The sequence below is a fragment of the Drosophila kikkawai genome, chromosome 3L (genome assembly GCF_030179895.1).
Source record: "Drosophila kikkawai strain 14028-0561.14 chromosome 3L, DkikHiC1v2, whole genome shotgun sequence".
NCBI classification, from domain to species: domain Eukaryota; kingdom Metazoa; phylum Arthropoda; class Insecta; order Diptera; family Drosophilidae; genus Drosophila; species Drosophila kikkawai.
In genome coordinates, this window is record NC_091730.1 from 19,052,957 (window position 1) to 19,186,719 (window position 133,763).

The 133,763-nt window shown below is 41.5% G+C and overlaps 11 protein-coding genes across 18 annotated transcripts; 6 read left to right on the top strand and 5 right to left on the bottom strand.

The window, feature by feature from the left end:
* Positions 1-583: 583 nt before the first annotated feature.
* On the top strand, positions 584-3,267 carry ArfGAP1 (ADP-ribosylation factor GTPase-activating protein 1). The gene is made up of 5 exons (XM_017160980.2): positions 584-757; positions 835-1,403; positions 1,465-1,669; positions 2,301-2,360; positions 2,429-3,267. Exons 1-5 carry the CDS (start codon positions 698-700, stop codon positions 2,948-2,950), a joined length of 1,416 nt encoding a protein of 471 aa, XP_017016469.1. The 5' UTR covers positions 584-697; the 3' UTR covers positions 2,951-3,267.
* An 11,151-nt stretch (positions 3,268-14,418) lies between these two features.
* On the bottom strand, positions 14,419-18,519 carry Bre1 (E3 ubiquitin-protein ligase Bre1). Its single transcript, XM_017180631.2, has 4 exons — positions 18,378-18,519; positions 16,991-18,167; positions 15,967-16,889; positions 14,419-15,911 (listed from the first exon to the last, which is right to left on the bottom strand). The coding sequence occupies exons 2-4, from the start codon at positions 18,158-18,160 to the stop codon at positions 14,813-14,815; spliced, it is 3,192 nt and encodes a 1,063-aa protein (XP_017036120.1). The 5' UTR covers positions 18,161-18,167; positions 18,378-18,519; the 3' UTR covers positions 14,419-14,812.
* Positions 18,520-18,786: 267 nt separating this feature from the next.
* On the bottom strand, positions 18,787-20,943 carry Tektin-C (Tektin C). The gene is made up of 3 exons (XM_017180590.3): positions 20,627-20,943; positions 20,043-20,555; positions 18,787-19,576 (listed from the first exon to the last, which is right to left on the bottom strand). The coding sequence occupies exons 1-3, from the start codon at positions 20,797-20,799 to the stop codon at positions 18,997-18,999; spliced, it is 1,266 nt and encodes a 421-aa protein (XP_017036079.1). The 5' UTR covers positions 20,800-20,943; the 3' UTR covers positions 18,787-18,996.
* Positions 20,944-24,848: 3,905 nt separating this feature from the next.
* S6k (Ribosomal protein S6 kinase) lies at positions 24,849-36,709 on the bottom strand. Its single transcript, XM_017180605.3, has 10 exons — positions 36,145-36,709; positions 33,507-33,547; positions 32,683-32,809; positions 32,487-32,618; positions 32,287-32,420; positions 32,031-32,222; positions 31,856-31,946; positions 31,552-31,800; positions 31,377-31,484; positions 24,849-25,372 (listed from the first exon to the last, which is right to left on the bottom strand). The coding sequence occupies exons 1-10, from the start codon at positions 36,241-36,243 to the stop codon at positions 25,082-25,084; spliced, it is 1,464 nt and encodes a 487-aa protein (XP_017036094.1). The 5' UTR covers positions 36,244-36,709; the 3' UTR covers positions 24,849-25,081.
* LOC108084406 (uncharacterized) lies at positions 26,809-30,501 on the top strand. Of its 2 annotated transcripts, XM_070285389.1 has the most exons (4): positions 26,809-27,566; positions 27,627-27,914; positions 28,981-30,183; positions 30,252-30,501. In XM_070285389.1, the coding sequence occupies exons 2-4, from the start codon at positions 27,746-27,748 to the stop codon at positions 30,419-30,421; spliced, it is 1,542 nt and encodes a 513-aa protein (XP_070141490.1). In that variant the 5' UTR covers positions 26,809-27,566; positions 27,627-27,745; the 3' UTR covers positions 30,422-30,501. The 2 variants fall into 2 exon arrangements, with proteins under 2 accessions (XP_070141490.1, XP_017036093.1); XM_017180604.3 differs by having other exon boundaries at positions 26,809-27,914.
* Positions 36,710-36,853: 144 nt separating the features above from the next.
* Positions 36,854-38,221, top strand: kri (uracil phosphoribosyltransferase krishah). Of its 5 annotated transcripts, none has more exons than XM_017180606.3 (3): positions 36,854-37,258; positions 37,315-37,847; positions 38,026-38,221. In XM_017180606.3, the coding sequence occupies exons 1-3, from the start codon at positions 37,011-37,013 to the stop codon at positions 38,034-38,036; spliced, it is 792 nt and encodes a 263-aa protein (XP_017036095.1). In that variant the 5' UTR covers positions 36,854-37,010; the 3' UTR covers positions 38,037-38,221. The 5 variants fall into 5 exon arrangements, 1 of the variants encoding a protein (XP_017036095.1); XR_001771058.3 differs by having other exon boundaries at positions 36,884-37,258; positions 37,315-37,923; positions 37,999-38,221; XR_011444770.1 differs by having other exon boundaries at positions 36,884-37,258; positions 37,315-37,918; positions 37,999-38,221.
* mad2 (mitotic arrest deficient 2) lies at positions 38,108-39,093 on the bottom strand. The gene is made up of 3 exons (XM_017180608.3): positions 38,912-39,093; positions 38,697-38,843; positions 38,108-38,631 (listed from the first exon to the last, which is right to left on the bottom strand). The coding sequence occupies exons 1-3, from the start codon at positions 38,982-38,984 to the stop codon at positions 38,228-38,230; spliced, it is 624 nt and encodes a 207-aa protein (XP_017036097.1). The 5' UTR covers positions 38,985-39,093; the 3' UTR covers positions 38,108-38,227.
* Positions 39,094-39,309: 216 nt separating this feature from the next.
* vn (membrane-bound neuregulin protein vein) lies at positions 39,310-77,603 on the bottom strand. 3 transcript variants are annotated; one of them, XM_041775230.2, is made up of 7 exons: positions 77,334-77,603; positions 73,231-74,744; positions 44,237-44,414; positions 44,038-44,165; positions 43,708-43,816; positions 42,792-42,841; positions 39,310-39,443 (listed from the first exon to the last, which is right to left on the bottom strand). In XM_041775230.2, the coding sequence occupies exons 1-7, from the start codon at positions 77,489-77,491 to the stop codon at positions 39,421-39,423; spliced, it is 2,160 nt and encodes a 719-aa protein (XP_041631164.2). In that variant the 5' UTR covers positions 77,492-77,603; the 3' UTR covers positions 39,310-39,420. The 3 variants fall into 3 exon arrangements, with proteins under 3 accessions (XP_041631164.2, XP_017036111.2, XP_017036110.2); XM_017180622.3 differs by lacking the exon at positions 39,310-39,443 and adding an exon at positions 39,733-40,913; XM_017180621.3 differs by lacking the exon at positions 39,310-39,443 and having other exon boundaries at positions 40,936-42,841; positions 73,231-74,735.
* A 32,434-nt stretch (positions 77,604-110,037) lies between these two features.
* On the top strand, positions 110,038-111,256 carry LOC108084392 (uncharacterized). The gene is made up of 4 exons (XM_070285440.1): positions 110,038-110,049; positions 110,653-110,808; positions 110,877-111,038; positions 111,101-111,256. The coding sequence occupies exons 1-4, from the start codon at positions 110,038-110,040 to the stop codon at positions 111,254-111,256; spliced, it is 486 nt and encodes a 161-aa protein (XP_070141541.1).
* Positions 111,257-113,016: 1,760 nt separating this feature from the next.
* LOC108084391 (uncharacterized) lies at positions 113,017-113,734 on the top strand. Its single transcript, XM_017180584.1, has 4 exons — positions 113,017-113,082; positions 113,136-113,291; positions 113,353-113,520; positions 113,579-113,734. The coding sequence occupies exons 1-4, from the start codon at positions 113,017-113,019 to the stop codon at positions 113,732-113,734; spliced, it is 546 nt and encodes a 181-aa protein (XP_017036073.1).
* An 11,742-nt stretch (positions 113,735-125,476) lies between these two features.
* Positions 125,477-127,314, top strand: LOC108084396 (actin-binding protein WASF2). Its single transcript, XM_017180591.3, has one exon. It carries the CDS (start codon positions 125,564-125,566, stop codon positions 127,022-127,024), a length of 1,461 nt encoding a protein of 486 aa, XP_017036080.1. The 5' UTR covers positions 125,477-125,563; the 3' UTR covers positions 127,025-127,314.
* The last annotated feature ends 6,449 nt before the right edge of the window (positions 127,315-133,763 follow it).

The window sequence follows — 133,763 nt, forward strand, 5'->3', positions numbered from 1 at the left end:
CGAAGATAGCTGTCATTCTTGTTATAATGTAATTTATAATTTATAACCGTTACACAATTTTTAAAAATTGAGAAATTATTTACAGCCACACTAGTTTTTCGATAATTTAATCGATATTTTCGCGTTTTAGTGTGCCCAGATGCCGCGAATGCGAACATTTATGTGTTTTTTTGGGGGATTTTCGTATTATTAATAGTGATGCTTCGAGACCTAACGCATAGACGGGGATATCAATTATAAAGTATTTAATTGAAATAAATAAATGTTTAAAAATGCGAAGTTTAACACAAATAATTGTGTTTATTTAAAAATTAACTGAACAAGTAGCAATTTCTTATATTATTATTATTATTAATAATTTTTGAGCCATACAAATTTAAGAATAAATGATAAATTATTATTATAAAAATATTGGGTACATTTTTAATAAGTGAATTTAATTTAATTAATTAAGTTTGTTATTACGTTTTTTAAAAAGTTAAAATTACGCCAATATTGCTTGAAAATAGCTATAATTCCCGCTAGCCGCTATGTGCTTTTAACACCTCGCAGAACTAGCCGGGAAATAGCTAAATTGGCAACGCTGTTGGAAATCAAGATATCACGGAAAATCAACGCGTCAGCAAAGTTTCTCAATTCTCTTTTGTAGCAGCTGCGGGAACTGAAATCGAGAGTTGGATTGCCCAATCCACTGAACATGGCGAGTCCCAGGACGCGAAGAGTGCTGCAGGAGCTAAAGCCGCAGGACGAGAATTCGGTAGGTGTTGGCTTGTCCCCTCCGCCTATGTGGGCCAATTGTCAAAAGTTTCCATGTTTTCTGAACTCGCCCAACAGAAATGCTTCGAGTGCGGTACCCACAATCCGCAGTGGGTGTCCGTGACGTACGGCATCTGGATCTGCCTGGAGTGTTCCGGCAAGCACCGCAGCCTGGGCGTCCACCTATCCTTTGTGCGCTCGGTGACCATGGACAAGTGGAAGGACATCGAGTTGGAGAAGATGAAGGCGGGCGGCAATCGCAATGCCAGGGAGTTCTTTGAGGATCAGGCGGACTGGAACGAACGGGCGCCGATCACCCAGCGCTACAACTCCAAGGCGGCGGCCCTGTATCGCGACAAGATTTCCACGCTGGCCCAGGGCAAGAGCTGGGATCAGAAGGAGGCGGAAACGCGAGTGGGCAACACCAATAGCTTCAGCAGTGGTGGAGGAGGAGGCGGCGGCGGGGGTTCCAATAGCTCGCAGTCGCGTAATAGCTCAACAGGTTATGGTGGAGGCGGTGGAGGCTATCAGAACGGCGGTGGCGCTGGGGAAATCGGAGGCTATCAGCAGTACCAAACCCAAGAGTTCAAGGACCAGAAGGAGGAGTTCTTTAGTCGACGCCAGGCGGATAATGCCTCCCGGCCAGAGTAAGAGCAGCGGGTGGTTCTTTCTAAGAAAGATTGTTTTAATATAAATTGTTTTTTTCAGTCACTTGCCACCGAGTCAGGGCGGAAAGTATGCAGGTTTCGGATTCACGCGCGAACCGCCACCGAAAACGCAATCTCAGGAGCTCTTCGACACGACTCTGTCCACTCTGGCCTCCGGCTGGAGTTTGTTTTCCACAAACGCCTCCAAGTTAGCCAACACGGCCAAGGAGAAGGCCGTTACCACAGTCAATTTGGCCTCAACGAAGGTGAGTCTTGGAGTTACCACTAAGACTGTGTATTTTAGGTTGATTTCTTTATTTGCCCAAGATGTTTGTATGTTTTGCGCTAGCTTACGTTCTTTATTCCCCAGTATTTTCTTCGATTTTTAATGGTTTTATTTGAGCTGAGATCGCTACTTCTTAAATTTGTTTTGTTTTTAATAAGTGGTAACTTATAGCTTTTGCCGAGAACCGTACTTTACATGTTTTTAACTGATGAAGTAAACTTGAAGATCATATTTGCGCTTTCTATCGACTCTTTGCATTTTCCGTGTGATGTTAAAAACAAAAGTCAATACACAATGCCTCTTTAGAAGAAGAAAACATGTACATTTTTATGATGTTCATCCAGATAATGAATTTGCATTAGAATATTTCAAATACTGTCTTAGAATAAGATATGTTCCTTAAAATTGTTCACTATTTAAGATAAATTTTAATATTTGATCATATGTTATTGTTAATAGTTATTGTAGCTAAATCTTTATTTATCTATACTTAGTCATGTTTATAAACCCAAGTTTTGAAGTGTAGCCTTTATATTATGTATTTATTAGTTTTGTATTCTTAGTTATATGATTTATTTGTGTTTCTGTTTTCTTATTTGCTTTGTTTGTAGATTAAAGACGGAACCTTGCTAGACTCGGTTCAAAGCGGTGTCACTGATGTGGCCTCCAAGGTCTGTAGTATTTTGTAGATCTCTCTCTTGCTTTTATAGCCACAACTAAATACTATCCCTTTTATTAGGTCACCGATATGGGCAAGCGAGGCTGGAACAACTTGGCGGGCAGTAACATCTCCTCCCCGCAGGGCGGCTACAACGATCCCAACTTCGAGGACAATGCCGCTTACCAGCAGCGCTCCAACTCGGTGGGCGCTTTAGGCCAGCAGAGCGGCGTGAGCGACAGCGACTGGGGCGGCTGGCAGGAGAATGCCAACAACAAAACGCACCTGACCAGCTCCAGTTCGTACCACAACCAGTTGAGCGGCAACAGCATGGGCGGCACAGCCACCGCTGGCCTCACCCACGACGCCGACTGGTCGGGATTTGAGTCGTCGTCCAATTACCAGAGTGCGGAGGCCTCCTATCAGAACGCACCATCGGGCGGATCGACAGCCCGGCGCAACATGAAGCTGCAGGACACGTCGCAGAAGCTAAGCGAGGGTTTCGACAATCTGGACGTGAAGAATGTAAAGGCCAAGCCAGTGGCAGCGGGCGGAAACAAGGCCACGGCCGAGGACGATGCCTGGGACCTGTTGATGAATTAAGAAGCGATTGTATTTTTTTTTATTCCACATTCAGTTCGTTATGTGTTTCCTTCTGTTATGTGTCTTGATGTGAGGAGGCTGCTGAGCGCGCATTTAATGTAAAGTAAACTGAATTTGTTGTATTCCCCAAACACTACCAGCAAGGCTCCAGATTCAGCAACAGAATTTGCAACTCTATTTCCATTTATTTCAGCATTTTAGACCAATTTTGTATAGATCTATCTACCTAACGAATTACTTAGCATAAAAGATATATATACCGGCACTCTGAAGTATGGAGAGATGAGAAGAAATACAGATTATGTTAACAAGTGTAATATGGATCGTAATACTTCTTTTTTGGTGGTTTTGAAATTTGGCACAAACTTCTTTTTTTATACCCTTGCAGGGTATTATAATTTCAGTCAGAAGTTTGCAACGCAGTGAAGGAGACGTTTCCGACCCTATAAAGTATACATATATATTCTTGATCAGCATCAACAGCGAGTCCCATTCAAATTTTCAACAATTTCTATGCAACTTGGCCGTTTCTCAAATTGGGGTACCAGGCGAACAGAAACCAGCAGCAAGCAACTGAAAACTGTTATAAAAAGTCCAAGTTTCGAACCATTTAGGAGCAAGCGAAAGTAACGGCTGTTTTCCCAAAATGCAACTCTGGGCAGGCAGCTCAGAGAGGGATAGCAAGTGTCCAGAAAAGAAGAGAGCAGACAACACAGAGTTGTATTTTGGGAAAGAAGCCAGGTTTGAGTCTCCGCTGACTTTCGCTTGCTCCCATAAGGTTCGAAACTTGGACTTTTTATAACAGTTTATACCAGTTTTCAGTTGCTTGCTGCTGGTTTCTGTTTGCCTGTTACCCCAATTTGAGAAGCTGGCAAATTGCATGGAAATTTTCGAAAATTTGGATGGCTGCTGTAGGGAGGTTGTTGTAATGGGGTTTGTTGTTGCAATCAAATGGCTGTGCGGCGGTAAAAGGGTATAAGTGCATAAAATAAAATATAAATGTTTATACCAGTTATATAGTTTATACCAATTATAAATTAAATAAATAAATATTTAAATTAAATATTTTTTATTTTCTTAAATATTATAATTTTCAATGAACGGGGGAAATAAATAATAATTTAAGTCGCAACTGAAGCTAGAGAAATTAAAAATAATTACAGCAGCCCATTCAAAATTTCAACAATTTCTATGCAATTTGGCCGTTTTCCAAATTGGGGTACCAGGCGAACAGAAACCGGCAGCAAGCAACTGAAAACTGTTATAAAAAGTCCAAGTTTCGAACCATTTAGGAGCAAGCGAAAGTAACGGCTGTTTTCCCAAAATGCAACTCTGGGCAGGCAGCTCAGAGAGGGATAGCAAGTGTCCAGAAAAGAAGAGAGCAGACAACACAGAGTTGTATTTTGGGAAAGAATCCAGGTTTGAGTCTCCGCTGACTTTCGCTTGCTCCCATAAGGTTCGAAACTTGGACTTTTTATAACAGTTTATACCAGTTTTCAGTTGCTTGCTGCTGGTTTCTGTTTGCCTGTTACCCCAATTTGAGAAGCTGGCAAATTGCATGGAAATTTTCGAAAATTTGGATGGCTGCTGTAGGGAGGTTGTTGTAATGGGGTTGTTGTTGCAATCAAATGGCTGTGCGGCGGTAAAAGGGTATAAGTGCATAAAATAAAATATAAATGTTTATACCAGTTATATAGTTTATACCAATTATAAATTAAATAAATAAATATTTAAATTAAATATTTTTTATTTTCTTAAATATTATAATTTTCAATGAACGGGGGAAATAAATAATAATTTAAGTCGCAACTGAAGCTAGAGAAATTAAAAATAATTACAGCAGCCCATTCAAAATTTCAACAATTTCTATGCAATTTGGCCGTTTTCCAAATTGGGGTACCAGGCGAACAGAAACCGGCAGCAAGCAACTGAAAACTGTTATAAAAAGTCCAAGTTTCGAACCATTTAAGAGCAAGCGAAAGTAACGGCTGTTTTCCCAAAATGCAACTCTGGGCAGGCAGCTCAGAGAGGGATAGCAAGTGTCCAGAAAAGAAGAGAGCAGACAACACAGAGTTGTATTTTGGGAAAGAAGCCAGGTTTGAGTCTCCGCTGACTTTCGCTTGCTCCCATAAGGTTCGAAACTTGGACTTTTTATAACAGTTTATACCAGTTTTCAGTTGCTTGCTGCTGGTTTCTGTTTGCCTGTTACCCCAATTTGAGAAGCTGGCAAATTGCATGGAAATTTTCGAAAATTTGGATGGCTGCTGTAGGGAGGTTGTTGTAATGGGGTTGATGTTGCAATCAAATGGCTGTGCGGCGGTAAAAGGGTATAAGTGCATAAAATAAAATATAAATGTTTATACCAGTTATATAGTTTATACCAATTATAAATTAAATAAATAAATATTTAAATTAAATATTTTTTATTTTCTTAAATATTATAATTTTCAATGAACGGGGGAAATAAATAATAATTTAAGTCGCAACTGAAGCTAGAGAAATTAAAAATAATTACAGCAGCCCATTCAAAATTTCAACAATTTCTATGCAATTTGGCCGTTTTCCAAATTGGGGTACCAGGCGAACAGAAACCGGCAGCAAGCAACTGAAAACTGTTATAAAAAGTCCAAGTTTCGAACCATTTAGGAGCAAGCGAAAGTAACGGCTGTTTTCCCAAAATGCAACTCTGGGCAGGCAGCTCAGAGAGGGATAGCAAGTGTCCAGAAAAGAAGAGAGCAGACAACACAGAGTTGTATTTTGGGAAAGAATCCAGGTTTGAGTCTCCGCTGACTTTCGCTTGCTCCCATAAGGTTCGAAACTTGGACTTTTTATAACAGTTTATACCAGTTTTCAGTTGCTTGCTGCTGGTTTCTGTTTGCCTGTTACCCCAATTTGAGAAGCTGGCAAATTGCATGGAAATTTTCGAAAATTTGGATGGCTGCTGTAGGGAGGTTGTTGTAATGGGGTTGTTGTTGCAATCAAATGGCTGTGCGGCGGTAAAAGGGTATAAGTGCATAAAATAAAATATAAATGTTTATACCAGTTATATAGTTTATACCAATTATAAATTAAATAAATAAATATTTAAATTAAATATTTTTTATTTTCTTAAATATTATAATTTTCAATGAACGGGGGAAATAAATAATAATTTAAGTCGCAACTGAAGCTAGAGAAATTAAAAATAATTACAGCAGCCCATTCAAAATTTCAACAATTTCTATGCAATTTGGCCGTTTTCCAAATTGGGGTACCAGGCGAACAGAAACCGGCAGCAAGCAACTGAAAACTGTTATAAAAAGTCCAAGTTTCGAACCATTTAGGAGCAAGCGAAAGTAACGGCTGTTTTCCCAAAATGCAACTCTGGGCAGGCAGCTCAGAGAGGGATAGCAAGTGTCCAGAAAAGAAGAGAGCAGACAACACAGAGTTGTATTTTGGGAAAGAATCCAGGTTTGAGTCTCCGCTGACTTTCGCTTGCTCCCATAAGGTTCGAAACTTGGACTTTTTATAACAGTTTATACCAGTTTTCAGTTGCTTGCTGCTGGTTTCTGTTTGCCTGTTACCCCAATTTGAGAAGCTGGCAAATTGCATGGAAATTTTCGAAAATTTGGATGGCTGCTGTAGGGAGGTTGTTGTAATGGGGTTGTTGTTGCAATCAAATGGCTGTGCGGCGGTAAAAGGGTATAAGTGCATAAAATAAAATATAAATGTTTATACCAGTTATATAGTTTATACCAATTATAAATTAAATAAATAAATATTTAAATTAAATATTTTTTATTTTCTTAAATATTATAATTTTCAATGAACGGGGGAAATAAATAATAATTTAAGTCGCAACTGAAGCTAGAGAAATTAAAAATAATTACAGCAGCCCATTCAAAATTTCAACAATTTCTATGCAATTTGGCCGTTTTCCAAATTGGGGTACCAGGCGAACAGAAACCGGCAGCAAGCAACTGAAAACTGTTATAAAAAGTCCAAGTTTCGAACCATTTAGGAGCAAGCGAAAGTAACGGCTGTTTTCCCAAAATGCAACTCTGGGCAGGCAGCTCAGAGAGGGATAGCAAGTGTCCAGAAAAGAAGAGAGCAGACAACACAGAGTTGTATTTTGGGAAAGAAGCCAGGTTTGAGTCTCCGCTGACTTTCGCTTGCTCCCATAAGGTTCGAAACTTGGACTTTTTATAACAGTTTATACCAGTTTTCAGTTGCTTGCTGCTGGTTTCTGTTTGCCTGTTACCCCAATTTGAGAAGCTGGCAAATTGCATGGAAATTTTCGAAAATTTGGATGGCTGCTGTAGGGAGGTTGTTGTAATGGGGTTGTTGTTGCAATCAAATGGCTGTGCGGCGGTAAAAGGGTATAAGTGCATAAAATAAAATATAAATGTTTATACCAGTTATATAGTTTATACCAATTATAAATTAAATAAATAAATATTTAAATTAAATATTTTTTATTTTCTTAAATATTATAATTTTCAATGAACGGGGGAAATAAATAATAATTTAAGTCGCAACTGAAGCTAGAGAAATTAAAAATAATTACAGCAGCCCATTCAAAATTTCAACAATTTCTATGCAATTTGGCCGTTTTCCAAATTGGGGTACCAGGCGAACAGAAACCGGCAGCAAGCAACTGAAAACTGTTATAAAAAGTCCAAGTTTCGAACCATTTAAGAGCAAGCGAAAGTAACGGCTGTTTTCCCAAAATGCAACTCTGGGCAGGCAGCTCAGAGAGGGATAGCAAGTGTCCAGAAAAGAAGAGAGCAGACAACACAGAGTTGTATTTTGGGAAAGAAGCCAGGTTTGAGTCTCCGCTGACTTTCGCTTGCTCCCATAAGGTTCGAAACTTGGACTTTTTATAACAGTTTATACCAGTTTTCAGTTGCTTGCTGCTGGTTTCTGTTTGCCTGTTACCCCAATTTGAGAAGCTGGCAAATTGCATGGAAATTTTCGAAAATTTGGATGGCTGCTGTAGGGAGGTTGTTGTAATGGGGTTGATGTTGCAATCAAATGGCTGTGCGGCGGTAAAAGGGTATAAGTGCATAAAATAAAATATAAATGTTTATACCAGTTATATAGTTTATACCAATTATAAATTAAATAAATAAATATTTAAATTAAATATTTTTTATTTTCTTAAATATTATAATTTTCAATGAACGGGGGAAATAAATAATAATTTAAGTCGCAACTGAAGCTAGAGAAATTAAAAATAATTACAGCAGCCCATTCAAAATTTCAACAATTTCTATGCAATTTGGCCGTTTTCCAAATTGGGGTACCAGGCGAACAGAAACCGGCAGCAAGCAACTGAAAACTGTTATAAAAAGTCCAAGTTTCGAACCATTTAGGAGCAAGCGAAAGTAACGGCTGTTTTCCCAAAATGCAACTCTGGGCAGGCAGCTCAGAGAGGGATAGCAAGTGTCCAGAAAAGAAGAGAGCAGACAACACAGAGTTGTATTTTGGGAAAGAATCCAGGTTTGAGTCTCCGCTGACTTTCGCTTGCTCCCATAAGGTTCGAAACTTGGACTTTTTATAACAGTTTATACCAGTTTTCAGTTGCTTGCTGCTGGTTTCTGTTTGCCTGTTACCCCAATTTGAGAAGCTGGCAAATTGCATGGAAATTTTCGAAAATTTGGATGGCTGCTGTAGGGAGGTTGTTGTAATGGGGTTGTTGTTGCAATCAAATGGCTGTGCGGCGGTAAAAGGGTATAAGTGCATAAAATAAAATATAAATGTTTATACCAGTTATATAGTTTATACCAATTATAAATTAAATAAATAAATATTTAAATTAAATATTTTTTATTTTCTTAAATATTATAATTTTCAATGAACGGGGGAAATAAATAATAATTTAAGTCGCAACTGAAGCTAGAGAAATTAAAAATAATTACAGCAGCCCATTCAAAATTTCAACAATTTCTATGCAATTTGGCCGTTTTCCAAATTGGGGTACCAGGCGAACATAAACCGGCAGCAAGCAACTGAAAACTGTTATAAAAAGTCCAAGTTTCGAACCATTTAGGAGCAAGCGAAAGTAACGGCTGTTTTCCCAAAATGCAACTCTGGGCAGGCAGCTTAGAGAGGGATAGCAAGTGTCCAGAAAAGAAGAGAGCAGACAACACAGAGTTGTATTTTGGGAAAGAAGCCAGGTTTGAGTCTCCGCTGACTTTCGCTTGCTCCCATAAGGTTCGAAACTTGGACTTTTTATAACAGTTTATACCAGTTTTCAGTTGCTTGCTGCTGGTTTCTGTTTGCCTGTTACCCCAATTTGAGAAGCTGGCAAATTGCATGGAAATTTTCGAAAATTTGGATGGCTGCTGTAGGGAGGTTGTTGTAATGGGGTTGTTGTTGCAATCAAATGGCTGTGCGGCGGTAAAAGGGTATAAGTGCATAAAATAAAATATAAATGTTTATACCAGTTATATAGTTTATACCAATTATAAATTAAATAAATAAATATTTAAATTAAATATTTTTTATTTTCTTAAATATTATAATTTTCAATGAACGGGGGAAATAAATAATAATTTAAGTCGCAACTGAAGCTAGAGAAATTAAAAATAATTACAGCAGCCCATTCAAAATTTCAACAATTTCTATGCAATTTGGCCGTTTTCCAAATTGGGGTACCAGGCGAACAGAAACCGGCAGCAAGCAACTGAAAACTGTTATAAAAAGTCCAAGTTTCGAACCATTTAGGAGCAAGCGAAAGTAACGGCTGTTTTCCCAAAATGCAACTCTGGGCAGGCAGCTCAGAGAGGGATAGCAAGTGTCCAGAAAAGAAGAGAGCAGACAACACAGAGTTGTATTTTGGGAAAGAATCCAGGTTTGAGTCTCCGCTGACTTTCGCTTGCTCCCATAAGGTTCGAAACTTGGACTTTTTATAACAGTTTATACCAGTTTTCAGTTGCTTGCTGCTGGTTTCTGTTTGCCTGTTACCCCAATTTGAGAAGCTGGCAAATTGCATGGAAATTTTCGAAAATTTGGATGGCTGCTGTAGGGAGGTTGTTGTAATGGGGTTGTTGTTGCAATCAAATGGCTGTGCGGCGGTAAAAGGGTATAAGTGCATAAAATAAAATATAAATGTTTATACCAGTTATATAGTTTATACCAATTATAAATTAAATAAATAAATATTTAAATTAAATATTTTTTATTTTCTTAAATATTATAATTTTCAATGAACGGGGGAAATAAATAATAATTTAAGTCGCAACTGAAGCTAGAGAAATTAAAAATAATTACAGCAGCCCATTCAAAATTTCAACAATTTCTATGCAATTTGGCCGTTTTCCAAATTGGGGTACCAGGCGAACAGAAACCGGCAGCAAGCAACTGAAAACTGTTATAAAAAGTCCAAGTTTCGAACCATTTAGGAGCAAGCGAAAGTAACGGCTGTTTTCCCAAAATGCAACTCTGGGCAGGCAGCTCAGAGAGGGATAGCAAGTGTCCAGAAAAGAAGAGAGCAGACAACACAGAGTTGTATTTTGGGAAAGAATCCAGGTTTGAGTCTCCGCTGACTTTCGCTTGCTCCCATAAGGTTCGAAACTTGGACTTTTTATAACAGTTTATACCAGTTTTCAGTTGCTTGCTGCTGGTTTCTGTTTGCCTGTTACCCCAATTTGAGAAGCTGGCAAATTGCATGGAAATTTTCGAAAATTTGGATGGCTGCTGTAGGGAGGTTGTTGTAATGGGGTTGTTGTTGCAATCAAATGGCTGTGCGGCGGTAAAAGGGTATAAGTGCATAAAATAAAATATAAATGTTTATACCAGTTATATTGTTTATACCAATTATAAATTAAATAAATAAATATTTAAATTAAATATTTTTTATTTTCTTAAATATTATAATTTTCAATGAACGGGGGAAATAAATAATAATTTAAGTCGCAACTGAAGCTAGAGAAATTAAAAATAATTACAGCAGCCCATTCAAAATTTCAACAATTTCTATGCAATTTGGCCGTTTTCCAAATTGGGGTACCAGGCGAACATAAACCGGCAGCAAGCAACTGAAAACTGTTATAAAAAGTCCAAGTTTCGAACCATTTAGGAGCAAGCGAAAGTAACGGCTGTTTTCCCAAAATGCAACTCTGGGCAGGCAGCTTAGAGAGGGATAGCAAGTGTCCAGAAAAGAAGAGAGCAGACAACACAGAGTTGTATTTTGGGAAAGAAGCCAGGTTTGAGTCTCCGCTGACTTTAGCTTGCTCCCATAAGGTTCGAAACTTGGACTTTTTATAACAGTTTATACCAGTTTTCAGTTGCTTGCTGCTGGTTTCTGTTTGCCTGTTACCCCAATTTGAGAAGCTGGCAAATTGCATGGAAATTTTCGAAAATTTGGATGGCTGCTGTAGGGAGGTTGTTGTAATGGGGTTGTTGTTGCAATCAAATGGCTGTGCGGCGGTAAAAGGGTATAAGTGCATAAAATAAAATATAAATGTTTATACCAGTTATATAGTTTATACCAATTATAAATTAAATAAATAAATAAATATTTAAATTAAATATTTTTTATTTTCTTAAATATTATAATTTTCAATGAACGGGGGAAATAAATAATAATTTAAGTCGCAACTGAAGCTAGAGAAATTAAAAATAATTACAGCAGCCCATTCAAAATTTCAACAATTTCTATGCAATTTGGCCGTTTTCCAAATTGGGGTACCAGGCGAACAGAAACCGGCAGCAAGCAACTGAAAACTGTTATAAAAAGTCCAAGTTTCGAACCATTTAGGAGCAAGCGAAAGTAACGGCTGTTTTCCCAAAATGCAACTCTGGGCAGGCAGCTCAGAGAGGGATAGCAAGTGTCCAGAAAAGAAGAGAGCAGACAACACAGAGTTGTATTTTGGGAAAGAAGCCAGGTTTGAGTCTCCGCTGACTTTCGCTTGCTCCCATAAGGTTCGAAACTTGGACTTTTTATAACAGTTTATACCAGTTTTCAGTTGCTTGCTGCTGGTTTCTGTTTGCCTGTTACCCCAATTTGAGAAGCTGGCAAATTGCATGGAAATTTTCGAAAATTTGGATGGCTGCTGTAGGGAGGTTGTTGTAATGGGGTTGTTGTTGCAATCAAATGGCTGTGCGGCGGTAAAAGGGTATAAGTGCATAAAATAAAATATAAATGTTTATACCAGTTATATAGTTTATACCAATTATAAATTAAATAAATAAATATTTAAATTAAATATTTTTTATTTTCTTAAATATTATAATTTTCAATGAACGGGAGAAATAAATAATAATTTAAGTCGCAACTGAAGCTAGAAAAATTAAAAATAATTACAGCAGCCCATTCAAAATTTCAACAATTTCTATGCAACTTGGCCGTTTCTCAAATTGGGGTACCAGGCGAACAGAAACCAGCAGCAAGCAACTGAAAACTGTTATAAAAAGTCCAAGTTTCGAACCATTTAGGAGCAAGCGAAAGTAACGGCTGTTTTCCCAAAATGCAACTCTGGGCAGGCAGCTCAGAGAGGGATAGCAAGTGTCCAGAAAAGAAGAGAGCAGACAACACAGAGTTGTATTTTGGGAAAGAAGCCAGGTTTGAGTCTCCGCTGACTTTCGCTTGCTCCCATAAGGTTCGAAACTTGGACTTTTTATAACAGTTTATACCAGTTTTCAGTTGCTTGCTGCTGGTTTCTGTTTGCCTGTTACCCCAATTTGAGAAGCTGGCAAATTGCATGGAAATTTTCGAAAATTTGGATGGCTGCTGTAGGGAGGTTGTTGTAATGGGGTTGTTGTTGCAATCAAATGGCTGTGCGGCGGTAAAAGGGTATAAGTGCATAAAATAAAATATAAATGTTTATACCAGTTATATAGTTTATACCAATTATAAATTAAATAAATAAATAAATATTTAAATTAAATATTTTTTATTTTCTTAAATATTATAATTTTCAATGAACGGGGGAAATAAATAATAATTTAAGTCGCAACTGAAGCTAGAGAAATTAAAAATAATTACAGCAGCCCATTCAAAATTTCAACAATTTCTATGCAATTTGGCCGTTTTCCAAATTGGGGTACCAGGCGAACAGAAACCGGCAGCAAGCAACTGAAAACTGTTATAAAAAGTCCAAGTTTCGAACCATTTAGGAGCAAGCGAAAGTAACGGCTGTTTTCCCAAAATGCAACTCTGGGCAGGCAGCTCAGAGAGGGATAGCAAGTGTCCAGAAAAGAAGAGAGCAGACAACACAGAGTTGTATTTTGGGAAAGAAGCCAGGTTTGAGTCTCCGCTGACTTTCGCTTGCTCCCATAAGGTTCGAAACTTGGACTTTTTATAACAGTTTATACCAGTTTTCAGTTGCTTGCTGCTGGTTTCTGTTTGCCTGTTACCCCAATTTGAGAAGCTGGCAAATTGCATGGAAATTTTCGAAAATTTGGATGGCTGCTGTAGGGAGGTTGTTGTAATGGGGTTGTTGTTGCAATCAAATGGCTGTGCGGCGGTAAAAGGGTATAAGTGCATAAAATAAAATATAAATGTTTATACCAGTTATATAGTTTATACCAATTATAAATTAAATAAATAAATATTTAAATTAAATATTTTTTATTTTCTTAAATATTATAATTTTCAATGAACGGGAGAAATAAATAATAATTTAAGTCGCAACTGAAGCTAGAGAAATTAAAAATAATTACAGCAGCCCATTCAAAATTTCAACAATTTCTATGCAACTTGGCCGTTTCTCAAATTGGGGTACCAGGCGAACAGAAACCAGCAGCAAGCAACTGAAAACTGTTATAAAAAGTCCAAGTTTCGAACCATTTAGGAGCAAGCGAAAGTAACGGCTGTTTTCCCAAAATGCAACTCTGGGCAGGCAGCTAAGAGAGGGATAGCAAGTGTCCAGAAAAGAAGAGAGCAGACAACACAGAGTTGTATTTTGGGAAAGAAGCCAGGTTTAAGTCTCCGCTGACTTTCGCTTGCTCCCATAAGGTTCGAAACTTGGACTTTTTATAACACTTTATACCAGTTTTCAGTTGCTTGCTGCTGGTTTCTGTTCGCCTGTTACCCCAATTTGAGAATCAGGCAAATTGCATGGGAAGGCCATTAACCAGAATGGCCTTACAATCTGCAAAGGTATACAAACTTCGGCGTGTCGATGTTAGCTTCCTTTCTTGTTTCATTTTACTATATTTTTTATTTAACAAATTTACTCTGGGTTTTGACTTTAAATTTTGATAAAATATCGGGATGTAAAAATAAAAACTCCAGGTGAGTATATATATTATATATAATTTGTTATATACCTTGCTTTTGTCAACGCTATAGAAATTAGCCTAGATATCAACCTTATATTTGTCCAATTCTATATAATCGATGTATCGAATAAAACTCTTGATGAAACAGAAATCGAACTTGTAAAAGCGCCAAATTTAAATAAAACAAATAATCGAAGGACAGAGGAATCTCTCCCGATTCAGTTGAAAAACCCAGTTAAATTGTAGATACGCTCTAAACATAAAGTTTTTAGCCATTTATTAGTGTTCGTACATTTAGTTTTCAAATGAAATCAATTAAAAATAGAGTTCGATTTACAAAAACTAGAAGCTACATAAAAAAAGCCGCGCATGGTCGCTCGCGGCACTCATGAGATGCGTTTTGCTTGGCGCCGATAATGGATGAACGAATTCAGATAACTGCCACGGGGGATTGGGATTGGGACTTCTGAGGGTGTTATTCGGAGACTACTTAACCAAGTATTAGTATGTACGGTAATATTATGCGTAATGAATGTTCCGGCATGAGTGAGAGGGGCTCGGGGATAGATGGGTGGGGGTGTGAGGAGTGTGTGAATTGGGGACATGGACCGGAACGGGTCTAAAATTATCGTTACGGGTGGTACTATCGCTTATCTACTGCAGATATAGCCTATGATAATCGTTGGCGCCGAAGGCGCAGTTGCATTTGGGACACTTCCGTTGCCGCGTCTCGTAGCGCGTGCGCAGGCAGTCGTAGCAGAAGACGTGGAAGCACTTGGACAGCACCGCGTCCTTTCGCTTCACCTTGCACGAGGGACACGTGAGCGTCTCCTTGTACTCACGTATCTCCTCGATCATCACCTCGTCAATGGTCGTGCCCGACATCTCCATCTTCTTCATGCGCTCCGCCTTGCGCTTGAACTGCGCCAGCTCCTCCTGCAGCCGCTTCGTCTTGTAGGCCTCCGCTTCCAGCGAGCTGGTCTTCTCGGCCACCACCTGCTGCGCCTCCTTCATTTGCGCATGGTACTTCTCCAAATGGAGCTTCAGGTCGGCCGCCGACTGGGCCGATTCGATCGCCTTCCGCTTGTGCATCTCCATGGCCTGCTGGCGCAGCATCAGCTCCTTCTCGATGGAGGCCACGGTGGCCTGCAGACTGCGCTCCTTCTCCTCCAGCTTACGCAGAACAATGTGCATGGCCTCGATCTGCGTGGTGGCCGTGGCCATCTGATCCTCCAGCACCGTCTTCTCCTCGCGCAGCAGCTTGTGCAGCTGGTTGGCCTTGATGCGCTCCGACATTAGTTTGAAGTTGGCGTCGTCCTTCTCGCGCAGCTGTTGTATGAGCCGCGAGTTCTGCTCCTGCATGTCCTCGAAGGCCTGACCCGTCACCTCCATCTCGTTGAGCAGCGCCTCCTCCTCGTGGGAGCCGACGAAGGGCCGTGTGTAGTTCGCAGTGCCGGGTGCTCCACTGCCCCACGCATTCTCCGAGGGCTTGTGGTTGGCCATCTGCTTCTGCAGCTCGTACTTCTGCTCCTCCAGCTGCTTGATCTTGCGCAGTGCCTCCTCGTCGGCCAGCTTCTTGCGCTCCTCGCGCTTGCTTTCCTGCAGCTTTTTAAGCTGCTGGCGTAGCTCCTCGATCTCGGAGCGCAGCTTCTTCTCGGTGGCCATTAGCTGCACCTTGTCGCGTTGATCCTTCGAGACGCCTTTGTACATGTCCAGCAGGAGTTTCATTTCCTTTTGGTCGTTCAGCGCTTTTCTGTGGGAAAAAAGGTAAATCAGGAACCGAAAAGGAGTGCAGGATGATGACTTACTTTAGTTGTGCCCGCAGATCACGCATGGCTTCGCTTTCCACGGCCTTGACATCCTTCCCCTTGACGCCGTCCTTGGAATCCTTTTCGTTCTTGACCGTCCCACCAGCGGAACTGGAATTTGTCGACGACGCATTCGTGGAATTTCCCGGACCAGGGGAGTCTTTTTTCTCAGCTGCTGCCGACGCCGCCGCTGCTTCTCCAGCGCTGAGCTTCTCCTGCTTGATACTGCCGTCCTTGACATCCTTAACATCGTCATCAGCCTCGTCTTCGGCCGAAACGGAGTTCTCCTCCTTGATGTGGGCGATGTTGGGGTCGCTGCCCGAGGAATTATTTTGATTCGACTGGCCGCAGGCGGAGGCATTGTTCGCGTTCTCCTCCTTCACACTCGTGGCGTTCTCCTGCTTGACCTCTTCGCCGGCGGCAGCACCTGACTCCGACTTGAGCTTGTTGCCCTCCAGCGTCGCGAGAGCCTCGTCCAACTCCTTGCGCAGCTTAACGTTATCCGTGGATGTGTCCTTGTATTTGCGTTTGTACCGCTGCACCTCGCCCTTCAGCTGCCCGTTGTGGTTCTGCAGTGAGGTGATCAGGTGGCGCATCTCGCGGTTAATGGGCGCCGTCTGTTCATTGGCGGCCATGTTCTGCTCGAACTCGATGCGCAGCGCCTCGTACTCCTTGCGAATGAGGGCCAGCACGTCCTCCATTTGGATCATCTCGCTGCGTACCTTCTTCTGGGCAATCAGCTCCTCGCTCTCCATCACTTCGATCTGCCGCAGATGCTGGTTCTTGCTCGTCTGCAGTTGATTTCGAGTTTCGTCCAGCATGGTCTTGATCTGCATGGACTCGTTGTAGAGCACGGAGAACTGGCTCTGTAAGCACTTGTATTCCGTGGTCTCCACAATCACCGATTCGGGCAGTTGGCGTATCTGAAATCGGGCGAGATTCGCAATGAAACAATGTTAAAATTTGTGGAATGCAAAACGTAATGAGTTCGCTCTCGTCAAGACCCTTCTGATCCCATACTTACATCCATTTTCAGCTTTTCCACCTCCTTGAGGGTCTCGCGATGCGTGGCGTGCAGCTTGTCCAGCTCCTGCAAGCGGTTATTGGCCAGCTCACGATACTCCTCCAGCTCCTTTTGCAGCTCCTCCAAGTGCTGGCTATTCACATTGGTTGTGGTGGTGCCCATGGCCGTCGAGGCGGGCGTCTTGGCACTGTTGCTGCTCTTATTGGGATCCCCGTAGATCTGGTGGTAGGCCTTCAGCTTCTCAATGGCCTCGGCCAGGTGGTTCTCCAGCTTATCGTTCCGGTAGTGAATCTTCTCCAGGTCGTACTGCAGCTCGTCGATCTGGTTCTTCAGCTCGGCGTTCTCCGTCTCCTTGGCGGTGTGCGCGTCCTGGTACTCCTTCATCTTCAGCGACATGGTGTGGAACTTCTCGTGCAGCGAGGTATTCAGATTCTGCAGCTTGTGGTTCTCGCTCATGATCTCGATGTGAGTCTGCTTGAGCGTCTCCTCCAGCGCATGGACGCCAGCGGCGGCGCCTGTCGCCGACTCCGCATCGCCACTGGACTGCTGCTGCTGCTCATCGTCGCCGGCCGCCCCAGACCCGGATCCAGCTGCTGCGCCGGCCAGGCTATCACCTTTCAATACATGAGTTATCTTCTCGTTGCGTTGCATTAACCTATCAATAACCTGCACGATCTTGGCCACCGCCCGCTTTGACACCTGGACGCGGTTGGCCAGCTTCTCGTCCAGCTCCTCCTTGTCCCAGGTGGACAGTTGCGCGAGAAAAGAGGTGGTCACCTCGTTCTCGTTGCGGTTCTCCAGCTCGTCTGCCGTTTCGGCATCGAAGCGCTGCAACAGGACGCGAATGTCCTCGTTCAGCTGGTTCCAATACCGATTGACCACGTTCAGCACGGCGTCGTCCTGCGTCTGCCGCTTCTCCAGCTGCTCGATGCGGTGCCGAAGCTCCGCCTCCGTGCGCATCCGCTGCTCAATGCGCTGCGCGAGCTTCTTGTTCTGAAACTCCAGCACCTTGATGTCCATCTCCTCCAGCGTGGACACCGGCCCAATCAGGTGCGGCTCGAAGTGCACCTTCTTGATAGGCGGCTGGCCGGCGGCGGCGGCCGCCACTAGGCCGCTGCTGGCGCCACTGCCGCTGCCGCCGCTGGCGTCGTCGGCGCTGCGTTTCGACATCCTTGCACTGCAAGTGGACAGACAAAAGGGGAACCCTGGCGAATTTTAGTGGCGAAAAACATCAATCTTCCGCATTATTGATTTGCCATTCGTGGCTGTACTCCATTTTTTTATCGTGTGCGGCGGCGGCGGCGGCAGAGGCGTGAAAAGTACCCGGCCCTGCCGACGCCAGCACACCGTTCGCGGCGGAGAAAGTGGAGCGGGGTCTGGGACTTACCTTAATCTCAGGTTTGTACACTTTTAGCTCAACATTAATTAAGGTTTCCTCTGGCTTTTCTACGTTTTGTAAATCCTCATCAATATCATTTCGCTGTGGGGGCTAGCATTCGGTCACACTTAATATTTTCACACCGGTACGGTAACACTTTTCGCTACTCCCTCGCATTTTCGATCACACTATCGATAACGCGTGCAAAACTATCGAGTGACAGTATAAAATACCAGAATATACTAGATTTGGAAAGGGAAATTTAAATTTTTGAATTATTGCTGTTATTTTTAATACTGGCTAAATTAATTTAAATTTGGCTTGCAATTTCCAAAAATAGATCCTTTTAACAACTTAGAAACCTTTCCCAAAGCACTATAACCATCCAAAAGCTCTATTTTAATATACACTCTTGATGTAACTGGAAAATCGAAAGTGAATTTCAATTTATTAAGTAATTTGGGATCGAACACGAAATGCACATGCATGATGCATCTAATTTGATTAATGGTGGTGGCTGGGCTGCGTGCGGGACGCTGGCTGCGACTACTGGACTGGTGCGGTACAGGGACTTGGTACTGGAACTGGTACTGGTACGGGTACTCGTGGTGCTGTTGCCTGGCCAGGATTAGAAAGTCTGGTACTTGAGGGCCTGGCGCAGAGTCATGCAATCGACCTCGTCAATCTTGCAGGTATTCGCCTTGATGTTGATCTCCTCCTCCTGCATCACCTGGACGTGCATCAGGTAGCGCATGGAGGCCTTGTTCTCGTTCAGCTTCTGGTTGAGCTTGCAGACGGAAGCCTTCAGCGCCTGCAGCTCATTGTAGAGTGCGTCCTGGACCATGTCGCAGGTCAGCTCCAATCCGGGCCGATGGGCGCGATTGCTGAGTCGTGTCTGGCACAAAGTGATGGCCCGCTGCTTGTCCATCATCTCCTTCTCCAGCTCGGTCATGTTGCGCTGCACCTGGTGGATGTGGTCCATTGTGTCCTTGTGCTTGTTCTCCAAGCACTGCTTCACGTGCTTCGTCTCTGAAATCCGGCGCTCGAAAGCCTCGTTGGTGCGGTCCGTCTGGTTCTGCATGTCCTCGCACACCTGCTTCAGCAGCAGATCGATGTAGGCGCGCAGCTGTCCGGCGGACACCAAGGCCTTGGCGTTGGCCTCTAGATTCTCGTACGTCTGCGCCTGCCACTCGGTCAGAGAGAATTGGCTGGAAGGAGGAGAAAGGATGTGGATAGATAGAGAAAGTCAGGGGAGTCATGGCAACCATCGGATTGATTTATAAAGAAGTGTTTTCTATTATTCTAACCGATATTGTCTGGGAAACTATGGATTTGTTACAAGAATTGACCTTTCTCAATCAAAATAATAAAAAAACAATCTTAAATCGGACCAGAAACTTGCTAATTAAAGGTTTATTTAAAATAATAATTGATATTTTTTGATCTCTTCTAAGCATAAGAACGAAGCTTAGCAATTAAGATAAGATTAGATTGTTGGTAAAACGTGTATTAAAAAGAAAGAAAGAATTTTAGAAAACTATTTTCTAGTTCCCCAAGACCCAATATATATCTTTACAATTCCTCAAATGCTATGGATTTGGGTCAACCCTTCAAACCCTACCCTTTAGGGCAATATAATTTACATTCCTCCAACGATTAGAAACAGAAACCTACCAGTGCTGCTTAGACAAATCCTGACCCTTGCCCAGATCATGCTGGAAGTCCTTAAGCTTCAAGTTCTTCTCGTCAATGGCCAGGGACTTGTCCTTGGCGGCCAGGTCCTGGTCGAGCAGATAGATGGCGGCGCGCAGCTTGCGGATCTGCTCCTCGGCCTCCTTGAGGGCCGCATCGGCCAATCCCTGACAGCCCTTAATCACCTTGAGCTCGCGGCGCAGGGAGCGGTCCACTTCGTCATCGCAGAGATCCACCCCGATACGGCCTTCTCGCAGGATCAGGCACTGCTTGCAGATGGCCAGTGACTTGTCCTTGAGGAACTCGATGCAGTTAAGCACGCGGTTGCGATAGGTGTTCAGCGCCTCATCCTCCAGAGTGGCGGTCTTCTTCTGCCGATTCAGCTCGTCCACGAGAAAGCGAATCTCGCTGGTGCGCTCGCGCATGTGGTGCTCCACCTCACGCTGCCAGCTCTTGGTCGTGTCCTTCGTCTCATCCACCACGCGACGCGATTCCCTGGATGATGAGAGGGTCATCAACTGGAATCCGTTCACCCAAAACTCTCTCCCTTCCCCCGATATACTCACTCCACGATCCGCTCGGCCAGTTTCTCCTGGTCGCAGGTGATCCTAAACTTTATCTTGTTGTTGTAGTCCCAATCCTCCTCGGAATAGCGAGGCGGGCACTTGGCCACCGGGCCCAGATGCTTCCCGGCCAGCTGGAGGCCCGTGATGCGGCGCGACTTCAGATTGGGCAACATCTTTCTGGGATTGCGATTGAAATCGGAATGGGGATTAAGGTTGCGTAAGAAACCAAAGAATATACACAGGGATGAGGGCTCCGTGTAAAGTGTAACTGTCGCTGCAAAATCTCTACACTCGATTGCCCCCACCTGGCACACTTCTCGAGCTGGGAATAATTCGAGTATGTACCTGGCTGGATGGCTGCCTGTCGCTGAATCTCAGCCGGAGTCGGAGGAGAGTCGCTGGCGACCTGGGACCTGGGACGACCTCAGTGGCCTACCCTCCGCTCCCACGGGCTTCGTTAAATCGATTCATGCTAGGGAATTTACGGTTGCCTAGCGGTATTTATTGTTATGTTGCTTAACCCCCGATTTCCTCCCGCGGAATGAATACTGTTAACCTAACACGGAGAAAAAAAGTGTAAATCTATAATAAATAATAATAACTAATTATGGCAAATCCAAAATACCCTTTAAGAGGACTGGAAATATTTGATTTCATTAAATTGATATTTATTCATTATTTGTTATGATCATTTTAAAGAAAATTCAAGCTTTAAAATCTAAACCAAAGCCAAAATGAAATTAAAATTAAAATTTAATACGTTTTTGAGTTAATTTTTATAAGGTTAACAAATCTGCACACTAAATTCAACACATAAAATAGTTGTTTCGGTGTATCGTCTCCATCCGTCGGCATGCATGTGCTCCTTCAATGCGCTTGTGCCGTGTGTCACCTGGCAGTCAGTCCAATTGGGCACACGGAGCTCAACTCTGGCAAAGGAGCTCCGCCGGTGGCTCCACACAGCTGCGCCTGCACCTTGCGGTCCCGTCTTACGGCATGTTTATAAATAGTTTTATGCCGGAGACATTTTGGGTCGGGGGAACTGAACCAGTAGCAGCTCCTCCTTGATCGATTTATGCTAACATACTTTCGCTTTTGCGCCTTCCTTTTCACATTCGACGTTGGGCGCTCTGAGCTTCTCCTTGATACTTTTTACTTTATTGCAAAGTTTTTGGCATTAATTATGCTAATCAATGGCATTTGCGTGTCTAAGTGGGAGGGACTAAAAATAGAGAACCACCTATGATTGGCTTTGGCATTTGAGCTAAGAGTTTGAGATGATTTGCGAGGTTTTAGGGACACTTGGAAAACAGGAGCGGTCAAAAGTTGGAGGATGTCCACGTACATTAGTTACTTATACTTCAATAATGAAGCAAATTAAAATGCATTATTCTGTAAATAATAATCAAATTTAAAATAATTTTTATCCATAAGAAGGAGGAGGTCCCTTAAGTTACTCCTGTCAACATTTGTAATTTAAATAGTTTTTGATTTTAGAATCATTTAAAATAGAATGCTCAAATACTTGTAAAACAGTTAAACAAATTATAGTATAATTTCAGAATAATAAATAATCAAATAATGCTTTTAAATAATTAAAAGCATCACAAGTTTAAAATATATTCCGATTTTTCCTACAATGGTACCTCATAGCTGTGGCTCTAAAACCTGTCACAGTTTTAGCTGCTTTTGTGGCGAGCCCAGTCTGAGAGCCGCTGCCAAGCCCCCCCAAGTTCAGCAGCTTGAAAGCTCTCGCCGGCAAAGCTTCCAAGGGAATCCCACAGAGTCAGACGTTTATATTAGGCTTGTTTTTTTTTTGTAAAATTAAGTTTTTAATATATTACGATACACATTTTTGCCATATACATCTTTTATATCCACATAGTCGTATATACGCACTGCGCTTACAGCTAACTGATAAAAATGTACAATTTAATTAACTAGGATCTCTGGATGTTGTCGCGTCGGTCGGCGACGTTATGCTAAATGGTTCGCTCTTTGTTTTCATTTTATTATTTTGGATTCTTCCGTGTTTCGGTTTCGGTTTCGGCTTTTCGTTTGGCTTCAACGATCTTATGGCTTATGGCAGCTCGTCCAGAACTCTCCTCCACCTCCTCCTCCTCCGCTTCGATTTGGTTATTTTGGTAACATATTTTCGGTCTAACGAAAGACTGTTCTTCCTACAAAATAACTATAATTAGGCCTCGCTGTCTGCGTGTGTGTTTTTATGGTTTATTAACAGTGAACTTTGAAATTCTATTCCTCCGCTGCCCTCGGGGATAAGTACAATTACTCTCGGTTGGTAATTAATATTATAGTTAGCTGGACTGTACAGTTTCTGATTTGGATCTGGGCTTCAATTGGTTAACTTGGCTATCTAAGAACGAGGGTGGAAAAGCAGTGTTCCTGCTGCCTCTGGTTTCTGGCATCGCCCTTGGTCTTGGGTCTGCTTTAAATTCATTACTTGCGATTTGTTTTTTGTTTATTGTAGTTGGTAATTTGTTGCTAGTTTCTTTTTCTTTGTTTTGTTTCCTCTCTCGTGTAGGCAGTGTTTCATCTTTCTGGGTTGATTTTGTTTTTTTTTTTTTGTTTTGTTCGATAGTTAGTTTCTCCCCATTTTCTGTTAGTTTAAGATATTCTCTTGATTTTATACATTTCTTGGCTTTAGCACATTTGCTCAACAATGAAAATAAGTCAATCGTTTCCATCCACAAATTGAAAACAGTTTCATTTTTCGGTTTTGTGTGGGCATTTTTTTTCTTTCTTATTTTTCTTACATTTAAAAATAATGGATTCGTTTAATAAAAAATACAAAATACATTTAGCAGTAAAACAAGAACCAAAAACACAGAAAGAAAAGTAAGTGTACAATGAATAAAATATATATATTTGTTTTTTAATATATACTCTTTTGTTGTTGTTTCCTAATTTCTCGATTTTTATTTTGTAGTAATAGTTCTGTTTCGTTTCTGTACTTTAGTTGGTAGAGTTAATCCTTTGTTAAGTTCTTTTATTTGCATCGCACAGTTTTTAGCTGTTTGTGTAACAAAAATAATTGCTTTTGAGGTATTTATTCTTTTGTTTATATAAATATTCTTTATACACATCATAACCGTTATAAGTATTTAGGTTCTTAGTCGCTTTCATTTTCCATAGTGGGTTTTCCTCTTCACTCTTCCGCTTTTCTTTATATTTTCGTTTCTTTTTTGTTTCTGTTTTAGATTTTATTTGTTTAGTTGTCTTGTCTTTTTTAAACAATTCAAAGCACCTTTTGATTATATATATTTGAAATTGTAATTTCTTCCTATTTTTCTCTTTACAAAAAAATATATGCGGAAACTGAAACGGAATATAATCAAAGTACATAAGATCTGCCCCCTTTGGGGCTTATCGTTGTGGCAGCGCTTAGCTTCTCAGTACGCGGTATTATTTTTGTTTCTCTCTTTAGTTAAAAAAAATTGACAAAAAAGCATCCAAAGCTTGAATGGAACCAATATTAAAGTAGGGACAAGTCCCTCATGCGAGCAAGTTAATTGTTTTCTTTTATAATCGTGCTGAGGGGGAAACCTGTTACTCTTTATATAGTTTATATCTTTAGTTTATTTCGTTAACGTTCTAGTTTAGTTTATAATTTACATTTCATTTAAGTTTGTGTCTGCTGCTGCTGCTGTCCCTAAGACCTAAAGTCTCTACATTTTATGCCTACCAAAGAAGGTGATCGAAATATGCAAAAAAAAAAAAAAAAATGTAAAAAACAATTGGAAAACCGCGCTATACACTTAAAATAAGCTTCTCGAAGAGCAATTCCTAGCCATGCTTATGGTTGAGCCACTCACTCACACATATTCCATCTATCCCTCGAAGAAGAACCCTCCTTTCATTCAATTACAGGGATTAAACAAGAGTTAAAACAAAATTAAAGTGTGTTGCGTGTGTGTGTGTGTGTGCACATTTGAACTAAATTGTGTAAACCTTTTCGCCTATATAAAACATAAGTGTAAGTATAATATTTATACATAAACACGGATAAGTTGGGGCTGGGTTCGGCTGCGATCTCTTGCCTGCCATCTCTCTAGGTCGTATATATATAGTATAGCTATAGCATATGTTTATGTGGATGTCTCTCTCTAACTGTAGTATCTCTAGGTGTATCGCTCTTCGCCCGATCCTTCTAATAATTGTTATCATCATTATCATAATCCGATCCGAGCACGCTCTCTTTAACAAAACAACAATTCCTGCTCCTGCTCTTGCTCCAGCTGATCCTCCTCCTGCTCCTGTTCATTCCGAATCCTTGGCCAAGTCCTCCACACTCCACACACATCATATACGTCATAATAGTAACTGTCAATTTCTCTGTCGGGGAACGGGGGCGGTGTTGGTGGGATGCGTTGGATGGGTTGGATGGATGGATGCTTGGATGGGAAGCGACCGCACCAGCGCCAGCCGCCCTTCTTAGACCATCGGCAGTCCCTGCTGGACATCCATCATCTCGTCCTGCGCCGGCGATGGTCGCGGCGCAAACGTTTGCATGTGGTGCGGTGGCGTGGCCCTGGCGAACATTCCGGAGCGCTGCGGATGGCCATGCATGGCCATTGAGGCATTGGGGCCCGCATTGGCGGATGGGAACTGTAGCCGGAAGCTGCTGTCCGGCAGCTGGCGTGGTGTGCGTCGGGGGGAGCGCGCGGGCATCCGATTGGCCCGGTGCATGTCCTCCAGTATCGAGGGCGCAACGTAGGTGAAACCCTGCAAAAATAAGACAAAGAAGGAAATGAGAAAACCTTGAGCCAGCTTGCCATCTAGAGTGTGACTCTCCCCCCAATCCCTGACCCACTTGCCCGGTCGTGTGCGCAATTGGAATCGGATCGGGGCAACTACACACTCGCTTAGTCAGAGTCCAGTCCAGTGTTGGTGTCGATCCGATTCCCGTCTTGCATACTAATACTGCCCCCCCGCAGTAGTTGGCGGAGCAGGGATTATGCAAGCCCCGGGCACTGGCTCTGGCTGCTCCATGTAACACATTTTACATAATTTCCCAGCGCCGGCGTGGAGAGACATTAATTAAATATATTTGTCTTGACGAAATCCACCGGCAAATGCAATAAAATAATTAAAAGCAAAGCAAAATTAAGCAGCCGCCGGCGGCTGCCGTGTGTAAATTCCCCCGGCACGGAGGCTGGACAGAAATGCGTGACGCCATCAGGAGGGGAGGCACTATTCCCCCCCACCTGTCGCTGCCAGGTGAAATGTACGTGAGAGCACCGCGTTCGCTAATTGGAACTGCGATCGAGCGCTGACCCACTAAAGCAAGCGGCATCATCATCATAATTCGAGGGGCGCCAAGCGAGCGAAGCGCTCTGAGAAAGTGTGCAATTATCCGTTAATAAAGTTCTAATTGAATCCCAGTTTGGACCTGAATCAGGTGCAAATTGAATCCGTTTCTTGCAGTGCTTTCTCAGTCTGATCTCTGGCTTCGAGCTTAGGCAATTAGCAGAACTTCAAGCGATGAGATAACCGCACAGTTTGGCTCAAAACTGTTTGGTAAGAAAGTTTGGTAACAAAATAGCTTTGCCTCTGGCTCGACAAAGTGAAATCGTTGTTAAGAACTACATTTTTTAAGCCACTGAAGAGTTTGGATTAGAGTTTAATTAATTATGAAATAAACAGCTTTATTTATGTGCTGTAATATCTTTTAATTTTAGCTTTTCCTTAAGTTTTTAAGGCTTGAGAATTATTAAAATTAATAGTTGATGTAACGAAGTTATAATAAAAATTTGTCTTACTTTCCAGTTAGATTTCTATACAGGTTCTAGTTTTAGTAAAAAACTTTTAAAACCTATTCACACCTTCAATCGCAAAAGGTAAATGTACCCGCACACATTTCCGGCGCTTCAGCTACTCCACTGCAACCTTAATTAGGCAATATTTAACAAGACATTTAGCCTACTAATCCCATAAACCCATAACCAAAACAAACTTTACACAGCTTACCACCAAAACAGCTCAAGGGTCGTTCGACTCAGCCTGGTCACAGCACTGGTACTCGCACTCGCACTGGCACTCCGCATGTTTGTAAACAAATAAAACAAAAAGCAGGAGGGAGCCAAAAGCGATCGAGCCAAATCCAGCCACTTGGCCACTTGGCTCCTCCACTCATTGCCAGTCTCGCAGAAGCGCTCAAAGCGTTCGGACACCAGTCAGCACAGCGGAGCAGCGGAATAAGAAAGAAACTGAACGTGAACTGGGAGTGACTTTCGTGTGCCAGAGCTGGAGAAAGGCCTGTGTCTGGTGGTGGTGGAGAGCCCGGATCAGCAAGCATTTTTGCAGGTCGTAAAAAACAGGCGGGGCAATTTTCACCGATGACATTGATTCTGGGCCAATGTGCAGCGTCATTGGTGGGTTCAGGGCTATCGGGGATTACAGCTAGAGCTGGTAGCTGTGTTGGTAGCTTGCTATCAGGCAGCTTGTAAACCCAAAAAACCAGTTGAAGGGCAACGAGACCAGCTGCAGAGCGAGAGAAACTCGGCGCGCAGGCGTGCACGTGCACAAGACTCACTCGGAGAGCGGGTTTCAACCGAAAGTGGGACAAGACCAGAACCAACACCGCCAGCTGAGTGCCACCAGTGCTCGCCAAACTGTGCGCGGAAGTGTTAAATTCACTTAAACGAGATTGCATAAGCACCCAAGAAACCAGCCAATAAAAGAAATAAAACCATAATAAATGTACGTAAAAAAAAGTGTAAAAATGTGTGAAAATAATAATAGCAGCCGATAACACAAAAGACACGCTTTGTTCGTCGTCGACGTCGTGACTCTGGCGGGCGAAAACCCAAACTTGCACTGGGCAAAGACACCAAACAGCACAGAGCACACTCTACAAAAAAAACCATAAAGGCCAGCTGGATGCAAAGGAAAATCATTGCAGGCCAAAATTAAGCACGTAAAATAATGTCCAAGCAGTGGAAAATAAATTCACTTTCGTTGCTGCATTGCCTGGCAGCGTGGCTAACTGTGGCGACGGCATTGCAACAACCTCCGCAGCAACTACTGCAGCAACCAGGAGATACTGCAGCAACATTAGACAGCACAAGACTCTTGAATGCAACTTTGGATGGTGGCATGGCTGCCACTTTCATCGACAACACCAGCAGCAATATCAACAGCAATCACATCAACAGCCATGAAGCCCCCTCTTTCGAGCCACAACAGCAGCAACAGCAACAGCAGCAGCAGCAACAACAACCAACAATGCAATTTGCACATATAACGCCATTAGATAAAGAAGTAGGTATGCATCAACAAAAACAACAATCAGCAAGTGCAGCAGCAGCTGCAATGGATATTGCTTATACCGATACCCTTTTTTGAGTTAGGGTGCCAGCGAAATTTCTTCCATTTTAAATTATTATTATTATTAAAATATTGGTTTTAAAATGGTTTATAGGGTCGGAACTGACTCCTTAACTCATTTGCAAGCTTCTAATATTTAAATTTTTAAGCTTTATAAATTATATAAACTAATGGATAAATATTTAAATTTAAATAACCCTTTTGAGGGTATTATAATTTTAGTCAAAAGCTCAGTTAACTCAGTTATTATATTTTTTATACCCCTCTTCATAAATCAATTGGGAACTGTAAGGGTATACAAACTTCGGAGTGCCAAAGTTAGTTTCTTTTCTTGTAAATAAAATCTATATCTTTTCTTAGATACTTAATCTAAGCATACATTTTGAACTATTAAAGCTTCGATTTAGGCTTTAATTAAAATGTAAATTTATTTTGAAAAAGCTTGAAAATAGTTTAGAACAATTTATGACAACCCATTTAGGGCCGTGTAATGTCGCTTTCCTTCCCCCTTTTTACGCTTCTCCCTAATTGCGCCTAAACTCACATGACCAAGAGAAATTTCCGTCACGTTTTAGCTGAACGACCTGATCGTTTGGCACTCGCTTATGGTCGGGGAGCCGCCTCATCATCAGACCACCAAGCAAAGTGCGTTTTTATATGGAACACCGGTAGTTGGAGCCCACCAACTCAGGGTGGCATTACAGTTTGCGAATTAGCCACAACACAAAGACAAGGGCATAGGCAGAGGCATAGCCAGAGGCGGGGGAGGGGGAAGAGAAGATGGCCAGCACCTAGCCAAGTCCGCGCTTCAATCGTGAAAGTGAAATTTATTACACTTGAATTTGAAAACGAAAATCAGAGCGCCAGTCCCAAAGAGCCAGGGTGGCGGCGGCCAATGGCCGAGCGTAATTTCACGGGGACGGGCACTGGAAATGGGGCTAATTAAAAACCCGGCAAAGCCATGCTAACCGTGCCTATCTGGGCCTTTCCATCTCTAATTGCAGTCGATCGGCTGATTAAGCAGTGGGCACCCATCGTCTGGCTGGCGCCCGAAGAGAAATTCATGCCACTGGGCGTGGAGGAGTTCCTGCAGTACGTTCATCCCATGGACAAGGACAGCAGCTTCCGACCGGGAGTGCCCTTTAGCGAATACTCAACCAGGTCCCATTTGGTCACAAACGGCGAGATACAGGATTTGTTGGAGAACAAAAACTCGTTTCTGTACGGGCGGAATCCCAATGAAAAACCGGTGCCCATCTATGGTGTGGTCACCATGTGTCCAACGAGAAGGGAGCAACCTGTGCCGCCTCCGCCGCCGCAGCACTCTGCTCCGCCAGTCAGCACGCGGGGTCCCTACATTCCTGTCTCCATTGATCCCCTTGAGGAACGCAATGACACCGTTCGGAGATCCTCAAGACTTTTCCCGCTCTTCCAACGGGTAAAACGAGAAGTTCCAGTGAATCCCAAGTACAATCCCCTCAACGAGTACGAGGAGCTGGTAATGGAGCCCACCCAGAAGCCCCAAACAGAGCAGGAGCAGCAGTCAGAGCCAGAGACTGCTGTGCCGGTGAACAACTTCATAGCCAATCTGGCGGACAATGTCAAGTTCAGCGGCGGTACAGATCCCGATGACAATCTGGAGGACAACAGCATTGGCAAGGCCCCCGAACAGGAGGCGAATACGGGAAAAGGCAAGCTGCCAAGCTTCCATGTCACCTACTGGATGTTCTATCCCTACAGCCAGGGCAAGACCATGTGCACCGTGAGTCTGGGTCCCCTCGGAAGGATTCCGTTCCCCGCCGTCTATGGCTATTGCTTGGGCAATCGCAAGGATATTGGCAGTCATGTGGGAGATTGGGAGCACATGAGCCTGTACTTTAATGGGGATGCAGAGCCGCAGGCCATGTATGTGTCGGCCCACGATGCGGGAGCCTATTATAGCTACAATCGACTGACGGGCTCCTTTGAGTTCCGCCGCCAGGAGACACGCAAGGGAATCCTGCAGCGTCCAAACTTTCCCAAAACTGTGACGACATTCAAGAACCATCCGGTTCTGTTTGCTGCCAAGGGCTCTCATGGTCTGTGGACGGCGCCTGGGAAGCATAGATTTGTTAAGGTGGCCCGTCTGTACGATATCAACGGATTTGGAACGCCTTGGAACACTTGGAAGTCCGTGGACATAAGCTATGAGAATGTGAGATCCTATGGTAGGTGATTTCACTTTATATTCTTTCAAATGTCAACTCTAATCTGTTTCTTTTTGAATCTTAAACAGGCCGCTCATTGGTGCCCGATTGGCTTACATATCGAGGCAAGTGGGGCAATCCGAAGAGCAAGTGTCATCCCTTCCGGCGTATAGGCCTGAATTTCTGCGAGTTCACGGACGGACCCACTGGTATACCGCTCAAGGAGCCCCACTTTCAATGCGGTGCTGACTATCGCTGAGGACAAAGGAACCCCTTGCCTAGGCTTAGTCTAATGTTTAGTAAAGTATTTATTGTGAAACCAAAACCCAAAAAGAGATCCCATTAATGACTAAAAATGCAAAAGTAAAGGAAAAGTGCGATTTTCTTTGTTATTTGGTGTCATAAAATCAAGGATTGAATATTGAAAAAAAAGTATTGAAGCTTCCAAGGATAAGGCTTAAAATGACAAGCTCGGATTCTCAGTCTTGGGCCAGGCAGTTGAGTTTTGAATAGGGATATATCGATACTGCACGATTGATATGTGTGTGATCGATAATCTGTTTTATATAACAAAAATATTAACAAATAAACAACCTTGCGGATATAAAATTGCCAATAAAATACCCGGAAAACAAAGATCATGAGCAGCATCGACAGAGCTTAAAGATCGGCGTGTTCGGATGATCAGCGACATGCCGGCCACCCTGAGATCGCCCTACGACTCTGCGTCTTGTTTTCTTTATTTATTTTTCTCTTTTTTATCACTTTGAGCAATGTAAAATGTGTATGAGCCTTCTTCAAGTCAATTACCACTGCCCTTACTCATTGAAAACAAAAAACCGTATACGAAAACCTCACCTAAGGTCACTTATAATTTCTAATTTTGATGAGAACTCTACACACTTTCGCCAGAGCTGAATAAGGGAATATTGCGGCTTGATCTCCATTCGGAGGACTTCCCGTCGTGCTGCGTGCCCAGTTCGATAACACGCGATAGCAAAGCGGACGCCCAACAATCGGATGTATCAGTGAATGTCCTATTTAGGAATTATAACTACTCCTCATCACATTGTCCACACTAATCGAGCCATTATAATCGGATAAAGATAAAAATTAATAAATGATATCTGACGATATTTTCGATTTTTGAGGATATAACAAATCTAACTTTTCCTTCCGATACACATCCCCACCCCAAAATATTCTCAACTTACTTGGAAAATTAAATTGGCACTTTCGCTCAGCGTTGTATCATCCGGTGAATCCACTGGTATTTGTCTTGTAAATCTCGTATCGAATTGTGAGACATCGTCCTCGCTCCGCTGTTTGATTAAAAAACAATTTCAAATTAGCAAAAAGTAAAAAAATAATTAAAGGGAGGCAACTTACCAAAAGCGGTTTAATTGGAGGCTCGAGGCGTCTAGCCAGGACATCGTCCCAGTTGACGTGCTTGAAGAATGGATGTATTTGAACAGCCGCCGCATCCTCGGGACCGCTGCCCAGGCGCTGGGGTTCCTGGCGCTTCATCAGGCGACGCACCAGATCCCTGGCTTCGGGTGTGAGGTAGGCTGGCAAATTGAGCTTGGCTTTCAGAATGGTCTCGATGGTCTTCTTTCGATTCTCGGCGGTGAAGGGTGGCTATGGGAACCAGGATTTAATTAAGGGACTTCAAGAATACAAGTTGATAGCTTACCACTCCCGTAAGCATGTCGAACATGAGAGCGCCCAGTGACCACCAATCCACTGCTTTGCCATGGCCACTTCTGGTCAGGATCTCAGGTGCCCTGCAAGCAAAGAAAGCATATGTCAGCTAAGGATTCTCTAGACCTCGCTCGCGATAAGGATAAAAGGCCGAAGGGCGCACGCACATGTACTCAATTGTGCCGCAGAAGGTGTGGGTGACAATACCCTCTTGTATGTGCTCCTTGCACAGACCAAAGTCGGTGAGCTTCACGTGTCCCTGGGCGTCCAGAAGAATGTTCTCGGGCTTCAAGTCGCGATAGATGATGCCCAGTTTGTGTAGATGGCCCAGGGCCAAAATGATTTCGCTCAAATAGAAGCTGTGAGTAAAATGGTAAATATTAGGCTTTAATTTATTATTCCTTAGAATATGTATGACTTTACCAAGTGGTATCCTCGAGAAAGATGCCCTCGCGCTCCAAATGCATGAACAGCTCGCCGCCGCTTAGATATTCAAGGATAAGATATAATTTTCCGTCCGTCTGGAAGGCGTAGACCAGCTCCACTATGAAAGGATGCTAAAATAAAGCAAAAGGATTCCACATAAGTTTGATTTTGAGGGAGTTATCGTTCACGAATCTAACCTTGACTGCCTCTAGAATATTGCGCTCGGCGCGTGTGTGCGCTGTGTCCTTTTGATTGGTCACTATTGATGCCTTCTTGAGCACCTTCATCGCAAAGTATTTGTTGGCATCTCGTCCAGCGGTCATGCGCACCTGTAAACAGTTGAAACGTTAAGTTATAAACAGTTTGAGGATCTTTATGTAAGGATACACCTACCTGAAATACTTTGCCATAGCCACCTTTGCCAAGAACCTTCTTGAGTTCAAAGTCCTTAGGACCCAGCTTGATTTTGCCCGGATTGACATTCTCCTCGGAGAGCTGTATTGTCTCCTGTCCCTCGGCACTGATTAGGGGATTAGGGAAAATAGAGAATTGGGGAGTTAGTTAATTGTTGTCCTCTGTGTTGGGTGTTTGCGTCTGGGTCTGACTGGCTGGCTAGCGTGGGAAAGGAGCAGCCCACGTGCTATAAATAAATCCCATGGCGTGCACGCGCCAATCGTCACCTCCCTGGCACCCTGTGCTCCTCCATCCGCCCACCAGGCAGCCAGCCCAGCAGCTCCTCCATCACGGCTGTCGAGTGTTTGCCGTGAGTCTTGTTTACACATGGAACTAGCTGGCTCATTGAAGAGGCGGCCAGAGGCCGGGTGACAGCTTGTTGGTAGTCAATACCAGTTGTAAACACTTCTGTGCAACCCCTCTTGTCCGTCTGTTCTCTCTGTTGTCCGTTCGTTATCACCGCCCAGTGAAGTGGTAGTGCGCGTCTGTCCGGGATCAGGCTTTCGGAGCTGAATCAATCAGATGTTAACACTGTCAACGCGCTTTCGCAATGTGCAAACACAAGGTCTGAGCTGATAATTGGCAATTAGGCTGCTCATTTCTTCCCCCGACTTTATCTACTCGACGAGGAAGTCCGGATGGACTGCGATCCCTTCCCTCCCTCTTTCCCTATATGATCGGACCGCGCGCGTATCTCTCCCTCATTCTGAGAAAATCACAGTAAAGTCGTTGTCCTCCAGCGACATTGCTGGGGTATTACTCACTCCTGGTGCAGATTAATACACAATTCCGGTTCTAGGTCAACCTGCGAACGAGAAGAGAGGCGGAGACGGTTGTAAGTGTGAGTAAGCATAACTGCTATAGGAATATGTATGCGAAAAATCAACAATTAATCATAGTTATTACGAACTTGAGACCCGAACAGCAGAAGGGAAAGTTACACAGCACCAGCAGCCGGGAGCAACGAAGATGGAATGCTCTTGATCTTATCATTAAATACTTGAAAACAAAAATTCTGTTAAGAGACCCTTTTTATCTTTCTTTCAGATTCATAAAATGTTTTGCGTTCTGGGTATATTTTTGTAATGGGAAGTATCTTTACAAAGTTAGTAATTACATTTCCTAATGATCGGCTTAATGACTTTTTAATTGACAAAAGGCTAGGTTCCAATATACAAAGTTATCACATTTTTATAGACCTTTAAAAACTAAAAATAAGTATTTTGTTAAGCCTTACTAGATATCTCATTAATTATAAAAATATTTAATAATAAAATTCATTGAGCGGGGAATTAGGAATAATGGTATAAATATTTATAAATTATGTATCTTTATAATTTAAATTTTAAAAACATGATTATTTGCAATAAATTTTAATTTTATGTTAATATAAACAAATTAACGCGTCATTCAAATTTAAAAAAATATATAATTTACGGCCGATAAATGATCATTGATCAGTCAGTCAGTTGTAATTCTGATTTAAATAATTTAAATTAGTAGTAAAGAATATATGGGTCTATAAAAGTAATATTAAATAATTTGAATATAAGAAACTTCTCCCATATTCGGTGCTACCCCAAAATGTTATTTTCAGCTGAGGGAGATTCCGATGAATGGGAGAGATCGTCTTGGGACAGTCAAAGGGGCACGCTCTTGGTATTGGGTATTGGCTGCCTTTGGAGTCTGTGCCACCGCCAGTGAATTTCTCCCCTTTCGATCTGCCCACACACACACATTTAGCATTCTGCACAAACACACACTGAGGGAAAGATGGGGAAAGAGAGAATTCCACACAGAGATATACTTTCCGCACGCACACACACCTTTTCTTTAATGACAAACTAAATTTAGAACTCGGAACAATGCCAAATAATCTGCCGGCAATGCTGGCACTGCCTCCGCCTCCATCTGTCCCCCCCAGACGCTGTTGCTCCAACCGGGGGAAGGCCACAGTTAGGGGCAGCGGATGATGAAGAAGAAGCAGCAACGCCGCCACTCTCGTCATACCTAAAATGTGTATAGAATATTTTTTGACTAAAGTTCAATTGAATGGCGGCATCGCCATCGCCAACATCTTGACGCTCTCGTCAGCACATTAAAAACTGGTTCACCTCGTCAGCGTTGGCGGTGGATTCCAATTAACGAATCCATCATAATTTATAGCGCTCACACGGCTTCGATGGCTGGCGGCGGGTGCTTGCTCTGGGGGGTGTGTGCGCTTGCGTAAATCACATTTGACAAGCCGCCGAAAAGGGGGGCGATGCGATATGATAAGAACACGAGCAGCAATATCGGTATCTCGCTCTCCACCAGCCATGTGGATTCCCCCTTCAAAACGGTGCATTGAAAACCCAAGAAATATAAACCGTGCAGAGGAAGAAATGAAGTCATACTCATTGGGTGCAGAGGGGACTTTAAAGATTAATAATTCCCATTACAGTATTGCTCATAATTCTTTCATGAAAAAGTACAATCATCTACCAAATTTCTTTTATAAATTCAGAATTTTTATAACTTTAAGAAAGGAGTTCAAGCCTTAAGTTTAAACTACACACATCCAAAGTACCCAAAATAAAAGAAAGTGAAAAAATCCCCGAAAGATTACGAAATAGGAAGTTTGCTTTCTAAAGAATATAGATAACCGATCTATAAAACCGATCAAGTTGCGTTCAGTGGACTTTATATTATTTCCTAGCGTGCAGTTGCAACTGGTTCTATATGGGGGAACCCGAAAAATATTACCGCTCGACACGATCGCGATCACGATCTGGAACGGGCGATCGGTCGCTCTCTCACTCTCCTACATAGAATTTGTTGTGGGACCCCTTATTCGTTATCAGCGCCTGAGGTTTTTCTCATTTTCTAATTTTATATTGTCCGCTGATAACGAATTTCGTTTTCTAAGTGGAAGTTTAGCCTCTTTCTCATTCCGCTTCCCTGCCTCCTTCTATCTTCTACCTCTGCCACGCTCCGCAGTTGTTGCAATATATTTCCATGGAGTGTGGCGGGTAATTGGTACTGATTATTTTGAAGGACACACACTCTGCCTGTCGATTGCCCAACGACGGGTTTCGTAAGGAGGGATCTCGCACCGCAGTCGTGGGTAAATTTCCGTATTATGAATGTGCAGTGCAGTGTACGTGCTGCTGGATGACGCCAGAGTCGCGGTGATGCGGACTTTTGCGCAGCAGATAAGCCGAGTTTGCGGGCTGTGGATATGGGAAATATAGCGGGGGAGGGGTGCAAGGGCGATGGGGGTCTGGGATGCCCAGACGCCCGCCAGGAAAACTCGCAGACAAAGCGAAAAGGTAAACAAAGGGGAAAATTCCAACTGCTGCTGCTGCTTCTGCGGCTGCTGGTGGTGTGGGTGCAATTATTGCTGCGCAGTTGTTCGCTTACGTCGTCCAGCTCGATCCTGTCGTCGTCAGAGTCCCTGGCCTTGTCGTCCTCGTGCAGCTCCAGGTCGAACAGCTCGCTGGGATCACTCACGTCCGCCATTTGTGCGATCTGGCCTGTGGAAGTGCCCTAGTCTGGTGCTGGTTGCTCGATGGCTGGCTGGCTGGCGCTCCACCTCGCGAGGCACGGCGCTTGCGGAAGCGTTTTATTTTAGTCTCCGCTCCTCGCTCGCCGCGGGTCGGAATAGAACAGAACGGAACAGGCGCGGGGCAGCTTTCGTGGCCCCGAAGGTTATTGTTTATTAGTTAATGGCAAAAGCAATACAAATACACACACACGCACACCCGTACGGGCACGGGAGACACGCACCAACACGCACTTGTGCCGCTCTCAAACACACGCTCGCTGCGATAACTGCTCTGCCCACGCGTGCCCTGCAATTTGTTGCTCCGCCAAGTACGCAATTGTTCGCCACTGCCTAATCGCAATGCAGTAATCAGTAATTAAAATGCACTTTTTCTTTGTTTGCGAGTGAACACGAGGTGATGTGCTAGAGTGGCCAGACGGTGGCTACTAAAGAGCTGTCATCGTCGACGGCATATCGATAGTATCGCACAATCGATGGCAGAAACATTTCAAATATTATGCAATTAATTTAAATGTATAACTTCAATTAGTTCATTTCATTTAAAAATTCTTAATTTTTATAAATTAACACTTAAGATGGTATCGCTGTTTTTTAAACGATACTTTAATTAGGGATTCTTAAAGAATATACGGTCTCACTGTCAGCACGCGCTAGAACAACAAAGACCACCGCAGAACTTAATTAATTTGTACAGGACCAATTGTAATTAGAGAAGCGAATCATGTGCACCGGCTCGCCCAGCAGCAATGGCTCCCAGTCCGAGGAGGGCAGCACCACAGAGCAGGCACCCCAGGAGCAACAAGCGGAGACTGAACGCGAGCGCCCAGCGGAGCAACAGCTGAGAACACCCACGCACGCAGTCGTGGCCGCTGCCACGGCGGAGGATATCCTGGCCGAGTATGGTAGCAATTTAAAGCTGCTCGAGTGCAACTCGCAGGTGGCCGAGCTGCTGACCATTCTCCGCGATAAGTAGGTGACGGACAAGGCGAGGTTAAGGCAACTACAATATCAAATTTCCTCTGCAGGAACACCACACGCAGCGACTTCAAGTTCTACGCCGACCGACTGATCCGCCTGGTGATCGAGGAGTCGCTTAACCAGCTGCCCTACACTCACTGCGACGTGGAGACGCCCACGGGTGCCATCTACGAGGGCCTGAAATACCGCTCCGGCAACTGTGGCGTGTCCATCATCCGCTCTGGCGAGGCCATGGAGCAGGGTCTTCGGGACTGTTGCAGATCGATTCGTATCGGCAAGATCCTGGTCGAGTCGGATGCCAACACCCACGAGGCGCGCGTGGTGTATGCCCGCTTCCCAGACGACATTGGCAGTCGGCAAGTGCTGTTAATGTACCCGATCATGTCCACGGGCAACACGGTGCTGCAGGCGGTCAATGTCCTGCGCGAGCACGGTGTGCCCGAGAGCTGCATCATCCTTTCGAATCTGTTCTGTACGCCAATGGCCGCCCGCACTGTGGTGAATGCGTTCCCCAAGCTGAAGATCCTCACCTCCGAGCTGCACCCGGTGGCGCCCAATCACTTTGGACAGAAATACTTCGGTACAGACTAGAGCTAGTCGCAGACGCAAACGCAGACTTGACGACTAAGCGCGCTTAGCTGCTTAGGATAGGTAGAGTGAGTTGGCCACCTCCGCTGTCTCTGTCCCTGCATGCATCTCACCCAGACAAACGCCAGCTCCACTAACTCCAGCTCCTCTCTCTCTGTTTCGTCCCCCAGATGGCATTTGAAATACACAAAGCGATACGAAGCGGTCGCGGCACTAGCGCAGTCGGGCGAGCTACCAAACTATTTAAGCAACTTTTAGCTTTTCACAACTGGCTTTTAATGCAACTCTCAAATATGTTACGTTACTTTTTTGGTTTTAAACTACTTGTAAATATATAGAAATGAATAAATATTTAGAAAAAACTGCTTTACTCTAGGAGCTCATCTTGTAGTTGACCACGGTGTCCACTTTTTGCAGGCCCGTGGAGAAGGAGCGCAACTGCACGGCCTGGGCATTCTGGATGACAATGGCTCCCGTCTCGTCCCACTTGGCGGGCAGCTCCGTGTTCTTCAGCGTGTGGATCATCACATCGAAGGTGCAGATGCAGTCGAGCAGCGGCAGATAGCTGACGGTGGCCGAGATCTGGCGCATTACATCTCGGATCTCGTTCTGGATGCGTGACAGCTCCTTGGTGGATGTGAGCTTGGCAGGATCGCTGGTGTCGCCGTCGCCCAGCTCTGCCTGCATCTTGAAGTCCCAGCACTCGAGCACCTCCTTGCTGTGGGCGTTCGTGATGACCATGGAGATCTTGTTGATCATGTTCTTGGCCAGCCACTCTGCAAGCACGGGGCAACCTGTTTGATGACCCTTTAAAAGCACACTTGGACTGCCCCCCACTCACCTTCCGTTTGGCTGAGCACATTCTGCAGGAAAGTCGTGATCTTGGGATCCTTGGACATCAGGATGGTAAGTCCGTACTGCTGGGTGCTGTCAAAGTTTTCCGCCGGATAGATGCCTCTTTGGAACAGGATGGAGTTGATACCGTACTCTATTTAAGCCATGAAAAGAAGGGACGACGCCATTGAACGCGGGCTTTCGATGCCAAGCTCAACTTACTTAGATATTCCACGATTATCTGGGCTGAGCCCTTGAGGGTGATGCAGTTCTTGGTTGCCTGGGCAGTCGACATTATTATTTATATACTTATAATATACGAAAAGAACAATATTTTCGCTTTCTTGATAAATTTTGCAGAAAAACGCCGCTACTTTTGAAAGGCAATACTGGCAGTGTGACCGTCGGACTAAAACTAAATGTATCGATGTTATCGATATCGGTCCATATATATTCTGGCAACGCCAAACGCTCGATACGCTGGAGATACCAGTGCTGCCCAAGCACATTCAATGCTACCCATCGATTTTCAAAGTTGGCGGGCAATTTAAAAAATAAACGGTTATATTTTGTATTTCTGTTGCAAAGAAAACACCCCAAACTCTTATTTGCAACAAATTCAGAATTTTATTGGCCATCCTCCGGTTAACTTAAACTAAGCATGAGATCCATTTTTGTGCACAAAAGCATTTCCGCGTGGCTCGGCTAAAGAAGACGATTCCTCAAGTCCATCAAGTGTCGTAACGGCCGCCGCCTGTCGAGAGACCAAAAGAGGAGACTTTGATTTAGCCGAAATATAAATCCTCGTCATTCCTTGCACTTAATCCGAAACCGGGCTCGTTTCCACAGAGCTTTAGCGGCTCTGCGCTCTGAGAGTTTGTTTGTTGTTGTGTGGGGAAAATTAGCGAAAGCGAATGGGGAAAATATAGGGGAAAACCTTCCGTGAAATCAATTAAAATCAATCATAAACGAAGGAGAACAGAAGCCACAGAAGAGAAACGAGGAACAGGAGGAAATCAGAACCAAATCAAAAAGCAAATTGATGTTTTGTAAAATGTGAATTATTTGCAAGTTTTTAATTAAATTTTTTTCTTATGAATCGTTTTGTTTTGTTTTCTTTTTTGTTGTTTTTTTTTTTTTTTTGTTTTGTTTCGTTTTTTGTGTTGGTTTAATGGTTTTTGTTTTAAATTAATATTAAACTTTACATGGTATTTTTGGTATAAATCTTTCAATAATTAAATATATAAAAAATTTGCCACTTAAAAGATAACTAAAAATAATCTCTTCGCCATACAAACTGATGTCAACATACACATTGCGAAAAAAATAACTAAATTTGCATTTTACATTGTTTCTTTTTTTGTTTTAGCGCAAATCATAAACGAGGACAAATAAAATAGTATTTCGAAATTAAGTAGCTTTATAGTGTGTGTGTGTGTTTAAGTTGTGTGTGTGTGTGTGTGTTTGGTCTTAAGGCTAAAGTTACGTTTAATTTAAGTGTAATTAAATACAATAAATTATGGTTAAAGAAGGGCTGCATTAACTTAGTTTGAAATGTACACAAAACTTAACGTTAGTTAAAACGAGAGATATTTACAGGATTTATTACAAAGTTCTCGGCTACGTGTCAACCTTTGTTCTCATTATATAAGTATATATATGTATATGTATATGTATATGTCTATGGTACAACAACAAAAGCGCAACAGTGTCAGTGTCAGGGTCGAATCGATAATGCTTTCAAACAGTAAACTTCAATATTTTCGATAGTTTTCCATTCGTACAATTAATTTAATAAAAATTCAGTTTAGGTTTCATATTTAAAATATTCAAACGTAGCTAAAGTCAGTCTGGATCTGGAACTTATCGCTTTTTGGGGAAGAAGGAACTCTGGGAACTCTACGGAATTTTGAAATGTTTTCGGTTTTCGGTTCAGTTTCGTTTCGTTTCGGATATGTTTTTGTAGTTTTCAACTGATCTGTAGAACGGTGATGGGATTGGGCTTGGTCTGCCGGTGCAACGAATTCTCTAATTTTTTAAATACAGTAAAAAATTACAATTGTCGCCGTTCTTGGAGTGCAGGGGAATCAATCGATCTTATGTTTTCTTTTTTCTTTTTTTTTTTGTTTTGTTTATAAAAATCATAAAAATAATAAAACAAAATTCTATGCATTAATAGTCGTTATTTAAGGTATGTATTTGGCCGTAGATTGCAACAAAATATCTGTGAAGAGATTAAATTATAAATAAAATTAAAAATTAATCTTCCAGTTTATTTTCTCGTTTGATTTTCATTTACTTTCAACTAAAAGCTGGCTAAAACCATTTCCACAAATAGGGGGCAACTACAAGCATTAAATTGCGCTCTCGAAAGATAGAATTCCAACATGCAAAGGATGGTAAAGATAAGGTCTTCAGCTCAAGATTTCTCTTTGCTGTGGAATTTGTTGTTTGAGAAGGAGACGAGCACAAGACTAAGGAAGTAATAAGTGAACAGAGTTACCCAAATCGCAGGAAACGCAGGAGATTAGTCAAAAGAAAAAATACGAAAAAAAAAAACAACAATCACCAAATAAAAGTAAACAAGGGAGCAAAATGAAATTGTTGGTTGTTTTTGTTTGATTCGAATTGGGTACTTTTTTGTGGATTGTCAAAATCTACAGCCAAGTGTTAATGTCTAATAACGAGTACGAACTAAAATTAATTGCAAATCATAAATGTATTATATTGGTTGTTATTCGTTTGGAAAGTTGTTTTTAATGTTGTTCGTTTTTTATTATTCGCAAACTACAAAAATTAGATCGAAAACAAAACAAAATTCAGTTCCCGTTTCAATTGGTGGAGTCAGTACATTGCTTTTTCTGGGTGAGTGTGGTTTTCAGTGTGGCCAAGTCGCCATTTGTTGCAAATTTTTGCTGCTTGCTTCTTGATGCGTGTGTGTGAGTGTGTATTCGTGTAACTAACTTAAGAGAGCCTCTGTTGATTGGTTATCGTTATTAATCGTTGATATTCATATTGACATTGTAATGCGCGTGTGTGAGGTGAGTAAACGTGGGCTGAGAGCCAATTGAACGATTCGACAAGTTTACAAGTTTCTCAGTACTTTAGTGGGGGGGATAGGTAGTCCCTTGTCCGGTGTCCGCTGTCCGTTTGTCCGCGAGTCCCTTGTCCGTCCGTCCACGTTGCTTAATAATTTTGTTTTGTTTTGCTGTTTTCTTTTATACATTTACTGGTTGGTGTAGGCGTGTGTAGTTGTGTGTGATGAGTGAGTTTGAAATTAAATTAAGTTCCTATGTAAACACTATTTAAAATAAACCTTCTATAGCACCCTTTGTTTTTATTCGTATTTATTTGATTATTCTCGTTACTCTTGTCGTTTTCGTTTTGCTTTTGATTGCTCTTAAAACGCTTTTAGTTTAGCATAATAAATATTATTAGGTATTACGAAAAACTTTGTTAGTTATTTATTTATCTTTTGATTTGTTTACTCTTTGTTGTTGTTGTTGTTGTTTGTAAGACCTTACTTTGTTTCTTTTTGGAATGTGATCTCTAATAAAACTTGTAGTTCGCCGTTTTCAAAGTGACTGGGTATGATGGAGTGTGGAGTGGGTAGGAGGTTGGGAGGGTAGGATTTTCATGTTTCATTTAATTTAAGGTCCAATTCTGCATACTGTATTTGTACTTTCTGTCTGTGTAATAGTGTGTGTAGTGTGTGTGTTTCGCTTTATCAACTATATTTGGTTTATTTCACTTTCTTTTATTCAGCGTTTTAATTTTTAGAAAGCTTCTTCTGTAATTGAAAGGATATTGGTGAAATGTGCAAGTGGGAATGGGAATTCCGTTGGTTGCCTTTTTCTCTACTTTACTTTGATTGTAGATCTGCTGAGTTATTATTTTATACTTTATGATTTATTCATTGTTTTGGTATGGGCACTGAGTTCGGTTTGTTTAATTTGATTTCAAGTTTCGGTATCGGTTTTGCGGATAACTCGCGATTGACTCGACGTAAAACAATCGATGCTATAGAAGTGCCTATTTTAGCAGTAATAACCTCCTTGAAAACGTGTGCAAGGTGGTTCGGGATTACTATTGCTGTACGTACTGTCGGGCCCAATGTTCTCGCAACGTTCGCCGACGTATCCGCCTTGGCAACTGAAAGGTAGGCAGAAAAGAAGAGGTTGAGAGTCCAATTAGTTCACTTCGAATTCAATATTCAATATATAATATAATATTTGTGTATACGATGTATAAAATACACAAAAACTGGTGGAAAATATGGCGCACTGAAATGGCCCTGAACTGTGGTGCAGCATTCGCTTGACCACTCGTGGGATCCGGTCAAAAATATAAACACAAAAACAACAACAAAAAATCGAACAAATTAAGTGTGTGGCATGAAACGATTTTTAGCAAAAAACAAAAAAAAAAAGGGAAAGTTTATGGCATCGAAATGGAAATGAATTTTCCCGCAAGGGTAGCGAAAGCGATGCGCTTTTTTTTGGGGTCGGAATCGGATTCGAAATCGGGATCGGGATCGGTTCGTTTCGCTTCGGATCGAGTGTGTGGCGGTGTACCCTCGCTCCGCCAGATAAAACGAGGCGCTGAAAGACATTATTCACATTGCATACACAACAAAAAAAAAGAGAGAAACACACGGATGCAAGTGGGCCTTTGTGGAGTTCTCTCCACGAAATTTGTGGCCTTTTAATTGCATCCCTCTCCGGGTTTCTCTTCTCCGGAGTGCCGGTCTTTGGAGCGTGTAATGCGATGCCAAAATATTACAAGATCTGTGTGTATATTTAGAGGCGAGGGTGCTGGCGTCTTATCAGCTGTCACATGAGAGGTTTATCAAGTGAACCACTTGAGTTTTGGGATCAGTTGCCAGTTGGAAACTAGCTGGCAGTTGTGACAGGATACGAGTGCGAGTGCACAGAGAGAAACTGAGATGTACTAATACTCAAGTAAAATATATTTTTAATGATTTAAAGCAATGAATAAATATTTAAAGCTACACTTACCGGCAGTAGAACAGGTTCATATCCTTGATCATCCTGCAGGTGCCTCCATGGAAGCAGAAATCGGTGAAGGGGCAGGGAACGTCGGTGTCCTGGTCCGGCCGAAAGGGTACTGCAAAGGCAAGCGAATTCTTTGATTTACAAGGATTTCCACATCACGATACGAAATGACTTTATAAATATACACATTCGCCTTCGAAACTGGGCCATAAATTAGAAATGAATTGGAGCAATTCGAATTGGCTGATGACGACAACGACATCACAAGGTGCCCGAACCCACGCAGAGATGGGCATTTGCTTGGGGTTGGGGTTGGGCCCCCACCTGACTCACCTGGAGAGGAGTTGATCATGATGCGGCGCCTGATGATCGCCTTGCTGGCTTTGTTCTTCGCCCGGCACTCGTACTTGCCCGCATCGGAGGAACTATTGAAGGAGCGCACGATCAGCTCGGAACGTCTTCTATTTAGGCACAAAAATAACATACATTTTTTAAATAAAATAACTAAAACTAAACAAAAGAGCCAACTTACTTGTGATGCTTGAATTGGTAAACGTTGCGCTTGCGATTAATGGACTTGTCGTCCTTGAACCAGGTAACCTTCGGCGGCGGCTGTCCGGACACCCGGCAGACGATCTTCAGTTCCCGGCCGTGCTCGATGGTCGTGTTGCTCGGCACCGCGGTGATCGATATGATCGATGCGTTCTGTGCTGTAAGGAACACCAGAGAAATCATTAGGCCATGCATTTCTTTCATCTTTCAAATCGATCAAAAGCAACATCGTGTAGGATCGTGGCCCCCTTGGCTAATTAGCGGAATTTTCCACCTGTCTTTATAGACTTTATATGATTCTCAGACAGCTCTTCCAGTAAACAAAATAGCAAACTACACAAAATTATTAGCATTCTTTGGAGAATTTCGCCTGGCGCTTTTCTATGTTTTAATGGGCGTCGCGTCGCGTTCCGCGTAGATCGTTAAAAGAAATTTTCATTTGTCTGGCACTTCCACTTTCGAGGTGGAAAAGAACAAAAACAAACGGTTTATGGGGCGGAAAATTGGTTTAGTTGCGATGACAGGGCAAATAAATAGGGAGTTGGGATTTATAACAGGAAACCTCAATTGAAAAGCAATCCTTTACAATGAAGGAATCTTAAACTATAATAAATATTTATGACATATTTATATGTTCACTTCATTCATCAGGTTTAGGTTTTATGGAATTCCCTGTCAAGGCTTTCCTTTATGTTTAGTAATTATGTAGAAATCCTTATCTGCGGAAATCCATCCTGTGTGCCCAGCTGCCAGCCTTTATCAATGATTAAATATATAGAAATTTAATTTTTTCTAATATATATTATATACCCAATTACATATTAAAGACTCACAACAGACTGACTCATCAATGCCGACAAATTGGCAATGAAACTGTGGCGGCTGCTGTCTTCTACGAATTGGCCATTCGCATTGGGCCGTGCCACTCCCCCGCCGGCTAGCGCTTAAATTAGCCAACATATCACGTGTCTGGTGGGCGGGTTTTCTTTTATTTTCTATTCGGCGGATTGTCTAAGTGCTCGTCACATGCTAATTGAGACCTGCGTGCGCTGTCACCCACAGCCAAGTGATTCATTCACCCGACTCACCACCGATCATGATCAACCATCGATTGCCGCAGCATTGCTATTTTGGCTAATCTATCTTTATTTCGACATTTTTTAGATTTTCATTGGGTGTCAGGGAAGCCACTTGCATTGGCATTATGCAATTGGAAGGGAATATCAAGCTACATATATATTGTGGATATATGTATAGCCAAGTTCCAAGCAGTCTACAAGATCTGCGCTGATTTAATGCCCGGCAAATGTTAATTTATGTGAGGAGGATCGCGTGGCCAGACGAAGCTGTCCATATGGATATATACAGTATATTTTAGATTTAAAAATGTACACTGAGGGACAAAATTGAAGAAAATTTAGTGTTTTAAAATATAAGAAAGCTTTCCTTTTAATTAATTTGGCAGATTTTAAATTGATTTTCAAAGGCAACAAGTGCAAAATGTGTCTCTTAGTTGGTGTATTACAACAATGCCATTCTAGGGCCCTAGATTCCAGCTATATCCATTCTATACTTCTTAAAAATTAAATAAAATATGTATTAATCATATTATTACCAAATTTCTTGCTTTAAGTAGTTAGTTTCTTATTTAAGGTTAGCAGAGAGTAAAAATAAATCAGCAATATCAAATCAATTTAGGCCCTGGCTTCTCTCTAGTCCATTTTTTTCGAGTGTAATTGCCTATATAGAGGTGTATTTATTCTATATAATTTTGAGTATATTAAAAGATAAATTATTGTTTATAATTTATGCTTTGGCCCAGCGTCGGGCCATAAAGCAGCATTTTAATTGTGCGCGCCACTTTCTCACGCTCCCAAAAAAAAAAACTCTGGATGTGTTTGTGTGTGCGTTTGTATCTGTGAGAGTGTCCGTGCGAGTATGAGTGAATGGATCAGATCCGAAACGTCAACTCACAAGTGTCCACACCGAGTACAACACAAAGTCAATTAATAAGAATAAAAAGGCACCCGGCGTACACACACGCAGTTAGAGATACTTTAACAGATACATCTACTACGGCTACAGATACAGATACCGATCCAGATACAAAACAAGTTGACAATTGTCATGAGGAGCCCTCGAGCCCCCCTGAGCGGTTCTACGCTTTGATTTAACCAGAAATCCCAGCCAGAATAATAAGATGAACATTTTTATTTGCCTTCTGCGTGTTCAGTTCGTTTTGGCCAACAAAAAATTGGCATATCATATTCCCCAAATGCCTGCCACAACCACACTCCACTCCTCATTATGACTTAATTATGCGCTTTAAAAGTATGTGTGCTTTTTTTCATTCGGGCCATTGGTCTCTCGTCTCGAAATCGGAATCGGAATACCGGAGTATTGGGTGTTTGTTTTGTTTGATTTGTGAATGTCGGTGGGGGAGGAGGAGGGAATCGATTTGGAGCCGAAAAGGATAAGGGAATCGAACTGAAATCCGATATACTCCAGCAGGGCTCATTGGCCTCTTGGCTGCTGGCTGCTGTTGGCTTTTGGCTGCTGTTCTTCTTGGTGGAAGTGCGTCAACAAAACGGGGGTTCGGGTCCGGGGCCTACGTCAGAGCCAAAGGCTGATGTCGCGACGCGCTTCCGGAAAAGTCTGGCATGGGGAGCAGCTATGGAGGAAGCGGTGCCAAAGAAAACGTACACTGTCAAAACAAACAAATTGACATTGGTTCCTAATTTAAGATCATTTGGCACTTGAAGTGAGGGATGTATAGAACTATTTTGCTTTTTAGTTGCACATTTTGTTATTTTTCTTCAAGATTTCTTGCTCTTTTTATCACAAATATACAGGGATTTTAACCAGTTTAGTAAGGACTCTCTTTAAGCTTTCTGTCAGTGTAGGAAAACTGTCGTCGTCGTCGCCTCGTTGCCTGCTGCTCCCCAATTTAGCGCACAGACAGAAGGGAAACAGAGCGAGAGACGGCGACAGGAGGGAAAGACTGACTACGTCGGAGACAGGCAGCGACAAGGCGCATTAAAATAACTTTTCATATTTCAAATAATATTTTTGCATTTCATTTTTTTTGCCCGACGCGCTTTTCTTCTCGAGCGTGACGCTGCCGCCAATGATTCATGCAAATCCATCAGCGAACGGGCACAAGAAAAGCGGCTAATTTCAGGGGAGGATGCGCCAGTACGGGGGTTCAAGCGATCCAGGGGTGTGGGCTAAAGGGGGGCGACAACATGTGGTTAGCGCATCAAGCTGGTTGCCCAGGTCGCTTCGTGAAAATTAAGTCCGTTTGCATTGAATTAATCAGCGGAATTGCATGCGACACGCCAACTGGCGCCATCTGTCGGGCCCAATTGCCATTCACAATCGTACACAGGAAAAAAATAAAGGGTATCATCAGTCTCATTATCTAAATTGATAGGATTTCGAAATTCTAACATCAAAACAGGCACAAAAACTTGTATCTTTGCGTGCTTATATGACTTTAATATTTAATTTCATTTAATTTTAATCTCAATTATCCCCTCTTTTTCCAGTGCATGCACTTGCACACACTCATGCATTACTCCATTCATTCACCGAATGCAATTTACATAGTCATTACCACTCTAAACCTCATTGTTCCGATGGGTTTATCCCAAATTGTGCAATGTGAAATGCGCTTTTTGCCTTAAAAAAAATATATAGGTATATATACGGATATATGTAAATCTTCCAATACTCTCGGACTGCGAGACAATTTATTTTGGCAGCTCGGCGGGTGACCCACATTTGGCAAGATGCTAAGAGATGCTGCCGCTGTCAGCGGAAGTTTTTCCAAAAAATAAAATTCATATAAATTTCCCCTCGCTCTCGGTTCGGTTTTCCCTCCGGCTGGGGGTTATTTATGATTTCGAATGCGTTCGAGTGTTATTTATTTGATTATTTTTGATTCATTTTTATTGGCTCGCGACATTGTGTCACTGCTGGATCCTCTTGACTAGCGTCTCCGGACACGCAAGTGATTTATCGGGCCATAAACAAATACTGCGAGTATGCGCATATCCACCACTCACTATCTTGTTTGTCTGGATAAAAGTTTACAGCTGTAGCACGCGTCTCTTTTCCATATCTGCGGAGTGTTGGGACTCCAGGGGAACCCTTCAATTCACTTCAGTTAAGGCTCTCTTATGGTATTTGCATGATTAAGCTTCCAGGCCAGATAAGAGTGTCCCATATAAAGGGGGGGTTTGAGTGTCAGAAATGACAATGGGCATTGCGCATACGCCGTGTTGGCCTAGGCTAAGGCAAACAATTGCTCACCTGACGCCTGAGTGTCGATTAAAGTGCATTGCTATAGGCTCTTATCTGTGTGGTTTATTAAAGGTAAAAGTTCCGTTGAACTTGTAAAAGATTAAAAGTTAACAACAGTTTTCAAAATCTGCATAGAAAATTGCCTCGAAAAAATGACTAGGTATTTACTACATAGAGTTATAAAGTATATTAAAACTATATTTTCAAAGTGTATTTGATTATGGTAAAAATATTTATAAGCTAGAAAAAATCCTATACTCTAAAATAAATATTTTGTTAGGCCTGAATTTTATTTAAAATCAAATTTCTAAGGTGCAAAAATTCCTAATAATCAAAGAGAACCTGTATCGTTGCTATATAATAATCTTTTTTAACTCAAAAACTTTTTCACATGGAAACAACTGAGCTATTACTCGATGCTCGTGGCTCTCGGAAACATTTAAAAGCATTTTTGAAGGAATTCCAATACGAAATTCGATATGCCGGCAAAAATTCCAATATGCAAAAGCAAACGAACTTATTATTTCAATTCGTTTCAGATAAAAGAGCAACAAACAAGCGAATGATGATGTCTTTTCATTTTCCCCAAGACCAACGAAATATAAAACAGGCAGTGTGAAAAGATTTTCGCGAGTTGTACAGATGGGATTGGAAATGGAAATGGACTCGTCGTAGAATGCGTGAATGGATGGCTGGCACGTGTGGCCAAAATGCTGGGCAGAACTAATAAAACTAGAAAGCCAACGGCAGAGACAAGAAGAACAACAATAACAACTACAACTGGCAACGTTGTCGCCATTTGTCTGATGTCGATTTTCCATGTTTGTTTGCGATTCTCTTGGTTTCCCCCCTCCCAGGTTTATTTGCACATTGCGTATACGCAATGTGATTTCCTTTGAAGCGGTGACTTTACTTCCACGTTTTTTTTTTGTCGCTGGCGCTGACAACTCAAGCAAATAGAGAGACAGTCAGGAATAACAACAATATTGTGAGCAGAGGAGGGGTGGGTGGTGAAAAATCTTCGCACAACAAACAAAACAAAACAAAACAGAACCGAAGAAGAAAAACAAATGGAAACTGCTAAGATCCAGTCCGCGGCGCATTTTCATTAAGCACTGTAATCTCGCCTAGATAAGCGATAAGCAAGAGAGTCTTCTTCAGCCTGATCTGATCTCACACGCCCCTTTCTCGCTGGGCGATTTGAACTTCCCCTTTTCATATGCTTGGGTATTTTTACCCGCTGTCTGCGGCGTTTAATTAAGTCAAGTGAGCGAAGATCGCTGGCCCCCATGCATCGACAGCGGCAGAGGCAGCGGCATCAATTGTCTCGGCCTCATCCTCTAAATGCCAACAAATTTGCTGCAGTTCGCCGCGGCTCTGATCGGATCTGTTTAGATAGGTTCTGTCTACACAGAGAGAGAAAATAGTAAATATAATTTAAAAATCAAATTATTCAAATTAAGTTTAAGAGAACACCTTAGTAAGGAAAGCATTTCAACTATAAAATTAGTTAGCTTTATGGAAACTAGCATTTCTTTTATAGCTCGAAGGGGTGTCTTTTGATTTAAATTTATACTAAAAACTTCCTTAAAAATATGTATAAATATTATATTCCATTTGTTATTCCTAATATCCATTCAAACTAGCTTCTATTTTATGTTCTGTGTAACTCTTTTATAGCCCTGCCTGATCGCATTTGTTTTGTTTATTTGATTGGCTTTCTTTGTTTGCCGCTGCTCTATTTTCTCTGCTCTTCTCTTTGCCTATTCGTTGTTCTTTTTGCTTTTTGGCCCAGCTGTTATGCCAAACAAGATCTGCCCGATCTGCTCGATCTGCCCGATCTCGCCATTATCTGCATATATCACTCGCTTATCACCGGGCCCCACTTTCTCACGTTCCTCTGACTAATGCCGCCCCGCAAGAGAAGCACTGACCTAACAGGTGTCTTATCATTATGGTGTTGCCACTGTTGCTACTGTGGCTAAAACAATGGTAATATTTTGGTAATGCCATCGCAAATACTGCAGCTGCTGTTTAAAGATAAGGAAAGCTTCGGCTTAGTCGGAATATTTTAACTGCAGCGTGTGATAATGAAGACATCGAAAGGGGAAACTTCCTCTAATGGCTTCTATAGATATTATAAGATTTCATAAGATACAATTTATAGAGTAATTTGGACGAATAATTGTCTGCAGAATAAACTAAAGCATATTTATTCCTTATGGGCCCAATAAAATACGTATAATTACGGTATGCTTGTGCGCTTGCGATAAATACATACATCCTATATATTTCTCACACGGCAAATTTCCCAAAATAAATGGTCTAGACACATCTCTTCTAAGCGTCCGAAAAATCCTCATGCTTTTCATAAGATTTATTTAATGGCAGACTTAGTTTATTACCAAAATATTCAGACTATGACCAATCAACTTGACGTTTATTTTGTATACGCTTTGTTGGACTCTCCAAGTTAATATGCAGTGGACTAACTAATACAAGTATTTATATTTTTTAAACTTGAAAAGTTAAATGTATATTTTATTTTTAAAATGTAATATTTGAATAGCAATTTTATGCTCATGTTTCTATATATTTTCTGTTCATTAATATATCTTTTTTTATAAAGTATATTTAGCATTTCATCTTCATTTTCTTAACAATCTCCCCCTTATCGAATGTTTGCCCGATCTATCAAGGTCACTCAAACTCAACCCCATTCAATCCACCGGCTTATCTGCTCCCATTCCAAGAACCCCCCACTGTGACGTCACAGAGCAATTGATTTACAATCGCTGGGCATTTTGTGATAAATAAAAATTCTTCGCTTCGATAACAATAACGAGAAAACGTAACAAACTTTCCACGATGCACGTGACGGAGATGCGACAACAGTGGCTGACAGATGACGTAGTAGCCGGCTTACTGTTGACATTACTGCTGTTACTGGTAGCCACTGCTTTTCCCCGATCTCGTTTCCCTGCTTGTTGGTGTTGGTGTGATTGTTTGGGATCACCCCCTTGGCATGTTTTTCACGAAACTGTCAAAATGTTATGCAAATATTTGCCCATGGATTTTATGTAAATTTGTACATTTTTCATAGTCATTCAGAGCTCTTGGAAAATATTTCGCGCTGTGCATATTTCAGGTTAATTTGTTATGGGTTTTATACACTTTCGTGAGGTTGTTGGAATATATTTGGGGGTTCGAAATTTTAAAAAATTTGCAAACAATATTAAAAGTATATTATTATATAGAAAGTTATCATTATAAAATCCTAAGGTTATTATAAGGGATATGTTAGTAAAGTTTATAAAATCGAATATCGAAAATATCTTAAGCTTTGCTATTTTGAATGTTTAAATATCACATTTAAAAATATAGTTTTCTTTACTAACAGAAAATGTTCTGTTATTTTAATAAAATGATATTTTAAGCCCTTAAAAATACGAATATTTGCAATAAAACCTCTAAAGAAGGGTATACAATATTCGCTTTCAATAATCTAGCTTCCTTTCTTGTTTTTTTGTTCGCTTCTTGTTGTGGCACTGACGTTGTGTGTACGTGTGTACATTTGTTGTTGTTTTTCTCCTTTCTATTTTTTTGGGGGCGTGTGAATTCAAACAATGCGGCAGTGATAAAGCCGATAAGCCAAGGAAGCTGAGGAAGGGGCGGTGGGCGGGTGTGTAAGGGAAAACTGCTGGTGTTTGTCTTGAGTTTTCAGGGTTGGATAATACAGTTATGCTATGTTGATGCCTCATCTACATGTATTAATTGGGCATACTTTCTGACTGAGTCATTCCGGGTTAATGTTTTTATCACGAACTATTATTGTTACTTCATAAGTTTTAACTAGAAAATTGCATTAAAATGACTAATATCAAATAGTTTTTATTGTTCGTAAAGCAAAGAATAAAGGAATGTGAGTTTAATAATCACTGATTAGATGAGAGTGGAATGCAATCACATGAGTTCTTAGAAATAAGTAAATTTCTGGTGTAAGTAAATATATTTTCTGTTACAAATTATTTAGAATAATTAATTAAAAGAGATTAAAAAAATAAATTAAACAAGTTTTAGGACACTTTAGTCTATACGTAGAACCTTCTTTCGTTAGAGCACATATTATTTGCTTTTATATTTATTTTTATCAGTGTACATACACAAGCCCTTGGTGACAGCGTGTGATATTTTCCGTATGCAATCCAACGGTGGGTGTCGTCTACAAAGATTCGCCCAAGGTTAAGATAGCTCAACCCCGTCCCCCTCGCTCTTTGTCACGCTCGGTGTCATCAAAATCCCCTCTTCTTATCTCCTGCTATCGTCTGGCTCAAGTATTCTCGTTGGTATTATTTTTACGACTCTGTTTGATTAATGCAAATCGAAAATTGCAACTTGCAGAAGTTCACTTCAAAACGCTGCTCATCAGTTGGCTGGGATGGCGCACAAAGCGCCTGATTGCTGATAGCCATCAGGGCGGACCACGGACTGCCGCGGACCCGGCCCAAAGACTTGGCCCAGCAGCAGCAAGACCAAGAGCAAGACCAAGTTCGCAACGACGACTGTCTGCAATTGTTTGGCAATGACAAAGCGCACCTCCCAGCCGGGCTGGGAGAGAGAGAGACCTCCAGACGGAGCAGCCGCAGAGGGCGAGTAAACAAACCATAATTAAGTTGCAGATGCAAATGGAGCTGGAGCTGGGGCTGGCGATGGCAATGGAGCTGGGCTTAGTCGTTCACTAAGTCAGTGAGTCAGGATGAGGACGCAAAACGTGGCCGATGATCTTAATTCTTTTTAAATCGATCAATTTCCCCCGACGACATTATTTTGTTGGATTTATTTTTGTGCCAGCCCAGCCCCACACGCAGAGAAAAATGTAATTATAATACTTTATTTTTTAACTTGTTAAGGAAAATGTAGATTAAAATAAAATAAATATCTGAGATTTGTCAGAGTAGTTTGAATGCTACTGAATTTATAATGGTTTAGTCTTCAAATATTTAGAATACATTTGATAAAACCATATTTTAAATCCTCTAAAAACTAATATATAATGTCTGATTTACTCTCATTACATTTCAAGGTACATCCAAGTCCCTCGATATTTATTTTTTGCAAGTGCACCTTGAAGTTGCAGTCGTGGCCTCGTCTGGATTTTGAGTTACGTGGGTGAGCTTGGCCAGCAAGTGGAGTGACTAAGCGTTTCTCCGTCTTTGTCAGCTTATCGCGATGAGGACGCGCCCAGTCGGCTCTAAAAATAGCCAGATAGTCAGGGAATTATTCCAAGCTCATAATAAGCCATTGCGATGATCACCATCCTGGTTATGATCGCCAGCCGCAAATCTAGAGCAGAATCTTGACCGAATCAAATCAAAGAAGCTAACCCAATTTCAGGTGGATTGCCGCAAAAGGAAAATGAGCACATTACCGCAAGAGATAGAGAGACAGAGAGTGAGGGAGAAAGGCAAACAAAAATAAAGACTCGAGGAAAAGCTGAGGCTCAGAGGCTCATCCCCATTCCCATTCCATTCCCACTCTCCCATCCTCCTCTTGACGAACTTATCTCGGACACGTACTGGGATTTGAGCCTGACTGACATTTGTCAGCGTTGTGAATCCTTCAGCCGCTTCTGAGCCGACAGCTTCAAAGTTTTCCACTCGCCGCGCCCGGCTCTTTTCATTATCAGCGTGAGAAAATCAACGGGGGCAGGAAGCCCAGAACCCATTTTCTGCAAGTATTTCGCATTGTCTTTGGAAAGAGAGAGTGGAGTGGTGGAGCGGCGGCTGCAGCTGGCGACCTTCGAGCCGCCTAGTGGTTCACACCCACAACTCAGCTGGGCAAGAGAGCTGCTAAGCTGGCTTGGCTGTTAGCCAAGGCTCAGAGCTTGCTCACAGCCCACCGATCGGGCAGCACCTGGCAGTTAAATTTGGTGCATGTTCGCTGATTGAACACAAATGATACGGAAGTCGGTCGGGTAGGTTGCACAGAGGGAAAATAAGTCTACATTTTGTTAGAAAAGAAAATATTTCAAGAGGTGAAAAAGGGGACATTTGAAGTATAGACTATAAACAGCTAAGAACTTTATTTAATTTCAATTAAATTAAAGTCTAGCAACTCTTTTTTTTCCAAGTAATGTTTCGCTCAGTGCACCTCTGTGTGTGTAAAGTTCTCACGCTTTGGCCACTTGGATTACCCGCCAGATTACATGAAAAGCGCCTACACACACACGTGAAGCGGGCGCATAAATCAGCTGAGCAGGAAAAACAGCAGCAGCAGCAGAAGCAGAAAATGCAGCAGCAACTGCAACTGCTAGTTGGCAGCTTTTGAAGTTGTACGCACGCCAAAAGCGGCTTAAATGTCCAAAAGTGGGCAACAACTTCAGCAACAACAACCAAACACAACACACACACGGCGAGTGGAAAATGTGAAAATGCCTGGAGAAAAGCGGCCGAAAGTGAACTTCTGCTCCGAGAGTACTCGTATTTGTGGGAACTTCTCTATGGCAAATGCGCTTTTCCAACAGACGTCGCCAGTCGTTGGAAAAAAAAAGTGGAAAACAGACCGCAAACGAAATTAATCATACGCACCATTGAACAGCGCGATGACGTAACGAGCCGGCCAAGTATGTGTGTGTGTGTGTTTTGGCCATGATTCGCTGGCTCTTCCAGCTAAATATCAACACTCATCATCATCATCAGCGGCAACTGCCACGCCCACAATTCTTGGAAACCATTTCGGCAGACAACGGCAATCTGTGCAAAAATCTATACTTATCTGCACGCATATATACGGATCTATATGGATCTGTGCCTGTGTTCGTGTGTCCTATTAATGCAGTGCCGGAAAATGCGATTCGCTTTCGCACTTGCCACCCAGCATTCTCTTCGTTTCTTAATTTCTTATTGAGCTCTTCATAAATCCTTGCTGTTTACACTCTCAGTTTTGTCTGTCGAAATATTTACGGCCCTGACAGCCTTGTGCGTTCGCTTTCCCTTAAAATTATTATTATTATTATTACATTTTCAGCTAAAAGCCATTTGCAGTGCAGTTAACTGCAGGCGCAGGGCAAGGCCATTCGTTATCAACACTTATTAGATTACACTTTCGTTATCTAATTTGACTTTTTAGTTAGCATTTTCTAGGCTGATTAGTTCAAAGTAGTTATTTCTAGGGACTCCACCAGAAAACTTATTTTGTTTAAAGGAATCCCATTAAATAATTCAGGGAATCCCGATTTTACTACTTCATATTTTCAGGGGATTCCTTTTTATACTAAAAAAGGAAATAGAATCGATTGGAAACCCATTAAATAATTCAAGGAATCCCCTTTTTACTAGTCTTCCATTAAGAAATTTATTTGAATGCTTGAAAAGCTCTGCAATTCGACTGTAAAATATATCCATTTAATTCTTTTCAACATTTAGATACATACATATGTATTTAGTAAAGTAAAATTGAAAATTGATGTGAATAAATTTGATTTATTCCGAAACAAAGAAAATATATGTTCTTTATTCACAATTTATGTCTTTCCACACATTTGCAATGGTTTTTCCATTAAAATATTAAAAGAATTAAGCAATCTCTGTCGCTGATGGTTGTCTGTTTTCATAACCCCATCTAACGATGTGTTGAAAACTTGATATTCCAAAAAGAAGAGGCTTTAAATTGATACAAATTTACACTGATGTAGAGCCCAAACCAAAACAGTTACGCGTCAATAGATACGATAGTCCCAAAAGGTACCCGCACCCCTGGCCAAAAATGAAAATCAAAGTAAAATCTAAATTCGAAACGGAATCAACATTGTTGTTGTTGATCGTCCAAATTGCACAACTAACTAATAGAATCAACGAACGAATTTTGTTTAAACAACTTTCCGTGGATCTACACCCGAGTCGGCCGTCAATCATTTGAGTGTGTAAATTTTGTTGTTGCGAAAATGAGAAAAATTGAAAAGCTTCGCAGCACTCTTCATCGATGAAAAGAGAGATCTCCGAGATCAGAATGTTTGCCGCCCCTCTGGGCCATAAAAACCAGCAAAATAAATAAATAAGGTGCCAAACTATTACAACATTTGTGATGTTTATTAATACGAAATTAAGTAGCTGCCGACATGGGATCCCGCCAAGGTGTTGTTATGGATTCTTGGATCCGTTTTGGATCCGATTTGGTTGTGAATTTGGGTGGGTGGCCCCCATGGACGAGCAGACGGACGGTGGCTGGCCCACAAAACAGCGCTTTCATCTTTTCGTAATTAGGCGGGCGCTGAGACTGATAGATAGAAAGATAGATGGATACAGATACAGCTGCAGCCACAGATACGGATCCGACTTGGATGGTGCTTTATCTATGGGGCCCAGCGCTAGACAGATGAAAATTAAAACAGCAGCCGGTAAAATGTTTACAAATACGCTTTCAAAAAGCTCATATACTTAGGCGTATGGTAAGTCTTTAATAAATAAATTTGAAGGATTTTTTTAGACTAATAAAAAGTACAAAAAATCTTTAATGTAGACATTTTACTTAGTACAGCTTACAAACACTTGAAAATTCATAAACAAAAGAGGAAACCATTTGGGAAATATTTTAAAATAAACTTTGCATCTTTTAATATTATTAAGATTGTCTTTTTTAGGTTAATAAACATATTAAAGGTGAGTAAAAATTATAAAAAAACTTTAACTTATCTAAATCAAATTGTCTAATTATTAAAATGTTAATTAAATAATAATTTAGCCAAGTTTCTTGGTAAGAACATCCCGGCTTCGTCTAGTTGGCCTGTTTGAACCAAATTCAAACGCCAGACGTCGTGGCCACCAGCTGTCGATACACACACGCACACTCAATTGGTTTCTAGTTTTTTATATTTTCTTCTCAGTCTTTTCTTTTTTTTTTTTTTGGAAATTCTAAGGCTTTTTGTGAGCTGGACGAGTAGTTGTGTTGTTGGGATCCGATCGCAGCCGTCGGGGGCGTTTATAATTAATTGTAATTGTCGTTGAAAGATTAATTTGGTTGCGCTTCAATGGCGCTTCATTGTCGGCTGGCTGGCCATTGTGCGGGTGGGGAAATCAATTTTATATAGTTCTTTTTGCCCCCTACCCTGCCCCTTAGTGCTCCAGACTCGACCCAAACACACACACACACCCGCCGACATAAATGTATATTTTATGCTGCGAAAAGTGCAATCAAGTGGTTAGGAGGGAAAAGGAGTATTCCCGCGGAGGGGTAGCACCACCACCACCACCACCGCCGAATCTTCAAAGGGGCGACGACGGCCTGCCCAGCCGATCCGATCCCCCCTCCTGCCCATTCCCACTGAAATGGAGCATAAAAATTGTGGCTATAAATAAGAAAAGACCCTGCTGCTGCTGCTGCTGTTTCTTCTGGTAGTTGGGGCCTTTTCTTTTTCCCCACTTTTTGGTTTCTTTTTTTCGAGCGGAGGTGCGGCTGCATTTTCAAATCAAATTCAAAGTTGTTGCTGCCGAACATTTCCGCAGATCAAAGTCACAGCTTGACAAATTCTGTGGAAAAAAGCCAGCTGGTTGCCAAGTCGCTGCTGCTAATTGCTTTCATATCAGTGCCCCACAGACTTCCAGACACCCAAGTTACCCAGACTCCTACCCAGACACCCCCTGGCCATCACCACCACCCACCATCCCCCTGCCACTTTCCATCCCCCCGAGACAGAGAGAGAAAGAGATCGCTTTTGATAACAACACCCCCTGGGGGCTCTGGTTGCTTTCTTGTTGTTGTTTGTCTTCAACACCTGTAATGGCACCTCTGATAATTATCAATGGCCAAAAGCCAGCTGAATCACCAACTGACAAGTGGGAAAAATCCTACCGAGAGGGTAAGGGAAAATCCTAACTAAAAGCTCGTATTTATGAATTTAAAATAAATTATATTATATTATATTATGAATAATATTATAAGAAATTGTATAAAGAAAAGTGATATTAAAGTGGTTAACAGAAAAAACAGTTCAGAATTATAAGAAAACATTTTAATAAATTTGTATATTATTATTAAGTAATAAATGCAATATTTTTTACTTATTTTTTGACATTTAACTATAAATAAATTAAAATGTATATAAAGTAAGTATTTATTTCACCTTTTAGAATTCCCCGAGTGCACTTGATGGGATGGATAAAATCCAGGTGCGAGTGCCAGGTGCGAGTACCAGGTGCCCTTTGATTTCGTTTAATTTAAATCCGCTTCAGTTTTCGGCTGTTTTCATTATTTTTTTCGCAATCGAGGCCGACAGGGCGCCAACCGCAGCGCAGCCCTTTGATCTCTTCTCTCCCCAAAAAAAAAATCTCCACCATATCTTTCTCTCTCTCCCGTTCTCTCGCTGTCTCCCTTTCCCTTTCTGGTGCTTAAACATGGCGCCAGGCCCTGATCTTCTGCCTCTTGTTGTTGTTGCAGCTCTAATTAGGCACACTTTTGTGTCTAGAGAAGCGAAAAAAAAAAACACTCCCCTCATCAGGGATAGGAGGGGAGTGAGATAGAGGGGGCAGAGATGGAGAAATGCCATCAGGGTCTTTCTCCCCTTCAAGAAATCTTGTCAGACGTTGTCGTCGCGCCGTCGACGGTTGTTGTTTAAAAATAAATTGCACATAAATTTATGAAACATGAAAGATTTCAAATAAATATTTCGTCATGAGCAGAGAAGCCTCCTCCGTTCGCTTTGTTTTTCTGCTATTTAATTAACTTTTAGTTTGTGTAGTTTGTAAATCAAAAATCTCTCTCCATGGTGAATTCTCTGGAAAATCCAATTCGATGAAAATGCCGAAAAATGCAAAACAAATATTTGGACAGAAACTGCGCGTTGCTAGCAGGAAGCAAAACAGCAAATTGTGAGTGCGCTCGTAAACAATAAAAACAATAACTAATTGCCAATGACATATAAACAAACGCACGGCACGAAAGCAACTGTTATTGTTGTGGTTGTTGTGGCAGCGACAACTTGTTGCCTCCGCCAAGTGCAGCAAAAGCTGCTCGGAGCTCCTCTTCAGGCCAAGCCAATCATCATCATTAGCCACGGCCATTTTTGGGTAAATAGTGCAACCCTCTTTGCATAATAATGTGGATCGGCGAGCGCATTTGGTGAAAAGCGCGAAACATGCAACATTTTTGTGTCTAAATAAAGATGCGATGCGTCTGGCCACAACAACTGCTGCAGCTGCAACAGGAGCAGCAACAGCAACAGCATCTGCAACCCGGTAGTTGGCAGTTGGTGGCTCTCCTTGGATAGGTAATCGCCGCTCGAAAGTGGCCACTTCACATCGGGTAATCGTTCCGCCATCGAGTGCGGATTGTTCAGAGGGGAAAAGTACTCGTGAGTTATTGTGAGCAGGGGGGAAAACCAGTGAAAAGTACTGAGCAGAAGGCGGCTTTGGTTGCCATTAGAAAAATATCTATTAATTAAGAAGCATAGCACTAATAAGTAAAATATCTACAGGATTACGAAATCTAACAAGTTTAATTGAAGTTTAATTTATAAACTAAAATGGGAGATATAGACAACAAAATAATATAGCCACTTGAATAACTTTTAAAAATATAATACAATTTCCACAACTTCTTACTGGTAATGACTTGTATACATATATTTCTCCGAAAATACCCAATCGAAAGCTATATTTAGGGCAACAGGGGAACTACTTTTACCCTAAATGTGGCTACGCATCATTACTCAGGGGTCTCGTTATCAGAGCATCCAGCATCCGAAACACATCTACGTCATGGGCGTAAAGTTCGCACATTTCTTGGAAGTTTATCTTTGCAGTTGCGATAGTCGCGATAAGGCATCTTCCGAGCACCCACACTATGGCCTCCCGATTCCGTACGCCCTGTGCTACGACTATATGTATTCGGATCCACTCATTTGCAGTCACGTCAGGCGCCAAGCTTCAGTCGTCAGTCGGCGAGCAATGGCCCCCAGAAAGCACATTTCGGTGTGATTTTTGTGATTTTGTTTCTTCGACCAACGAAAAAATAAAACTCATAAGAAGAAAAATGAAACAGAAACAGCCACAAGTACGGCAGTCAGAAAAAAAAAGAAAAACAAGAAGCAAAACTGTCATAGGCCAGCTAGCAGATTTATAATGGGGCGCTTGGCAACAAGTATACACGGGAAAAAATTAAGCTTAATTGAGAATAGTGATATTCATTAGATATTTTATATATTATTAAAGGTAAATAAATTCAAGAGTATAGGGATTTTAAATTCCTATTTAACTAAAATTTTACTCGGAATATAACATATTTTTCCTATAATGAAATTGCTAAAAATAATTATAAATATGTCTATTTTTTCCGTGTAGTAAATGACTCGGCAGCGAATCGACTTCGACTTGCGGCTGCTTCAAAGTTTGCGCCCAGTGCGCGGTGGCATCATTAAAATGTAAAGAGTTGTGCGCACAATTTCAGCTGGGGAATTTATTTCATACGCAGCGTGGGAATCGCCCGCCCGTCAATTGTTCAGCAGGCGCCAAAAACAACCGAAAAACGCACAAAACCCTGGTCATTGCGGCTCACAGTCACAGCCGTGCTTCCTTTGCGCATTATAAACGCATTAACTAATGTCGAAATAAATCAACAAACGAAAATTGTTAGGGAAATCGCTGATCTGAGGAACGATAAATGGAAGAGCAAAAGAAGTTAATTCTAGGAGTACAAAAATCTTGATAATTTCTTATACAAAATAGTCTTGAAAGGAAGCTAAAGTGTTATAGTAAGTTCCATTAATGAATATTAATAAATATATATTAAATTGATAACATTAGAAATCAAATAATAAATAATAATTTATTTAGCCACACTTAAAAGATAACCTTGATAACGACTTAACTTGTTGAAAATTTCATTTCCCTGACATTGCTCATACGCACTGTTGCCCGCGCTGCTCAGGTGGCTCGCTGCCGCAATACGTTCGCCGGGTGAGAGCGTGTCGAGCTTACTTTATGGTCTATGAAACGATCAAAAATTTCTATGCCATTCGGCTTAATTGCCAACCCAAAAGCGTGAAACAGTTATCAAATGCCGTTAACGATTTACTGCCGCAATGGGAGAGCAACTGCGACTGCGACTGCAAGTATTTTTCACCCAACCCACTGGATATGGAGGCAACGAGGCACGTGTCCGCTGGACTGCAACTAAATTGGCCTTAGGATCGGTACTTAGGATCCGTTGCCCGTCTGCCAACCCGCCCGGCCCAGCGCAAAAAAATTCCTAATCAAAGTCGACGGCTTATCGGGTAACTAATATCTTGTCTTTTGGCCCCAGGGCAGGGCAAGATGCAAATTGAATTGATGATTCTTGCACTGAAAGAAATGTATCTTTATGAATTTTAAAATAAATATTATTTATGCCACCAAACATTTAGTTTACAATTTAATTTCAAGATTCAGTTTGTACTGTTTCTTATGATATTGCTACTTTTATTTTTAATTTCCTTTTAATATCAATATTATTTTGTGCCGTGTGCCTCTCGGCGGCTGCATGCCTGAAATTATAGCACAAATAGCCAGAGTCCGGGGCCTGAAACAGGTGCCCAAGTCAGTTGGCAACACGTGCCCAGGGCGATGTGTTCGCTGCCTCTTCTACTGATGCTGCTGCTTCTGCTTCAGCTTCTGCTGCTGCGGCTAAATAATTACGTAATAAGTGGTTGGCAGGAGGCAGCAACAACGGCCAACAGGCACGCCAAGGAGCAGTCTCAGCTTTAGAAGGCCGACAATTGGCCGGCTGTCAGGCAAAGTATGCCAAGAATTTCGAGGGGAGAGGAAGGTGCCAGTGCATTGGCCAGGTGAAAATGAACTGAGATGAGCTTGCAACCTGCTGCTGCTGCTGCTGCTGCTCCGATGCGCTGCCTTCAAGTTAATCCAATAATTGAAAGCTAGTTGCCAGAATAATGAGGTGGCGTAAAAGCAGACATCAGATCCGGTATCTGCCATATGTGTGTTGCTCCGATAAGTTGTAAACTAAGTTATGTTTAGAGGAGTTACTTTTGAAAGGAATAATATGGGGAGATACATAAAATTAAAAGACTTCTGCTTCTAACGATGACATAGAATCTATTAGGATGATGTACATCTATAAACTATTCATTTGAATAATGGGAATAATATACAGAGTAATGTTTTCGAGAAAAGCACATTAGGAATCACTGAGAAGCTTTTTAGTACAGTGAAATGCCTTTTGTTAATGTAGAAAGTATCATAAATAACTCATTCCTTTTACCAAATATTTTCAAAATATTGCTTTTGTTTTCAAAAATATTTTAGGAACTGGGGGAACCCCTTTTTGCTGAGAGCAAAATGTTGCTGCTGCTGCTGCTGCTGTGGCGTAGGCAACATGTTGCCGCAGCAACATTGCCGCCATGAGCACACAATCAATAATCGCATCGATAAAGATCGTTAAACGAAATGTTTTTATTTCTGGCCACGACAATTGGCCGGGCGAGCGGCATACATATGAGTTATGGCAACGTCCTCGTCCGAGTCCAGGTCCGCGTATGCGAGACCCAGCTCCTCCTCCAGCTCCCCCAGCCAAGCCAACTCCTCCGTTCGCACGCCACACATGCGCAATGGCAATGGCTCACCTGACTGCGTTCTTCCCCGCTCACCTGTTGCCCGCTCTCTCCCTCTCTGCCTTGGTGCGTCTGGCGCTTTGTGCGGTAAATACGCTTTATGGGCTACCGACAACAACAACAACAACAACAACGGCAGCAGCTACATCGGCTGCTCTATGCTAATTACGTCATGGGGACGACGCTTCGTACCTAATTTTGCATTGTGGGAACCGAAAACTGGAAATCCAAGGTGCGCGCCTGCCTCCCCTCTTGCATTTTCCAACTGCGGCAATAAAAAAAAATAAAAATAAAAAAATGGGCATTGCTTTTGTTGTTGTTGTTGGCGTTGCTGCAGCACCCAAACAAGCAACAAACAGCGGCAGCAACTGTTGCTGTTGCTATTTAAGCAAATGTGTCGCAGCCAAAGCCAAAGTCGCCGTTTGCTGTTGCTATTGGTGCACTTAAAACAATGGATTTTTCTGGATTTTCAAAGAATTTTAATAAACAAAAATAATGATTATGAAAGTGTATAAGGAAAGGTTTAAAAAGCATTTTCATTGGTATTTCATTATAAGATAAATATTTTTAAAATTAAATATACCTACACATTATGATATTTACTTTATGAAAATGGAAGTTTCGTTTTATATTTGCATAGTTATAAATAAATTAAATAAATAAATTAAATTAAATTTTACAATAAATAAATTTAATTTTAATGGTTTCTAAATGCACCCATTTAGTTGCTTTTTCTCTACTAAATCTCCCTAAATCCCCTCTTTCAGCTCAAATTTCAGTGATTTCTTAGATTTTGTTTTGTTTTGAGTGTGCCAGTGGAATATCGACGACTTGGTTGTCGCATATAATGACTTTTTCGAGTTGCAACTTCTTGTGGCTTTGCGCTTTTTTATGCTTTATGCGCTCGCTTTGGTCTCGTCGGCTGGTCAAGCATGTGGCGATGCTGATGTTGCTGCTGGTGGCCATTGGATAGTTTCTAGTTGCCTTCTTTGTTGCAGGAGGCAGCAGCAGCGGCAGCAGCAGCAACAGCGGCAAAAACAGTTGCTGTTTGTTTGCTGTGTGTGGCATGCAGCGACGACTACCTGGCCACTTGTTGCCGCTGTTGTTATGGCTGCTTGCTGGTGGCAAGCTGAAATCATTTTCGTGTGTGTGAAAATATTTTGCAGCAGCCCGGCAATGCCGGCAAGCCAGCTGCCACAATTAATTGTGCATCATAATTTTTTAGAGTTTAATTAAATAATATTTTATGGATATTTGAAATATTTGAATACTTTTTAAGGAAGTTTATAATATGTTAATTAACTTACTAAGCTTTAAAAATTTGTTTTGTGATATATTTTTCAAGCTAACTTCAATAGTTTAAATGCCAATATTTTCCATTAAAAATAATAATAATTTTTAAAACGAACAAAACGTAATAATTTTTAAAACGAACAAAACGTCTCCTAAGATACCATTATACCATTCCAAAATCCAGCTGCAACAAGTTGCTGTCAACTCAATTCTTGCACCCCATTTGACCATCAACAATGCAATAAAAAAAATGGAAAAAAAATACAAGGAAAAAACTGGTAACAAAAAAAACGATTCAATTATGACGCATTATGTCAGGCACTCGCTGCTGTTTTCATTTTTAATGAAATATACTCATAAATGTCGTTAAGTGCTTTGCCAAATACGCGCGCGGGCAAAAAATGCGAATTAAATGCGCAAAAAAATTACTTTTAGACACATTTAAATACCATTTAAATAGCTTTTGGGGCACAAGGTGAGGCTGGAGTTTGGTGGCCACCACCACCGACCAGTGGCAGTGGCAGCGGCAGCAGCAGTGGCCATTCGAGAAGCTTGCCACAGCCGCCGAGCCGAGAGCCGAGCCACAAATTTGTTGCCAGCGGCGACGAATAAAATGCCTCACAAAAATGCTGCTAAAAATGCAACTCCAACTTGTCTGAGCTGGCTGGGTGTGTGTGCGAGGGTATATGGGTATTTCTACCCAGGTGATGGGAGAACTCAAAGATATATGCAGATATTTTAAAGGTATGAAACATCCTTAGCCAATAAAGAGTTTAGTTGTGTAATTACTGTGAGAAAATATTCTAAAGTCACCAAAAAATATTTTAATAAAAAAATAAGCTGTTTCTTTAAAGGAATATATTAAATAATAATAAATTATCTTAAATACCTTAATACAACCTATAAAAAGGAACAATCTAAGCAAACACCTTTTGGGTATGAAAACTTTTATGCGTACCGGGTATCTCATAGTCGAGGACCTCAATCTCAGCACCCGTTCTCGTTTTACACTCATGTGTGTGTGTGTGTCTGAGAGCCAAACAAAGCTTGGGAACCAAAAAGGCCAACACGCGTCGGCCAAGTTAACGTAGCCAGTGGACAGTGGCCAGTGGGCAGGCGTGCGCGCTGACCGCCGGCAATTTCGATATAAAAATTTTGTTTTAGCACACGGCCACCTTGCCGGCCGGCGGAAATTCACAAAAACAAAAATAAAAAAATATATAAAGAGGATAGCCTCGGGCCTGGGGAACATCAGGGGGCCAAATGGCTCCAGATTGGATGCAATTTGATGGCCGCTTCCGCCAATAACACACATTTCTCCAGCAAACTCTGCGTACATCATTTGTTTTTATTTTTTTTTGCTGGTGTTCGAGGGCAGCCGGCAGGAATGGGAAATTCCACAGCTAAGCGCTGGGAAATCCCTGAGAGCTCACGCCAAGTGACGAATTCCTCCTAAGGACAATGGCCAGAGGTCAAAAAGGGAATTTCCGGCCAGACATGTGGCCCCGTCTGTCGGCGTTACCTGTTCCTGTTGCAAAAACCTGACTCCGAGGGCCAGGTCTCAGATTAGTCCACTTTCCCACGCAGGTACTGGACTGGCCGTAACTTCTGCAGCGCTTCTAATAAATTCCATAAAAGAGTTGTTAGTTGATTATTATTGAGCCAACATCGCATCGGTGGCGGATTAAGCCATCCGACATTCAGCGGAGGCAAACAACTTCATGCGATTATGAGCGGGAAATGGACTAAATCGTCAGCTAAAAAGAAAATATGGCCCCACAGCAGCGGGGGGCAGAATTCAGAGGCTGGGGGACTCCAAACTGGCTGCATAAATACACAACGAAAAAAGGAGTTTTGACATTTTTGTTAAAAAATAACCTTATTTGGGTAGTTTTACGTTAAATCTAAATGCCCTCATTCCTTGTAAATTAAAGGATCAATTCAAGGATTGGTTTATACAACATGGCATTAAGATTACTAATTTTTCCCAGTGCACACATGTGGTCGATATCAAAGGCAAATTTTTCAACTTGCCAGGCTGAGAGCTGAGAGCTGGCAGAAGGCAGACACAGCAATCCGGCGATCCAACGATCCAAAGATCCGACGAAGACGACGACGACGACTACCGAGATGGCTTGCAATTTGATGCAGGGCGCTGCAGGAGGAGGACAGGGGTGACAGACAGTTTAATATACGGAGGCAGAGGATGGCCGGGATACCCGCGATCGAGGAGGTGTTGCTGCCACTGAAGTAGATAGATGAGCAGACGCTCCAGCTCCGCTGGCATGTGGAATTATTAATGTTTGATGTAATTAATGCGTAATTAAGATGGCCAGTCGCGGAAAGGACAGCACGGAGCAACGATCTTGAACTCGGAGCGAACATAGCCTCCTATCGCTTCCCTTGGATTTAGTAAAATATATATTAGCCTCGACTAGCCTAGTTTTCTTCCCAGTCTCCAAGTGAAATCACAAACTAGGTGGAAACAATTTTCGGCCACTCCGCCCACCGTTTTGGAGCTCAGAGTTCGGAGTTCAAAGCGCTGGAGCCGCCAACGCAAAGTTAAAAATCGGTATTCGGTATGCGACGTGTGCTCCCAGCCAACCATTAGCTGTGAAAATGATCCATGGGAAACTAATAATGAGTCCAAGCTCCCCACCGAAATGACTTTTCAAATATCAATCAATTTCAATATCTATCTTTCGGCTTCGGTCTCGGCTTGGTTGCGCCGCCGCTGACTTCGACCTGACCATTAATCTTGGCCGCGTGCGCAACTGTTGAAGTTTTGTTTTTGTGGAGCAGAAGGTGGCCGAGGGCAGTGCGATTATGCGGGCAGAAATTAACAGCCAGCCAAAACAATTAGTCCGTCCGAAAACATCTCTTATCATTTATCTTTTTTTTTTTTTTTTTGTTTTGCAGCATGTATTTACGAATGGCTTTGGCGTTTTTGGAATGTGCCGCAAGTGCCGCGAAAATTAACGCAAATGCTGAATGGCTAATTGAGGTGAAGTCTTGGGAGTTTTTTCATTATTTTGGCATGGGATATATTAGCTTGGTTAGCTATTAAGGGGGGTTTAAAACTGAAGACTTTAAGTAGTAAATATCTAAGATTAAGCAGTAGATTTTCTAAGCTTACTTATCTTTAACAATTTTGGTAATACTCCAAAAAAGAGCCCTAAATAGAAATTATTATTATTTCTAAATGTTTTAATATTAATTTAATTAATAATAATTTCAAGTGTATCTAAACTGGTGACTTCATTTTAATTACCCCAAATTTATTCTAATTTCTCCCTCTTCCAAAGGTCAGAATAATCTGAAACTTGAGTTTTACTTTGGAAAATACTTAAGCTAAAGGATCAACTAGTTTTTTTTACCATAAAATACCTTCTTTGTGCTTAATAATCACCCCTTTGTAGCAGGGTATCTGGCAGTCGCCTTGCCCCACTTTGGGCTCCAATGGTTGCTTGAGGAAGCGCCACCTGTGGGGCGTTCGGCTAGAGCCTTTGATATCGCGCCGACACAGATCTTGGGATCTGAACCCATTGATGAGATGAGAGGTTCCCCGAGAGGCACCATGAATGCCGGGCGTTTTATCCATTTGACGGGCCTGGGCCTGGGCCTGGTGGCAATCAGATTATGTCACATCCGCTGGCCGAGTGCTCGAGCGGATTGCCAGTCGGCGGAACAGAGGGGTCCATTGATCGCTGGGTTCCGTTCTCGTATCTGGCCAAGATTGCTCCATTAGCGCCCCGGTTGTTGATGCTGCTGCTGCTGCAACCGAATGCAAATTGCAGGCAGGGCTAACGAGCGGTGGATTTTCTCGCTACTTAATTTTCCGAATTCATTTTCAGGGGGGTTCTTCTTGTTTTTTGTATTTTGGTTTTGTTTTTGGCAAGCCTATGGCGGCCAAGATGTCTTCCTACTCTCGGATGAAATGGCTTTCAGCTGCGTGATGTTGTTGCTTCTGATGTTGTTGATGTTGCTGCTGGTGCTGGTGTTGTTGCCGCTGTCGGCGCGGCCAGAAATAGCATAAAACTCATAAACGAGGCAAGCGAGTCGAGTCGCGAGGCAAGGCAAGGAAACATGGCATGCCATTTGAAAATTTCATTTCGTTATAATTTTCTATTTCCCGCATGCCAAACGGCCCGCCAGGCAAGTCCCAAAGGGGCCCCTACACTTGAAGAAAATGCCAGCAAGTGGCCCTTAAAAAACGGAGTGACCCTAAGGCGGTTCTAGCCCTCATGTAAAAGCTGAAGTAAGCTTAAATAATACATTTTTATGGGAAATAGTAAAGTTTGGATTGGATTTCCATAATTATTAATTAATATTCTTTTTAAATACAAAAAAATGGGTGTCACATTTTGCTAAGCTATGAATCTATTATATATATTATATATTTTTTCGAGTGCATTCACCCAAAGGGGTTGAGGGGGCCGGACTGAGACAACCCCCTTTGCACTTACTACCTAAACGAACCAAGGTTCGTCGTCTAGCGCCGCCATTCATACTTAATTACCAAAAAATAAAAAAATAAAAGAGAGGAAAAATCAACGGCAGCAATCACAAACCAAAAACAAACGGCGGCAAACGAAAAGTTGTCTCTTCTCTGGCGTGACGCTAAATGAGCCCCCACCCACAGTTACCGCACCTCCGTTCCGTTCCTCCTGGGCCGTGGAAAATCTTATGACCAGGCCAGGTAGACCAGACAGACACCACCCCCGAAATAAGAAAAAAAAAAGAAAAGAGGCGAAAAAGATGAGGCGAGATGAGTTGGGCTGGGAAATGATGAATTGTGGGTGCCGTTGGGTAAGTTTGTCGCTTCCACTCGTAGGCGTTGACCTAAATATGCGAACTGCGCTGTGTCGTCGTCGTCGTTGTCGTCGCTGCCGGTGCAGAGCATTTTCCGCTCTGGCAGCGGTTTTCTTTCTGTTCGTTTTGTAATCGCTTGCCAAACAGATTCTCCCATTTCCATACCCATAACTATACCCATACCCCATCCCATTTCCCACTTCCATTTCCCATTTTCAAACAACAACAAGTGCAACTGGAGATCAGAAACCCAGAAGAGAAACCTAAACCCCCCCAAGTTATCCAATCGCAGCTGTCAAGGTTCTCTGCGGGGTTTTCCATAGTACACAGGTATTGCTTTTCTCAATGAAAAATCTTTTCGATATTATTAGTGCTTTGGCAAGGTGACAAAATAGAAACCGCAGAAAAATTAATATTCAATGCTGCGTGCAACACAAGTGACAAATAATTATATAATAGAAAAGTGAGCAATTCTGTGTACTCATGTCTAAATAAATAATGTTATTTTAAAGGCTATGTTTCGAGATCAGTTTACATGTTATTGCAGAAAATTATATCTTTTATATGTTGAGATGGAGGTTTGATTTAATATTTTATTATTTAGATATAGGGGTATATTCCTTTTATATTTATGTAATAAATTAATTAAATATGAGCATTATATTCTTTAAAGTGTAAATTTTCCAATTCAAAAATTTACTACATATATTCAGGCTCTATATACTTCAAGGTTTGCCCTATTTTTAAAATCCCAGCTTAGTAATAAATTATTAATTCACCTTTTTGCAACAAACCAAGGCAACTTAATCTTTTAATTTTACGATATCCAATCACAATATTGTAGCATAGCCATGAATAATACCCATATAATTAATATTTCGTTGTGTCAGCCACTGCCAGTTTGTCTCCGCTTTCGGACAAACAAATATCGGGGCAACAAACAAACATCGGCGGGAGCCGCCGACCTGCTGACTGCCGGGCTGCTGATTCTGCTCCGACTCGGACTTCTGCTAGATCAAATCATGTTTTATGAGCAGCTAATTTACTTAACACCTCGGCAACAACAGTACCGGGGAGAACCAACTGTAGTAGCCCGCAGCCAAATACAAAAGATGTGACTTATATTTATTTTTCACATGGCCTTTTCTTTGTTTTTTCTTGTTTGGTTTTGGTTTGCTATTTTTTTTGGACTTTTTCGCATCTTCAAGTCACACTTTTGGACAGAGAGCGGGGGGAATTCGGGATGTTAGCGACTGACGTTCACGGCGTGGGTGTAAATTGGGCATAAAATGCGACCAGTTAATTCATGATACTACCGATTCAGTCAGGTTCGAAGGCATTTTAATTGGTTTCAAGCTGCTGCGTCGTCACACGGGGCGTATGAATAATAAATCCCAGCTACCCTGCTACCCGCCCCCACGCTTTATATGTATATTCCGTCCACAAATAGTTCAGGTTGCAGAATAACCGATCCGAGTCAGATTTTGTTTGATTGATCTCCACACGATCCGATGCCATTTGTGGCCTTTGATTGGGCTGAGAGTTTAACGATCGCTTCTGACGGTCGGATGGATCGCGGTGCTTTATGGCCCGATATGTAAATTGAGTTATTTCCCAAAAAAACACCGAAGAAATTGGCAAAGTGAAAGGAAAGGAGTTGACAGATTTCCAGATTTCTGCACGTCTGTGTGGGTGGATTGATTAGTATGCATTTCGATGAGTAATCGCTTTTTTTAGCGATCGGCTGGTCGGTCGATGGATCGATGGATCGATCGATCGCTTCCCAGGCATTTGCTGCGTTCGCAGTCAAAATAAATCAGGCGGGGGCAAAAAGTAAATATCCTGTTAATGCTATATGTTGTTCATTGAGCACACAGCAGAAGGAGAAGGAAGCGAGGGTCGAAAGTAAATAAACACCAGATAATAAACCCGAAAAGACAAAGAGTGCGAGTGAGCGGGCGGAATTATGCGGAGAACAGCTGATTGCAGCTGATTTCGTATCGGAATGGGAGTCGGGGGGGAGTCAATCCGAAAAGGGTTGGGTTCTCTCTCCGCCCCCTTTTTCTTTTATTCTGCTTTTTTTTCTCTCTCTCTCTCTCTCTCTCTGTGTGCGAGATCCATGACGGAAGAAGCAGAAGCCAAAGGAGCGATGTGAAGAGAGAGAAAATGAATTAAAAATCTAATTGCGCCCGCGATGAAACAAAGCACAAAAAAAATTCAAAAATCCAAGAGGGAGAAGACAATAAAAACAACAAAACGAATAAATAAAAAGAAAAGCAAAGGCAAAAAACCAAAAGAAAAATGAAAAACGAGGCAAAAGAAAGGCGAAGGCGGGGTGGGGTCGGGTGATCGCACTTAGTCGCATTACAGACGCAAAACTCCATGAACCGCAACGCAAGAATAATTACAACAACAAACATAGCAATGCACTGAACAAAAAAATTGAGTTCAAGCTACTAAAAAACTTCTTAAATTACAAGTAAGTTCTAAAAAAATCGGATATTGATAACGGTTAAATGAGGTATATCCAAGCCAATAGGGCTTGTGGTATATAAAAGATATATTTCTGTATAAATTAATGTAAAATAGGAAGGAACTTGCCTTTTATGACATCTAGAAGCGTAGGTTCTAGTAACCAGTAACGAATTATTAGTAACGAATATCTAGTAACTGGCAATTTTTAATTAATATTAATTATTAATACCCAAAAAACTAGTAACTTCTTAGTCTTGACTCTTTTCTTAGCAATTTAACTTTATGATTTTCAAGTTCCCATACAATTTCTCTGCGTGTACAGCAATATCAAAGAAGATAGACCATGGGGTTGGGTCTCTGCCAACCACAAAGGTCGAATGCAGACTGCAACAACAATACGAATAAGCAACGATGACGATGACGATGTGAGTTAAAGTTGGAGCTAAAGACTGGCGAGCAGAAATGAGTTTTCAAAGTTTTTCCAACTTCTCGGGGGAGAGAACTTAATGCGAATTTAATTAAAATGTGCAACTAGCAACAGGCAGCAGCAGCAGCAACTGTGGCACAGCGGCGGCAATAATAAATTCTAGATGTGAGCATTTTTGTAGTTGCCTCGGCAACAACCAAATTGAGGAGGGCACACGAAGAATCCAGCGGGAAGAATTCGAATTCGAGAGAGACCGGGCCTAGACTTGCAGCAGCAGCAACAACAAATTGCACAGGCGCATGCGCAACGTTTGCATGTGTGTTTGTGCGAGTGTATTGCATAAAATTATTTCGGTCTGGTGAATATTAGCAGAGCGTGAAGTTGGCAAATAAGAAATTCAGCTGCACAAAAAAAAAAAGCCAGTTAAATTTCATTAAACAACAACCAGAGAAAGAGCCAGAGGAGCTCGGAGAAAGAGGCAGCTGCTGCTGCAACTGAAAAAGAAAAGAGCGAAAGAAAGGTTTGGGGGGAGAGATATGTTCAGAGAAAGGGTGCTTAGTTAGGGAGATTTTCACTAACTAAAAACAAAACATATTTCTTGGTTTTCTCGAAAGCTGATAAATAGGTTCAATGATCGAACAAATTATATAAGAGAAAATTGGACCAAAGCTACGGCTGGGAAACTCTTAAGTTATTCCACTAAAGTCTACTATATCTTGTATGTTTTCCTCTCTTACTATTTTCCATTTACAACCAACAATTAAATGCAATGGTTTACAGCTTCCATGTTAGTTTCCGGCAATTCAGATATAGTAAGATTTGAGATCAACCAATCTTCTCTTATAAAGAAGTAAATCATTATTTATCCCTTAATAATATTTTAAGTTATTAATCCCATGAGATCATATGCTCTAGTTAAGAATTAAAGCATTATTTTGGAATCCCTTAATATTTTAATTATTAAACTCTAAGCCCAAAGATATATCCTTTTATAATTACCTTTAAATTTCCCATTAATTATCCCTTGGAAACCCTTTCAAAGTTGTAAAAATTGAAATCCACTCACCATAATTGTCGCTCACAGCCGTTTTGACCGCTTCCATCACCGAGTGCGAGGCCCGCATGGGCTGGCCGAGAATGGTGAAGTTGCCCGGGTTCGTCTGCTGGGCAAAGACCACGTACTCTATACTGGTGGCCTGCTGCAGATCATTGCCGGAGCGGAGCACTCCACGCGGACGCAGCTTCTCCCTGTAGATGTCGCATTCGCCGCTATTGTTGCGCACGGTGAACTGCAGCCTGACGAGCGTCGGCAGCTGGAGGCCTCGCTGCTGCTTGTACACCTCCACGACCTTCATCGAGGCCGAGAAGTTGAGCCGCCGGTCGGCGGACATCGACTTGAAGACGCCCTTAAAGACGGTGGGCGCCGCATAGGCCAGCTGAGCAGGATCCCGGGCCGAGCAGTAGCGATCCGATCGCTGGCGACCCCGGTGCTTTCGCTGGTGCTTCCGTCGCTGTGGCTCCTGGTGCCTGTTCGGGCGCTGCTCCTTCCTTTGCTGCTGCCTTAGACGGCGATTCTCCCGCTTCTCCGCCTGCAGCTCCTTCCGGTGGCCATTGGGGCGACGCTGGTTCTGCCCATCCCGCCGGCTGCGCGCTGCCTGCTCAGGATTGCGCTCAATCTGTTCCTGCTGCTCCTCCGGGATTTCGAAGGACTCGATGTAGTATCTCTGCAGCGCTCGCCGGCTGTAGTTGCTCGCAGGATGCGAGAAGCTGCTAACAGGAGCTGGTAGCTGCGCGGGCTGTATGTGACGACGCATCTTACTGCTTGTCGCCGGCGCCGCCTCGCTGGGCAGGCCATTGTATAATAAATTATTATATATTTGACTAATGATTAACGTATTTGGAACTTTTTTCTGTGGCACGGCAGCAACATGTTGCTGAAGTGGCTCCTGTTGCTGCTGTTGCTGCTGATTGGCTGCACTGCTGCCGGCATCGAATACTGTGGCTGGCTCTAACTTAAGATTGCTACGGCTACTAAGACTATTGCTGGTGCGGCTGAGCAGCCTACTTAAGATATTGTTGCTGTTGCTGTCGATGTTGCTACCGCTTTCACTGCTGCTGCTGCTGCTGCTACCGCTGATGCTACCGCCATCATTATCCGAACTCAGTGGTATATAGTAGCTGCTTTCTTCGGCACTGCCTTCCCATAATAATCGCGCTGCTGGTAGCTGCCGCTGCTGCTGCACCGCCGTCGCAGCGGCCGACACACCTGTGATCAGTAGCAACATGTAGCTGATAATTAGCAATATCAATGGCATTCGTTGCTTTTTTGTTTTCAGACTCCATTTGCGCAAATGTTGCGCATACATGGCGTCCTCCAAAGTTGTTGCTGCTATTGCCCCGACTTTATTTACAAAATCTCTCGGTTCTACGAGTAATGGTTGCCGCTGCTGCTGCTGCTGCTGCGTGTTGCTGCTGCGTATTGCTGCTGCTGGGTTGTCCTTTATTGGTTTAATGGTGACAAATATCGTAGTCGCTGCCACGTCGTTGTGCCTTGTCGTATTTTCGTTTATCCTGCAAATACTTTCGATAGTTTCGTAGCATTTTGAGCGACAGCAGGGATCGAGAGAGAAAGAGGTCTATTTTCGCGCACTGTATGTCTAGCATTAATTGATTTTAACACTCTGGCTGCTGCTGCAATGGCTGTTGTAGCTTCTGCTGCTGTTGCTGCTCTTGGTGGTGACTCATCTTTGTTGTTATCTTTCACTAAATTCGCTGCGTTTCACGCACGACCACGCCCCGCTGCACGCCCCAAAAGAAAATTCGGACGGGCCTAAGGTCGCGTGGCGTTTGATTTTTCTTCCCCCACTTTTTCCGGAGCGTTTTTCTTTCGCGACGTTTTTCACGCGCGCGCGATCTTTCGTTCGGTTCGGTTCGGTTTGCTTTTCCGTGCTCTCGGGAATCTTCGGATGCGGACTCGGAATCGGCTCTAGCCTCGGCTGACGATCGGTCGGGTGCGTGTTGTTGCCGCCTTTGCTGCTGCTGCTGCTGCTGCTGCTGCTGCCGCTGCTGTTGTAATTGTAATCCTCGCCAGGCAGAGATATACGATAATGTTTGTCTGGCCTGGCCGTATACGCGATCTGCCGACTATATAGCCGTAGTCGTAGTCGTAGTCGCAGCCGTAGTCTGATTCACTGGCGACGACGAGTACGAGTGTTTTCTGGCACACACTCACTCACTCACACACCGCGGATACTACGGATCGTCTCTGATCTCTGATGACGATGATGATGGTGATGATGATGTGCGATATAGCGATATAGCAGACACGGACACTCACACGTATCTCTCGGATACGGACACACGGACACGGCCACGGTACACACACACGCAGCACACACGTCTTCTAATTTTAGACAAAAGTAATTATAAAAGAAAAAACAGAGCAGAGTGCGCCGCGTATATATATCTCATATATATATATATATCTTCTACTTTGGCTAGATATATATGTATGCGCACATCTGCCACGGTGTGCGTGTATTTTATATAGAAAAGTCGTCGCAACAGTCGGCTCTAGATATATACTATATATCGTGTATTATATATTACGTGTATATTGGAGGCACACACACACTATAGCACGCGCGATCGTTTTTGTTTTATATATCTGCGCGGTGCAGACAGAAGTTGTTGCTTCTTCAGGATGCTGCTGCTGCTGCTGCTGCCGATGCCGATGATGATGATGATGATAACGATGCTGCTGCTCCGGCTGCTGTATTGTTGTTGTTTTTCCGCAAAGTTTTAACTCACAATTACTCCGGCGCTTTTTCGCTTTTCTTTTCGCACGCCCGCGAACGAAATCGAAAGTCCTTTCACACGGATCGCGATCGATCGATCGATGGATTCGAATTGGTTCGATTTGCTCGGTGGGTTTAACGTCACTTCTTCGATTGGTTATTACTGTTACTCCAGCTGATGAAATTCGCTATTATCTTTTGCTTTTTATTCAATATTTTCCAAAATATTCGAAACAATTTCACTGACTGAATCTTCACTGATCTCTCACTGGTCTGGGGCGATCTCTTATTTTTCAACGCCCTCCGATTGTGTCTCTGAACACTGGTAATTTTTGGCTATTTATTTATTTATTTATTTTCCGTTTAAACCGAATTTCACGGCTGAGCCGAATTTTAAAAAATAATTTTTTGTGTGTTTTTTTGTATTTTAAGTATAAAATATTAAATCGGTCGGGACAGACGCAGTTTTGTCCATTTTATATCAACGCGCAGCACAGAACGTCTCCGATTCGCTACCTAAACTGAACTAAACCTGACTGAGTACTGAACAAACCCAACTGACTGAATACGAATACGAATACTGAATACCTCACCACCACTCACCACGGCAGAGACTGCCTCTCTGCTATGCCGCGCAATTCAAAGTGTTATTCCTCTTTATTTCCGGATGAAATACTATTTAATTTAATTTTAAAAAATCATTTTAAATTTTCTTTAAATCCTTACATTTTTTTTATATTTTTTAGTTCCCATTTATAATTAGTATTTATATAATTATTATCCAGCAAGAGTAAACGTTCGTAAGTAAACGTTTTAACATATGTCAAAACAAATTTTACACGTTTACAGAACGACGGTGTCAAATTTGTATGGAAATGTTAAGCTTGGGGTGGAATTCTCATGTAGAATGTTAAATTTAAGTAAAATGATTTGGTAAGAGAGAGAGTTCGGCTCTGCCTCGATTCACTTCGTGTTCTCTCTATTTGCTCGCATTGGAAGTTTTTCTCAAAACCATTTTCTCAGCCCTCCCGAGTTTTCTCTTAAAAATTGCGAGTGAAACAATTTGTTTACGTTTTATTAATTATACCGAAGCGATTTGCGGTCAGGATTCGAGATATCCTTATAGTTATTTATTGATTTTAATTCATTTATTTATTTTATGTGTTATGTATTTATTTATTTATTTAGTAATTTTTCTTGTTATAAACATCTTTTAATAAAAGCCAGCTTGGGATTTATCCAAGAAGTTACAAATGGTTTGTATTTTACAAATGTCTTTTAAATATTTAAGCTGAATTATTTTTTAAATATATATTAAAGAACTCTTTCTCTCTCAATCTATCACTTTTGAAGAACCATTATATATCCTTACCTTTTAGCAATTTTAGCTTCCAAATAAATATGGGTTTTTTTACAATTTAAAAACATGTTCACTTCTTTACACTTTAAATAGTCAAATAATTTTGCAACACTTTCGTTCCACTTTAAAAGTACAACTGAACTAATCAATAGAACCGATCGAACTATCATTTTTATAGGCTTCCAGCGACAGCACTATCTATCCAATAAATAAATATAGATAGGAATACGATTGTGATTGGCTTTCGCTGTGATTTTCCGATATGTTACTCATAATCGACGAGTTTCTGATAGGCTACTGAAAGAGCTTTCCAGTCTCTGATAACAGTTGTTCATAAGCAAAACAGGAAGGATAACCAGGTTTGATGACTCACTGCGGAAGATGTCATAAAAAAGACAATTTCGAATATCAATGAATTAATTTAATTTATTCAATCATTTTTGCTCAATAATTTAATAATAATGCAGGCTTATGGGGGCTCAAAACACTTAATGTTTCTTTAATTATTAATTTGTACATATTAGAAATATTCTAAAACATATTTAAGAATAGTTTTCTTACTATATAAGTATTACACATTCTAAATAATGCATATCCTAACAACCAATAAGGTAAAATAATTTTTATAAAACAATAAACAGAATATATTAACCTTAAAATTCTCCACCTTTGGGATTCGTCTTATATATGTACATATGTACTGTCTAAAATAATGTTTCAATACGAAATAAATCCAAATTATTTAGTAATATTTCTTAAATAAGAATACAAGAATATCAATAAACTTTTCCCCAATTTTTTAAAATACAAGTCAAGTTCTATATCACTCGATCTCTTATAGAATTTAAGCCCCTTAATATATCTCAATAATACCCATTTAGCTTTGTGTTCTACGACTGGGGGACCTGGTATCCCGCCTCCCTTCGTCGCCCCGCCTTTGTAATATTTCCTCATCCATAAGCTGGGGCGATGAGACGCAGTTCTTCGGGAGTCTCAGCTTTTTTCCCATGATTATTTGCTTTATTGTCAAATGTCAAGTCCGCAAACAACAACAAACAGGTGATTCCGCTCGGCGGTTGGGAGTCAGTCGTGTAAACTTAACGTTTTTTTTTCTACTCCCCGCTGTTGACAAAGCTTCCACTTGTTCTACGCACTGCGCATAACAATAAAAGAAGCTGACAAAATAACAAAAGCAACAAAAACAACAACGAAAAGAAGAGAAAAATATAAAAAAAAATTATCAAGAGGGCAAAGAGCCCGGGGGAGAGGAGCTGACGAAGGGGAAAGAGTAGTGACAAGTGCGACAATTGTAAGAAAAACCAGAAGCAAAGAAGGGTTCAAAGTCGGCCACTTGTGACGGAGCTGGGCCAACTTGCTCTAGGTTGTTGTTACCACTTTTCAAGTCTAACTGAAACACAAAAAAAAAGCAGGTACTTACCCCACTAACCGAAACTCTCGGGGGGCTGGCTGATAACGAGCTGGCAAAAATAGATCAGAGTTCGAAAAATGTGATAGTGCCAGTGAACCAGGCCAATTCATATCGATTACCACCTCACCCACAGTTGGTTTTCCTGCCATAAAGATGCTCCGGAAGCGGAAATAAAGCAGGGCACCTGTCGTCGCCGCGACAACAGGGCAGGTAGAATATATATACTCGAAGCACATATTTGGAAAGCTGCAAAAAAGGAGGGACTTCGCTCCAACAATCGGGCGGCATTGTGCGGAAGTGCAGGAAGTGAGCGTGAGGAACAAGCTGCAGAATCCATGGATCCCATTCCCCTCCCACGAACCCGGCTTCCCTCCTCGCCCCGAAAACCCAACTGACGACAGACAACAGCTGCCAAGCGCAGCGTCATTGTATCATCAACAAATACTCAAATACCAAAATACCCAAATACACACGGAATAACAACAACGGCCATAAGAATAGCAAGCCAAGCCCACAACAATAACAAACACGAGGAACACGGACAATTTTCCAAAACGAAAAAAAGCAATTTCAAAATGCGCGCAGGCGCAAACATCCAATGTCGACTATATGTCATCCATGGGGGAGGTCCATGGCCATAGAGTTGGGAAAACAAACCGAAGGAAAACAATTCAAACTGAATTCCCAACGAGTTGTCAGGGAGCACACTCACTAAATAGACCCCAAGCCTTGGACAATTAGAATGGATACGTTTAATCAAATTACGCTAAAGGCTGAGAATTAATTTTAAACTCTAATAGGTAGTGGTCAAGTAATAACAATTGCTTTCAAAGGTCGCCAACCGCTGTCATGAGTTTGTGTTGAAATAGGAAAATTGTTTGTTTTTGGTTGGGGGGATAATTTTGCAAACCTTTTGCTTAAAAGAAATACTTATCTTAAAGTTAAAAAATAACCAAAAACATTAGCTAAATATATTTCAAAACGTTTTAAACAATTTTTAAAGTTAATTATGACCTTGTTAATATGTATAAAGATCCACGGGTTAACTCCAAATATAAAATAAATATGAAAGTCTTTGAATAAAAACTTTGGCTTAGTATAAATTCCTTATTTACAATATAATTTAAACCGGATTTGTAACTGATTACAGCTAATACCAGAACAAGTATTAAACCAAGTTCAAGTGCAAAATTCCATTCAAATAAAGGTTCAGTTTCCGTTCTGATTAAAGCCTAGGCGCTAGCAACAACGTCATGATTAAGGTAATAAAGATATGTATATCTTTGTAATCGGTCAGTTAAACAAATAATTGATTTGATAAAGCAACTGTTTAATTGTTAGATTGCTAGATTTTTTGATTTCTTGATTACTATCAGCGATAGGGTCGAGCTTCCAGGGCTTCCTATCTCTTTTTCCTTGCGGTGTGGTAATTACAATGAAAGTAAATGAGATTCGAATTTGTTTAGCCGCTGCACTTGTTGTTCGCGGTGTTGAATGCCCACATGCAACAGGGGCAGCATGGCAACAACAACCGAATGGGTAACCGAAGACAAAGCCGTTATAGCCATCGCACTCTGAACCGCCGATCTCACCCGGCTGTCCCCCACCAGTCAGCCTATGTATGTGCTATATATCCATCCCTCCACCGAGTGAGAGACGCCGCCACCGCCGCTAAATTGTGTTAAAAACTCGCCAGCCAAAGTACAGAACGCAGAAACCTCAAGATCCGACCGGAGAGATAAACAACATGAGACAGAACGGAACGGAAAGGAAAGGAACGAGCTGAACTTGGTGCAATCTTCCGCATTATGAGTATCAAGCAGACAGAGAGCAACATATAGAGGGTTATCTATGGGCACGACTGAAGGATGCCCTGGATAAGGAGTTTCAGAGTAAAAATATAAGATACAAGTAGCTGTATTTATGATATTTTGATATCCTATTAGCATAGATTATCTTTAGAACCACGTAAATACCATTATTTATATATCAAAATATATATAATTTATTGAAAACAATTGACAATCTGTTGCTTGAATACTAAAAAAACCTTTTAAAATATCCAAAAGAGTAGAAAAGTTCCTGTTATGTTCAGTAAGCATTGCTTCTTAATAGCTCACTAATATACCCTTGGCCCTCTTCAAAAAGAGGGTACAAAAAGGCGAGGAAATGGAAATGAAAATGCACTTGGCTTACACCGGATCGGGGCAGGTTGTTGGTGGTAGCAAAGCGACCGGCAACTGGCAACCGGCAAGCGGCGAGCGGCGACATGTGGCCATCTCCGCCTGAAACTGGGCTCTGTGACTGGGCTCTAATTTCAATTGGGTTTCGTGGTTGTGGAAATTATTCAACAGCGCTAAGTACGCCCAGAGACTTGTGACTTGGAACTGCCCCGTCTGTCCGTGTGTCTTTTATTTTATATGGTTTTTGTTGTTGTTTTCATTTTTTTTATTTTTTTTCTCGCTCTGTGTGGGGGGCACCCACGCGTGACGTGACTCTTTGGTTTGGCTCTTCCATATACCTGAGCCGCTTCCGTAAAAAGTTGCCGCCAGTTCCCGGCCAGAGTGGAGGTTCCCCTTCCTTCCCAGGGTCTCTCACGGAGGCTCACGGAGTCACAGAGCCCTAACCCCGTCCATCTGCCTCTGCGGTTGATTCTCTTCAAGTGCATTGAAGCAAGTTGAAGGCTATTTTTCAACTTCAAATGTTTGCTAAATGACTTTTGATGATTTGTGGTGAACGTGAAGTCGAGGGTTGTGCGCAGGGGCACAAAATAAATTAATGATTATATTTATTTAATTTCACTTCGCTCGGCCAGCGAGTGTTGACTGGCCGTCTAATTAGCCAAAAAGGTGTTCCGGCTCCGTCTCAGTCTAGCTTTCCCCACATCAATACATCCAGCCGATGTGCTGGCACTTCCTCAAGTGGAGTGTAGCCACAGAGAATGCCCCTTGGCAAAGGCAAACACCAAACAAACTGGACAAATATTGGACTATTTGGCTTATCTGGCCTATGACGTGCCACTGCAAAGGGGTTTCGTTTGGGAAAACCTGCCAGGTGAGTCATATGCGCCTAAAAGGCAGTGCTTTGATCCAGAGAGGACAATGAACGGCGGTGATGCAAAAATCCAAAAAATTCGAGCGCGTGTCCACTTTTTCTAGGGGGAGGCGACAGCCACGGTGACAGCTCATCGGGAACCCAGTCGGCGGCCTTCTGATAATAAACCCTGCCTGTCTGACGTTTGACATTTTTTGGCAAACTTTTTGTTTGGCAAACTCAAGCAGAAGAGTCTCTGGCAGAGCAGCAGACAGAAAGCGCTTTCGGAACGGATCCCCGAGCAGAAACAGAAACAGAAACAGAAACCGAGACAGCGACACGTGAATTGCAGATAATCAGCGTCGTGTCTGGGCCTAAAAATATGCTCCATGTAATTAGTCCCGCCAAGTGCGGAAATGGGTCTTGAAATGGGCCACCAAATACCCTTACTGGAGCTACTTGAAGAGGTAAAGGAAAAATGTGAAAAAGAAAAATAAATATCAAAATAAAATGTCACTATTTAAGGTCAGTTTTCTATTTAGTTAAATGTTGTATTAATTATTTCGTTTATCTATTTATCTGATCTTATTTAAAACTTAAACTATTCTCTAAAATATTGCTGTTCTGAGAATTTCAAATTCATCTTATACCCACAAAAGCTTCAGAAATCCCCTTTCAAGCAGGGCATTTTCCATTCGTTCATTAAATAGAATAGATTTCCCTCTCCCATTTCCACTTCCAGAGTCGCCTGCTCCAGACAACGGCGATGTGGCAAAAATAACCAAAAACGTCTCGAGCCACACGAGTCACCACCGCGCGACTGAGGCGATGGATGGGCTATAAATAAAGAGTGGCAGACTCCGACTACCGACTCCCTACACTCCTGACCGAACTCCAACTCCCAGCCGCAGCAACCGCATAGATCCATCTCCGGGCCTAACTCTAACTCGAGCACATGCCCCGTGACTCACCGGGTGAAATCCTCGACTAATATTTCAATTAGGCGACAAAAAATACAACAAAAAAAAAAGGGGGAAAACCAAGAAGACCTGAGAAGCAGCGAGCTGATGACATGCCCCAAGTTAATAAAAAGCGGCAGAAATGTGCCGGACTGGGCGCTGGGGCTAAATAAATTCCATGGGACCCTAGGTGGTCGAATATTTTAACACTACCGGGCATCTCGCTATGGGATCGGGATAGGGATCGGGCTGGGATCGAGATCGGGAGATCGGTGGCAAATCTGTGGCGCTGGCGTCTGCCTTTTAATGTAGAAAACTAGTCGAGGCGCATAATTTACGACAACCAGGATGGCAGAAAGTCGGGCTCGGATGAGGATGAGGATGCAGAAGAAGGAACCGCGGCGTTGACTTGACTTATCAATTTCACGGGAATCCAATCGATTTTTATATGAGAGCGAGCAGATAAACCGCAAAAATCAAGCAATAAAATCGCTCTCAGTCCGAGCTAAATAAAAGCAACACCAACAGCACAGTGTGCAAAATGAAAAGCAGTGGCGCAGGGCCGGAAGGGGGATCCGAGGGGTCTGAGGGCACAAGACAGAAGAAGAAGAGGAGCTTGGGACTCTGCGAAAAATACCAAAACGGCAATAAATGGTGTTGATATCCCGCGAAGCGTGTGAAGACGCTAACGATGCCGCCAAAACTTGTTAACCACAAAAATTATTGCATGAGATGAAATAAATTAAGGTGGCGGCATCGGCATCGCTCCGGCTGCACCACCGCCACCACCACCACCACCACAACCGCCGGCATCTTCTCTTCCTTCTCCTCCTCCTCCTCCTCCTCATCTTCTACAGCGGCTGCGAGCCACCGAACTATCCGAGCCGCTTCCTATTCCTCGCATCCTTGCGGCGGCGACGACCATCAGCATCGCTTGGGTTCGGTTGGGTTCAGGCGGCCGCCAGTGGCGACGTCTCCCGGCTCCCGACTCCCTTTGCCTGGATCCAGCCCCCCCCTGGAGTCCTCCACCTCCACCTGTGGCCTTTTGTTGTTGCTGCCGGCGGTACATTTGTGTTTGTGTAAGTGTGTGTACTTTTCGTGAAATGAAATGACAGACGCGGCGCAAGATGCAAATTTACCTATGGAATGTTGGCCAGGCCAAGGGGAATTTAGAGTGACCTACGAAGTCATGGGCTAAGACAAGGAATACCAAGCTGGCAGGAGGTGAAGCAATATTTTGGAGTAGTCATTGGTTAACTCCAGAAAATTTAGATATAACATTCTTAGTAGACATTTTTAGAAGTTCTATGGGAGATGTGTAATGTTCAAACAGAATTTAAAAATTGTAGCCACATGAGTTGGTTTGAAAATAGTTATTAGCACACCATAAAGAAATAATTAAATGAATTAAAAAATTAGTGACTGACGACCTACAAAACCGAAAAGAATATAACGAATTCGTAGATTTATTCTATCATTTTATCAGCTAAATAATTTTATACAATAAACAGAATATTTTCTTAAAATTATAAAAGGGTAGAATATGTACATAAATACTATTAAAGTCCTATAAATAATATATAATTATAATATTTATATATATTGTTTTAATTTTTCCAGAAGGAGGGCAGAGATATTTGTTTTTAAATAATATAAATTTAATAACTATACCTAATCCTATTTTATATCATATATTTTGAGTTACCTATTCTTTATTTTTTTTTTATAAATACATAATGCAACATTTTAAGTATTTATAATTATTGCAAAATGTGTAAAATTGACTCCAAGATTTAATTAGGATTCCCCTAGCTTATAATCGAACCATTTCCCATCCTTTTTCTAAAGTAGTGCACCTCCTATGTCCATGTAACCCGTAACTTTTGGTTACTTTAGCAGAGACCCATTGCCAATGAGTTCAGTTCTGGGCTGCACTCTCTTTTCCTTGCCCCCCCGCCCACTACAACAACAACGACAACAACATCACAGGTCTTGGGGTACGGATCCTCCATTCCCATTCCCATCCGAACCGTTCCGTCTCCAAGACTGCGTCCGCGTCCATGTCGCGCGTCCGTCTGTCCAGCGGTGCGGCGGACTCTACGGCGCTGCCGTTTTAGCAACATTGCAATCATCTGAAAATTCCATTCCAATCAAATTAAAAACTGGCGTCTACCTTTTTATCATTTTCTTATCAGATCTCAAGATCTGCCGCAGCGATGCCTTCTGCTGTGCGCCTTTTATGCGAATACCATGTGGATGGGGATGGAGGAGCATGGGGCCTGGGATGTGGAGATGTGGGGATGTGGGGATGTGTGGATGGGTCCATGGTCTCGGGCTTCGACTTGGACTTGGACTCTGTTTCTGGCTGATTTGTTGTTGTTTTTCGTTCAAGTTTTTTTCTCGCTCTTTTTTTATATAATAAGCAGATCTTTGTCCCAAAGAAACCGTGGCCATAATATATCAATATAAACGCGCGCACTCGCGGATGGAGGAGCCGCTGCCGCTGGCTGGAGGGGAGCCCCAAAAAGGCGTCCATGAGCGCCTGGGAAGCAAAGCACATTCATGGCCTGCTGGTCTGGTTTGGTTTTCAGCCAGGACTGGCCGTTGACTTGGCTGCTGATGCCTGGCGAGGAGTGGAGGCAGGCAAATGCGAACGAGCGACGACGACGAAATCCATTAGTTTTGCACCTTCGCAACATGTTGCAGCGACGTTGTTGTCGTCGCCAAAGATTCGTCTCTTTTCGGTTTTTATTTTTGTTTCCTTTTTACTTTTAACTTTTTTTTTGGTAATTTTTTTCTTTTTTTGGCCATTGCTTGGCACCGCAAATTGGTAAAAATTAACACGCTGCTTTGCTCTTGACCAAAAACAGGCACACGAAACCCATTTTGCTTTTAGGCGTCTGTCGCCAAAATTCCTTTCATGCAGCCCCTTGTCTCCTCCCCCCGCCGCCGGCCTCATACTTCAATTTAATAAATTAATTGGCTTTGTGTCGGCTTCAGCATTCAGCATTTGATCGGTCCCAAGGAGGCGATGGAGAGGAGCTGAATGCTGGAGCTGGAGCAGGGCTTGGGAACTGATCCCCGAGTTGCAGGTCTCTGCAAGTTAATGCCAGCCTCCCATGAAAAGATAGAAATCAACGTTCGGTTTACAAAGATCCTCTTACAGTCGAGGCGAGTCGAGTCTCCCCCTGCTCCTGCTCCCGATCCCAAGCCCTGCACCAGCTCCCTCTTCCTGCCGCCGCATTCCTGGCGTTCAGTGGCACTCGAAATGCGTTTATCTGGGCGCTGGGACTGCGTTTTTATTATCTTAGGTGTTAATGATTTCATTTTTGGCCACCCAATTGAGGCTGTCTGGGCCCTGGACCCCGACAAGCCCTTCGCCATTGTGGACCCTGTTTTTATTCCCCGGTCGCCTGGTCGGTCCTCCGATCCGGCCGGGCATCCTCTGTCTCGGCTTATCGCTTTAATCTCTTCTGACAGTGATTATTGCTGTTTGCGGATTGTGCAATTGATGTGCGAACTTCGACACCATCGCGGCCCTCCGTTTTCTGTTTCTGTTTTCCCTTATTCGCGTTCCCAGAGGAGGAAGTGAGAGCCGCCCATACAGTGAGGGAAAATCCGGACATTGCAGTCTCTATTTAGAAGGGAAGGGCGGCTCTCCTTTTAGCGCCCAAATATGATGTCATGGATTTGGCCTCTGTCCGCTGGCTGTAAGTCGAGACCCCAAAAAGGGCAATTTTTGAAATCATACGCCAAACATGGCGCGACATAACTGGGAGCCTTGGGAGCTCAGTTCGGGAGCTGCGGTTCTGGAGATGGAGTTGGAAGCTGGGAACTGGGAGCAGGAGCGCTGGGATCTGGAAGCTGAAAGATGCGAGCAGGAGAGCTGGGAGCCGAAGCATTGTTCTTTGCACTGTCGCTTTCGCACTTCACAAAGGGATAGAGTTCAATTTTTGTGTCTGAATTCGAAACAAAAGACTTAAGCAACGAACTTGGCAATCTTTTGGCCCGTCTTTTTATTCCCCGCTTGTGTTTTTTTCTTACTTTTTTTTTGGCCCGAAAGCAGCGAGTATTTTGGTCCAAAGAGGTGTCGCTGATTGTCTTTTAAGAGAGTTTCTGGTCCGCGGCGCCGCCGTCGCCTGGGCGTTGACAGTTGTTGTGATTGTTGTGTTGCTTGTGCCGCTGCATTGTGGCTGCCACCAGAGGAATGCGCCTCTGCCTCTGCCTCTGGCATTGCCTTTGCCACTGCCTTTACCTTTGCCGGTGCATTCAATCGAATCCAATTGTTTTTGGCAGTCGCACAGGCAAAAAGCTTGGCCAGAAATTGCAAAGTAGCCGCAGCACAGCCGCATTCCCACAGATCAGCTCCAGATCCTCCTCCTGCCTCACCCTATTTCTTCACTTTTTTTTTTTTGGTCAAATCGAAAAAAAAGGGGCCGAGGACAGCAGCACAGAAGCTGTGGGCATGATCAGGAGGCTGTGTAAGGTTGCGCCTGCCATAATCTCGTTGAGAATCGCATCCAGCAGCCTCGCCTGCCATCCCCAAAGCTGGCGCTAAGACCTCAAGCGATAATCGCACATCAATTCGTTTTATAATGATGACGAGAGTTCCAAAGGAAAAGGTGCACGGGGTCAGGGAGGATCACGGGTGCTCGGAGAGAGACCAGGCATCGCCTCAATGCTGGTGGCAAGTTTATCTAACGCTGGCGATCTCCATGCCCAAGAGTCCAGACACCGGTCCTTAGTGGTCCACCAACCACCGTCCGCGTCTGCAAAGCCAAAGTGTGAGCCAATTGGTTGGCCCAGCCTCGATTCACTGTCAGCTCCCCTTAGGAGGCAGACCTTGAACGTCTTAGAATCCCGAGCTCCAGCTCAGGCTTACTCACTACCTCTCTATTTAGCCTGCACATTTCCTTTGGCTGGGTTTGTAGAATTTTTAATAAAATTTGTTGACAAAACAAGCTAAAAACTCATTTTTAATTACAATAAAAGTACTAGAATAATATAGACACAGGAAGATAATAAAGAAAATTTATTAAAATCTGAACAAATTCCTTTTTATTAAATTACAATGTTAATATAAACTAAGACAAACTAACAACTATAAATAATACTTCTCGAAGAGCTTAAAGCATATTGTGATATATTATAGAGATCTGAGAGATCTTCAAAGTTGTAAAGAAAATATTTTATGACGGAAACCATAAGGTTCTTTAAACATGAAATAGTCTAACTATTTGTATTCCTAAAATATTTTATTAATATTAAAACTAAAAGAGTTTCACTTTATCTTATCTTTTGAAGTTCTTTTGAATGATTAAATCATCTTGAGAATCTTTCAGAGAGCTCTATTATCTAAAAAATAAATTATAGAAAGAGTATATTTCATTCGATTTTACTAAAGCCTTCTTTAGCCTTCATTATAAGTTTACCGGGCGGCAGACAGACCGGCAAATGGGCAATCGAGCACCGAGCTGCGAGCAGTGAGAATTGTGAATCGGCAACAAGCCAGCAGCATCCCAAAGATACCGAGATGAGATGAGATGGAATGGGATGGGGACCCTGCTCCTACAGTGGCAGCCTCGGAGGCAATAGAAATCATTAGCAGCAAACGGCGGCGCTATCTAATCTGCGGTTTCGAGGCGAATCCCTACCCCCCGTTCCGCCGTTGATTTAAAGCGCTGATTACTAATTTTATTAATTTTTCAACGATCGCCCAGACAAGAGTGCTGTGCTGTTGGCCAAGAACTTATGGCCGAGGCCGAGGAGGGCCTTAGGTGCTGTTGTCGCTTTTGATTTAGTTGATGTCTTTATGAAACATTTGAAATACGACACTTTTTTATAGCGCTTTGTGTTTTTTTTTTTGGAAATCTGCTCGAAGAAACTGAAATTAAAAGTGATTTCATTTAACGGTAAGGCAAGGCGAGGCGCCTTTTGAAGTGGCATCGAATTTTTCTCATATAATTTGAGCGGGGGACTCCTTTTGGCATTCCAAAGTGCACGCAAAAAAATGAGACTATATTTTAGGGGAGTATTTGGGAATACATTTTAAATGTTATAAATGTTTTAAAGTATTTAAATGGCTCCTAAATTATATATTATTTTAATTAAGCGTTTTCAGTAGCCTTTTTCTCTGTCCAGGCAGCTGTCTTAACCCCTTGAAGGCCGGCCAAGAACGGCGTTAATCAGATCTCTGAGGCGAATGACACGCACACACTCTGGCAGGAGGCCAGAGACAGCAGCTGGTAGAGTCCTGCGAATGTCCTACAAGTGGGAAAGGACCACCACTAATAGAACCAGTTGCCCATCCATTCACATTCACATCAACATCCACACATCCACTAAATATGAATCAATGTCAGTTGGAAGCGTGTGCTGGACAATGAAACAGCTTGCCGAAGGTCCAGGCACGTCTTGCCCTCGCCCTCTCCCAGGATATCTATCGAAGGCTACCGAAAGACGGAAAGACAAATTGAATGCAAACAACAAGTCAACTAATTCCTGGAAGGAAGCCATAGCCAAAGCCGTTGCCGAGACCCAATGAATGAATGAAAAGGAAGCCAACTGAGATGAGATCGTGTACGCAATATCAGCGGATAATTGAGCCTAATAGGATTTTAAGTGCACGCACACACACACAGAGCGACCCCGGAGACCCTGCATCTATGGCCATTGTGTGGCTCTGGCTCCCACTGCGCTTCCTCCCGGGAAGCTGGCTCTTCCTCAGCGAGAGCGACAGGGACGCCAGAGAGGACCTCCGGCTGCCGGCTGCGGCTGCGCACAGTGAAATCCGTTCCGCTCATTAAACGCACCGCCAACGACTGCCGAGGTTCCATATCCAGGCCTCTCTCTTTGCTCCTAGCCAAAGACCAAGACCAGTCCCGGGCCAATCCAATGTCAATTCCTACATGAGTCAGCTGACTTTGTTATACCCTTGCAGGGTATTATAATTTCAGTCAGAAGTTTGCAACGCAGTGAAGGAGACCTTTCCGACCCTATAAAGTATATATATTCTTGATCAGCATCAACAGCCGAGTCGATCTAGCCATGTCCGTCTGTCCGTCTGTCCGTCTGTCCGTCTGTCCGTCTGTCCGTCTGTCCGTCTGTCCATCTGTCCGTCTGTCTGTTTCTACGCAAACTAGTCTCTCAGCTTTAAAGCTATCTGAATGAAACTTTGCATATAGTCTTCTATATGCTCTCACTGCTATATATGTCGGAACGGGCCGGATCGGACGACTATATCATATAGCTGCCATACAAATGTTCGATATATTTTTAGAAAAAAAATTATAACTTTGCTGTTTTTCAACATTTTTGCACCATTTTTTAGATATGGCCACTCTATATTATTTAAGAATTTTGGTAAAAATTTTATGAAAATCGGACGACTATATCTTATAGCTGCCATAGGAACGATCGGGAAATTAATCGAAAAAAAATTATAACTTCGTTGTTTTTCAACGTATTTTCATCTACTTTAAGTTATAAGCTTTTTTTATTATTCTAGAATTTTGGTATAAATTTTATAAAAATCGGACAACTATATCATATAGCTGCCATAGAAGCGATCGGCAAATGTATAAAATATGTAAAGCTGGGAATGTAAAACTGTAACTGTCAAACTGTAAACATAATAAGTATAGGTAAAATGTAATGAAACTCTGTTTTGTGAGTTTTTTCAGCATTTAAATCTATAATATAAACATCGAAACCAATCTGCAAGGGTATAAAAACTTCGGCGTGCCGAAGTTAGCTTCCTTTCTTGTTTTTGTTTGTGTTCGCTGGCCGAGGTAAGTTGTGCGTGTTGCGGCATAAAAAGTACTCTATCACAGACAGAGGAAGCCGGCAAGGTACACAGTGAGAAAAAATCCAAGGCTATGAATATTTAAAGTTTAATTTGTAGAACAAACTAGAGCTAGACTTCTGGCTTCATCAGTTTCTCTCTAGAGTTTCAATTAGAAAATATCTGGAGTTCAATGATATGTACATATATCTCCCACTTTTTTTTCTCAGTGCTTCTGAGATAAACAGGAAGAATGACCTGCTGCTTAGACAGACAAAAGAAGAAGTTGCAGCCTTATTGCGCCAGCGACGGCGGCTTATGACGCGTACACAGAGAACTCCGAGCACAGAGAAGCACAGAAACAGATATAGAAACAGGGCGAGACAATTAGCGACACAATGAGATTGAGATGCAAGAGGAGACGGAGACGGGAATAGGAACGGAGTCGGAGTCGTAGCCGGTCCCTCGTCCCTGGGCTTGTGTGTGTCCCAATGCGCCTTCCGGCAACGGAAGCAGACACCGGGAACCACACACACAGGCCGCAGTCAGCAGTCCATCAGCTAGATAAAGTTGTCAGCTGATCTGGGATTGCAGCAATAGTCATGGCAGTAGCAGCAGCAGCAGCAGCAGCAACAGCAATATCCATTGCAAGTGCTACACAGAAACATTAAGTATTTAAGTTAAGAAGAAAAGAAACATAAATGAAAACGAAGTAATTATAGGATCAAAGCTTTTAGGCTATACATGTGTGCTAATTTATATTATATATTAATAAGGATTTTTAATTAGAAACCCAGTTAAAATATTAATATCATATTAAAGAATCTCTCTAAATATTCTATTTCCAAAAATTTCATTACCTATTCGCTCTACAAATTGCCTTAGAATCTTTCCTATTTCAAACCTAGTTTAAAGCTTAAGATTATTTTTCGTGTACCCTGTGATACTGCGGAAAAAAAGGGGGCGTGTTCCGGGTGCTATCTACGCGACTCCCGGATGATGCGGCACTTATGCCACATTCGATATTAATTGAGCCCGGCCTAGGTCCAAGCCGCGGGAATGCCTGAGTCAGGGTCGGCAAGGGAGAGACAAAGCCCCCTGAAGTTCCCTGAAGTTTCCAAGTTCCAGAGTCCAAGACAATGGGGGCTGGCCCAGAGATTTATAAGTGGATATTGAGAATATATGGCCGGGCGAGCGAATGCAGAAATTTCAAAAATTCCAGCCCCGAAAGAACCGAAAAGACATTCAATCAACGCTGACTGCGACATGATGAACTGCCGCCAGGGAAACAAAAACACATTTTTGTGACGACGCAAGACAAAGGAAATTCCATGCGAATTTATGCAGATGATTTATGCATTAGCCCGAATTAGAAACAAAAGGATTATATTGATTAGAGCAAATCCTGGGCCGCTATATGGTATATATACATATGAGATTGCTTGATCTGCCATCAAATTGGCCGCAAATAATCGTTAAAATAGAATTGAATTAGTTGCAGCTGCTGATGCAGAGGAGCAGAGAGGCTCCTTAGTTCCAGCAACAACTCAATTAGGTGTTGCATCGCAGGATTCAACGCCGTGGCAGGACCATAAAATTTAATGACAACGCTTAATTATAAAATCAATAAGAGAATGCCGCACACGCTCGGTTCCCTGAAGGCGGCAAAGAAGTGCCATAAGTTTGTCAATTTATACGGCGATGCGAAAAGGCCAACATACACACACACACAAGGCACTGCTCACAAAACACAGGAACAGCCGGCAGAAATCACGTTAAGCGCAATAAAAAGCGCGAAACATTTTAACGCATCCCGGCGATAAAGTATCTGAAAACATTGCCCCAGACAATGTCCCGACCATTCCCAGGCGCTAAGCCTCAACGCGAATTATCTTATGCTCCTACACGTATATCCCCTTTCGATTCTGTGGCTACACGGAGCCGAAATATGCGAGTTATTGGTGTTACATTTTTATTTAAAAGGGTTTCATTGGAGGTTTGTATTACTAATTTTTTTGTATAGCTAAAATAATAACAGATATTAAAAGTTTCCTTTTTATTTATTTTTATGAAGTAATTATTTAGTATATTATTTTTTTAAATGTAGTTTTCCAATGCAGTTCACATTAATATTTATAGGTTCACCAAAAAAAGCCTGTATTTCAAATCAACTAATTATAGATAATCATTTAAGATTCCTTTTATCCCTGTGCGTTCTCAGTGTGTCTGTGAGGGGCCACCCCGAAGCCTTAGCCTCAGCGTCAGCCTCATCGTTAGCCTCATCCTCAGCCTCGTCCTCATCTTTATCCTCATCCTCTTCCCTAACCAAACCGAATCCGATAAGTGAAAAGCGGGGAGATGATTTGATGAAATGTCTCAATTAGCCGATCATCAGCCTAATATTGCTGGCTGTCTGAAATTGCGTGTGAAAGAAGTGGAGTGCCTTGGGTTCGGTTTCCTATTTTACCGGCAGCAACAACCCCTCCATAAACTATTGGGAAAATATTTTGCCAATTCATTATAAGCGCTGTCCAAACATTATTATTGAGAATCGAATCGAAGGAAATCGAATATCAACCCTCCGGGGCAATTTCGGAAATTTCCATAAATAAATCGTAATTAAATTAAAACGCACAAAGCGCTAAGGAGAGCGAGAGCCAAGGAGGCGGGGATCCAGGACAAAGGATCAAACAATAATAAATAATGACAACTCTCGCCAGGCGAAACGAAATCAGAAACACGAAAAAGGAAAACAGAGAACCGAAACAGAAGTAGAAGTAGTAGAAGGAGCACACACAAAAAGCCAGGCAGCGACAGGAACAGGAATATATATATATATATATATATTTGTATGAGGAACCAGGAGCAGCTGCCACAAGGATTCAATAGCCGGGACACACTTCCCGAGTGACCTTTTTTCGTTTTTTTTTTTCCTTCTTCGTTTCTTCATTTTAGTTTAGTTTACCATAGTTTGGTTCTTGGTTTTTGGCAGGAGCCACAGCTACGCTCGCTTCCCTTTGGGGATGCGCCACGTGCTAAGTCGTTGATCCTGCCCAGAAACAGCTGCCGTCCGCACACAAAGGAGGAGAGGAGACCGTCTGGACCGGCTCCGCTCTTTTCGCCAGGACCTGCCGAAGGTTTCGGTTCTGTTTTTTTTCGGCCTCTCCTTCCGATCGTAGCACCTGCTCCTTCCCATTCCGTGCTCCTTTATGCGCTTGTGTTTATTTTTCTTCCTCTCGTCTTATATTATTTTATTTTGGGGCGTGCTAAGTGAGGTGCTGGAATTGTAGTCGCTTAAGCGGAGCTGCTCAATCAGAATGTCACCGCAGTTGGCCACAAATGAGCAACAGGCCAGGCCAGGCCTAATTAATGAAGGTAGCGTCGGACCACACACATACACAAACGCAGGCTTACACACAGGTTGGCTTGGGTTTCCACCGAAAAAGAAATGAATTATTCGGGCCATGAGTCATGTGGTTAACCCCCTGGTTAAATGCTTTGACCACGTGGTAAGCTCTGGCAGCTGCTCCTGCACCTGCACCTGCCCATTAGTCCTTTCGAAAAGCCGCTTTGTAATTTGCAGGAGCTTCTCCTGCTGCTCCTCGGCTCTAACTGCACTTAACAGTTGCCCAGCTGGCAGGTATCAGTTGGAGTTTAAGGTAAGTAAAGTCCAAAGGAGTGACATGGCAAGACTAATTGGAGACAGAGTTCAGTTTGGCTTTTAAGGGTGCTTTACCCAAAATTTAGTTAATTTTTTCAGAAGATAAACGTGACGATCTTTATAAATTTGCTTTTATTAAATCTATATACAGATTAATAATATCAATACTAACATCTATAGTATCCATTTACTTTTCTACATTAACCAAGTAAATACAGCCCGACATTCTTTCGCTTGCCAGCCTCTTTCCCCCTTTTTTCATTTTCCTTTTCTAACTTTCCCACCTTGAATTCCTTGGCAGAGATGCTGACAAATTGTCTAATAGAAATGTCAGAACAAAATCTGTCCCAGAAACGTCGTCGTCGTCGGCCAGTCATCTTTCTATTTGCCTAGCCCAGGTAACACAGGCCAAGTAAGTGGGGTTAAGACGTCGTCTGCGACTGTGGGGAGCCGTGGCCAATGCCAATAAACAATAATTCCCATGACTGCCACTAAGGCGAGACGAACACGGCGACTTCCCAGACACCGCGTCGACTTCAGCAGCAGCAGAGACTAAGGTGGTCTACTAGACCCAACCAGCAACATCACAAGAAGCAGCAGCAACAGCAGCACTAGCAGCAACATTGCCACCACCAACAGCAACAAGTCAGGCAACAACAGGTGAGAGATCTGGCTGAAGCTGGTTTTATTTTTACTTTACTTTACTTTACGATCATCGGCAGGAACACGGAAAGAAATGTACTTGAAAGTGGAAGAACAGAGTTATAGGAATGCCTGGAGATGTTACATTTCATTGATATCGATATTTTAAGATAATTATAATTATTATAGATTTCAGAACAAAAATCGGTAACAAAAATCGGTAACAATATCGATATTTTTACCTAGATGTATACAAGTTTATCAACGTTTAATTTAATCTAAAAAATCGAATCTAACATACTTTCTAGACCTTAAATACCTGGCTAGCGCCTCCTAGTTTTCAAAAAGAATTTTCTTAGAGTGTACCTGCAAGAGCAGCATTTGCTGCGCACTTTCGCGACTTTGAATCCTACTCTCTAGCCCGGGGCATGAGGAAGTGAAGTGGGGCGGACTGCAGTAGAGTGAAGTGGAGTAAAGTGAAGTGAAGTGAACTGAGCTTGATCTTGTCATTAAACGTGGCTGTGCAATGATGTTGCCGCTGGCTGATTGGTGGATTGGTGAAGTCTTCGGGCCACAAGTTGCATGGCCGATTGCCACCTGTTGCAGAAGCAACAACAGCAACAGCAACAGTGGCAGTTGCACTTGCTTTATTGAAATTGCAGCTGTCGGCTACTGGTTTTTGCCCCCCATTTCCTAAATCAAATAGTTCACAATTTGCAACTGCTTTTTCCCCGTCCTTGAGGTTCAATTCGATCCAATCAAAGCTCGTCATAGTAAATAACTTGTTGTGGCGGAGCTGGAGCCAGAGTACGAGTGTACTTGGAGCACGAGTTCGAGTATCTGTCGGTGCTTAGTCAGGTTGACAGCAGCCTGCGAGCAGTAGAACTCGCTAAATATCCGTCTGCGGTATTTGTTGATAAGCTTGCCTGGGGATGTCTGGTGTAGGGAGTAGGAAGCATGGATCATGGAAGCTGGAGTCCAGAGACTGAGACAGCCACCGAACCGGAGCTGAAGCTGAAAGGCTAGACATAAAGGCCGCCAGCGCAATATGGAACTGGTATGAGTACTGCAGATCGTGATTCAGTTCGTCGCCTGGTCTTGTTTGTTTGTTATTATGCTCTAGACTGCACGGCGTCCCACACACAGAAGAAAAACTTGAGATTAACAAGATCTTGGAATTCCAAGGACCCATTTTTTTATCTTTTTAACCCTTTAAATTAGCGCCAACAAATGTCCATCCAGCAATAAATCTTTCTGCAAAAATTTGATTTGTTTTTATATTGAATAAAAGTATTTAAATGTTCATTTTAATTTCTTTCTGTGCACCACCAGTCTACTCTCTTTGGCATCTAGATTCTGGGCTACTTCAGTCCAGCTCAAAAATGTCGCTAACTCAGTTATAGACTTCTAGTTTGTACGGGTTATAAACTGACTCGTGAAGCTTGCCTTGAAAATTATTTGAATTTGTCGAATGCCACTGAAATTATCCAACAATTCGGTGGCTTTGGATGACAGAAGAAAAAGAATTGGTTGAGCAGAGAATGCTTTGAGAGATTCTACAGATCATAGATTTTTTCAAGTAAAAGTTTAAACCACAAATATATTTATTTTTACAGTTTCATTTTAATGCTTAATTAAAATAATCAAGCTAAGTAGATAGACCATAATAAAAGAAGTATATTAATATTAATTTGTTAAATTAAATTTAGATTTGATATATATTCGAAATTGAGATTTTAAATTCATTCTCATATGAATATATTTTCTTATTAATCAGTCACTTTTCTCAAAACCTATTTTTGTAAATCGAAGACTGAGCTACATTTCCCCTTCATCGATGGTAAGAGAAGGAGAAGGGTCAGTCCCAGCTGCAAATCCAAACTCCAAACTCCAACCTCCAGACCAGGCCCAGGCCCAATTGCCCACACACGCGCTGACTATTCAACCTCTGTCCCCATGTCCACTGGTTCGGATCTGCAAGATACCCTGCTCCCAGTCCCTACTCCCTGCTTCCTACTCCCTGCGCCCTGGTTCCTCTTTTCGAAGAGACCCTCAGCAAGATCACATAACAATCTCCAACGTCACGTTAAAGATTTCACTTGAAGCTCGCGAAAAATCACCTGATGACTAAATTAAAGTGGCGCTGGTATGCTCTCGGGCCTCCAACTTAGCCGCTGCCTCCTCCTTGTGAACTAATTTCGTAAATTTTTCGAGCTGCTCTCATTCCAGGCAGTGTCTTTTTTTCTTTCTTCTTTTTTTTTTGTCTTGTTCTGGATGCTGGGATGTTCGGTTGCTTGGATGCTGGGCTTTTTAACCGGCTTTTTGGGCAGACGACTCGCATCGAATCGAATCGCACACACACTGCTGAATTTTTAATGAATTCCAATGAGAGCGGCGGCGTTGGCCAAAATCGCGGTGTGCGGTCGCCTTCTCATGGCCGCGGACCCAATTGCAGTTCCCCAAGCTCAGTGCTCGCAGCTCGCAGCTCGCATCTCCAAGCCCCCAGTTCTGGGTTCCCAGCTCCCAGTTTCGAGCTCCCAAAAAGGGGCAGGCGGGCGGTCACTTCACTTAACTTGCTCCGCTGCTGCGGCTGCGACTGCGATTTGGTTAGTTAGTTGGACGTCGACGTCGCGTCGCTTCATTTTGTGCGCCTTGTTAAGAATTTCATTAAAAATGAAGACCTGAGACCCAGAAGAATGTATCCAATACGACTCCACAGTGTGTGTGTGTGTGTATGCCACAGCGGGGCTGGGACCGAAAAAATGTAGTTGTTGTCGCTTTTTGTTAGCCTGCCACCGTGTAGGTAGTGCGCCGGCGTTGCGCTTCCACCTTCATCTCCCCCCGAAGCTCCTTCTGCCCGAGCTTGCATATCTGCAAGACAATCAACAGCAGCAACTCCAGCGGGCAGCGGCAACAAGTAGAACTCACCCAGTGGCGCTCAGTGGCCACAGAAGGGAGATACTCCTCCTCTGGCAGTGCCACCAGCACAGTCACAGTCACCAACAATTGCCACAAAACACTGAGGAAAAACGTTGACTAGGCTATCTTAAGGGAAAATAAATCAAGGCTTACTCAAAGGTAACAAGAAAGAAAGCTAACTTTGGCAAGTCAAAGTTTGTATACCCTTGCAGGTAACAAACAAAAATGCATTAATTTCGATTCGGAAAGCAGTTTTGTGTTAGTTTTTATTAATTTAAAAAAACGGCATACCAAATTTAAAATTTGAAGAAATCAAAATTTTTGGTCATTTTTGCTAATTTTAATGATGTTACCCCTTATAAAATTTCGCAAAAATGGCAAAAAATCGATTTCTTCCGGACTTGTCTAGAAAGATTCGCATGTTAATGCTGATCAAGAATATATATGGTTTATGGGGTCGGAAATGATTCCTTGACTTAGAAAAATATTATTTTGTATTATAAAATCAGATTTTTATATTAAAAAACTTCTTGATTTTTTTTTTAAATTAAAAATATCATAACTCGGCCAAAAGAGCATTAATTTTAAATCGGAAAACTGTTCTGTGCAAGATTTTCTACAGTTAATAAATCTGCATACTTCATTTAAAATTTTTGAAAATTCAATTTTTTATCAAAATCAAAAATTTTAATGATGTAACCCCTTATAAAATTTTGCAAAATGGCCAAAAAATCGATTTCTTCCTGACATATCTAGAATGATTCCCCTGTTGATGCTGATCAAGAATATATATACTTTATAGGGTCGGAAACGTCTCCTTCACTGCGTTGCAAACTTCTGAATGAAATTATAATGCCCTGCAAGGGTATAAAAAATAACAAAGAATTCTGAAGTGCCAAGCTTTTGAAGCTTAATTTTGCACACTTTTCTTAAGGTTTCGAAAACCCTAGTGATTAACTGTAGCATCTCCAGTTATAGGAAAAACATCTAAAACTATTAAAAAAAATTATCTACAAATATACAAACAATTATACAATTCTAAACAAAAGCAATCCCTCTTTTTTTGAAGTCGGAAAATCAAAAGGAAAACTAGCCTTCAAAAATATATCACCCACTGAAAGCAATAAGTATAAATAATATATCTCTTTTCCTAATAAAAAGCAATTACTATTTTTCGCAGTGCACGCAATTCTGCCTCCTGCTCCGCTTCAACCCAGCGAATCTTCGTTTTTGGGTGCAACGAAACATTTTTAATTGGTTTTGTTTCATTTTGCGCCGCCACAGGCCCGGGCCAGACTGCCCCGCCACAGTGGCTAGCATTTTGCTGGGCTTTCGGCCAGTCCCAAACCGAACCGAGCCAAGCTAACCATTGTCTCTTGCTCTCTGTGTCCAAGAGACTCGAGCACAGACGGGGCAGAAATTGACGAACTGCCTTAAATAAGCAACTCAAGGTTGGCTGCCAGTTTTCCCTGAAGACTCCACGCAAACGATACTCCAACTGCAGCTCCAACTCCAAGTCGGAGTCAGTCGATCGGTGGCCACATCAAGTCAACAAAAGATTGAAAACTCAATATAGCACCGACGAATGGGGCAGGGACTGGCATTGGGAATGGGACTGCGACTGCGGCTGGGAATGGGAATGGTAATGGGGGAGCGACGCTGCAGGGACAGACACGCAAAACGTTGGCCCGTTCAAATCCCAAAATTGGCAATTTATCCTTTATGAACTTACAAAATAGCCGCCGTTTATACCAAAACAAGTTAATTCGTCCGGGAGTCGGAGTCGAAGCTCGCAACTTGGAACTTGGGAGCAGTTTGCAGAAACAGAAACAGAAACCGAAGCAGAGACACACGAGATGTCTGAGCTAGAAAAGGCACAGAAAGAATTATTTAGGACCACCAACAATCACACTTTTTAATATTAATTTTTTTTAAATAATATTTTTAAAGGGAAATATGTATATAAAAAATTGTATTAAAGAAATGCTGGTCTTGATTACACATTTATGGTAACTCAACTTACTACAAAAAAATGTATTTACAAAGAATATATTGCTTATTTTCATAAGTTCTATTTACGAATTTTCTGTTCTTAGCCTTAAAATAAGATTATTAACTAGTCAGATTTATAAATTAAGCTATGAAAACTGCCTTTGATAGATAACTTGACCTGGAACTCCAAGCATAAATTATATAAAGCTAATAAATTATATAAAGCAATATTTAACTCTTGTTATTCTCCGTGCACCGACTATAGCTGCTGACGATGACGAAGGGCCGCCAGGAAAACAATGAAGCCAACACAGACGGACGGATTGCAGAGGGCCAGGTGAGGCAGCCTGGTTAGGAGTCAGAGGAGTCGGAGTAGGAACCTGGTAGCAGGAAAGAAGGGTTTAGGGGGGATGAAAAGGAAGCTGCGCAGGCGGCGGCGCATTAAAGGCCAAGCCGAAAATGCAACGCTCTTGTGGTTCCAAACCGAACCGATCCGATCCGAGTTGGAGCATGGCTTTAAATAGATGTGCCCAAGTTTAGACAATAAAGCCATAATTGTGCATAAGTGCGCTACACGGCGACTACGAAAAGGACGACTACTGTCTGGGGGAGACCAAAAGGACAAAGGGGACGAGGGCCCAAAATTTGTTGAGGTTCCCACAGTCAACAAATAAAAGCTTAAATGATGCTACTTCATACTTAAAATAAATAAAGTTAATATTTATATAAGGGACCCAACCTAACCTAAGCCCACAAAAATACATAAATTTGAATAATAAATTAAGTTCTTAAAAAAAAGGCTTCAATTAGAATTCAAGAAGTAATAATTTCAGAACCCCCGCTTAGGCTTACTCCACATTTTGTGCTGCCACGAAATCCCTCTTTTGGGCGTCAAAATCAGTTGCTACTTTATGGACACCGCCTGGCTGAACTATCGTTCCTCCCGATCTTTATTTGCCATTATGCTCGACTGCACTTGGGACGGCATGTCATTTGCCGGGTCTGCAGAGGATTGGCTGAGACGGCTGAGGAGCAACTCCCATGGCGACCGCCTGGCTAATTGCACTCAAATCTGTTAAGGCAATTGGCAAGGCTGGCAGCTGATGATCGGAGCTGGCCGGGGCCAATCAGCGGCGGCGGCGACAGGTGCGCCAAAAAGGCAGGCTAGAACACGACATGTTCCCAGCAGCTACCAGCTGCCAGATCCCTGGCCAGACCCGAATCCGAGCCTCCAAGACGAGACCGGAGGCAGACACAACATGAAGCACATATGAAACACTCTGCACAGCCAGAGTCGCGGTTTCAGCTATGATAATGTATATTTTATGAGTTAATTTCCAGTGCTCCCTGCCTGCATCGTGGAGATCGCGTGTTGCCCACGGAGCCTTGATGCGACTGCTGCTTGTGTGCTGCTCCTCCGTGTGCCGCCCTTCCAGCTGGGATCCCATCCCAGCCCAGCCGTGCGCTCATCACGCTTCACAAGTTCGCAGCTTGTGCGGAGGCCCCAGAGCCCGGCTCATAATTCTCAGGCCGCCTAACAAGATTTGTCTGTGTGTGTGTGTGTGTAAGTGAGGAGAGTGGCGGCAGTTCCCATCTCCCAAAGCCTCCTCCAGGTCCCATCTCCTCTCAGCCACTCTGCGGCGGCTTTGTTGCGGTCTGTTTTCGGTTTGTCTGGCCATTTCGCCTCGCTTTCGGCTCAACATCAACTCCAAGTCCAAGTCCAACTCCAACTCCAACTGCGAATGCAACTCCAAGCGATTCCGATTGCGACTCCTCCAATTCGCACTTTGGTTAAATTAGTTGCGGTCTGGGAAGTTTGGCCACCATAATTTCCCGTGGCGTTTGCCGACCCGACAAACTTCACCAGCCACTCCACTTAACAAGCCGACAGACGCCGCACTTACTGCTGTTGCGACTTGCTGCTGCCGCTGCCGCTGCTGCTGCTGCTGCTGCTGCTGCTGCTGCTGCTGCTGCTGCGACTGTTGCTGCTGCCAAGTGTGTGACCGAGAGCGCTGATTGAAGCCGCCTGCATCAACGCCATCTCCATCGCCATCTCAGATCTTCATCGCTGCACAGTGGGCCAAGTTAAGTTGGCACATGATAAAATTTGGTAATTATAATATCCTTATTTTACTTATACAAATAAAACAATAATTTACAAAGAAAAATATATTAAAACTCCTAAAAAACTTGTAAAAGAAAAAAGGAAATAAAGAAAACTCTTTCTATAAACTAAAACTCACACCTCAAGCCTTTTTTTATTATTTTTTTTATTTATTTGAAGATATTCTTCCTAACGCTACAAGTACAAAATACTTATAAGTTAATGGGCTATTTATTATTAAAACCAATTAATTTATTAATATTTTTTTATATATACATTTTTGTGAAATTGTTTTACACAATTTAAAAACTTAAAATCATAGATACTTTTTAATCATAGATATTTTTAAAATATTACCACAAAATTTAAACAAGTTTATCTCTTATTAAAAAATATTTAGTAATTCATATTCATATTCATGCATATTGAAAACTAAATTATGATAAGAGGTCCTCAAAAAGAGGTAACAACAAAGAAACTTGTGCAATTTAAAACCTTTAGAGTCCTTAATTTTTTACTTATTTTTCTATATGTATATATATATTTTAATGTGTATATATTATTATATTACATTATTATAAATACATTATTATCTATTTTTTGTAAGTTTTGGCTTGCTTTTGCCCATTGTGCACTGCTGTTGTAGCCGTAGCAGTTGTTGTTGCTGTTGCGCCTTGGTGTTGGTGCTGCTGCTGTTGCCGCCTTCTGCTCACGTTTCGCCGGCCCCGAAATTGCAGCAGCTAAAGGATTAACCTCAAATTTCTGCTGGCGGTGTTTGGCTTTCAACGCTTAATTGGTTGTGAAATCATCATTATCACATGGACGACGCGACGATGGCGTTGGCGTTGGCCGTGTTTGCCGCTCATCTCATCTCGCCCCATGCCCATCCTCTATCCGCATCTCGATCTCAAGATCCCGATCTCGATCTCGAAGATGTTGTTGCTGCTGATGATTGTTTATTAAGCAGCGCCAGCGAGCTGCGTGTCCTGCCATCTGTCCAGCCCCCAAGACCCGACTCCGACTCCGACTCCGACTCCAGATCGGATCGGATCGCTCCAGACCTGGCCATATAATTTGCGCATGATTCATTTATGATTGAGAGCTGACTTCGACTTGTTTATACAAAACCCGTCAGCATCAGTCGGCATCAGATGCGATGTCTATCCGAGCAGCAGCAGCAGCAGCAGCAGCGGCAAATTATAGGCCAAGACCACCAAAGCGTTAACTGAAATATTTAGCGAGTTTGTTTCTTTGATTTCCAGGAAGCCTCTCGGGCCCAGTCAAATGAGCGCCGCTGCTCTTTAATTAAGCTCCTCGGCACCGACCTGCCTTTGGCCGCCAGCAGGAAGTGCATTTATTTCATTCCACCCCCCAGCCCAGCGTTCCAAAAACGAGAAAATAAACTGAACAAAAATGCGAGAAGTACAACTGAAATGCCCGGCAAGATCAGCGAAGCGTTGACATGAGTTCACCTTTTGGGCCGCTGCTCCTGACGCCCTCACCCACAAAAATACACCGAGAATTAAGTTAAATTAAGTTTTGCATAAGATTAAAATTTCTAGGAAAACTTTTAGGCAAATTATGTGATGTTCTTGGAATATTTTCAAAGAATTTCGGAAAGAAATTGAAATCATATTCAGCAAGTTTTAGGGTAATAAAATGTTTAACTTTAAAACGTCCTTTATATTTAGTAGACTTTTAAGTAAAGTGCCAAAAGAGTCGTATACAATTACATTATTAACTAAATTTATTAATTATATATTTTAATTCCAACTATAATTATATCCTATATTCGCATTACTTTTAAAATAAGCTAGGAACTTATTTAATATAAAAACTAGTTGATATATTTTAGCATAAATAAATATTAAATACATATTTATGGCTACCGAAAGCTTAGTTGTTTATAAAAGAAACAAACCTTTTAATCATATCTCTCGATAAATATTTCTTATAACAAATTCAAACAATTTAAATCACGATTATGTTATGTTTTGGTTAAGTTTTAAACATATTTAAAGTATCATATAACCATATCTAATCTTAATTTAAATTTACCATTTAATTTCTTTCTGTGCACACATACACTTAAATATCTTGCCGGCATGCCAATCGCCAAATCGTAATAAAAGACACAACAGGAGGGTTGCCAAAAATGGTACACTCCGTTCTGCGATCTGCGATTTTCCCCCAAAAAGCAATAGCCACAACTGCAACATCTTCGACGACAGCGGCTGCCCAACATTAATCATAAATTACCAGGTCGTTGAGTTGGCCAAAAGGGTGGAGCGGCGGCTGAAGTGGAGGTGGAGCTGCTGGGGGGCAGAGGGAAGACGCCCCAACGTGTGGCGAGGTGTTCGCTGTGCGCGTTTATAAATTTTGCCAAGCGCCAGGCCAACTCGAGACCAGGCAGAGGAGAGCAAACGACGACGACGACGACGACTGACTCTGGCCAAAAGAAATGATCATCTTCATCATTGCCGACCGACCCGGCCGGGCCACGTACTAAAAAATGTGAGATATGGCGGCAGCAGGCCAAGGTTATAATTGGCCCAAAGCGGCCAAATGCGGCTAACAAACGAGAGGGGCACAGCTCGTAAAGCAGAAGACGACGACGGCACCGTCTTAGCCAAGATGAGGGCCAGGATGCAACCGGGCGACCTGTGGGCAGCCCACAGTGATGCGCACGTGCTTAACCTCTGACTTTGTTTTCGACCATCATCATCAGGCTCAGCTCCTATATCTTCTTCTGCCTCACCTCTGGCCCAGCTACGTCGGCGGCGGCAGCTTCTTCAAGTCAGAGGAGCCGTTTTGGAGGAGCTGCTGCCGTAGTAGCCTGGCGATTAGCCGCGGATCGTTGTTTACTGGGAACCGAGCGCGGAGGCCGTGAGAGGTTGTTTATGGCCCGCCCAGGCAACGCCCCCTTGGCTGGGAACCGAAAGGAGGAGTATAACTTGCAGACTTTGGTTAAGTCCAGGGTTAAAGGCGAAGGGCCTGGGCGGGCGGGGAAGGTTATGGGTTCATTACACATATGGACAGGCTGATTATTTGACTAATTGTTAAGGCAGAGAAAGAACTTTGAATATAAACATTTGAAGTATTTAAAAAATAATAATTAGTAACTAAAGGAATATAAATTTCATCATTTAGTAAAGTAAATGTGTTTTCTTAATACTCCTTAAGTAAATTTTATGAATCCACAGATGTTAGTCATTATTACCATGCAATAATTGCATATTTATCCACTTGACTGAACCGAAATAATTGATTACTTCAGTAATAACTTAATCAATTTTCCTTGCATGCCAATGAAGTAACTAACTTGCATAACTTCCATATTTAAATTTATTTGAAGAGGATTTTCCAAGTCAGTGAACTTCAATGCAAAGTCACAATAGAAAGGAAAGGAGACTCGCCCACGCAACTCCTCCAAGAAGGACATTCTCTGGCGCATCTAGACAATGCAATCTATTTTGTGATCCGCTGACAGGCATTTGTAATGCGAAGGAGTGGCGTTCATGGCGCAGTGACCAGTGGCCACCAGCCAGGACTTGCAGGACAATCGCCGCCGCCTGGCTGGCTCCGAGCCAAAGCGAATTTACTGCATTTTGAGGACAGCTCGTAAAAAGAGGAAATGTGGCCGCTTTAATTGCGCCACAAACTGCGTTGGGAAATTCAATTTGCCAACAAAAAAAAAAGGATAAAAAGGAAATAAAAGAAAGGCAACATTTTCAATCTGTTCGTTTCATAAATACGCAAATTTGCCCATTGAGGCGGATGCAAATATTTTGTCAAGACACTTCCATTTAGCATAGGCAAAGTGCACAGAAAAAATCAGAGAAACTGTCGCAAGGACAGCGTTATCCCTCCCAACACCATCATCAGCATAATCATCATCATCAACATCATCGTCATCATAGTTTTCAGCTAGGATTGCACTTGTGCTAGTGCCTGTGCATTTTTGTAGCCGACTTACAGGAATCGCGGCGCCAAAAACTACTAAAAATAAAGTTTGCATTTTGTCTATTTGTTTCCTGTCGCCTTGCCTCAGTCCCCTTGGTCCCTTTGCAACGACTTTTCCGCTTTCCCGCGAGCAGTATAAACCCAGAAATTGTCATAAAGACAGGTTGACAAGAGCGGCAAGTAAGAGCTGGAGATGGAAATAATGTTTTTTTTTTTTGTGGCTTGGTTAACTCTTTGAAATTTAGCAAACTAAATAGTAAACAATTTTTATAGAAAACAGTCCAGATGGAAATATGACTGATATCAAAAATATATTTTATTATAGATTTATTTTTATAACATTTGGTTTAATATAAAACACAAAAAAAAATATAAATATAAAATATAAATATATATAATAAAATAAAAATTAATAAAAAACAAACTGAAAACAAAAAATTCAGCTCAATCATTAGGTGAAATAAAGAAAATATATACAATATTTTGACTACAAATTATTTTATTTTGTAGTAATTCTTAAATTTTTAAAATTTAAATTGTATCAATAAATTTCTTTATAGTTTTGTTATACCCTTGCAGGGTATTATAATTTATTTACTTTTTGGTGCTGTTAAATGGGCTGTAATATAAAATATTCTAAAATAAATAAATTGGAAAACAAGACTCTCCGAACTTAAAGAAAAGATGAAAAAAAAATCTATTTTTTGGTTTTTAAAATCTACGTTTTATTCTCCCAGTGTAAATAAAGAATGTGAACTCCACAGTAGCGCCCCTGCCGTCTCAAATGCCAAGTAGCTCGTGCAACAGCGTTGCCAGACTTTTCGGTCCGAGCTACCAGCGCTGCCAGACGCTAGAATTTTGTTCGCGAGTTGCGACAAAACACTGCTTGATCGAACTGCTTACTTTTTCTCTTTTCTTCATGAAGTGTCCCCCCCCCCACCGGCCATTTAGGGGAGCTCCTGTAGGCGAAACAGCAGTTCCTGGCAGAGATCACCTTCAAGGAGCTGGAGAATTCCCTGGACGAACGCAGGGAAAGGGAATTTAAGGCCACCTGTGATAACATATTCGAGGTACTGGACGAGCAAGGCCTGAACGCGGATAATTATGATCTCAAGCAGGAGCTGCTGGAGAAGCTGGATGTGCGGAATCTGAAAGCCACGGTCAAAGAGCAACTGGGTGAAGTCCCGGAGACATCGTGGTCAGAAGAAGAATGGGAAGAACAGCCAGCAGAGGATGTGAAATGTGACTCTATGTACCTGAGCCACCAGTTGAACTTATCCGATGCGGATGCCAGAGGAGCAGGAGTGCGAAAACACCGACTTGGGGTACAACTTGGGGCGCCTGAACTGCCTTATGAATGCCAGTGAGTCGCTTCTAAAGACCGAACCTGTTGAGATATTCGTTTCTGAACCGGAAACCGCAGGAGAAGAGAATCCACCTACAGCTGAAAGTGAGGTATATCCATTAAGCTCAGGGGAGAGTGGAGAAAGCCTAGTGCCTAGTGTAGAACCAAAAGTAAAATCCAAACTAGACGATTTGGAGATCGATTTGGATGATTTTCTGGAGACAATGGATGAGGAAATCAAGTTGACCCAACAAAAGAAGGAGGCGGAGGTGCTTAGTCAAGAGGAGCTGAAGGATTTCCTAGAACCCATAGCTAAAGAACTGGAGCTAATGGACCACTATAATGCCCCGCAGTCGTCCATTACTGAAGCGAAAGAGAACGAGCCGCTTTTGTTAAAATAAAAGCAAAATTTTTGGAAAATTTCACAAGTTGTCGAGCGAAAGGGAACTTTCCTATGGTTTATGGCTAAGCAGCTCTTCAGGGAATCCTTAAAGCCCATAACGTTACTGTAGTACCGTCAATTTGTCCAATTTTTAAATAGTTTGAAGTGATTTTGTAAATGTTATAAACTTAAAAAAAGGATGTCATTCATTGCTTGCTTCTTCAAAATTGTTTTGTAAGTATAATAGTTGAAGAAAGCTGTATTTAAAAAATATACAAATTGATAAGCACCTAACAAGGTAAAAAAAAAACCATACAAATAAAAATAAATAAAAACTATACGGTTGCCTTCACAAATTGTCTCGCTGCTCTGTTAAAATCCATCTGAAACTCAAGATTTTGGGCCACCAAACTTGTAAATCCTTTACGGATGCAATTTGGAATTAATTATGTCCACCAACTTGACCAACAATCGGAGTTTGCGGAATGGCAAAGCCAGAGCTTCGGGCCCAGCTTATGCTGAGGTTACAAATTCTCATATGTCGCCGCACACAGGACATAGGACACAGGACAGGGCGAACTGATGGACACTTCGGGCCGGGGGATTGACGCAGCGTTAAGACAAGAGCATTTAACGCTTCAGCACGTTTCCAATTCAATTTTCACAGCCGAGACAGGGAGGAGATGCGGGATGGCAGCGCCAAGGAAGCCGAGGCGTTGGAGCGTGCGAAAACTTAAGCAGACGCACCGAGCATGACAAACGAGGCTAAAAGGACAATGCCGGGAAAGGATGGCGATAATGAATGCCAACGGTAAGCGAATTATGGCCAAAAAAGCGGAAGCGCAGTGTTTAATGAAGATGCCTGCAGTAGCAGTGGCAGTGGCAGTGGCGACCGTGCAATAAATCAACAAATTACGCGTGCCAAAATGGGAGAAAAGGGCTGTCTATTGCTATTGTATCTGGCAGATACCGAGATATAAATGCACAGCGAAAAAAACGTATAAAGATTACAGAAGAGATGTTTAATTTAAGGCAATTTTGTAATTGTTTTTGGAATACTTTAGATGATGGAATAATATCCATGGAATATCTTAGTTTAGGTTTGGATTCATTTTTAAAAATGTATTGCGCTGGTATAGAAAATTGAATAAATTATTAATTAATTTCATAAAAACTTAACTAAAATATGATTTAATTAAGTTAAATTTATGTTTCACAGTTTATAGAATTTAATATCGAAAAATTCTCTATCAATTTCGAACTTGTCTATAACTTTTAAGCAATTTTACACCAAATATCACCTTCGTACGCAGTAAAAAAAGTTATATCTCATGGATGTCTATAATTAATGTTAAGATCATAAACGTTTAATTAATAATCTTAAAATCTTAAATAAATGAGAAATATCTTAAATATAGCTGTATTAAATATTATAATAATAGTATAAAATGAGTATTTATAATACACAAAATAATCTATTTTAAATCTAAAACAAATAAATGTACATATTACTTCCCCAATTTTGGCTCTATGTATCTCTCTTACCCATCTACCCTTCCCCGCCAATCTCGGCCATATTTGTGCGCAGAAACAATAAGTGAACCGCTTAAAAATGCATAAATCAAGGCGCAAAACGCAGCCAAGGGAACTGAAACAAAGGCAGGCGAGCAGCAACTGTCAAAATGATAATCGCCAACAACTGTTGAGACTGTCTTGGCCTTATGACAAATGTTGTCGACGAAGAGGGTGGCCCGGCACTCACCACTTACTATATCCATTGTATTCTTCGCACCCAATCATAATCAATGTACGGCGACAAGTCCGAAAAACACATTTTACTTATTAGTTACAGCCTTTCAAAAAGAGAGAGAGAGAGGGGAAGGGGAAGCAAACACACCATAATGGATCAGGGCAGAACTGAACGATTCCAAGCCATCTATCTACTTTTGGCGGCAAGTGTTGGCAGCCAAGAAGGGTTAGTTTTAAAGCTGGTCAACATTTTAGTTTTTTTGGAAATGATTTTTAATTTATTTTATTTATTTTGTATTTTATTTCCTTATATATATTTTAATCAGAAGTTTCTAATGAAATTAAGGAGTCATTTACTTATTTATTATAATTTTATATATATTATATATTTATAAATGTTTTATTTTCGACTCAAACATTAATTAAGCTCAATTACCCAATTTATTTTTGGCTTAGTTATGATCGATTTCAAACTTTAAGCATATACATATAAACTATAATATAGCTTTCTTCCTTGTTTCAATATAATTTCCCCTTAAATTTAGAGACTAAAAGGACGAATTCACATCACTGTCGGCGTGTCATCCCGGTCATAATCATAAAAACAAATGCAAAACGCAAAAGCCAAAATCCGGAAACGACATTCCCCCAATTGTGAGTGTGGATGGATTGTCAACCCCTTAATCCACTTGTTTCCCAAGCTCATAATCCTCTCTTTGACTGATGCCCCTCTGCCCATTATCATAATCATATTGATGGTGGTAGTGGTGGGTGGCTCAGGGTCGTCCAGCTGACCATTTGTGGATATAATTTTCGATATGTTATTGAGTATTTTGCCAGGGACTCAGAGCTGGCAATCGGATTATCAGCGGGACGATTGAAATCAGTCATGGTGATTAATCTTTGGCAAAGTAAACAATAATAGTGAAAGTCATAATAGCAATACAAAGCATTAGAGTTCTTAAAAGGAAGAAGAACTCTCAAACGATCAGCATTAATTTAAGAAATTATTATAAATATATCTTGTAATTAACACTAAAAACAAGCTCAATAAAAACATATTAGTTGATTATATTCTACATAATTTTATTTTCTATATTATTATTAAAAGGCACTGAAGCGTATTAAAAGCTGGTTTTCAAATAACATATCTTTACAAGCGATCGTTAATGCTTACAAACAATGTAGAGAGAAATATTCTCAAATATTACAGCACTTTCAAAACCCAGTTTAGTTTTGTCGAAACCATTTAAAATGCCGCTTTCATTTAGGCTGTGTTATCTTTGTTACCTCTTATTTCTTCTATCTTTTACCCCAGAAGTAAGTAGTAATCACAAGAAAAATCTATTAATTCCAAATTATTATTTTAGATAAGCGCCAAGTTCGAGTTTACGAACGTTAAATGTGTGCCGTATGACCTAAAGTTTAACGATTTTGAACATTGCTATTTGAAATCGGTAAATCGAACCTACAAATATGTGTCCTTAAAATGCAGACTGTTTCAAACTCCAGTCACCAAAGTCAGGGTAAGAAACAACTTAAAAATGTTCTATATATACCAAAAACTTAAGATTGCATCTTCTTTTAGTTCAAGTTATCTTTGTTTAAACGATTTAATGGCTATAGACCCTTCATGTATAATGTGTCGGTGGATGTCTGCAAGTTCCAATTAAATCGGAATGTGAACCCTATAATGAAATTCTTTTATGACGTCGTTGCGCCTTATTCGAATATTAATCACACGTGTCCCTTCAATGTAAGTTTAAGAGTTCAAAAATTAAATTTTTTACTTTAATAATAATTTTCTTTTGCTTTCAGGAGGATCTTGTATTTGAAAAGTTGCCGATTGACTTTCTAAATCATCGGTTCACTGATGTTCTTCCCTTTCCCGAAGGCGATTACCTGGTGGAAACCAACTGGATAGCCTACGATATTACAAGAGCCGTAGTTAAATTCTATGGAACCCTTTCATAGATTTTAGGTAAATCACTATTGTTGTTGCGAAAATGTATGTTTAATTATTTTATAATGATTTTCTTGATTACCTAGGAAAATATAGAAAAATACAAGCAATAAAAGAAATAATGTGTTATTATTATGCTTAGTAAAACTTCGTTGGGATTTGGGCTTGAGGCTAGTTTTTAAATTGTGACTAAAATATATATAAGCAAAATTCTACTAACTTCTAACTTCTTCTAATTCACACATTACTTAAATACAACAGATTTTTAGCTTTTTAATTCATTCGAATCTCATCAAGAGTATCATTTTTGGTAATATCCTTACCTCAATATTCACCATTTTTACTCTTCTGCAAATATTCCAATACTACATACGCTCGTCCGTGACTATCAAATGTTTTTAGGTACTTAATAAGTTGTGTATCCGTTCAATTAATCTATAAATGTTCATAAATCAAAAACACATTTAGACCAAATGTATGTAAATTAAAACCCACTTAATTCCCTGCTCAGTAGAGTCGAAGTATTGCGAAATGTTGCCTTTCCGTAAAATAAATTTGTTTGTTCAACTCATCCTGGTTCTACATTTAGCGAAAGATGTATGTATGTCTCGAAACAATAAAAATATATACTAAATATATTAATCCTGCAGATATCATCTAAATTTGAGTTCACGAACATCAAATGTGAAACTTTCTATCCGACATTTAATGACTTTGAATATTGCTTCATAAAATCGGTCAACCGGACCTATAAGTATGCGTCACTGAAAGCCAGGCTGCATCAAACTCCCATAACTAGGATCAAGGTAGGAACTAAATTTGAACTGTACTATATATTCTGAACTCTTAGATATCTTCGTTCTTCAGTTTCATATGGCGATTTACCAACGACTTGGTGGATATAGACCCTTCCTGTACAATATAACAATCGATGCCTGCAAATTCCAGAGAAATCGGAAAAGATACCCTGTTGTGAAATTCTTTTTCGATACAGTTGTACCCTATACGAACATTAATCATACGTGCCCTTATAGTGTAAGTTTACTTTTGCTTTCTTTAACGTAACTTCAAATTTTTTATTCGGTTTTTTAGCACGATATTATAGTTGATAAGATGCCTATCGATTTTATCGATCATCGTTTCACAGATATCCTGCCTTTTCCCAAAGATGATTACATGTGAGAATCAAACTGGATTGCCTATGATATCAATCGAGCAGTTGTCAAATTCTATGGAACACTTTCATAAAATTAAAATAAATTGCTCCTGTTTTTGTAAACGTGGTATAATAATTAATGGAGGCTATCTTGATTAGCTTGGAAAATATACAATAATAAAAGCAAAAAAAAAATAATATCGGCCATGGAATCGGCTTAGTAAATCTTCGTTGGGATTACAAATTGTGACTGAATAAAGGATGAACAACAATTTTATCAACGTCATTACAATTTAAACGTTCTGTAAAATTATCAAATTTCTTTATGCCAATTAATTTTTAGCTTTTGATTTCATTCACTCACACAATATCAACTATTTTCACTCTTCCATTATTATTACAAAACATCCAAGAGGTACACATTGCCATTTAAGTTTATAAACTCTAAATTCAGCAACGCTCGTCCGTGACTATCACTTGTTTTTAAATACTTAATAACTTATTTATCCGTGCAATTAAAATATAAATGCTTAATTTTCTGAGAGACAGAGAAACTAGTATATATAAATAGAAGTCCACTTAATTCCCTGCTCAGTAGAGTCGAAGTATTGCGAAATGGTGCCTTTCCGTAAAATAAGTTTGTTTGTTCAACTCATCCTGGTTCTACATTTAGCGAAAGAAGTATGTATGTCTCGAAACAATTTAAATATATACTAAATATATTAATCCTGTAGATATCTGCTAAGTTCGAGTTTACAAACATCAAATGCGAAACTTTCAGTCCAACATTTAATGACTTTGAATACTGTTTCCTAAAATCGGTCAACCGGACCTATAAGTATGCGTCACTGAGAGCCAGACTGCATCAAGTTCCCATAACTAAGATCAAGGTAGGGACTAACTCTAAACTGTTCTACATATACTGAGTCCTTAAATAACTATCTATTTCAGGTTCATTTTGTGCTTTATCAACGACTTAATGGATACAAGCCGTTCCTGTACAACATGACAGTTGATGCCTGCAAATTCTTAAAAAATCGGAAACGATACCCTGTTGTGAAGTTCTTTTATGAAATAGTGGAAGCATATTCGAACATTAATCACACGTGTCCATACAGTGTAAGTTTACTTTGGCATTCCTTAACGAAAAATTAAAGTTTACATTTGCTTTTATTAGCATGATGTTATATTTGATAAGCTGCCGGCGAATTTTGTCAATCACCGTTTAACAGATATCCTCCCTGTACCCAAAGGCGATTACATGTTGGAAACAAACTGGATTGCTTATGATATTAATCGAGCAGTGATCAAATTCTATGGAACCCTTTCATAAATTTTTAATAAATCGCTCCTGCTTATGTGAACATGTGCGTTTAAATATTTTTTTAAGAATTTCTTGATTAGCTGGAAAAATATTAGGAAATAAAGGCAGTAAAAGTAATAAACTCTAATTATCGTTATTCCCCCGTGAAACTTCGTTGGCATTTTGAAATTGTGACTTATAGATCAACGACAACTTGTATTAACGTTGTTATAATTTTCACATTCTGTATAATTATCTAGTTATTTAAATACAACTAATTTTTGCCCTGGAATCGTGTCGTGTATTTGGTACTATTCTTACCACAATATTCACTATTTTCACCCTTCCATAAATACTCCAATAAATACTACAAAAAATGTATACATTGCCATATTTGTGCCTATATTATAAATTCTGATACACTCGTTCATGATTACCAAATGTTTTTAAGTACTTAAAACATTATTTATCCGAGCGATTAATCTATTAATGGTTATTATTCAGAGAGACATACAAACTGGTATATATAAAAACATACCACTATATTGCCAGATCAGTGCAGTTTAAGTCGTGCTAAATGTTGATTTTCCGTAAAATGTGCTTATTTGTTCCACTCATTGTGGTTCTACATTTAGCGGAAGAAGTATGTATGTCTCGAAACAATAAAAATATATACTAAATATATTAATCCTGCAGATATCTTCTATGTTCGAGTTTACGAACATCAAATGTGAAACTCTCCATCCAACATTTGTTGACTTTGAATATTGTTTCTTAAAATCGATCAACAGGACCTATAAGTATATGTCCGTAAAAGCCAGACTGCTTCAAAGTTTTACGAAATCAATTTTTTTCGGAGTAACAATAAATGAAAATCAGAACAATACTTCAGCTAATGCCTCAGGCGACCCACCCTTCTGCCTTAAATCTACACCAGGAGTTAGGGCCAAGACGCTGGCGAGAAGCAACCCCCCTCGGTACTCGGTCTCTATTAAAATATGCGCATATGTAATAAGTAAACCACTAAGCAGACACCGATGGACCACAACGACGACCAAAAACGAATCAACCACTTAACACCCAATTGAAAAGTGTGACCCAGTTTTAAAGGAAGATTTGGCAAGCGTTTAATGTAATTGCCAAAGTCCATTTGCGGCATCGGCATATCGACATATGAGGAATATTCGAATGTTTTGAAGGCAGCAGCAGCACATATGGGAGAATCGAATCCTACGTAATGGATGCCATAATTCCGCGCTAATGTTGCAAAAATGTGCAGAGCTGAAAGAGCAGCTCGCAGCAGCCCAGTGACAACAATGGAAACTAAGCTCATAAATTACCATGACAATGGAATTATACTCTCTAATCCACCCCGAAAAGTTATTGAACTCTCCAGCCAGCATCCAGCAGAAGCGTAAATCTTGCCAGCCTGTCATAAATTCAACTGTTTTCGCATTCGATTTCGGCTTTTAGCGAGGCGAAAAATAAAATAGAATAATATTTATCCGCGTGAGGCAATCGCAGAAAATGAAAAAGCAATTTTAATGCAATTAGCATCAGGAGGAATGCCAACCAAAAAGTGGTTACCATTTATTTTTCCTTCTTTTCTCTCTATATTTTTCACAATTATTTTTCGTTTAAGGCAGACTTTGCCGGAAAATGTAGAGTAAATTTATTCCGCATGATTAATTCAAGATTCGATTTTGGAAAATCAACAGCCAGGCGAACGAAAAATAAAGCTGAGCAAGTAAAATATTTGTTCAAGGTGTTTGCAGAACTTGCAGAAGCGCTGGCAAACGAAAAATCAACGAATCGAAGTCATTACATATGATAATGCAGGCAAACTAATGTAATGAAAATTCAATGAGCCCACGAGCCACATAAATTATTGAATTTTTATCGAAGCGAAGAGGAGCAGAGCTTAGCTTGAGAGTTGTAGAAAAATAGGTATTATTATTATTATGTTATGAAACATCTCTCAAAAAAGGTAAACTTGGATACTTTGGTCAATAAATCATTTCTAATAATATATAAGCATTTTTATAATATTTATTAATTTTTAGACATTTGTAATCTAAATATTGACTATAATTCACATTATAACTCTTCCTTAATAATGAATAGATTCAAATGAATCTGAAAACTTTAAAAAATTAACAAACTTCATCTATAACTTTAACTAAAACTTTAACTAATTGAAATGTAGTATCAGAAAATAAGAAATTCTTTATACTTTTGTATATCGTAAAGTCAAAAATCCTATAATTCATCATCTTTTATTGTTCATTCTATTTTAAACCAGAAATTAGAGATCACTAAAAAAGATATCCAAGGAATTTAGCTCATCTAAATGTAGATCTCACAAAAGATTCCTATCAAATTAATGGCATTTCATCCGCTCTGCCAACGAAATCCAAAAAGTAGATCCATCTAAAACGAAGTCAATTGGGAATTTCGCTACAACCGCAACTGATCGGAGCACGGATGCCTGGATACGGATGGGTATATGCCCGAAGGGACCAGCATATGCTGATGCCACATTAGATCGACAACTCACTTGTCAGTCTGTCCTACTTTATATGGCACCCCACCAGACCAGCCGGCGATGTTTATCGCTCTGGCGATGCACCAGTTCCAATCAGAGAGTCAAAGACCGAAAGGCACCCTAGGGATCAGGGGAAACTGGAAACTGGGAAAACTGGGTACTCCTCACTGGGAACCAGAGAACACCGGCTAGCATCCCGCGGAGCAGCGCATTTTCCCGCGCATATGTCAGCATTTTTTCAAATTGGAATCGAAAAACGCTGCACTAACAGCATTTTGTGGTTTTCAGCATAATTAAAGGCAGACGGAGAATGGAAGAAAGAACCCTCCTTTTTCGGCACCGCCCCGGACAGATCGTAAACGTCGAAAAACGTAAGGTGTCCCTGGACGGGGTTGCTATTGAGGATTCATGAGGAGTGGTTGGCAATTGGGAGTTGTGAGTTGGGAGTGCAGTGTTCGGCGAGTTAACAAAGCCATCAATGGACCATAAACTAAACACTTTTTAAATGCTGAACGAAGGCTGGGCAAGGCAAAGTATCCTCGGAGAGTCCTTGTTGGCACACTGGGAAAAAATAAAAATACATTTATTCAATGGGTTGACTTTATCCAACAAAGTCATTTAATATTTGGATGTTAAAGAAAAAGGGAAGGGAAACGAGATTATCGATATTTAATTGTATTTGAAACGATAAATTCGATAGTTTTCGATCTTTAGTTTTATTTTATAGATAGTTTCATCATTTTTATCGGGGCTTTGAATGAAGCTTAAATTCATATTAGTGATAGACTTGTAAAGGTCTACATGATCCATGACTTTTCGATATATTTCGATATTTTACTTTTGACTTTAAATGGTTTTCTTCAATATATGTTTTTTGTATAAGTCATAACAGATTTTACTTAGTTGATCCATATTTTACCATTATCATTGGATTTATTAATACACACTTTTAAATTTTTTCATATAGAATTACAATTTTCTCTCTCTGTATCCATGCAAAAATCGCACAGATGTTTGCTCGGCACGAGGACATGTAACAAACGCACTCTATTAAAGGGTAGTTTTCATCATTTCCGAGCACCGCACAGTTGGAGTTCCTGCAATTGGAACTATGCCCTGCATTCCGGGCTGATTAGATCTGATTTCGCAAGCCGATTCCGAATCCCTGTCAGCCGGAGAGACACTGTGAAACAGGTTCTAACAGGACGACAACAGGGTCACAATTTATGGCACCAGAAAACGTATTGAGCAACTTTAAATGCGGGTCATCCCGGAGTGGATGTTCGGGGAGGATGAGTTGGCCGGAGCAAAGAGCCCAGAGCCCAGAGCCAGGACCCAAGGTGGTGGCAACTGGTGGTAATGACGGTGTCGTCTGGTGGTGACTTGGTGGTCGCTTCATTTGTGCAGCTTCGCTGAGCATACGCTGCACATCCGCCAAATGTTGCATGTTTTCCTTATGAATATGTTTTACAAGTGGAACTGTGAGGGCTTTTTAAGCACCGATCTGATTGTTCCCCTTAGGGCTTGGTGAAAAATATAATTGTAGTGGAGGTTGTTTTTATATTAATAAATATTTTAAATATTTTTTTTAAAATATAATCTCGGGTTTTATTTGTTTACAAATATATATTTGAATATAATCAGTTTTATGCGTATAATTATTTGTAAATCCTGTGAGAATTAATCTAAGGGATCTTATGACTGACGGTTATAAGCCCTGCCTATTTTTTAACAAAAATATTCTATTACTACTACTTTTTAAAATTTATAAACGTAATTATTTATTACATCAAAACCCCTTAAAGAAAACCTATTAAAATTAAAATAAAAACTCCTGTAAAACTCTGCTAAGTTTACTAAAAAATTCTGCAAGTCTCGCCTTAACACCCTGCAAAAGTTAAAGGACCTGGAGTGGATGTTCCTGTTCCTCGCCCACTTGAGGGGGGAAGAGGACTCTTGACATTATGGCTAGCCAGAACCAGAACCGGAGTCCAACACTTGGCAACTGTTGCGAGCTGCGTTTCCGATTTACGAGTTCGAATTGTTGTATGTGGCTGAGGGGGCGGCTGTGGCATATAGTCGAGCCGAGGCGCATAAATATTTATGCCGCATTCGATTGAGAGCTTCTCAAGCGTAAGCATTTTAGATAAAGCCATCGAATCAGAGGCACCCCACCTCCAGGCCAGGTGCAATTGTGGCCCGTTGCCGTTTTGCATATGACAGCAGAAATGCCTGTGCGGCGGCTTGATTGCGGGCGAATGTGCGTCTCGAGCTGATTGGACTGGGGAAGCACTGGAAAACGCACCCGAATCGAGAGCACATCGTCGTCAGCCGATTTGTTAACCAAAACAAGAGCTCTAATCCGGGCAGAAGACTAACCCAGGCCCGAGGCCACCGCAAGAGCCACCACCAGCGACGCCTTGTTAGCGCGACCGACGACCCTCATTCGCGCGTTTTTAATCCGTTTAAATGAATGACAGTCTAATTGGAGGATTTGCCAGCCGGAGGAGGACGACAAGGACGACGCGGCCGTGGCCAGACGGCTCCTTAATAGTGACAAAGTCCTTGCCATATGCTTGGAAAAAACCACATGTTATTCACGGTATTTAAACAAACAGCAACAGGGCAGAACAACCCTCCGAGTACTACAGATCCAGATCCAAAACCAAATCCAGACTCGCAGTAACCCTGAAGCCCTCCAACCCTCAGACAATTAGGTTCTCTCTGCTCTGCTCTGCACTCGCCCCCGGCTCACGTGAAATCCAATTCGAATTTTTATTTAATGCGCGAAAAGCACTTGATTGGATCCAGAACTGGGCTCAGCTCGAGTTCTAGTTTGCCCGGCACTCCAGGGACACTTCATTCTCCGAGGACTCTGTGGGGTGGCAAGTGCAGGAAGCAGGTCGCAGGACTAAGGACTCGGGCAGAATGCAATTTTCAAAGAAACTTTGCACAACTAAATTCATCTCAAAAACTATGAAGTAAATCTAAGTTTGAATTAAATATTTAAAGGATCCTTAGTAAAAAATCCAATTAATTTGAAATAGAAGCCTGGCATTATAATTAATAATCAAACTATATTTTATATATTTTAAACCGAAGAATATTCATATATCCTATTTAGTTTCCCTCTAATTTTTCCACCGTGCAATCTAAGAGCTAAGAGTTTCAGGCATCTAGAAGCTGTTTCCTTCTGAATATCCGCACAAACCACACAGATTACGGTAGACAGGCGGCACATTAACATCAACCAAGAACACAATCTCCAAGGAAAAGGTGTCTGCTGTCTCCGGAATAAACAGAGCCAGTACTCCTCTCCTGCAGCTCCAAAGTTGAAGCAATTAGCATTTACATTTCGCTATCTCACGCCAAGGATAATTGAAACCCACCGAGGATGCTGCAACCACGCCAAGGAGGCATAAGGAGCACGTAGCTGTGTAGTCTAAACTTTAGGCGAAAGATTGTCATCTTAGTTTTTAATTTGCTTCCTGGAGGACTTCCTGCTCCTCCTCCTCTGTACCTTCCCGGGGCTTGACTTAATCACACAAAGGCAATTTCACGCCTTTTTGCGCTTCGTCTGAGCCTGACAACGGGGAATCACTTTGTCACTCGACAGCGGCATGACGGTTGATGTATCGACAGTCGCTAAACCAAACAACCCACCCGCTTTCCGTGGTCCCTTAAGCATATAGTATATAGTTGTGATTGAGCGAGATCAGCAGGGGTAGATAAGCCAGCGGCGGGTTTAGTGGAAATTTCCTGCTCGATTTGTATATCGGAGATTTGTGTTAATATCCACCAAAAATATTTACAGGACATGGAATGTGTTTCGCATTTTCACTTGACTTTCCACAATCACTGCCGGTCACGTGCCACATATGTGGATATCCATCGAATGAGGAGGGAACTCAAATTGGGTTTAATTAATTGTGAACAGCTACGATTGGTAATATATTTTGGGAAAATTGTTTAGAAAAGATAAGATCTATTAGTTCAATGTGGTTTCAGTTAACCTTTGTTAAGCAGGGAAACGAATAAAAATAGTACATTTAGCTTAAAACGTTTGTATTGCACATACAAGATTTTAAGTTTTGATTCCACAGAGACGGCTTTTGACTTAAAATGAATTAAAAAGTATGCTTTACAATATTAATATATTTAAACCTTAGTAAAGCTATGAAATTTGGAGAAATTTGAGATGACAAGGTGATCAAAAAGTCTCTGGTAATCCCAAGAAAATAAATTTGAAATTAATAATATAGTTTTATATGTGTATACAATATTTATTACCACTATAATATGTACTTTATTAAGTAAAAACATTTTTAAAACTTAAAAATACTACAAGTATAAGCCTATAAACTTCCCAAAATTATAAATAATCTGCACCACTTTCTAAAATAAAAAATATTGCATACTAAAGTGATTTACTTGAAACTAGAAATAATTTATACTTTCACAATAAATCCCTCTAATTTATAGGTAAATAATATATTATTTTAATCCCATCAGCTTATGGCCACAGCTTTGGCCGTTCGATCGGCAATTAATTAAACACAAACTAAACAATATTTTTAATGAAATGACCATGGCCGAAGGCAATCATGTGTTTAATATTAATTTCGTCGACAGCCAACATGGCGGCCAGGCGAATTATAGGCTCCAGCACACACAAACACACGCGCACAGCCAGAGAGAGGGCCATAAATATTAATTAAAAATGCAACTCATATGGCAAGTGGAACAATTAGCACCTGAAAATATGCAAACATTAAATTGCAGCTGCAGCGGGCGAACAAAAACGAATGGGAATGCAACAAAAGGAGCGAAATTTAAATAAAATGTGTGTGCATGACTCCATCTCTCTCTCTCTTTCTGTCCCTGTCTCTGTCTCTGTCCCTCCGTGGCCATAACAGACACATATTTTGTCCTGGCAATGGCCACATCCTCACATCCGGTCTGCCCGGACACTGGGGTCTAGCCCAGGAAAAAAAAGAGTAAAATAAAAGATGGTGATTCAGGGGCACCGAACGGGACGGAAAACGAACGGAAAACATTGCACAATTTGCTATTGTTGCATCGCAGTATATACCTTCTATATTTACTGTCCACACACACACAGCGAGCTTAACTGACAAATAAATATTGCAGTCCGGTGAAATCTTTCGGCGCTCAACAAAATATCAAAGATGGGGGGCAGGCAACCCCCTCCGATATTCGGGTGTGTGCAATATGTAAAGGCTACGGGCAGCATATACTCAAAATCCAACAGTCCGGCAGCAGCATACCACACGAAACATGGCCACATATTCACACAATCTCGCCTGCTGAAAAAAATCGACAAAAACAACCTGTTCGGAAACACTTGCAACAAGGATATCAACGCCAGCGGAGACAGAGATAGAGAACTAGAAGGGCGCCGAGAGAGAGAGAGCAGCACATGCTGAGGGGTGGCAGCGAGAGACAAGGAGAGCGAGAGCGGGGCAGGATCAAGCGCCGCCCCTTTTCGAAAAGTTTCCTGCACAGCGAAGGTGAACAGTGGGCAGAGGACCAAGCAACATCTGAAGGACTATCTAAAAACTGAAAATATTTTAAAATTTATCAAACCTTATCTAACACTCCTAAAATGGTTCCTTATAGTAAATTAAGAAAATTATATAATAAATTATAAAAATAAGCTCATTACCTACAGAAATTGATTCGTTTAAATTCAATAAAATTTTTTAAATTGAATAATGTGTATTATGGACACATTATAAACTAAAATTTATTGCAGATAAGGTTAAGTTACCAAAAATGTAAGGGAACAGTACACAATGCTTAATAAAAACATTATTATTTTATTAAATAAAAAAAGAAAACTGAATTTCAGAACTAAAATATTTCATTGCATACTTTTGTGTGCCGTTTTTGGTTGATTTTAAATCTATAGGGATTTGTATGTCCTAAAATATTTTACAATAGCTCCTGTCCTTGTCATTTTATTCAGGCCTAGAACTATAATAACTTTCAATTAATGAGTAATTATAAATTATTATTACAATTTTACTTTTATTTTAAATTTCCCAGTAATCACCACTTAGTTCGCTTAGTCATTAAGCTCAATAATAACTTTTGATGACGAATTGCTACTCAGAATGGATATACATATAGATAAAATATATATATATATTTGTATAATGGTATATAAAGATCTGCTAAAACTCCCAGGTTATATTTTTTGCAATAGTCAGTCTATTGAAGTCACCATGAACAAACGGTTCACATTTTTGCTGCTCTCGTTATCGTTGCTATGGGTTCTAGAAGAAATCGCTGGGTTTTCACAATCAGACGGTTGGGAGAAGACGAAAGGACAGGACGAGGAGTTCAACCGTTGTTGCCATAATTTGCGGAAAAAGGACTACTACAACAATTGTCAATCATGTGAATCGCAAAAACTTTGGGTTATGACGACGCCCAAAGACGAAATGGATGTACCAAGAATCCTTGAAAAAAAATGCAGAATGACCCATGTAGGATGTATTCCCATCAACAATGACAAACAAAAAATAAAAAAAAACAAAAATATAAGAAACAAAAATAATAACAAGCCAAAATATTAACAAATAATATAACTAAATTCAGCTCATTGTCAGCGAGTTATGTTTATTTGTTACACAATTTACACATATAATGCATTTGTTTGTTATTCAATTCCTTCTTGTAAACCAATTTTTGTTTATTTACTTAAAAATGTGGATTTTACTTTAATAATCAATTAATTAATTACTATTATTATTTATTATAAACAAATTGTGTACTTGTATAATAATGTAGTTTTTTTACTTTAATTATTGTTATTTAATTCCTGCTCATAAACTTTTAATTTCCTTTAAAATGTAATGCTTACTTTAATAACCATTTAAAAAATATTATCATTAATTTGTAAAAATTCTGTACTTACAAAAATAAAAAAATATATATTCAAAAAAACGAAGCTTCGGGCTCTATCGATCAACTACTCCTATAAGTAGCGGCCCCAAATATGTAGCCATTATCAGTCCATTTTTTGTTGTGAATACGAGTTATGGTTAGTCATCGTTTCATCTCGCTCCATTAGACAGGAAAAAATAATCTGACTGGACGAAGACTTCCACAAGTGATGTGTAAAACTACGCCAAACAAAGCCCATCAGTAATTGCATTGACAAATTCGGTACCAAAAGAACCCGTCACCGAAGGCTACCAATCAAACCGAATTAATTACATATATGTATAATGTATAATTGTTGCTCTTTACTTCCAAACTGTGTTGATAACATATGATCTCGCTTTTTGGGGATTCCCGCCACTAAATCAAAAACAATAATTGTTTTCTTATATGTTTGGCGTACGAGATGATAACGTTTTGTTTAAAAAATACTAATTAGCAATATGTCAAAATAAGATGATAACGTTTCGTTTAAAACGCAATTAATAAACAATATGTCAAAACACTTTTCACTTTCCAAGAAAGCTACCTTCGGTACGCCAAAGTTAATACACCCTTGCTGCTTGCGATTGCATCATTAAGAATCTATCCATTCAAACAAAGTAATGCCAACTTTTTTTACATTTAAAGTTTTGCATTTTCCTCTACAGTTACCGATTATTCCTTATCTGGCTTGTAAAAAGAAAGCAGACTATCTGCAAAGTTCAATTTATGTAGTTTTAAAATTAAGGAACTAGGAAGAGACGGACAGAGGGAAATGACCAGATCGCCTTGACTTTTGTTGCTGATAAAATATATATATATTTATATATTCTAAATAAAATTATAGAACCCTGCAAGGATACATATATATATGTAAGTATATTTAAAATAACGACGCAAAGTTTCACAACCTACTTCTCATAACGAAAATACCCTATGTGTAGGGCATATACCTACCAACGCCTCCTATAAATTTCGGCCCCGAAAATTTGGTAATTATCAGTCGATTTTTTGCTGTCAACATGAGCGCACGGTTCGTCTTTATTCTCCTCGCGGTGTTGCTGCTCTGGAGCCTAGACGAGATCGTTGGAGATCGTTCCGTCGATTGGGAAAACACAATCAGGATGGACAATGACTATCACAAGTGTTGCTTAAAACTACGGCAAACGAAACTCTTAAGTAATTGCCAATCATGTGTGGGAAAACGGGAACCAGAAGAATCTGTCACCAAACAAGAAGATGACCCACGAAATGTTTTTAAAAGCATTTGCAAAGAAAACCATAAAGGGTGTGTGACACTCAAACCCACAGTCAAAAAAAAATAATAAAAAATAATAAAGAAAAAACAATTTAAAACAATAACAAAAAAAAAAATCACCAGCAAATTAAATGCAACTAAAAAATATAATTTATGCTCTTTAGTTCCGGTCTGTGTTGATAAGAGCATTGTCTATATAGACACTCGTCGTCGCTAAATTAAAAACCATAATTGTTGTGAAATAAGCTTGGCGTACCTTAACGTTTCGTTTAAATATAATTTGTAGCTACATCAAAATATATATTTTTAAAATACTCATAAATTAACACCAGATGCTAATTCTATGTAATAAAATATGTAAAATTTAGCCAATCTAGTAATTTTTTATCTTATAAAATGTAAAATTATTATAATGTGAAATATAAACGAAAAAAGGAATAATATACAGTGTCTGTGTTTCATTATTCATCAAAATTTACCAAGAAAATACGTTAAATGTATGCTTCTAGTATAAAATAATACAAGGTCCCCGTTAAATATAAAATCCTTCACAGATCCTTCACAGACTTCAACCCACTGTGCCATACATAATGTTGCAATGCTGAAACTTTTCGAACAGAGCAACCTGTCCGGGGATCCTAGCCAACCAGGACTCGTCCTGGCCGTGGCTGGCACAATAAAACCACAGAATATGTTCGCCAACTGGCAAAGCAGATGGACTCCAGAGAGCGAGCGAGAGGGAGAGAGACCAGGAGAAAGAGAGCGCTGGTCCGAGAGAGCGAGAGCGAGAGCTGGAACATAAGGGTGGTGACTACTCTAACTGCTCTCTGCAGGACCTGAATCTGAACAGACGCCGAGCAGAATCAGGACAGATGGGCCAAGTACGGAGAGTGGCTGCTCCCATTTGAATGGGACAATATGAGAAGTCGGGAATTCCAACTGGACGCGGTGGTGGCAGTTGGCGGGTACTTAAAGAGGAACAGATTGCGGGCGGCCAGCAGTCGAAACTGGAACTTCGAGAGGCGAGCAACAGCCCCGAGAAACCAAGTCCAAGTGAAAGCCAACCAAAAACCCGAAATTAACCAAAGACTCAGTGAAAGTGAAAATGAATCTGCTGATGGACAGCATGCCGTCGCACGCGAATCCTGGCCAGCGTCGCTCCACGCCGCCACAGCATGCCGAGCTAAGGATATCCACATCCTCGCCGAAGCAGCAGCAGCCTCCAGCTCAGCAGACCTCCAATAACAACAACAACAATAATGAGACTCCCACATCGCCTTCGGCAGGTGGAAAGACCACCTTGAAGCGCGCCTTTGATGTGGCCTTTCTCATGATGCCCGACGAACGGATCAAACAGAAGCAGGCGGAGAAGCAGGCCCGCCTCCAGGAGGCACTGCTGCAGCATCACCACCCCCAACAGCAGCAGCAGCACCACCACCAGCAGCAGCAACAGCACCAACAGCAGATGAACCACTACCCCACGGATTTGTCTCCGCGAGGAGCATCCTCGCAGCCACCCTCGCCAGCGGCCTTGGAGTACATCAGCCTCCTGGAGGCCCGCCAGCGGTATCCACAGATCAGCATCCGCTCGCCGCGGGTCTATGACGATCCCAGTGTGATCATACCCCTGGTGGACTCCCCGGAGGCACCGGCATCTGCATCACCACCACCGCCCATGCGGAGTGCGTTTACCAAGGTGGCCTCCTCGTCGCTGTCCACTGCCTCTTCGTCGCCCTCGACCACATCGCGCCTGGAGTCGCCAGTGGATGTGGGTGCTCCACCCTTAAGTCCGGATCAGTTGAGCTGCCACTCCATGAGTCCACCGCTAGTAACACCGCCGCCGAGGACCAACAGTGGTGGCCAGAATCCGCAGAATCCCCTGCCAGCCAATCCCATTGTGTACCACAACTTCCGGCCGGAGTATCAGTTCAATGGAGCCTTCCAGGCGGTGAATCCCATGCAGGCACTGCAGGCGCAGCAGCGGCTCAAGCAGCAGTTGCTCTACACACGTCCCCCTGGACCGGGAGGGAATCCCAATGGTGGTGGGCCGCTTCCGGGGAATCCTTCGTCGCCGCCAGCGGGTCCGCCGCCGGAGTTTCTGCATGCCGCCTATCCGGGATTTGCGCCACCTCCGCATCCCTTTGCCGTGGCTCAGCCGCTGCAGAATCCCGCCGCGGCGGCCATACTCTCCACGCTGATTCCACCCACCCTGGCGTCCACCTTCACGTTGACGGCCCAGAATGTGTGCGCCAAGTGCAACATTAGCTTCCGGATGACCAGCGACCTGGTCTACCACATGCGATCCCATCACAAGAGCGAGGTGGCCTGCGATCCAAATCGTCGCAAGCGCGAAGAGAAGCTGCGTTGTCCCGTCTGCCAGGAGACGTTCCGCGAGCGCCACCATCTCACCCGGCACATGACCGCCCACCAGGACAAGGCAAGCGATCACCAGCCGCAGCTGGAGGATGCTTCCTCTTCGGCCGCCGCTGCTGTCGGCGATAATGAGATCATTAACGTGGTGGGTGGAACACCGCCAGGCCGTCGAATGGGAGGCATGCCCAAATGATCGAAGCACTTCTTCGGATACTTTTAAGAGATCTCCCACTCCCCCAGAGACCCACCCCGCATCACCACAGCACTTCGTTGGTCTAGTCCGTAATGCCCATTTTCGATTGTGATATTAATTTTAGTTTCCCCCAAACTCCGCTCTCATTTCCCTTAGCCTTAAAAGTAGTGCAATTCGTATCGTAAATATATAACTGGAACTCCTCCACTTTTCTCCCTCAATTCTCAGTATTTTCCATGGACCCCAAGGGGTCTCCAGTTTGCTCATTGTAATATATTATATATGGCTAAGTTACAGATCCCCTAATATTAGCATGCAATGTGTGGCTGAATGTTTCAATAAAAATCTAATTGTTATGTCAAACCAAAAGGTATTGAGAATTATTTAAACTAGGATGTAGCTTGGGTTTGGGATTATCAAATTAAATTACTATTCCATTTTCGGAATTTTACTTTTGCTTAAAGTAGAGTCTTATTAAAATGCTTTCGAATAATAATAATATTTAAATGAATTGAATATTTTGTTACCTTTAGTTCGGTGTCTCAGCTCGCCTTTGTTTTGGGCTTCAATCCTCAATTACTTCACTTATTAAAGGTAAATATAACACTGATCAAACACTGTTTATAGTTATTCGAGTAATCTTTTTTAAAAACATCGAGGTGTTCCTGCAAAGAAAATATTTGATTCATTGTAAGTTTTATTTTGACTTCCTTAAGAAAACATTTAATTTGAATTACAGAATTTTCCCAACTGATTGGCTTAACGCATTTAACTTAACTACAATAAATATTTAATATTGTTCTTCTTATACTCTTAATATCTAAAAACTCGATGTAAAAATAGTTAACAGACAGAAATAAAATCATTGGGTTGTATGCCCTTAACTGAGATAATAAACACTTTTGGTAGACCTAATCGTAATTTAAACGCTTTTAACATTTAGTTTCTTTACAGGTCATTAAGTATGTCTAAATATTATTTATAATAAAAAAAAATATGTCATGTTCTCACAATAATCATAATAATAGATTGTTAAAAACATATACATATACTAGATTTTCAAAATATTTGAACTTTAAAGTGCTTATTTTTTTCTAAATAATCGTTACGGCTTCTTAAGAATAGTTATTGACCTTAGAAATCTGTTTTTAAAATTTTGAAAATTTATTACTGGGTCTCCCAGATATCGTCTCTTGAGTTTATATTATTTTATTAATATATTTTTTCATATATCTCTGTGTGTGTCCGAATTTGACACTATAAATATACAAACTCAAAAGTATTTTTAAGCTAGAATAGTCCACTTAAAATAGAATAACCAATAGAAGTTAATAAAAAATACTTTATTAATATTTTAAAAATATAATTTCAATTAAATTCTTTTTGATTAATCCTGAAATACCACTTCACCACGCCATAGGAAACCCTAGAGCCTTGCGGCAGTGTTTCCATGAAGTTTAGGATGGTCAAAAAGTTGCCCGTGGGCATAGTTGGAGGAAAGCGAAAATATTCCAAGGTCATGTCGCGAGCAAACATGTGACCCTGCAAAAATGTAATCAAAGTTTAAAGATTCCATAATTACACAAAAGTCTAAGTTAAGGTATTTACAACAAAGGGACAGGAGTGGTTGACATTGGAGAACTTCTTCAAAGTTCTCCACATCTGAGCGCCGTAGGGCAGAAAGTTCCTTCTGGATATTATATCGCAAAACGGATATTTATCAGAAACGGTTGATACTGATTGGTGTAATCCTTTTTGAACACTTCAAAATGTATCTGTAAACGTTTTGATTAAATCCAAATTACAAGAATATATTTTTAGTATCTTACAATTGGCTTGGTAAGCGGCACCTTGAGATAACAGTCCATCTGAATAAGGGACTTTTCCCAACTCACTGCCTTGAGAGAGCACTTGGTGTCACTTATGTACTTCTCATTGGGCTGGCACACAATATTTGTGGTTTTTGAGGTGTATTCAAATACACAGCCCTGGAATAAAGGAGTTCTCAAATCCCAGTGAAAGAGGGGAACTTACATAGTTACCTCGAAAAGCAGAAGCCACAAGGTGATGTAAAATGACTTCATCATTTCAGTCTCAATTCCAAACTGGGAATAACATTTCAAGTCATTGGATTACTCAATCCCCCATTAAAATCAGTTTCCATTAGCAGTTTAATGATAATTTGTATACAGACCATTAATCACAGCCAAAATATAATGATTTTATTTATAGATAATTTTATAAAACAATAAAAGGTGTTCCAGTTTTAAAATCATATCAAACTAAAATTCTAAAAGTGGTTTCTTTAGAAGCTGTGTTTGGCAACATATGGATACTCTGAGTAAAAACATAGGTTCCCAGGCTTAGAAAAACCATCAGAAATCCGCGAACAGGAGCAGAACATACGCCAAGTGAGCAGAGTCCAGAGAATATGTTCAACTTGTTAGCGCAGTGAATCCTGCATTGCGCCAGGATGCATTGGACGCCTGCAGCAATTAGATGCGGTCACAAAAACAGCGAAGCCGACGCTAATGACCTGGGAACCGAGATGGTAACAAGGACGAAGAAGGATGTTCCCGCGCCATCATCAAGAGTTTTTGGCAAGAATGAATTTCGAATTTCAATATTTCCACACTTGCGCCGGCAGCCAACCCTCGGTGGAATCAGTTCCCATGAGCCACGAATTTGTAGCATGGCAAATTCCAACAAAGCGCAACGAATTCCTTGGGTGGTGGCTGCTCCGGCGATATGCCTGCCTGTTCCCCTTAGCTGCACTCAAATGAGCCACATCGAATCGCGTTGATTTAGCGTGGCCAAAATCCTGTTAGCCCCGTGCCGCAGAAGTCACGGAACCAAGCCCGATTCTCACAGGATGTCTTGCTGCCTTATCGACTGATGTATCAATTGATGGCGGCGATGGCATCTCGCTAAACGGCAAACGCTCTGCTCCGATCCGCTCTGCTCATTGTTCCCATGATGGGATTAGCATTTTATGGCTTTGTGTTCGCTGCCTGCCACTTGATAAAGACATTTATGGGGCGGCGGCCGCTCCTTTCCCAGGACCAAAGTTGGTGGGGTGAAAACAATTGCTGTTGAACTTAATGTAAGCAAATTGGTGGTAAGGAGATATAGCACAGGTAGCGAATACCTTGAAGTACACGGGTTTTTATGAAGTGACTTTTAGAAAAGTAAATAAAGAAAAGGTATATAATATATTTTATCAAGTCAGAGTCTAATAAGTGGAAGAATATCTATGTTTAAAAAATATACATAAGTAACTCTTCCTTCCCTCTCTTATTTCGATATATATCTTGAGACATTTCCTTGCTCATTCCCAGATTTCTCTATTACAGTCATTGCCCTTGATTTATTTTATGCATTTCCCCAATGAGCAATTCCAGTTTCCTTTAAAAAACAATTACAACTTCCGGGCGCCCGGAAAAACAAACAGGGAAACGCAGAGCTCACACGAGCTAGAACTCATTGCCGTAGTAAAGTCAACACATCGTCAAAATCACATTTCCTCATTTTCCCATTCAAAGAAGAGGCCACCACAGCCGGGATAGAAAGACAAAGGACGCAGGACCCAGGACAGACAGGAGCCACTCACTCAAAACGACGCCCAAGGCAACCAACTCGAAATCAACTTCATAATAAGCCCCATCATCATCATCCTCTTGCTCAGGCCGTGGTGCCACATAATAGCCGCCATAATCACATTTCATATTTATCACATTTTTACGCCCACCACGCAGCTACCACTGCGCCTGCGACCTGCTCCGGCATTGTTTGCCTTGTCTAACCTCGCAATTTGACCGTAAATAAATTGCCTGCTCATTTGGTAAGCGCCGGATTGCCCCCCTTTTTTTATCCAATCCCCCAACTCTCTCTCTCTCTCTCTCTCCCTGAAAGCCGTGTTCAAATACGTTTAAACACAATGCAAATACGGTTATTATGCCGCAACACACAACACAACAAGGAGCGACAGGATCAAGAAAATCAGACAGCTGGAGCAGGCAGCCGAGCCCAGGGCTTTGGCTCCGCCCCATCAACCCCCCTTCGGTGGCAGCGCCCCGTGCGTATGAGTGATTTCTGCTCATCTGCGCTTAAAAGTATGCAAATGCCGCGGCGGAGTTACTGGTAACTGGTGTTGGTTTTGGTTTTGGTTTTGCCTTTCCCAGGGGCTGTTGGCGTGTCGCACGGGAACTGACTTTTATAACACAGCCAGTGCGGGTGCCTGGCCAAAGTGTTTTTTAACTGCAGGCAATTTAATTTCCACTTGCCCTCGGCCGTTTTTAATTTACACCACAGACAAGTCACACCGCCGCCATCGATGGGGTTTGAGTGTGTTTGGCTGCTGATTAGCCCTGCGGTTGGGGAACTTAAATCCCTGTCACACGGTGACAAAAAAGGGGTTGGTTTGAAGACATAATAATAATAACCTTTTCTTTAAATTAAAAAAATTCTTTAATTTAATTCTTTAGACACAAATCCCCACTCAAAGCCCAACCAAAAAAAATCCCGAATCGATCTTCGAAATATTTTTCGGTGCACCAAACGCAGCACTATAAGAGCCCCTGAAAAACTGACAGCCAAGCCGCTTAAACTTTGAACTTTGTCATTTCAATTTTCGCCAAACGGATGCGCTTTGTTTCAGGCTCCCCAGCCCCGGGCCAGGGAACAGAGACTCAGACGCTGATGCTGGATGCCTGGATGCCTGGCTGAGAAGGAAAATGGAAGGATGAGGAGGCTGAAAGTCGGGCCGAGGACATCCATGAGCCGCCCGGAAACATTGAGCCTGACAATGCGACTTTCATTTGCCGAAACTGCGGAGGAGCTCGGCCATTGTTTTGGGCCACAGACAGGCGGACGGACAGTCGGACAGGCTGAAGTTCTGGGGCCGAGCCGTGCAGCACTCCCGTGCAGGAAGTTTTTCATGCGCCATGACACTTTTTGTGCGCTCTCTGCGGTAGCCATTTTGTTCCGTGCCGTGCCGTGCCGTGCCAGGATACCTTTGCTGCCAGGAGGCTCCTCCACTTCCAGCTTCCATTGAAATTTTTCGAATATTTTTGGATGCATGGAAGCTGTTTGCCATGGCCAAAAGACAGGCGGCGGCTTACCGCACACACAGCGGCAGATCCCGGTGCCGGAGCAGGCACATCCTTGTGCTCCATGGCCGTGTCCTGGGCTTGGATAATTTATGATGTGCGCTTCCCTTTGCTCGCTGGCAGTTGGCAGTTTTTAGTTTCGCGTTCCCCGAGTTCTGCGGCTGTTTTCTGCTGTCATAACTTTGGCCCGCATAATTAATAGTTGTAAGCCGCAGCAGCGAGTCACTTTTTAGTTGGACCGATGCACAACTTTTATGGCAGCGGCTCCGGCTAGTCCTGCCGGCGTGTCCTGGGCGCGTTGCTTGCTCAATTAACTTAGCAGGTAGTTAATTTTCGCCAAAAACAAAAACAAACCAAAGCTGGCCGCAGGAGATCCTTGTTGCGGGTGCTAATTGATTTACGAGGCAATGTTTCTGCGGTTTAAGCTGACTTTAAGTGTTGTTTTCCCTTAATCCTTAACTCGTTGGATGCTTCTCTTCTCAACTTGTATTTTGGAGATTTTTTCCAGGGTTTACTGAAGCAGAAAAAAGGCCTTGGAAATGCAGCCAAGTTTAAGTGACCGGAAATTCACAATAAGTTTGCCACGCATTTGATGTGTCAACTTTGTGTATGAATAAAATAATTTAAGTGTTGCACATTAGGGATGAAAGTGTGAAAGGAAAATCATCCCGATGGTAAGAAAGTCATGGCAATAATAAACTAAGATATATTATATATTATAATAGATTTGGTTAGCTATTTATACTAATAATAATAATAATATTGTATTAATTCGAGTATATTTTTGAAGGGAATTTAAAATATCAAGAACTTCCGTGTAAGCTTTCTTCTTGAAATATCAAAAAGATCAATGATACATTCTTAAGCTTTAATTATTCATTTAATTATTAAAATATAGAAATATAAACAAATTTTGAATCTTTAACTTTTAGATAACATTTCAAACTTCAAATATCAATTAAAAATATTAAACAATTAATTATTCCAAATAAGAGGTGTTGAAGCCCTTTCTAAACGCTCTCAAAATATAAGAAATAAATTTCAATTATTAAAAAAAAATCATTTAAAAAACTAGAAGTATCAAAAACATTATAGAACTTTTATAAACAATTTATTTGTACATTGTTATGGTTTATCTTAAGAAATATACATATATATCTAAGCAATTTCAAGACTCTCCTTAGTTATTAAATCCCAAAATATAGTTTTAGTTATCTTTCTAAAACACTTCCCATAACTTTCTGCAACACATTGAAATCGCAATGCCATAAATATTCAGCGAAAGCCAAAAACCATTTAATTAAGTTAACTTTTATGGCTCGTAAATCAGAGAAACAACGTGGAAAAAACACACAGATTCCGCTCTCGCGCCTGATCCATATTCATGTGAGTTTTCTGAGGGGATACTCTTGGCAAAGGTGGCGCTGGAGCCGGTCTGGCAAACACAAAAACTCTGGCCAAATAAAATAAATGGGATAACCAAATGCACGACGCTGACCATGTTGTTCCCGGTTCCCAGCTCTTAATGCGCGATTTTAATTTGGAAAACGAGTGGGCATGGGCGGAGGGAGCCAGGAGGAGTAGGTGGGTCTGCATATGGGTGTATTCCCGTACATTATGAAATTATGAGC

Coding starts and splice junctions, on each gene's coding strand:
- ArfGAP1 (XM_017160980.2), top strand. CDS start 698: ATGGCGAGTCCCAGGACGCGAAGAGTGCTGCAGGAGCTAAAGCCGCAG. Junction 1,404..1,464: donor GATAATGCCTCCCGGCCAGA/GTAAGAGCAGCG, acceptor TGTTTTTTTCAG/TCACTTGCCACCGAGTCAGG. Junction 2,361..2,428: donor TCACTGATGTGGCCTCCAAG/GTCTGTAGTATT, acceptor CCCTTTTATTAG/GTCACCGATATGGGCAAGCG.
- Bre1 (XM_017180631.2), bottom strand. CDS start 18,160: ATGTCGAAACGCAGCGCCGACGACGCCAGCGGCGGCAGCGGCAGTGGC. Junction 16,890..16,990: donor TGGAAAAGCTGAAAATGGAT/GTAAGTATGGGA, acceptor GCCCGATTTCAG/ATACGCCAACTGCCCGAATC. Junction 15,912..15,966: donor GATCTGCGGGCACAACTAAA/GTAAGTCATCAT, acceptor TTTTTCCCACAG/AAAAGCGCTGAACGACCAAA.
- Tektin-C (XM_017180590.3), bottom strand. CDS start 20,799: ATGTTGCCCAATCTGAAGTCGCGCCGCATCACGGGCCTCCAGCTGGCC. Junction 20,556..20,626: donor CTGGCCGAGCGGATCGTGGA/GTGAGTATATCG, acceptor CTCATCATCCAG/GGAATCGCGTCGCGTGGTGG. Junction 19,577..20,042: donor GATTTGTCTAAGCAGCACTG/GTAGGTTTCTGT, acceptor TCCTCCTTCCAG/CCAATTCTCTCTGACCGAGT.
- LOC108084406 (XM_017180604.3), top strand. CDS start 27,575: ATGTCCAAGCAGTGGAAAATAAATTCACTTTCGTTGCTGCATTGCCTG. Junction 27,915..28,980: donor GCCATTAGATAAAGAAGTAG/GTATGCATCAAC, acceptor CTCTAATTGCAG/TCGATCGGCTGATTAAGCAG. Junction 30,184..30,251: donor TGAGAATGTGAGATCCTATG/GTAGGTGATTTC, acceptor AATCTTAAACAG/GCCGCTCATTGGTGCCCGAT.
- S6k (XM_017180605.3), bottom strand. CDS start 36,243: ATGGCGGACGTGAGTGATCCCAGCGAGCTGTTCGACCTGGAGCTGCAC. Junction 33,548..36,144: donor ACAGGATCGAGCTGGACGAC/GTAAGCGAACAA, acceptor TCTCGTTCGCAG/GTTGACCTAGAACCGGAATT. Junction 31,801..31,855: donor TCGACATGCTTACGGGAGTG/GTAAGCTATCAA, acceptor TGGTTCCCATAG/CCACCCTTCACCGCCGAGAA.
- kri (XM_017180606.3), top strand. CDS start 37,011: ATGTGCACCGGCTCGCCCAGCAGCAATGGCTCCCAGTCCGAGGAGGGC. Junction 37,259..37,314: donor CTGACCATTCTCCGCGATAA/GTAGGTGACGGA, acceptor TTTCCTCTGCAG/GAACACCACACGCAGCGACT.
- mad2 (XM_017180608.3), bottom strand. CDS start 38,984: ATGTCGACTGCCCAGGCAACCAAGAACTGCATCACCCTCAAGGGCTCA. Junction 38,844..38,911: donor GATAATCGTGGAATATCTAA/GTAAGTTGAGCT, acceptor TGGCTTAAATAG/AGTACGGTATCAACTCCATC. Junction 38,632..38,696: donor TGTGCTCAGCCAAACGGAAG/GTGAGTGGGGGG, acceptor CCGTGCTTGCAG/AGTGGCTGGCCAAGAACATG.
- vn (XM_017180621.3), bottom strand. CDS start 77,491: ATGATAGTTCGATCGGTTCTATTGATTAGTTCAGTTGTACTTTTAAAG. Junction 44,415..73,230: donor GGCTGTGAGCGACAATTATG/GTGAGTGGATTT, acceptor TGTTCCTTACAG/CACAGAACGCATCGATCATA. Junction 44,166..44,236: donor TACCAATTCAAGCATCACAA/GTAAGTTGGCTC, acceptor GTGCCTAAATAG/AAGACGTTCCGAGCTGATCG.
- LOC108084392 (XM_070285440.1), top strand. Junction 110,809..110,876: donor CTCCAGTCACCAAAGTCAGG/GTAAGAAACAAC, acceptor TTTTAGTTCAAG/TTATCTTTGTTTAAACGATT. Junction 111,039..111,100: donor ATCACACGTGTCCCTTCAAT/GTAAGTTTAAGA, acceptor TTTTGCTTTCAG/GAGGATCTTGTATTTGAAAA.
- LOC108084391 (XM_017180584.1), top strand. CDS start 113,017: ATGGTGCCTTTCCGTAAAATAAGTTTGTTTGTTCAACTCATCCTGGTT. Junction 113,083..113,135: donor TTCTACATTTAGCGAAAGAA/GTATGTATGTCT, acceptor TTAATCCTGTAG/ATATCTGCTAAGTTCGAGTT. Junction 113,292..113,352: donor TTCCCATAACTAAGATCAAG/GTAGGGACTAAC, acceptor TATCTATTTCAG/GTTCATTTTGTGCTTTATCA.
- LOC108084396 (XM_017180591.3), top strand. CDS start 125,564: ATGAATCTGCTGATGGACAGCATGCCGTCGCACGCGAATCCTGGCCAG.